This window comes from Paracoccidioides lutzii, assembly GCF_000150705.2.
Source record: "Paracoccidioides lutzii Pb01 unplaced genomic scaffold supercont2.8, whole genome shotgun sequence".
Lineage (NCBI taxonomy): Eukaryota > Fungi > Ascomycota > Eurotiomycetes > Onygenales > Ajellomycetaceae > Paracoccidioides > Paracoccidioides lutzii.
In genome coordinates this window covers 359,546-495,055 of record NW_015440954.1, presented here as the reverse complement: position 1 = coordinate 495,055, position 135,510 = coordinate 359,546, and the positions used below count along the sequence as shown (strand labels likewise).

Below are 135,510 nucleotides of genomic sequence, written 5' to 3'. Positions count from 1 at the left end.
GGATATGAACGTATACAGAGAAGTGTACAGTGAATGTGTATTGGGCTGTATTCAACGTTAACATGCCACGACACGCTAAGCGTCAGCCATCTGTGCGTCCTCCTCTTTCAATTCCAGAGAAGCATTCGTCCGCCACTCCTGCGCCATGGCAATAATCAAAAGCCAGTCAGGACGAACAATTTTGGGTATTTTTTTGGCATTCCATACCATATTCCTGAACTTAGGCCATAACCTCACATGGCTTTTCTCAGTGCCGCTGATGAGATATATCTCATCCATATGTGGCGCCCCGTCATTCTCTCTAATTACGTCACTGCTTCGACGCTGATTTGGTAGCGTGATGCCCGATCGGCCACGGAACATTAAACACTGGCCCCCGTTGCTTTCGATAATGGATTTAAATGCGTCAAATCCCCCAGGGATGGTTTCCACACAGTATATAATCCTGCCGCCTAACAGATGGTTTTTGTTTTCTATCGCATTATTCCTGGCTTTCTCTAACGAGAGGCCGTATTTCTCCTCCGAATTGGGATCATGCAGCAGAAAATCATTCGTGCTCAATAATTGGTTCTGTTCGAGACATGCGTCTATAAAATCGGTTCTGAGGATCATGGGAGCATAGGCGATGGCATTGACGAATTTATGAGTTCGTAAGATGCAAGGGGCCGCCAAATGAGTACATTTTCTGGCGTCTTGGACGACGTGGATGCCTAGATTCCGTAGTTGACGCTATGCGATTTGGAGTGTTAGCTTATTCAAGAGATTCAAAGAGCACAGAATGGAAACCACAAACCCTATCTGCTTCCTCCTTTTTTAAATCTCCAATCCATTTCCGATAACCCGTGAGGAGAAGATGCATGACAATGGGTACTTGTGTCTGCTTCCGTTTTCTAACCTCACTTGCCCCCTCGATGTCTACTTCATCTTCCCGTTCCATCGATCTCTTCCGAGATGAGCTTTTCTCGTTCAGGTCACTCTTCCTTCGACCACCGTAGACAACCCCACCCACGCGTTTCTTTTCCTTTTCGTAAAGGGCAATGTCAGGGGCAATTTCATGTAGCCTAGCAGTAGCTATATCTTTGGATTTTCTGCTTCCCGTTGTGGACGGAGTGGCATTTTCCTTTCCCTCTGCAACGAACTTCGGAGCCTGTGGGGTTTGAAGATGTGAGTCTCTAGGTTTGTTTAATGATTTGTTTGATTTGGGCACTTTGGGCGTTATTTTGGTTGGAGCAGGATGAGTGGGTTTTCTTCCACCTGAATTTGGTGTATTTGTGTTGTTACTAGCCGGCAGATTGTTAGTCTTCGAGCGCATAGCTGCGGAAGGGACTTTCCAATAAGAAACAGCAGTTTCCGCGGGGAAGAAGTGCTCTTCGACGGCGAAGCGGTCGATTTTAGTCTGACCGACGATTTCTCCCAGGTTGGTCCGGTGCGGGAAATGTGTGAAGCGTGGGTCAGTGACGGTTTGGAGCTGCCATTTGGCATAGCTCCCTTCAAGCCAGAGGTGGTTTACAACATGGATATTCCACTCCCTAGCGGCGGTGCATTTCTCACTGGTTCCATGTGCTGTGATGAGGTGGGTATTGTCTTGTTTTAGTGTTTTCGTACATTCAGCACCACTGGCCGCGATTAAATTTTCGAGATATATCCGTGCTTCACCAGCGTAATTTGACAAACTGATTTTGAAGCCTTTAAACCCTGGGATCCCATGTCTGGAAAGAGGGTAGTGGAGTAGCCGCCGTAATGGAGACATCCATGAATTGTGCGTGATGAGATGGAAAAGCCAAGATAGATTTCCAACATCCTTGCCTAGCCTTGAAGCCGTTATGTACTCCTCCCCCTCGCGATATCGACAAATGAATAGGTCAGTATTCTGAACATCGTCTGTAACGGAGCCGCCGCCCTTTTGTATCAGCTCTTCCAAACACTCATGAAGGCGTGACGCAATCTGCAAATCTCGCGATAACATTACAGTCTTGCCCTCGAAAACGTTTAAATCGCTCCGAACTTCCTCATACAGTCTTTCGGGAGACAAGGACTTCGGCTCGGATGATGACGCACCAACAATATTCTTATTTTCAGTGACTCGCACGGGAGCATTATGACGCACGCGAAGGATCTCCGGATCTGGTAACAAGTAGGGGCGCTCGTCGATTCTCTTCCCCAGTTTTAAGCAATCATCAAACCTACAGTTTAAAAGTTAGAGATCGCGGCCAAGCAGTTCGATGTATACTACAGGGCGAAAGAAAAAATCATATACCAATGGGGTAAGACTATTTTGATATTCAAGCCTCTGCTTAAAAGGCCTGTGCATTTGTCAGAGTTCAAGGTTAGGGCCACTAGATGCGTCGTGGTACGTGTGATTTTGGAGCTATATAAACCCCCCATTGCCAGAACTCCACCAATAATGGCATCCTTATCACCCTCTGGAATATCGGCACAGGCGACGACAACATCATTCAAGAAAAGTCTTGGGTCGGGATTATATTGTCTAGGGTTTACGAGCTTATTCTTCGAGATTGATGCATGCACCCATTGAGGTTTAACCACGGGTATCAGCGCGTCGCAAACCGCATCGTGACCGGGGAAGTCGATGGTGGAAGACACAATATGTGTAAACTCGTGGGCTGGAGGTAATGAGGCAGGCAATCGATGAAGGGTAACTGTGCCTCCCAGGCTTTGGATGGCAGCTGCTAGCTAAGCAATGTTAACGGCCTTGCGTTGAGGCGGAAGATGGATGGAGCATCCGGCCGTACCTGGGCATCATTGTCAGCATCCACTGTGCGGGAGCAGACAATACAAATTCTGCATTGAGAGAATAATCGCTGTTCGCCTTGTGCTTGGCCGTCCTCCATATTACACTACTTCACCCAGGTAACAGGTCTGTAGCTGTGGATATATAATGAAGGCATATGTGGAGTAGATGTTGGGGGGTTGCACGCAACTTAACACTTGGACTCTTCGCAGATGGTTGTTTACGCGATTTTCTACTGCCTGGGGATGACGCCGAATCACGTGCTGTGCCACCCCTGAACCGACCTTGGGCGAATCTCCGGATCTTCAAGGATTCCGAGACGCAAGTCTATCAATGTTCAAACCACAAAAGCCTGTGTCTCCATGTGGTTCCTTGTCCATCTGAGCTGGATCCAGAGAGGAGAGAGGAATTACTTCGTATCGGGAGTAGAGGGCATTATTTCTTGACCGGAGCATTAATCATCATAGTTGTTGGGGCAACTATCTAGTTACCATCTAAGAAACGCCCTCCATGGCCGCCTCCATCTGAAACCTCGAAGCTGTTCCAATATTCCCCTAATAATTTCATTCTCAGATATCTCCCAAGCATCAGTGAATTGATATCAAGCTAACCGGGTGGAGCAGAGGGTTAGGCTGAACTTCGTGAGAGTAATCCAAGCTAATTTCATAAACCAGTTAGCTGGAGAATCATCCAGCTTTAAACGCTCGCTCACTGGAGCAACTCCCATTCGTCTGTTATCTGTCAAACATGAGTTAGGTGTATTATTCTGTCGTCTTTAGCTCCACTCTTTATGAAGATTTGAAGATATGAAGTGTGTCGACGGTGTGGCAACACGTTAAATTTCAATCTCAGCGGCCGCGTTCGGCTTCAAGATCGCTTTTAGAACGCATACACACTCAACACCTTTAATCACCTTGCAACTAAATCCAGGTAAGTTAGAATATGGATAAGGGTTAGGATTGGCGGCTTTATCCCCGGGGGAGCATGAAGAATGAAAATTTTAGAGGGATAGAAACGCTGGTTAATTGGTGTGGATGAGCCACTGACTCCCCTGTTGGGTTTGACCGAACAACTGGATGGTCCATATGCGCAGAGAATGCAAGAATCCTGGTAGAAATGTCCTAGAGCAACAGTGCCACTCTCGACAACACTACCTTGTATTTTTAAGGTTGACAACACCCCTACGTCATCACGGCATTAACCGGAGTCTCGGAGTGCGCCCACATATATTGAAGGACAAGGACACAGAAAGCTTCGCGGATCGAAAACAATTATTAATTACACGGCAGCTGAGAGAACTAGTCAGGGAATAAGATCTTAATTCCTGCCCACTTGCCTGTATATCCGGATTTAAACTGGACCATATTTGGAGTTGTTGCATTCCGTCCTACTCTAGCACCTGGTTCACAATAGGGAAAATCCTATATAACTGGCATCTAGACCCAAAGATTCATCCCACAACTTGATTATTTGACTTCCAAACATTTCCCTGTGCATCAAGACCACAACAAGCCTTGACGAACATATTCCAAAATGGCCCCGAAAGTTCTCATCGTTCTCACGTCTCAGGACAAGATCCCAGCGACTGGCAACCCCACTGGCTGGTACTTGGTATGGCTGGCTTTCTGCTGATTGCATCTCTAGCTGAGAATCGCATCAATTCTGACCCTCTTTAACAGCCAGAGTTTGCCCACCCCTACGAAATTCTCAAGGACAAAGTTGAATTAGTGATTGCCTCGCCCAAAGGGGGTGTCGCTCCGCTAGATCCTGGGTCCGTTACGGCATTCGCCAATGATCCAGTCGCTTCCTCATTTGCGAAGGAAAAGGAGGCTGTTTGGAGTAATACCGTCAAGCTCTCCGAAGTCAAGGCCGGAGATTTCGATGCCATCTTTTACGTCGGCGGTCATGGGCGTAAGCTTCCCGTTCCCCTTCCAGTTCCCTCCGAGGTTTGATCCTCGATCCATAGCTAATTTACGCTCTTTTCAATAATCTATCAGCAATGTTCGATCTCCATAATGACAAAGACTCCCTGGCGCTGATCCAGCAATTTGCGGAACTTAAGAAGCCCGTAACCGCCGTGTGCCATGGACCAGCTGTTCTCCTGAAAGCAACTGCTGGTGGAAAACCTCTCATCGCAGATGCCAAGGTGACGGGATTCTCTAACACGGAAGAGGCAGCAGTCAAGATGGCACAGTACATGCCCTTTAAACTAGAGACCGAGCTGAATAAAGTGTCGAATGGCGGATATGTCAAGGCTGATGAGCCCTGGGCAGAGAAGATTGTTGTTTCCAGGGTGGCTGCCACTGGCGCTCCTCTGATTACAGGGCAGAATCCAGCCAGTGCCTCCGGAGTAGGGAAGGAGATTCTCAGGGCATTGGGATTGTAAATATTTTATTTTATTTATTTATTTAATGATGAATGGAAAACGACTCGTACTTTTATCAGGCAATGTTGCACGTGACATTTTGGAGAGGATAAAAACACGAAATACTAGTGCATAATTTCATGCAGAGAAATGAAATGACCACAACACTGAGAAATATCACAAACAGACGAAAAAGAAATAGAGATGGTCTCCCCATCAGCGTCATAAGGTCCCTCTTATCACAGGTTTTCCCGAATATTTGCGCACAGGCTAATAGCCTCTGAAGTCGTTCTGCCTTTTCGAGAGCCTCGGCAGAGGCAATCGGCCCTGTATCGGTTAGTTGGTTGACTAAATAACTGTCAGATCGTCGCAGAGCTCTCAGTGATATGTTATAATGGCCCAGCGTTGCGGGTCAAATCTCCTGTTATTCATAACGTCTCTTGATATCTAGATCTAGACGCTCATCTGTCCACCCAACTTGGAAGATGATATCTGGACCCTTTAATGTAATTGAGCATGTGTCTCCCTGTCAATATATCAGGGAGTATCCGGGGGCCATTGATACGGAGCAAGAAGGAACCCTTTATCTATCCGTCAAGCAGTATGTCCCGATCAACAACCCCAACCCGAAGCCAGGGGATATAACCATTATTGGTGCGCATGCAAATGGCTTCCCGAAGGTTTGTGTGCCCATCCCAGTTATTTGCATAGCCTTCTACGTCCGCGTGTTTGAGAGCATCTCGTCATTCTGCTATGTCTATAAAATCGCTCTTGACTAACTGCTGATCGTGACAGGAACTATACGAGCCGCTCTGGGAAGAGTTGCATTCGCGAGCAAAGAAGCATAGTTTCCGAATCAGAGGCATTTGGATTGCAGATGCGGCCCATCAGGGCAAGAGCGGAGTATTGAATGAGAATCTTCTCGGCAATGACCGTATGTCCCGGAGCCCGGTTTATCTAGCTTCATGAATTGCCTGCCTGGCTCCGGGGAAAGTAACTAATCCATAGAATAACAGCTTCATGGTTTGACCATCCCAGAGACCTGTTACATTTCATCAACTTGAAGCGGGCAGAAATGCCCCGTCCGATCTTTGGTATTGGCCACAGTATGGGTGGGAACAACTTGTTTGTCGCCTCTGCAGCCTACCCTCTCTGCCTCCTCAATTCCACTAACCTTTCACTCAGAATCAACCTTGCCCTAATGCACGCGAGACTCATCACCTCCCTCATCCTTATGGATCCCGTCGTCAGCCGTCTCGCAATAACCCCCCAAGAACATACCCTCCACACGAAATCGAACAACGTCCCAGCCACAACTGCCGCCTCCACTTACCGGCGTGACATCTGGCCCTCCCGCGCTGCCGCCGCAGATGCCGCAAGGAAAAGCAAATTCTACCAAACCTGGGACCCTCGTGTCCTTGACCTCTGGATCCAGTACGGGTTTCGAGAACTACCCACTGCCCTCCACCCCCTCCCACCACCACCATCATCATCAACCTCAACAACAACAACAACAACCCGCAACGCAAAACCGGTAACCCTCACCACCACCTTGCACCAAGAAGTCTTCACCTTCTCCCGGCCCAACTACAACGGCAACCCAACCAGTAGCCATCCGGTAAACCGGATGACGCATCCCGACCTCCACCCAGCCATCACAGCAGGGTACCCATTTTACAGGCCCGAAGTGCCCCTGACCTTCGACCGGCTGCCTAACCTCCGCCCATCCGTCCTATACATCTTCGCAGACAAGTCGGACATGTGTCTGCCGCAGTCCTGCCAGGATAAGCTTAACCAAACGGGCATTGGTGTGGGAGGGAGCGGCGGGGTGGCGGAGGGCCGTGTCCAATCTGTCTTGCTGAATGATGTGGGGCATTTGATACCGATGGAAGCGGTAGGGGAGGCGGCTGATCATGCTGCTGGCTGGATTGGGAAGGAGATGGAGCGGTGGAGGGTGGAAGAGGATGGGTTCAGGAGGAAGTGGGAGAAGATGTCCAGGGTGGAAAAGATTACGATTGATGAGAAGTGGAAAAGCTACATCACGCCGCCGGCCAAGGGGAAGGGGAAGCTGGCTGTAGTGTCCAAGGCCGGGGCGAAGTTATGAGAGTGTTGGATGGCGGTTTGTTTTATTTGAATACATTTCAGGGATTTACATCTGTTGTAACATCTCGAGAATGGTGATTTTTCCTATTTGCTAGTGTTTCACTGTTTTGTGAAGCCTGCCTCTTTTTTAAAGTAGATTTTGCTGATTTCAGGGTTTACTAGACGGTATATTCTGTGGAGATGCTGTATACTTCAATACAATCGCCGCATTGTTTGGATTTTACACCTGTCAAGGATGTGCACTATGTTTTATAGAATCCTGCCGTTATTATGAAGACGGCTTACACTCGATGTCCCTCTTCATCTAGCGCAATTGTTTATCCTCAGCCAAAATGTAGAGGTGCATGACTTAGAAATTGCCTCACCAAAGCTTTGGTAAAACCCCACTATATATGTTCATTACAGAGTATACACTGTAAAAGAAAAAGAAATCAATGATTACATTAGAAGGGGTTAGAAGGAGAAGACACCCATTCCAAAGTGAAGTGCACCGCTAACCCAAAATATGCCAACCGCGCCTCCTGTCTAACATACTAACAGTACAATTAAAGCAAGCATACACATGGCTATAGCGTGTAGGCTTAGCGGTAAGCCAAGGTGAAGTGTTGCCCTTTTTTCTTCCTTCACATATCTATAACTATGGGTAACCAAAAACCTGGGGAATGCGAGAGAGGAAGGAAGAAACCAAAAAGGGAATCAGAAATATCTAATACCAGAAATATTTAATACCAGAGGTATCTAATGTATGTTCTCCGACACCCCATTTTGACGAGATTCACAGGATGTCACCAACTTAGTCGACGAACCATTGGTTTTGTCAGAATTGGAGACGCGAACGATGTCCGGAAAGCTATAGAAATGAGGCCAGACGAGGCGGTATTCATCCTGGCGTCCGTTGAGGCAGTGGCGTAGCCAGATGCCCCAGACAATATAAACGTATGCGCCAATGCCCGTCATGAGATGCCTGTTTTCGCTTGTTAATAGGTGAATATTCCGGGTGATTGGTGATATCACGGCAAGTCTCTAGGAAAGAAAAGAGATTAGGGTAAGGTAAATTACATACCACCAGCCATGCCCCTCCAGCAAAATCCCCCATGGCAGCCCAATCTCCCTCCGCCAGCCGCGCAACCGAGAACAGAACATGGTATCCAAATTCCAGATCGCAAAGCCGCCCAGGAATGAGACTAGGCCGTACGCTACCATGATCCACATGGTATTCAGGATCTTCAAATCCCGCTCATCTTCGTATATCTGGCGTTTTGGGCGGAATTCCTGGCCCTTATTGCGGCTTGACGGGCGTAATGTGGTTTCCATTACCCAAATGCTGCGAAGGAGAACGATCACAGTTAGCAGGGCGTAAGAATTTTGGTGGAAGACCGGGTTTTGGATGTAGTGATAGTAGAAGGTTATGGAGAGGGCTAGGCCAAGAAGGGAAAGGCCTAGGAATATGCGGCTTTTGGTCGATTTGGAGAATGAAAATGTGGCGTAGCAGACTAGGCAGGTCGTGTATATCATGGAGAGCTCGTCGACGAGTTGCATCGGGTCTGATATTTTTGCTATTAGTTGGGTTATCCCATAGATATGGAAAAGCATTATAAATAGGGCGATATAATCCCACTGGACGCACATTTTAAGGTAGAGTGGAACAGGAAACTTCCAACGCCGACAATGAAGTACCCCAAAAAGGAAATGTGGAAGATCGAATCGTGGCCATTCTTTCTACAGCTCAAAAGACCTTTAACCCCTAGACAGAGAAACATAAAGTTCGTGAGGGAGTTTATGAATTCAGCGAAGTAGACGCTCGCATAGTAGTCCTAACAAGGGGCGAAATTGTTTTTTTCTTTCCGCATTAACATTGCCACGCTTGCCAGACTCTTGCGACACTGGAAATGAATTCAACGCACCTCTTCACACCAATTCAGAGTGGAAGTTACAGGGGACCAATATCCAGCCCTGGAAGGCGGATAAGGAATGGAAGAGTACTGCCACATGGAGGGCACCACAACGATGGAGGTAAATGGGCGGAACGGGGGTATTTCTTCTGCTAGTCCAACGAATATATTCCCTGCATATGGGAAATATGTTGAAGAACGAAAAAGCGGAGGTTGAGGGAAGGAGAGAATTGGGGCCAGGATGATCTCGAAACCCGGCAGCGTGACATAATTGTCCGTGCTGTCGAAAAACTAGATCTCGACCTGCGGCGAATAATCAACGATTCCCAAGCAGCGACAGACGGTTTACTCGGAGGCTAAATGCTGGTATATACGCGAACGCACTCCAGCAGCAGTCAGCGCTTGGAACAAAGAGCAGCCGCAAGGAGAACTGGACAAATGGACAAATGGACAAATGGACAAATCGCTTGAGAGATACAAATCTTGGTTGAGCCTCCCTAGAAGTAAACCAGACCCTACTGCTTAGTCATCGACGTTCTCTTTTGTTGCCCAGTCTTGGCGCTTGTTTGCTGGATATGGCAGGCAGAGACAGGCATCCGAAGCAGCCAATCAGCATCCGGACTACTTCCGTTGCATGCCGATCACATGTTGGCCATTACGTCATCGATAAGTGATGCGATCTCCGGATCTGCCAAACCCTAACCCTAATCAGCTGCTGTTTCTCATGGAACAAACATGTTGTTGTGTGTGGACCAGCCAACCGATATCCGAACTATATATAGGGAGCACGTGATCATGATAGCGGCATTATCACCTATCACCTAACAGCCCCACATTCTTGCGGCATTTCACGAAGCTCTGCCGCTGCGCCTTGCTAGCTCAAGCTCCAAAAAGCAAAAAAAATGATTCAGATCTGCAATAAGAGCTGAAGTACAACAAAGAGACAACTGATTCCTGAATAGGAAAGGCGTCCGTACAGAGCATAACCGTATAATTCAAAGCAAAACACACACAAAATTCAGTTTATTCCTGTACTTCCCATGCGTTCGCTCTAGGCCGCAAGATAAGGAATACCTCCACTAATCCAATCTCTTCTTCTCAAACGAAAGCAAGCGCACGCAGACTTTCGTTAGAGGCTTCATGGAAACCGTTTGATTGTGGTTGTGCCAGGCATAATAATCTCAGAAAGAGACCTCGCCTCAGCCATTATTCCCATTGCTTGGCACCTCTCCCCCCACCACCGCCACCACCACCACAAAGTAGGTAGGTCCCTTCTCATCATATAGCGTACGGCTTATCACCCGCAACATAAATGAAAAATCTCATCGCTGGCTTCGCTGTTCTGGTGATTGGTGCAAATGGTGGATGTGTCCATTCGAAGATCACTCAACGGGATTTTCGCCCCTTCAGAAGGTATATCAACCTTCTCTACAGCTGCGGCTACAGCCGTAGCGGGGACTGTAGTTCCGTCTGCCATTTCTGATGTGACTGGCGGTGACCTTTTCAGGCTTAGTCTCGATGATCTCTTTGCGAGGTGTGGCGTAAGCTCCCGAACCGCAGTATAGGACCCTGTCTCTCCACCAGTCTGGCCACTAGAATAAGCCTTCTCCGTTTGTGCGGAATACCTCTCGACGATGTTTTGAACTGGGGTGGAACCAGTCCCATCCTTATCCTTGTCTTTATTCTTACCCTTGAAGCAAGGCGTTTTTCCGGAAATTTCAAGCAACATTCAGAGTGTATGTGGCCAACTTTCTGGCAGTGATAGCATGTTTTGATTGCATTTCTGCCTCTTGTCTCAGGCTGGAAGTGCTTGTCCTTGCGCTCTTATTCTTTTTCAAAGAGTCTTGAGCATTATTCACAGGCGTCTTCATATTCATTTTAGGAGGTTCACCGGCAGCTGGCAGTCGTAGTTAGATATCATAGCATAGACCCAAGAGATTAGAGTCAAGATCTTTGAGCCGTATCATCTTTCTCAATTTGATCCATACAGTACCTTATAAAAGAAGCCCATTCCTTGCTAACTCCTGTAAGAAGTCGGTCAAAGTGCATGAAATCCTGCACTTGATATCCTATACGGGCACACTCAGTTCCGATGGCAATTAAACATTTGATAAATGCCTTAACAGATCCCTTTGACTTCGCTGTCATTCCAACCAACTCCTCAAATAGTCGAGTTCTCCGGACTGCAGGCCTCTCTGAGAAGTTATCCTTGATGACAGACCATAGAGCATAAGCAGACAAATAGATAATCTCGAGGCATTGAGAAATGAGATTTAGCCTGTGAGGTGATTGCAGACCACATATAGCTGTAAAGCTGGATATTTCTTTCTGACGAAAACCGTCGCATATTCATACTGGTGTGCTCATCGGAAGACTTCTGTTTTCTTCCCGTATACCATCGGTTTCAGGTTGCTTCACTGCGAGGAGGATATTTACTTCTTTCCACATTGGGTAGTTTGTAGAGCCAGTCAGTAAAAGGCTTCTTGATCCACCCCACTTGGTCCCTAAATTCGCTAAGGATCTTCACTATCGCAAGCGTCCATCACTTTCAATGGAGGTAGTTCGCCAGATCCGCTCTGACCTCTTCGGTAGAAGGCTCTCCTCTACTATCTCTCATTCGTTCGACTTCGGGCTGAAGGCGCGTGATCTCCAGCTTCATGTGAGTTTCTTCACTCACTGAGTCATCATGGCCAGAGCCTTGGCCGCTTGGGCCGCCCACATTGTCAGACATCTCTATGCCTTCAACCGGGTCTTCAAATTCGTCATTCGACACTGATTTCGTTCTCTTAGCGGTTCGTTGCGGGACATATAAGGATCCGTCATCATAGGTGTTTGCTGAGCCTGCCCTAGGTGGTACATATCCCCTCGATAAATCAGGCATTCTACCTGATCTGAGATTGACCATGGTTTCCAAGCATCCAAAAGAGGGTCTAGGCACGTTTAAACGATTCGTAGAGACGTTGTTAGCACGTTATTCGCAGCTTCTTCCAATCGCCGGGCTCATATCCTCATGGAGGACAACGTTGTTGGTGTTGTGTGAACTAGCTAGCCGAAATCTAAAATAGATATATAGGGAGGCACGAATTAGGGTCGCTGACAGCCGCGGTATCACCTAACAGTTTACTGTGTGTTCTAGAGAAACTGATACTTACAAATTGACCACTTTCGGAGTAATTACTCAACATAAAGACATTGGTTGGAGAGAACTGCTCAACAAATGCGGGCCGTTTTGCTCAATTCTCTAGAGAGTGGGCCTTTTCACAAGTCACGCATGGATCGAATTCCTCGTTAACAAACTTTGCAGCCTTCATCTCGACCGCCGTCTCCAATACCGTCTCAACTACCGTTTACGCCGGGCGCCATTCTCGCCCAGCCCACGGTGGAAATCCACCAATACAACCAAGAACCACAACGACGTAAAGACCCCCATCAAAACAAAGCTCCTTGTCAGCGAGCCCTCTTCTATGCTTGTCCCAATACCCACGACCAGGAACCCGATGCCAGCATTAGCCATGCCCAAAAGTATTGTTCCCCTCCCTATCCATCTATGCATAACGCCACACAAGTTGCTCTTGTTAACCTCTACCCCAAGTTCAGAGCAGCGACTTTGTATAATACCCAGGGTAGGTTGGATTATTAGGATTGCGCCCATTGCAAGGGCCCCCAAGGCGACATGGGCACGTAGCAGATTCCACAAGTGCACCTCCAATGTCAATCGGATCCCCAGTGCTGTTGCTCCTACCATCATAATTACGCCCACGATCTGGATCGGCAGGTGGAAATTAAGGGGTACGCGGAGTTTTAGCGGAAGGTGAAGGGACAACGCGCCCAGAGGGAAGATGATCATGAATACTAATGTCATGATTAATCCGTGTAGCTTCTGCTGCTTTTGGAAGTTGATGCATTGGACGAGAATGTTCGTTATGGTTTCTGTGCTGGCATCTGATTCTAGGGATTCCATATACTTCGGGTCGAAGGTATTTGTGTCTTCAATCCCGAGCCCAGAAGCCGCAGCTGCTACATAATGCTTCCATATTAGCAGGCAGAGGACGCTACTGTGGTTAAAGAGGGACGTTTATATGTTGGCTAACTTACCGTACAACATGAGGCTGCCGATGACTGACAGCGCTTTAGACATTGTCGTTTGATAATAATTGTGAAACAATTTACGCTTCGCACGACTATCTTCACAGGCAAGGTGCTAAAAGATTCGAATTGACAGGGAAAAGTCTTTTAAAAAGGACTTGGTATAAACTACCTCCTTTCATGCGCGGAAACCCACTGCTATTCCCAAGGAGACTGGCCCTCCGACCTGGTCGCGAGGCAAGTTTGTGGTGGTTTGATGACAATAGATCATCTAGTTAGTTACTCTCTGATCCAACAACCCAACGAACCCGAACGAACTCGTCCATTTCTCATACAATTTTGAAAAATTTCAACACTATCATCTCACTCAATTTCTTATATTTTTAAATTCTTGGTTGTAATTTATATTCTTCTATATGTTGTGCATCTATTATATAGAATATTTAAATTTTCATTGACAAATCGAGTCCATAATACAATACGTTATTTAACTTCATAAGAAAAAGAAAAATAACGTCAATAATACACGTCCAAGCTGAAGGCGACATACAAATCACGTGCAATGGAAATTCATCATGTGATCTACGATGATGTTGACGGAAACCATTTTGCGAACAAGCCTCCTCGTAACTTTATCTGTAACTTCCAATCGCCTTTCTCAAGGTCCTGGACTGGGGTCATTCAACATAATATTGGGAAGAAATCGATAACTTGCATTCCTATTATTCCGCCTCATTAAAATCTGATCTATTCCTTGAACACTCATATCTCCCGTTTTTCTCGCCCTCACGACCTCCTCTTTCAAAATGTCCATACCTCCAGAAGCGCTTCAAAAGGTGAGCCGCAACTTACTATCCTCTAATGCTGTCCATTCCTACTGTCAATGGCGGTTATTGTTCTGACACTCCTTGCTTTGTCTTTGGAAATATAGCTCGTTCAAGAAATTGAAACCCGCGCCATTGCTGCCCAACAACAAATCAACGTAGTTAAATCACAGATCTCGGGAAAACAGCGGGAATTACGCTTGCTGGAACTTACGTCGAGCGAGATTAGCCAGTTACCCAAGGGAACCAATGTATATGAAGGCGTTGGCAAAATGTATGGATTCACTTTTAGCTGGACCTCATCTTTCCCGACTTCCATTTTTCAGTTCCTCCGGCCCGCGACGAGGAAAGAATAAGAAAGGGAATTTTTTTGCTTACAAACCCCATTTAGGTTTGTCGCAAGCCCCATTACGACCGTGAATAAACGATTGTCGGCCGAGACAAATGCGTTGAAGACAGACATCGCCGGTCTTGAGAAAAAGCTGCATTATTTGGAAACAACACATAAGAATAGCCGGCAGCACATTGACCAAATATTTCAGCCTGGTGGAAAGGCATGACGATGCGGTTGGACCTAAATTAAAAGCCCTATATATCGTGCTATTCAAAGTATGCCCATAAAACGCCATCTACGAATGAGCTTGGTGCCGGATGGGTTTAGGGCTGGCTTTATATCTTGAACGGCTACCTGTCCATAGAAGCCGATGAGGGGCGACTATCCCTGCTTCCGTATCTTCGCGGTTGTTTAGGGGCAAGCGCAGGGGCACATCGGTCAGATTCAGATAGAGTCCGTCATTTCGTTTGGTCACCTATGGATACATTGAGCTATCCTATCCAGGGACGGGTAACTGCGCTGCGAACCATCGTTGATCTGGAACGGTTAGGCGGCATCTTGAGTCGTGGGAAGGGAAGCATTGCGAACATTTATCTTGTGAGGAGTGGAGAACAGTTGTCAAAGCTTGATTCATTCTAAGCTTGCCGCAGACGTACTGAGCATGGCCGTCGAAACTTTACTGTTCTATCCGATTCATAACTCGATAATCGCTATATCCACAACAACCGTGTTCCTCTTCTTTTAAATTACCCTATCCAACTCCAAGCATAAGCGTTTCATTACACCATATTTCCTACCCCTTAAGCCAACAGTAATGGCCCATTATTTGATGTAGTGCTAAACCTCCCCAAAATTTCTTGTGTTGCAGATAAATAACGATACTGGATGATGCCCTGCTGTGGCTGACATAGGTATTGTTGCAGGAATGGATATCAGACTATGGTGTCAGACAGAGGATGGTGGTGGTAAGCGGGTGAAATGTTCTACACATCTAGGTGTCACTAGATATTGACATTGGGGTGAATATTTGCGCTTTCAGTTATGCAATTCCCATATATCGCGAGTGCGACCAAGCAGAACATAATGCAGGGCACCGTCCTATGCCGAAAATCGAATGCTTTATTCCTAGGCAAAGTCGGGCATCCAACCGCACGGGATCTTGCAGTCACAGCCTGGTTAGGTATATTAATAAGATCGCCTCGGACTTTGAGGAAACCAGCTGGATTGGGCTCTTGAAGGTCCTGTCGGTATGTCACTCAAACGGGATCTGGAGCTTATGCTCAGGGGGGCCAGCTACATCCGCTTTATTAGAATGTGTGTGTATGTTAATCATCTTAGTTTCATACATTCATTTTTTATCTAGGGAGCTCTTGATTTCCGTTTTCTCTTCAGACGGTTGTCGTTAGAAGTGTGGAGGGGAGAGATTTTTTGAGAAACAAGGGAATAGGAATTGGAATTGCTAGGCAATATGGGCTGGCTGGCTGCAAATGGAAACATGAATTGTTGAGGTACATAGCAAGTTTGGTTTGAAAATTCATGGCAGAAGGACATTACATAGACAGCTATAACCAGATATAGAGAAAGTCAACGTTCATGAAAATATAGTATCTGCCTATGTGCCCGATGACGGGGACCAGAAGATGAGTAACTTGAGAAGATCAGTGGTTCTGTTGAGTCAAACGTACCAATCATTGAAATTCACCATTAAAACTGTAAAGCCAAGATTAAAGCCAGGCTTCATCTCATCTGTTGGTTTTGCCTAACATTCCCTTCTTCTTGTCATCCGCAGGACGGACTGTTGGAGTTGGTTGAGGACGCCCAACATCGTGATAAGATGTAGTTAGTTATTGGCGCCGCCAGGCGGCAATCAGGCACGGATAAATTGATGGAGACATTTTAGGCGAAGGGCCGATTTTGCGGTGGAGGGTCCGCAAAGGACAAAACCCAAACCCGTTGACCCAATATTGACTGTTGTGGATCCTGTTAAATAGATGACATCCTGCTAACCTCTTCAAATGCCGAAAAATATCACAGCGTTTTCCAAGGTTATGGCCCGCCATGGATACCCTACGGAGTACGGAGTAGCGGTATCCAACTAAGGCTATGATTAAGTGTGGAGCAAGTCATAGATGGTTTCTGTTCATGAATGATTAGTGACTCACTCTTGAGCACCTGCGGTGTTTCGACCGGATCCTTCGTTCTTCATGCAAAGAAAATTGCCAGCCTTCTTGCTGGTAAATACTTGGGATATTTAGGCTTCACAGATAACTAACTAATCTGATCTATTTACCCGGCCCCAAAGGCAGGAGTCCTGATCTGTCATCAGGCAGCTGTTCAGTGCTCGGAGGCAAGCAAGCAAAGCTATCAGCAGCACTAATTAACGGCTCAGATGGGCATCTCAAGCTGAAGAGTTCCAACCTTGAAAGGTTCAGGCGCACATCCAATCTGTGTCTGCTCGTGATGCAGAGAGGCTTAAGGTTGGCCAATTACATTTTCCTGGCAATGCTGGGTTCCTGTCCCCGAGCCTCTATGATTCGACCTGTCTGGGGCTGAAAACAGGTCAACTGGTCGCTCAGGTGGCGCCGCCCTTTTCCCGCCGGGCCCTTAAATCGATGCATACCTACGCAGTAAGCCTCGATTCACCGACGTTATAGAGGGTGCCCCGCTGTTCGAAACTGGCCAGTGCCCTCCAAGGCTCCAACTTCATCTCCACTGGACCAGAAACACTCTTATCGTGATACCGTTTAAATCCTCCCACGACGTTGGTCTTAGGAAAATATTCAGAAATTCGCTCGCTGCCGTTTAATTATTTACTATTAGTGACTGGTCAAGGTCTCACCGACACTAGTTATCGTTGAGCACTAACATCATCATCCAGCGGAAGTTCATTCCCTTCTTTCTTCTAACATTCCCCAACTCCCCACAATCAAATCTTCTATCATTCCTTGTGCTTGGGAAACCAGAAACATATCTCCCTTCTCTGATCACCAGCGCCTTCTTGATACCCAACTGCTGGTCATTTGGCTGGCAGCAGCCCAAGGATCCCGCGCTTCGGGTCGAAACAATTGATCCTTCAAATCTCCGCGTCAGGTCCAACACTAGCAAGAGACCACATAAATAAGGCATTGCTTCTAACTACCGACAACGTGAAACAAGTAATCACTTTTTCTGTGTGTTTTATTATTCGCCAACTTCTCCCCTTTCACGCATTTTTACCTGAGCGCTGCAGAACGCTTACCCAACCTCCCTACGGATATATTGTTCTCTTTGCCTGTCGTTTTGTGTCACACTGTAAATCGACCGGCCAACTTTGAAATCAATTTTTCCTACAATATTGACGCTCAAACAATTTGGCGATACCTCCATCCTCAGCCACTCTGTGTCTGGTGGAAGAAGAAGCGGTCATTACTAGCGTCGACAAGCCTTATTAATTAATATCAACGCTGTTTCTTTTCAACTATTAAAGCAACGGAGTACCGCATCATGGCTCCCCCTCAAGTTTTCTTCGAAAACTCCTCATATTCCTCATCAGACGATGACTCGCTTCGGTTTCGACAACATACTAGGGTACGTCAACGTTCTCATTCACGTGCGCCCAAAATCGGGACCTTGGGGGTGCCAAAACATAGACGTGGACGTGCTTCGTCCATGGGTCCTCATGGTAGAGAAAGCAACAACATATATATCGTTAACGACAATCGCTCCCCGAGTCGCGAGCGTTCCCATTCCCACGTCCGTGCCAGGCCAAGAGCATTCGTCGATGATGACGTCTTTCTAGGCATAGAAGACCAGATAGAGCAACTCCGCCACCATCGGCGACCACGATCCACATCCCGTTCTCCTCACGTCGATTTCGAGGATCAGCTCCGACTAGATAGGTTAAGGCTTGTGGAGCGGCGCGAGGAAGCCTTGCTAGAAGACCGGGCGAAGAAATTAGATGATCAGATAAAAGAGCTGCAGAAAGACCGAGAGAGGCGAATTCGGGATAGGGAACGGGAAGTGGAGCGCGAAAGAGAACGGATAAAGGACCGAACGGACCACAGGGGCGAACGCAAGGAACGTAGCGCATCTCGCCGAGATTTAGAAACCGAAGTACAGATAGAAAGGTTACTCCAAATGCAACATGACCTAGAAACGCAAAGGTTCATTGACGACCAGATTCTGGTGCGGCGCGCGCAAGCCAAGGATGAAGAAGAAGCTGAAAAGGATCGTGAGAAGCGGATTCGCCAGAAGGTAGAGTCTGAACGAGCCAAACAGGAGGCCGAGGAAAACAAGCGCAAAGAATACGAAACTCAATTAAAGAAGCAGGCGATCGAAGATTACCATAGAGCTGAAGCAGACAGGAAGAAAAGAGAAGAGAAAGAAAAAGAAAAAGCAGACAAAGAATTTGAAACCCGTGCTAGGGCGACGCTTGCGAAGGCCGGTTATACTAATGATCAAATTACGGCCATCCTCAAGGGAGAAGGGAAATCGATAGCGACCCCGATTGCTCGACCAACCCAAAAGCCAACATATATCAAGGTGTGTTAAGCATTAAGTCCGATATTCCCCAAGTATCAAAATGTGTCCATACTTAACGAACCCACTTTAGGTTTCCCACCACCATATTTCACCAGAAACACTAGATGCCTTCCAGATACCGTGGGAATGGGATGATGTGAGTGTCCCCTTTATCCCCTACGTTGGCCCTCATTTTCTGTATCTTCTTCTGGCGTCCATTCATTCATCCCCCGGCGTCAAAAACCCCAAAAAACTTTAACTATCACCAGCCATGAACGGATCAAATAGCTAATCAATGCACTCGCAGCGCGATGGGGGATTCATTCTTATTAAGCGCATGATTAGTGACGATGTGCAAGAGGATCTATTCGAACATACCCGGACTCTACGAGACCGCCAAAAGCTACTGATTGCCCCTCCTTCCCCACAGCCACATGTAGGCGTCCGGGTCAGGGATCGGGATGAGATGTTTTTAGTTCGACCGTCGCGGAAGAAGTCACCACGGTGTGGTGCTTGGCTGTGGTAAATTCGTTGCTGTCATTCCGTATTCCCCTCTGGCAGTTGCCTTTCTTTTTTCTTTTTTCTTTTTTTTTTTTTTCAATCTTCATTTCAAATCTGTTTATAAATCTAGGATTTGAGCATTGTTGCACAATTTTCAATCTATCTACGTACCAGATTCGCACTCTCTGTCTCCTGTTTACTGAAACGATCTTTCTTGTTTATGCTGTCTGTTCAAGCCTCTGACGAATTATTTCTCCCCTTTATCATTGTTGAAGTGGATATGGTGCTCTGCTGCTACAACATCGTCAATGGCAGCATCAGCGTCGAGCTGCACTGGGACAATGTCTGTACCAACAATTACGGACAAAAAGCAGGAAGTGTTCAATCCGTCACAAAACAGTGGTGACCATGAAACGCTACTTGCTGAGTCCGCTTTAGGCGAGACAGGGGAGAAGGGAGCGAGCGGTATTTGATGGGGTTACTTGTATCCAGCAACCGACCCTTCACTTTTATAAGCTACTTTTCTCTAATGCAGCAACTACCTTTGGTCACTCTTTGGTCTAACGTGACCTGGGATCGTATCATTACTTTAATTCTATTTATTCTATTCTATTTTTGATTTTCATCTACCCCATTTTCAATTTAGGACCGGGCCGGAAGGGCGGTCGATCCCTAGTCGGGATCATGCATTCCGCATTCCGATAATCCCACTAGATGGGCCGGCCCTCATGTACGGTTTCGGAAACGCTTTCTCCTTTGCATTTTTTATTTTAGTTTTATTATTTTATTATTATTTTTTTTTTTTTTTCAATTGGTGTGAATTCCCTGATACCAAATAATAATAATTTTCTTTATCGTACTATTTGTACATACTAGCAAAATGCTGGGCTTGAATGCTCACCCAGGCCCGTTTTCCCCCATTCTATGGTACATGGAATTGTTGAGAAGAGTCGACACCCAAGACCCACATTTCCCCAAACCATGCTTCCCAGAAGCAGACGAATAAGGGTACATGTCAAACAAGTTAAACGCACATAATATGCAATATAATCTAGCGAGTTATGTTATCATGTGAGATTGCAAGGATTGCATCAATGAAAGCGAAAAGCAGATCAGGGCGTCAATTCAATATTATCTTGATCTGGCCATCTCTTTTCAGCCTTCAGGATTAGCTCTTCATACACAGTCCAGGCAAGCGCAGAGCTAATTGCTTTTCGGCCCATACGTAAACCCAAGCCTGAAAAGAGGCTCCGCACTCCATCTTCGCGGAGCATGAGTTGTACAGCATGGACCATATTGCGGTATTTGTAGGGCATCAGCTGCAGACGTGTTTTGACGACGTCGAAAGGGTTGGTGATAGCTGTCGCTAAGCCAGCAGCCAATGCACCTGAAACAAAATTCACCGATATTGACGAGGGGGTAGATTGCCGTTCAGCGGTGTCTATGGTGTTCTGCTCCCCGGATGGTGGCCATACCGGCGACGGAGATCCACCAAAGCCAAGTGAGGAAAGATATTTCTTCGATTGCTCGTAAAATACAATGTACAGGCCGGCGTATGGAGCATCACGAATGGCTGTTGCACCAAAACCCGAAAATAGCCCACGAAACCCCTCAGTTCGCACGATGTCCCGACCGGCTCCCCAAAGGCTCCGGTATGCGTAGTAGTCTGATTCATAACGTGCTTTGAGCACAGTGACAGGCATCATGACGAAACCTGCAGCTGTTCGAGCAAGGGCCCCCGTCACGAGATTTGCCGTGTGTGAGAGCTGGGGAAGTGCGGAAGTGCGTTTCGGCAGGGTATCATATTGGCTATAAAGCAACACACAGGTGTCCCTATTTGATACCGCTTGCCTTAAGGCATTCAAAGTAGAAAAGTAGAGAGCGGACCCAAGTCCGGTTCGGAGCGCGGAGGGTAGTGTCCCTCGCCAGAGACCGCGGATTGGCTGGGACGATGCAAGGATTTTGCGAACGGTGGTGAGAAGGGAGGACGTCTGGCGTCCTTGCTGGATTCTTGTCTTTAGGAGGTCGGCAGGCTGGAGAAGGACGGCGGATGTGAGGCCAGAGGCCAGGCCGGCAGCGAAATGGAACGTTGGCTTTGAGGCTGGAATGACCGTTAGCAGTTCTATTGTCTCTTGGGGACCCCGCACTGTAGGAGACGCACACGAAGAGGCCTTCAGCTGGACACGGTTTGTGGAGCCATTAGACATAGCTGCTGCATACCGCGGACTGCAGGAAAGCTGTATAAGGTCAGATGGCGGCTTGTGACCCGGCCGCTTGAAGAACTGCCGGCAAAATACAGGGAAATTAATTCTGCCCTTGGATGTGCATGGTGGTTATATATAGAAGTATGAAATCCAAGCGTGAGTCAGAGGGCCGTATCAGGCTGCAATTGGTCAAGGCACCCTCTCTATCTCCTCAAACATCTGTTAAATATGTAAACGTCAGCCAAGTTCCAAGATTTTCGTATTCGTGATGCTTTAGCTGCGGCGAACTCTTTTTGTATCTCAATTCCCGGGGCCAGACAGCGAGGCACGTGACGAAGCAGGAGCTATCCAGATACAGCTTAGGCCCAAAAGAAAACGGGGTCGGATCATCCTGTGGTTCCGGACAGCCAATTGGAAGATGCTTGAACCAACCGAGAAACACTAATTTCGGCATTGACGTCATTCCAGCAGCCGCAGAAATTCGGTGTCGCGGAACGGCAGTTGGGCATTGACTCCCGATATTGTATCATGTTGGAAACAGGATTCCCGGCTGCTTATTTCACTACGGAGTATGGAGGAATATGAGCTCCCTCCTGTAATCTGAGTTCTCAGCTCTCTTCCTGATCGGCTCAAGGAGTTTTTATATCCGAATCTCATATTCCAATGGCACAGCACCGAGCACAACCATCTCTCAGCGAATAGACGTCGCGTAATTGTTATTCTGTTTCGACTTTGGCTTATTCGCAACTGCTACCCCACCCAATCTATCTACTTTCCTCTGTCCGTCATTGACATTTCACCTTGACGTTACAGTGGCTCCTGTGGATACTGACATGATAGGAGGTTGAGCTGCAAGATGAGCAGTTCGGCACGACCACCTTGTCGCGGTCTAAGCGAGAGACGAAAATAATATATTTTTGGTGATAGAGAGGGGCAAGAGTGTCAATTTTATGTATGTTTCCGAGGTACTTTCTGATGCTCCTCTTTTGCTTTCAATTATTTTCATTAAACGTCTATACAACCATATATTTATGGCATTCACCACCATCTCGATTTCTCTCCCCAAATCATCTTCTTTATCTACACCATAGTGGTAGTGACCCTTACACAAATCCCTCAGCTTCTCTCTCTTCTGACACCAGTCGTTCTAATTCTCTACCCCAATTTTCATCATCTTCAAGTGTTAGGAATTGTCTCGCTTCAAGGGTCCGTTTGGATCCAGCGTATGTCCGAATGCTTTTTGTATGTTTGGGTGCAGGTTGACGTTTACGATGTCAAATCAGGTTGGTGGGGTTTAAAATAGGCTGCGGATATCAGAATCCCTTCTAGAATGACACAAATACTAGATTCAATTGGCTAATCGTGGCTGTGAGGTGGTAACGCTGTTGCATTGTGATCTGCGCGATGCTTGCTTGACCGTTAACCCCGAAGTTTAATTAAGCTTAACCTGACCCAACTTTGGTCCATGTACTTACTAACCTTCACCAAAAACCGCTATACAATCAGCTTGCTGTGCAAAAAAATAAACGACGATTCCCCAGGGTGCAGACTATTTATTTTTTTTTTTTTTTTAAAAAAAAAAAAAAAAAAAAAAAAAAAAAAAAAAAGAAGAAAAAAGACGTTCGTTGTCCCTTAGTTCAATTCCTGTAGTGAAAGGACTAATTTCCTGTTGAGAAGTATAGTTGTATAGGATAGCTTCAGCCATGACAGTGTTTTATCTGATAGCCGTCTGGGAGGGGAAATTCCTCCAGAGTGTCAATCGTTAATAAACCCCCATCCATATATCCATCCGTTCCTCGTTTGCGTATTATTGGCAAACCTTGTCACGTCAAGTGCTCGAAGTCTTGAATGTCATTTCTTATTAATCATAGACTTATGTCTAATTGGGACGGCTTTTTTGCAATGCTCTGGCCGACAGCCCATGTTGTATCTGCATCAGAGCGTTATCTGACTAGAGCTCTTTTGCATGCCGTCTGCTTGTTTTGCATATATATCATCTGGAAGGTATTTGCTTCTGCATCCGCTGTAGCGGCGATGAGTTTGATGGGGTGGTGGGCGGTCTCATTGATATATTTATTCACGGTAAACGGATTCGCAGTGAAATCCAATTTTGACGTCATTTTTCCAGGTCAGGGAGAAAACCAGAGTTTATCTCCAGGCATTATTTCCTACTTGGGAGATATGTATATATTGACGTCTTACTCTCCAATCCAGTCCATCTGGATGAATGGGCTTACTCCCATTATGCCGGAAACTATTAGCAAGCGTTGCATACCTGCAGTTCCCCCAGCGCCGGGAACCCCCCCCCCCCCCCCAATTGTTGAATTCTAAATATGCCTCTTCGCCATTTGACAACCCGTTTACAGTTTAAGATCGCTGATCAAGGTCTCTCATTAGATCATTTTAACCTTTCGCTGGAGTATACAGGAGGTGTTGGGACTCCCTTTCTTCCATTTCCCAAGCAAAGCTCCTCCACTCCGACATCATTTCAACCTATTGGTATAGGATTGTGGGGAAAAAGCACCGCTATATATATATTCAACTTATTCATATACACACATCCACATCCTGTATTTTAATTTATCACAAGAACATCCCAACAGGCACTCCTTTTACCTATTCATCTGCACAAATGTCTGCGTAAGTTTTCCATCTGCTCTCCGCTCCATGGAAACATGTTCCTAACTATGAGCTGTAGTCGCAAAGCCAACAGGCGTCAAGCCCAGAAGAGCAGAAGCCGCGACAAGAAGAAAAGCAACACTCGGCGTTCCACCCCAAGAGGCAACGGGGCAGGGTTAGCTAACCTCCCGCCCGAAATCCTGCTCAAAATCGTGAGCTGCCTGGGCCCGGCAGACTGCGCCTCACTTGCCCTAGCTTCCAAGGGTAAGTCATATACATAAATCGCAGCATGAGCGGCATTTGGGCGGCAGGAGTACGGACTAACGGACGGTTGGCAGGAGCGTATCGGTTCTTCGCCAACGGCGACTTGAGAGCAATGGACTTTCCCCAGACGTCTGATATGTTCTTCTGTCGTCCCTGCCATGAACCGTTCCCAATGGAATACCACCGGTTTGAGTTTCTTCAGGGCTTGCAGCGCGACTCACCCAAAGACATCGCCTGCATTTGGTGTCTCGAAATGCATCCGAGGAAACAAAACTGCTCTGTTGGGTGTGCTCCTAGCTTTACCTGCGAGAGGCGGATCGACACGGACGAAATTACCTGCGAATGGCGAATCATGCGTAACGGCGTGATTACCGGAGTCTACATATCCAACTTCAAGAACATCGACGGAGAGTCCCAGGAATTCGTCGACCGTGAATTCCCTGGTCGAATTTCTGGACTATCGGACGGGCGATACGTCTGCTCGATTGTTCCACGTGAGAAGGAGACAGGATCCTATGATGTGTCCAAAACAGCAGGAGAGAAATGCTTTACCATCCGTGTCGATTATGACAAAGTCTTCGACCGCGAGGCTTTCTTCGGCCCTCAACTCCAAAACTCCTTGGTCAAAGTGTGCGATCACTTGAAATTCCCCGAAAACTCGCAGCTTTGGGACATGGTCTACTGCAAAGTCATGAATCACCCGCAAAGGCTGTCTTGCCACAAGTGCGCCAGAGCTCCCCGTAATTGCGACAAATGCAATGCCATTTTCGATTTCAACGTCCAGCCACTCGAAACGTTTGGAGATATGTCTGACCGCTACGTGATACTCCGGGCGCGAATTCTCCACCGAGTCAACGAGAAGCTGCGGAATCGCGCGAAAATTCGAGCCATCGAGTCGTCCATGCCCGACGAAGACATTGGCCCCTGTGCGATGAATTCCACATGGAGCACGGCGCAGTTCAAATTGGACATAAGATCAGATTTCGGATGGAAGCGAGGAGATTTGTACAGCGACGAAGCGCCAAAGTTATACATTCCTCCTCAGGACGAAAACATAGGAAAGTGTGATTTATGTTTCGACTGATGTGGTTCAGAATAAAAGAGGGGACGATTTTTGGGACATATACGTATGGTGATTTGGGAGAGCACCTTCTGAAAGATATTTTGTGAAAATAAATTGATTGCTTGTTTGGAATATATATTGAGTGGCGTCATTGGGTTGATTCTTTTAGCTCTATACGGGCTATGATGGCATTTTTCAACAGAGATATTGAATTGTGCGAATTGGGCGGTGCTGCATGGACAAAATATTTTGTTCAATGTTCAGTTCATCTTTTTGAAAGCTGTTATCGACTTGTTAACTTTGGAATTTTCGGATCTGGATTCCGGTAGAGTGCCCCTGGATACTTTGTTTTGCCTTTCTCTTGATGCCTTTCCCAATTGTCTGTTTACAGAATAGCATTTTCATACCTTGTCTGCAAGCATGTGTTTGTACATACCTGCTGCTCTTCTAAACATTGTTCCTCTCATCAATTCCAACTTAAGCTTCTTCACATGCCTGCACGGCTGGCACTTCTCCTCCCTCTAGATGGTGAAATTCCCTACAGAATGCTAATTATCGTCCTTTAGTAGTTATGTACATGTGCTCACCTGCACATAGGATGTGAATGAAGCATTCTCTATTGACAAAATGTGACTTTCTAAGCTCTGCTGTTCTATTTGTAGGGTTACGGTTGAAAAGGTTCAATTCAAGATGTTGCTACATATAGACGAGCTGGTAGAGTCTTATTGAAAGTAAATCGAAAAGTCAACGGTGTCATGACCCCTGCTAACCAGTGAATTGGAATCCCCCAGCCTTTCCAATAACATGAAAAACGGTTTTCATAACATCGCCACGTGGGTATTGCATTAGATCCCAACATTACTGGCATGACTAGCAGGAAACAAGGAAACAAAACTGGAACCACCAATCCAGTCCACAACTCAACGGATATTTAAAACTGAGTGGGGTTGTATGTTATACTAGAGTCGCCTATTAACGTAGTTAAAATAGAGTTTATTCAACTTACATCTTCGATCACCTGACTTGCAAATTATAGGCAACAATAGAAATCATTAAATCAAAAAGAACTCCCGTTATCAATACGCTATTCCACTACCGGCTTCGGCTGCTGGGTTTGGGTAGTGCATCATGGACCGAATTCGGTTGTACTCGCCCTGCGAAATGGGGAAGTATCTGGGAGGATTACTCTCGCTGGTGCAGGTGGGAAGGCACTCAATAACAGACGTGGGGTCCGGGGCGACAAAATACGGAATAGAATAACGTTCCCTGACCATGCGGTTGACTCCTTCAAGTCGATCAACGAGAGGGGGGATTGTAACGCGGTGAGAGGTTGAGTGAAGGTGATCTGTCAAAAGTTAAAATGTAATTGCAGGAGATATGTATAATTTCCCAACTTTTATTATAAACATTGAAATCCTCCGGTTTCAATTGCACTCTTATTCGTAATTTGGACTTTCTCGTAAGAGGAAGGCCGGAAGGGAGGGGGGGGGGGTGTTACAGGAGACGAGAAGATAGTCTTACCATTGCTCCATCTTTGGAGCAGGTCCCCAACATTGATAACAATGGCGTTTTTGATCGGGGTGGCAGGAATGAACTCGCCAGGACGCTCGATGCTTTCCACTTCCAAACCGCCACAGTCATCCTGGAAGAGCATGGTTAACGAGCTCCAATCCGTATGGGCGGGCATACGAGCATATTGTTCGTTTTCCAACGCTGCGGCAGGCACAGAAGGATAATGGAGAAGCCGAAGCTGGTTGTTGTGGCCAGAGTGCAATTTGAGAAGGTGATTCTCATCTTCAAGACCAATACCAATGGATATTGCTCTGAGAATGTCGCTAGCAACTCCGAAGCATTCCCAATAGAACTTGGTCATAAAGTCTCGAAAGCCAGGGAGTGTATCTTCGGGAATCCAGACGTTTGGCTGGTGCGAAGCTTCGTCGCTCCCCATATCGTAACTTTCCTATACAGGCAAAAATAAATATAATATGAGCGCAATGCCTGTTTTGCCCTGGCAAAGAATGCAAAAATTACATGATAGCAGCGCGGCACAGTAAACTTAAAACATTATTATAACTCAAAGATACCTTATAATCGGTAACCTCTCGTAGCTTCTTCGCCAACTCTGGCAAAGCTATATCGCTCATCACCTGAGATACCTTCTCAAGGCCCGGCCAGGAATATCCGCGATAGATTAAGGAACCCTCTGGATGTGGCGCCTGGAGCTTCTCTTCCGCGCTGAGCGCAAAAAACTTTTCTGACCAAGCGAACAACTCCGCCAGCCGCTCCGGGGAAATGGCGTGATTAATAATATATGCAAAGCCAACATTCTGGCATGCGGACACGATCTCTTTCGCGACTTTCATCCGTTCTTCCGGTGTGTTTTCTGGGACCCATTTGGAGAAATCGACCACTGGAATGTGGGCGGATACCCCACTGACATCACCGCGGAGTGTCTGCGGTTGAACGATTCCCGAAGTCATCTTTCAGCTTAGCCCACAAAGTAAGGATTGGGATCCTCATGTATCCAAACCAAGCAGTTATGGGTCATTTATTGCCATTCTTGCATATAAGAAAACCACACTGCTCAAGCTCTGGTCAGGACCGAGGACAGAGTTCGTCGGGATCAGGTGGCTGCTGACTAATAGTCACGATCCTCTTAACAAGTTAACGACAACATCCCGGGTTTGGACTTCAGTTTCTTACAACTTGGGCCCGCTGTGAGCTAAGTAGCCTTTGTTGTGCCGACCCATTTAACTCTCCTTATTTGGGGTTCAGAAAGGTACAATTTTAGGATGAGATCCGTGGATGAGATACTTCTTCTACTCACTTTCCCCATTTTTACCCTTGAAATCTTCCATTCTATGCGTCCTATGGTTCGCCCAACTATCAAACAGAATGATGTGTATCGACGTCTTCCCAAGAGATATGAGGGCAGCGTCATCCACTGTATCACAGCTCACAGCAGTGTAGCCAGTCATATATATATCAGACAGCCTTTTATATTGCGATATGATATGGTCGAGCAGGGCGATGGCTTCCCTTCAACAACTGTCGCTGAACCGAGTAAACAAACAAACCAACTTGTGCAAGCACAAACGGCGGATGATATGGCTTCGTCCAACCTCAGAAGTATATGGAGAATAGATCCTGCCTGTTTCTTAATGAAAATACATATGCTTCCCCGTTTTGTCTGTGCCGGTATCAAGCGGATGCTGTTGTTGTGATTGCTACATGCAAAAGGGACAGAGGCTATCGTCAACTTACTTCTACAATCATTACCAACCCCCTTTTGGCATCCCTTCCCCCCTTAGATAGATTTGCTATGTATTTTCCACCTTTAATCCCCTCCGATAATGTATTTCTCAACATCCATAAAGTTTTGTGTTGCATACTGCTTTTTAGCCTCCCTGCTTTCTGCCTATTATGCAGAGGAGTTGCCATCGCGTAAGTTGTCCAAAAAAGGGGAAGCAATCAAAGTGTCAAACCCAACTTACCCTGATTACTAACTACGGGAAAATATTTCTTTTTAAAAAATAAACCTGCCACAGCCTTTGTCGCCGAAAATCAAACAATCCCGTCTGTGATAACAAACTATGCGGCGCTGGGGGACAGTTATGCTGCCGGAATCGCCGCTGGCAAACAAATTCATCGTTCCTGCTGGCGGTTTAGAGAGAGCTATCCAATACAATTGATCCGCACAGGCGTTCTCGGACAAAACCACTCCTTCCAGTTCCTCGCCTGCTCGGGAGCCGTTATGGGCATACCGGGCACTTCCTTCAACAAGCAAAGGGCCATCGCTAGGCAGATAAAGGCTCTAAAACGTACAGATCTAGTCACGTTGTCGATTGGGGGTAACGATGCTGGTTTCTTTGATATCCTCAACGCATGCATTTATCGCTTCTACGGCATCAGGTCGGGAAATTGTATTGAGCAGCTGAGCAAATCGCTGAAACTCATCGATAGTGACGAGTTCGCGCAAACGTATGATAAGGTGTTAGTTGAACTGTTGGCAAAAGGGACTGGCCCGCACTTTCGCATCCTTGCCCTTGGATACAGTCCCTTCTTCGATGACGCCCTTACCGATGAATGCAATAATATGTCCTTCGGATACTGGAAAATGTGGCGGCCAAAGCTTACGGTGCAACTGCGGAGACAACTGAATGATGTATCCCTCCATCTGAACAATAGAATGGTTGAGATCATCAACGAAAGGGGGGATGATAGAATTGTCTGGGTTGACTGGGCTCCTCAGTTCAAGAATCATCTCTTCTGCCAACCGGGTAAATCGAAGCCGACTGATGGGGATAATACATGGTTTTTCGATGTTGATTTCCGCTCCTCCAACCTGACTAATGACGATGCCCTCGACCCGGGTTTCGACCTGGACATGGACGTGGACACGTGTGCGCAACAGTCGTTGGATTCGGGCGACTGGGGCTACCGGGCTGCCTGTGGGATTGCTATGGTACAACATAAGCAAGGTTTGGAATATCCACACGACGGTAATGACAGCGACGACGACGATGACGGAAATGGTCTTTCTATCAATCGCTATCCCAACCAACCAGGTCTGGCACGCGTCTTCCATCCCAAACCGCAAGGGTATAAGGCTATTGCGGAGGTAATACAGAGTTATTGCCCTCATACATCGTCAGAGCCTAGAATAGAGGATGAAAACGATGTAGTCTGACTCTGGATGTGGGATCTCCTTTAGAGAGCATGCATGCATATTGGCTTGAGGATGAATTGTGAGAACTTCAGAACTTGAAAGGGGTTTCATATTTTTTTTTATTCCCTAGCGGCTCCAGGATCAAGAAAAATTCAAAAGGCTATCCCTTACACTCCTTATTTCGCTTGTGGGGGTTTTAATCCTTTTTTTCTTATTAGTTCTGTAAAGACACTGCAAATAACAATGAAGGAGTTAGTATGACATATAATTTTTGCGTCTGTACCTGAAGCCAGTTTTTGCCTTGCTTTTCCGCCCTCTTGCATCCTTGTGTGCACATGGGCGTCGCCAAGACCCCCTGAAATGTCAAGTGATGACATCTTTCGTATCCGTAACTATGCAGTTACTCCATCCGCAAGCAGAAGTGATCACCGCTGACCATCCGAACTCTCCGGGAGAAGTATCACTTTCCTTTTCCATGAGGGAAACATTATGTTTGGAGTTGGGAGGAATTCATTCGCATTGTCAGTGAATCACCAATTCCTTACAAGAGAGCAGTGTTTAGAGAATGAGAACAATGATCAATTCTATACTCTTTCTTTTTTTGTGTTTTGTTCTATATTATATCAGGAATACAGCAGGCAGGAAGGTAATAGTAGAGCAGTGAGCGGAGGGACTCGAAGTTTGAAAAAACAGAAAACTCGACTAGAAGTACACAACTGGGCCACGAGTCAATCCCGCCTAAGTAGCGGCGAGGAGACAGTCAGAACCGGCCGGTTATTAAAAAAAAAAAAAAAACAATAGTTGCCAAATGGCCGAAGGAGAAAGTGGGGATTGTCTCTCAGATGTGGCTGCAATAACAGAATCCAAAGAGAACGAACCATCACGATCCGAGTCGAGTTCGAACCCCGAAAAATGAAAGCAAAATATTTAACAAATCGGTCGACAGATATGGAAGATTGAAGATGAAGTGATACTGCAAAGAATATAAGGATACAGGGCATGAGACGAGAAGGGCTCATGCACCGTCTCTACCCAAATATAAATTGACAGTTCCACTTAAAACATGGCCTTTGTCCCAACCTCCCATCATCACTGATGATTCCAATAACAAAACGAAAAACGAATATTGGCAAGAGGTAGATCAGATTTTCTCGTCAGATCAAGTCACACAAACAAGGCAACACATTGAGAAAAACTTTAGTCAACGTCTAGACAGAAAAGAGTTCACTCCCTAGCTTCAGCAACAGACTTCCAGTAAGCTTCTCGCTTACGAGATTCAGCTAGGGAAGCTTCCAGCTCAGCAATCTTGGCCTCCATTTGCATTTGCAGCTCAACTTTACGAGCACGGGATTTCCGAGCAGCTTCGGTATTGCGGGCACGCTTGGCAGCAGTGGTATCCTTAGGATCATATTCGATTGGTGGTAGAGGCTTCTCACGATGACGAGGCTTCACGCCTGAAATAGATGAATGACGAAGATGAGAACGGCCTGGGCGAGGAGAACCTTCTGATGAAGATTCACCCTTCAGTGCCGGTGAAGAGGAAGACGCCGAAGTGGAAACAGGTTTGGGCAAGGTAGGGATCAAGTTGGACTTCTCAATGGTTGAGCAAGAGTGGTCATTAGGGAATAACGAGTCCCAGTGCTCGTGGCCGGGGGCAAGATCGGAATCTGCGAAGAAAAGAGGCGAAGTATTTTGGCTAAAATAACCGGGAGAATCGAAGGAAGGAGTACTGATATCTGTGAAAGAAGTCGAAGGAGGGAAAGTAACATCCAACATCAGATCCTTGGGTGAGACAGTGGCCGTGTCGGTCAACTTGAGAGAATTGTTGATGGAAGTGAAATCCATAGTGCCAGCAGAAGACATTAAGTCCTCTGCACCAAGATGGGCAGGGAAGTCGAGCAGCTCGGCAAAATCTGGAGTGGCGTTGGCTTTTACATCCTTGCAAGAATTTGCGTGATATGGGGACAGCAAAATACACTTACCCTGCGGGATACTAGGGGTAGACATGATGCGACGACAGGATTGCTGACTGGTCAAGTTCTGATAAGAAATGTTTTCCGCGCTGTTGTTGAACAATGGAACTGGGGGACGATTGGATCGAGGTGAACTGGAGGGGGCCGAAGCAGCGTAGAAACTTGCGGGCCTCACACCAGAAGGATTGGACTGGTTTGAAGACGACGACGAAGAGAACCCTTGAGACTGCGAAATAACTTTGGCTACTCGGGGATCCTGAACGAGGGAGCCGCTGAAAACGACGTTCTTCGGCAGCTGTGGATGATACAAATGCCGTTGAGGATCTTGAGTGCAAGGTAAGGACAGATCCGAAGAAGTCTGGGGATGGGTCCTAGGGGTACTCGAGGAGGAGACGGGCGCACGCTGAGCAAGGTGACGCGCTTGACGAACAGTCTTGGGAGGACTGGGGTACAATACAAAGTCGTCCTGATGAAAGTGCGGAGTGTTTTGAGCCGGAGGCTGCAACGATGGGGGTTGAGAAGAGCATGGTGGCTGTAGTTTGTCCGTGTTGAACGACGTGATGTCGAACGGTGGAATGGTGACGGGGAGCGAGGAATTCGAGCTACACTGAGCTATGAAATCCAGAGGTCCTTGGAAAGGAGACTCTGAAGGGGGAGTTGAGAGGGGTTGAATTGTCAACTGGATGGAAGCTACGATATCGGTCCTTCTCGGAGAGACAGGAAGCGAGGATAGAACGCAAAAGCCAGAGGCTTAGAAAGAAGCCATCGTCGTAGAGTCCTCTTGATCGACTGATTGGATTATTTGAAGACTTATGCGAGCGGTTCCTGCCTAGATGCAACGAGTAACGTTGTGATGGGAGTCGTGATGATATATAGGTTGAGAGTGGGGAACTCAAGCTGGCTGGTTACAACAGAAAAAGAACGAGAAAATTTTAGCAGAAAGAACGAGAAAATTTTAGCAGAAGTGGGAATCAGGCAACTATTAATATTATTATTCAAGGTAGGCCCTCCGCGTGACCCAAAGAGGCTTAGCGCGAGAGGCTGAAAGAGCAGATATCCGCTAGTCCCAACCCGGCACACCGACACAGAGGCTAGTCCTAATCAAGTCAAGCGCGCATTTGAACCGCTCCAAAGTGTGAGTCATAGCCCGTCCTTTGCTCCCATTGGCCAACTCCTGGCCATTCGGGTCCGCCCGCGACGCGCTCCCTGGGCTAGCCCAAGGCCAACCAACCCCCAACCCCAACCCCAACCCGTCCCCCGCGGAGGAAATGCGGAGTGGAGCGAGAGCGCGGCCCCGGTACCTGGCTGTACTTGCTTCCAGTGCCGAGTCTTGCATATAGATCTTGGTAGCCTGAGGTACCCCAGAGAACGCTCCCAGGGAACCAATCAAGTCACGCCAAGTGAGCCGCCGCGCTGTTCTTCTTCCTGAGCCCGCCGCGGGGTCACGGGATACCGCGACTTGCCCCAAGTTGAGCCTGATCAGGCTAGCGTTGGGGAGAGGCGTTGACTCACCCCCGAGTTCAATCGAGCATTTTCTTAATAACTAACGTTGCAGCCAAAATTAATAATAATCTCTCACTCCTCTCGAGTCTCAGGGGAACACGCAAAGGGGGTTAAAAATAATAACTTCTTGGATTCCGGATTCTGTTCCTGTATGACATCTATATTTAATGGAGTTGCGAAGGGTTTTTCTCCAATCTCCGGGGGAACCTAGGATTCGATTCACCAGTCGTTTTTTTTTAATCCATCAATTGTAGTGCGGAGATCTCCGCCCAGTTTCATGCGGGATGTCAAAAACAGGGCGTTTTGGGGAAAAAATAGAAAATCACGGGAAACTTTTTGGGGTGAAACTCTGGTTTTACTTTCTGGCTATTTACTTCACATATTATTTTTAGCCTGCGCCCTTTGTGAGAACACTGGATCCAACCTTGTGACGGTTCGACTGAGAAATCTAGGTCTAATTTTAATCATCCCTTGGGACTGTTTCCACCGAGGTCCTTTGCGCCCGTTGGTGCATCTGTTCTGCTGCACATGCACATCGCTTAGAGCATACATGCTCACACCGTGATGTGTTTTCCGTCGCATCAGCGTCATCACTAAGTCACGCCTTATCCAGAGTAGATTCGCTGGAACAGCAAAATCTATCCTCTCACAGCAATGAGATAGGGCTCTTGGATGAGCTGCGACCGGGCATTGGACAGAACGAAGTCTCCCAAAGTTCCCTTTTTCCGTAGTTTGTTGAAACCGCGAACTCTAAAACAAACGTCATAGTCTTAAAATATTATTCCATGTGCGATTCCACGGTTTCCCGCCAGGGTGATGGCGGAAATCCTTCCAGGAAGCCTTGATTATTCGAATATTCGACGTTCTGGGAAAAATCTTGATATATCTGTCCGTCTGTGGCCATCTGAGGTTGAAACCAATTAATAGTTCAATTGACTTCGTAGGGAATTTTAACCCCTGGTTACTAGGCAGATGTTTTCTTCACAGCACATGCACACATGGCCCTGAAGTCTAATCAACTCTCAAAATCAAAGACGTAGGCAACCAAAGAATGCAACGTAGAGCAAATACCAAGAAGGCTTGCGGGTTGCTTTTTGGGCTTGATATTTCTCTTACTCGGCCGTATAGTTGATAACTAATAACTACCATTCATATTTAACTACTGCCTGCCGCTGGCTCGACTCTCCCCTCACGCATACTTCATCGAACTGCTGGTAGGTTACCCAGCAGAGGACTCCAACAAACTCTTTCGGACCTGTCCATTTCTTCGAGCTCCACGGTCTATTTTGTTTTCGCTCCATTTTATTCCTAAATTCCACGGAAACTTACGTTCAAGGCAGTCTTCATTCGATTCGTAGTTGTCCTCCCGAAGCCAGACCTGTCTTAGTTATCGCATCTGAGAGCACCAAGTTTGCTTCCCACTTGCAGGAAACGTATTTCTTGTGCGGAGTGTCTTCTGGTATATGGATCTATGTGTCCATCAAAATAGATTGATTCCGTCCGTGTCCATTGCACGACATGACGCTGATAAGAACCTATGAATGCGTAGTTATCGAAATGAGACTGGAATTCCTCAATGCCTTTGTCAATTTCCCTTGTCAGTAAAAGTTCAAATTGTCCAATTTTTCCTTTATATATTTATTTACTGGAAGGACGGGGCCTCCTCTACCCTTGTAACACAATACGATGATGCCAGGGCATCAGATGCACAACGAAAGACTCAGGAGAAACAGAAACAACAAGGCTCAATGCAACCTCGACAGCCGGGCTAATGCTCTTGTCAGGTCCCGTCTTAGCTTTCCAAGCTTATTGTTTGGCTTTGTTTGGGAACACAAAAGGGTATAGATGTCTTGATTTTAAGCTCCGTCGGACAAAAAGTTTGTGACGAATGGTCAGAACGTAGCAGGCAATGAGATAGTAAGTAGTATTCGTAATGACTAGCTAATCTATCTGACTATAACAATGAGACTATCAAAAAGAAGAAGAAGAGAGAAAAAAAATAGCGAGAAAAGAATGAAAATATATATATACGTGTGTGCGGGCGCACGCGAGCTTAGTCATAAGCGAGGCATACGGCCGCCGTAGCGGTGACCTGAGGCATACGAGCGATATGATGATCGTGACAAAGTTTCCCTGCTTGAAAACTAGTTTTCAATGATTGATTGCTTGGAGAATGAAGCGGAGTACAAGATGTTCAAATTCCTTTTGTACGCCAGCATAGCACAGACATGTTGCTACAGTCTTGCCTGTGCTGGAGGATACTGGGCTTTTCAATCAGAGGATCTGGATGCATACGCTCTCTGTTCTTAGCCGTCAGTCCATGCCATGCCATAACTACCAAACATTTGATAACTTAAGTTGCTGGGATTAACTAGTTATAAGAGCTTCAACTCCGTTAAGAGTTAATTGGATACTAGATTTCTATCTGGCCTGGATTGCCCGTTGAATCGATATTCGTTACCAAGATTGCACAGTGATCTTTTTAAGCGCTGAACTGTTGATACAAAAAAAGATCGACTATCCGTGAAGGAGTTGGGGGTGAGGCTTTGATTCTCCATATGAAGATGTGATAGTGCCGGTCACGGATCAACAGGTGAGATATATGGAAATCCTATAATTAAACATGGATGCAAAGCTCTCATTTAGACTTCATAAAAAATATTCCATTAATAGCGAAAAACAAAACCAGAAACTGACTCTATTCGGGGATGCATTTCTGCGGACTGGAATCACTGATTGGCCGACAATAACCCCCCATTCTGCATTACATAAATAAGTCAGGTTTGTGATTCTGTGATACTGTATATAACTATCTATATATAACTATATTTGTGTGTAATCAAGCAAGCAGAGCATTCGGCCTCATGTTACTACTTTCCTTTGCTTCCTCTTCTCCAATTCCCTAGCGTCCGAAGCAATCAGCTAACTAGCTAACTGCTTCTTCGGAATTCAATCTGTAGCCCACAAATAGGGAGAAATTGCGGCAAAAGCAAAATAGCAAGAGACTTTAGATTTGGTTGGCCTGTCAGGGGTCAAAAAGTTAAGATTGTCTTACAAATTCAAACAGTAAATAAAATCACCTCCAGCCCTAGTCATTGAATTATTCTTCCTGTGGATTATGATTCGTAAACTGACAGCTAATTAGTATATCCCTCGTAGAATAAATATTATTATCCAAGTCCGCGGCTGTGCCTGAGAGCTCTGCAGCCAACAACATCACATCCCACTCGGCTAAAAAAATCATCCACCAACCACACCGTAGCTGTCTTTTTCACCAACCCCCCTCAATTGATACCAAACATACCACACTACAACACGGACCTCGATACCACCTTGCCTAGGTATCGTGCATGGCCCACCCGATAGTTCTCACTTCCCCTCATTTGTCATTGTTCCCAAACAATTTGCGCTGCTTCTGGTGGAACGGTCCCCCGCATCGCCGTAGCATGCACCCCGAAAGCAACCTCAACGGCGGCCTCTTTTACCCCCGAACTTAGACTCTGAAACTTGAGTAGAGTTAGAACAAGCACCAAACCCATCCGGATACTGGTCACCACCTTTTCCGTGTCTGGCAGATGCCAGCTTTCCATCACTTTAGAACCCCATCGTCCGCCATAGGTCTGAAATGGCGAGCATGAGCTGGCCATTGACAATACGTCCGGCTCTGCGGCCTTGCAGTTCGGACGCCGAAAAACTCACCCAGCGCCTGATTGCTGCGCTTTCTGGTGGGTTTAATTGCCCTTTTAAAAGGGATTCATTGATTTATTTCCAGACCTCACCAAAAGCCATTTTCCGTGACTAATAAGGGAGGTATTTAACTTGTGGGCAGCCATCCAACTCCGGCGTTTCTCCGCCAACCCTCCATGGAGCGAAGAGCAAAGGAAACCCCACACCCCGCCGAATCTGATCACCTGCGTTCCATGGTCCGCCCTCACCGTTGGAATTCCATTCGAAACCTTCCGAAACGAGCGTCGCATTGCCCTAACCCCGCAGAATGCTGCTCTGTTGCTAAAAAAGGGATTCGCCCGAGTCCTGATCGAGCGTGGTGCTGGAGCACAAGCTCAGTTCACAGATGAAGCATACGAGAAGGCGGGTGCAACTCTCGTGGATAGGAAAGCTGTCTGGCAAGATAGTGATATCTTGCTGAAAGTACGCCCTCCCTCGCTCAATGGCTCCAACAATGAGGTGGCTGCCCTCCGTGAGGGAAGCACCCTTATTTCGTTTCTATACCCGGCACAGAATAAGGAAGTGGTAAATGCGTTGGCTGCTCGACATGTAACTTCGTTTGCGATGGATATGATCCCTCGCATATCCCGCGCACAGGTTTTTGATGCTCTTAGGTAATATTGAAGAATTTATCCGCCCTTGATATATATATATATATATATATATATATTGAAACAGTGGACTTTATGCTTATGGGTTTCTTAGCTCTATGGCAAATATTGCTGGATACAAAGCTATCCTAGAGGCTTCGAACCATTTTGGTCGGTTTCTCCCTGGTCAGGTTACAGCAGCTGGGTAAGCAGGGAATCCCCATTCTATTCCTGTGATAGCTCCGTGCGGTTAGAACTTGAATTTGCTAACGACCTATACTTCAACGCTATAGAAAGGTAAAACCGTTCTTGTAATCGTCGGAATGACGCCGGTATATTTAAACTAATCGGAGGTCTAGATTCCTCCTGGCAAAGTTCTCGTTATTGGAGCTGGTGTAGCTGGTCTAAGTGCTATCGGTGCCGTGCGTATTCTTTCCCATTTTGTAACAATAATGTCCCTGCTCTTTTCTGACCGTTTGTGCAGGCCCGTCGTCTGGGAGCAATTGTACGGGGTTTTGATACACGACCCGCCGCACGCGAACAAGTACAGTCTCTTGGTGCTGAATTCATTGAAGTCGATATCCAGGAAGATGGCACTGGTACTGGTGGTTACGCAAAAGAAATGTCAAAGGAATTCTTGGAGGCTGAAATGAAGCTATTCATGGAACAGTGCAAAGAAGTAGACATCGTGATCACCACGGCCTTGATTCCCGGACGCCCTGCACCCAAGTTGATCAAAAAGGAGGTGCGTTATACACTACATAGAACAACTTACTTGAAATTAAAACAGTTGACCAATCCGGGATTCAGATGGTAGAAGCAATGAAACCAGGCTCCGTGATAGTCGATCTAGCAGCTGAAGCTGGCGGAAATTGCGAATTGACTCTTTCCGGACAACTATCTGTTCATAAAGGCGTTACTATTATAGGTTCGTTGTATCCTTGAATCGGCATGGATTGTTACTGAAACCTTGTTAGGCTATACTGATCTTCCCTCACGACTTCCAACACAATCGTCAACCCTGTACTCCAATAATATCACCAAATTCCTTCTCTCTATGGCCCCTGAGGAAAAGAAATTCGGGATAGACCCTACGGACGAGGTTGTTCGTGGCTCAATTGTTACGCAAAATAGCGAAATCCTTCCTCCCGCGCCTCGAACCCGTCCCCCACCAGCTGCCGCTCCAAATACCGCTACGGTTGAGATTTCCAAGGAGAGTGTTACGCTAGCCATGACCCCGTTGCAGAAAACCTCACGGGAAGTCGTTACCGTTACCGGTGGTATGGGACTTGCGGTGCTGCTCGGGAAGATCGCTGGTCCAGTGTTCATGAGTAATGTATTTACCGCTGGACTTGCTTCGCTTATTGGCTATCGTGTGGTGTGGGGAGTTGTACCTGCGCTGCACTCCCCCCTGATGAGTGTAACCAACGCCATTTCAGGTGAGAATCTTTAATACCATTCCGAATAACAGAAGCTGATTTGTTCACACTCTAGGTATGGTTGGTGTTGGTGGTTTGTTTGTCATGGGAGGAGGGTTTGTTCCTGAAACCGTTCCCCAGGTTCTCGGCGCATTGTCGGTCCTGTTGGCATTTGTGAACGTTTCCGGTGGTTTCGTCATCACCAAGCGAATGTTGGATATGTTCAGACGTAAGCTCTCGAACATTTCGTTTCCTCGATTCGTGGTTCGCTTTCTAATGGATTCATAAAATGATAGGCCCAACGGACCCGCCTGAATATCCCTGGCTATATGCAATACCCGGTCTGTTGTTTGGTGGAGGTTTTATCGCAGCTGCGACCACCGGTATGGCTGGCCTTGTGCAAGCTGGGTATCTTGTCAGCAGTATCTTGTGTATTAGTAAGTCTTACTACTAACTACTGATGTTTAATATTACAATTAATTAACGATTTACCATAGGTTCCCTTTCTGGTCTTGCATCTCAAGCGACAGCTCGACGAGGCAACATCTTAGGCATACTAGGTGTAGCTTCTGGGATGCTCTCATCTCTAGCTGCGGTGGGCTTTTCGTCTGAGGTTCTTGCTCAGTTCATCGGAGTTGCTGGGTTTGGAAGTATTGTTGGTGTGTAGATCCTCAACCGGAATCCGATAGTCTTTTTACATGAAGAGGGCACGACTCTAATTCAAATTATTTAGGTGCCCTGATCGGTCGACGCATTACGCCAACCGGATTGCCGCAAACTGTTGCAGCACTACACTCCGTCGTCGGATTGGCTGCTGTTCTTACGAGCATTGGAAGCGTTTTGATAGATGTTGGACACATTTCTACGTTACATCTCATCACCGCATATCTGGGGGTTGTTATTGGTGAATGCCACTCCAAAAAGTTGCCGGTCTTAGGGCCATGGCTAACTGAGCTCAGGTGGTGTTACGTTTACCGGTTCAATCGTTGCTTTTCTCAAACTAGCGGGGCGCATGTCTTCACGTGCTACGATTCTCCCTGGGCGGCATTTAATCAACGCATCCCTCCTTGGAGGAAATGCTGCTTTGATGGGCACATTTGTCACCATGGCTCCGGGCGCTCCTATGACCGCTGCTCTGTGCTTGGGTGCTAGTACGATTCTCAGCTTTTTGAAGGGTTATACAACAACAGCTGCCATCGGTGGCGCTGATATGCGTACGTCCCCACCTCTACACTTCAGCGAAGGGTTGTATGCGTCGTTCCTCCGGAGCCAACTGACTAAAAATATGTTCCTACAGCCGTTGTAATTACCGTTCTGAATGCCTATTCTGGATTTGCATTGGTTGCTGAAGGCTTTATGCTTGACAACCCGTTGTTGACAACTGTCGGATCTCTCATTGGAGTTAGCGGTTCTATTTTGTCGTATATTATGGTAAATTTTCTTCCTTGAACGCCATATTATTTATTCCCTTTACTGATTTCCTCTTTCTCCAGTGTGTTGCCATGAATAGATCTTTAACCAACGTGTTATTTGGTGGGATATCTTCTCCAACTGCATCGGATCACAAAATTGAAGGACAAATTACCACAACGTCGATCGAAGAGACTGCAGACTCCCTTGCTAATGCGGAAAGTGTTATAATTGTATGATTTGAAATACGTCTACATTTACCTACTAAACTTCCAGATCGCTGACCGGTTCCAGGTTGTCGGCTATGGCATGGCTGTCGCAAAAGCCCAGTATGCAATTTCAGAAATTACTCGAATGCTCCGTGCCAAGGGAGTGAAAGTCAGATTCGCAATCCACCCGGTTGCTGGCAGAATGCCAGGACAATGTAATGTCCTTCTGGCAGAAGCCTCTGTGCCATACGATAGTAAGTCCCATTTCCAGCCTTCATATTTCATCAATAAACTAAAAACTCTTCCTTTTCAGTCGTCTTGGAGATGGATGAGATCAACGACGATTTCCCTGATACGGACGTTACACTGGTTATCGGTGCCAACGATACCGTCAATCCAATTGCACTTGAACCAGGCTCTCCCATCGCTGGCATGCCCGTTTTGAACGTGTGGAAGAGCAAGGAAATCATCGTCATGAAACGAGGAATGGCCAGTGGATACGGTAAGCTTGCTTGTTCATACACTCGTTCCCGGAATCTTTTTCCAAAAGATGGAAACCCCCAGAGCTGCTTGGGTAGATGAGGCAGGTGGACTAATTGTGTTCGATTCCGTAGCTGACGTACCGAATCCCATGTTCTACATGCCTAACACGAGGATGTTATTCGGAGACGCGAAAGCTTCCTGCGATGGTAAGCTGCAAATGCACCTTAATTCCCACTTGTGCAATGTTTCCTTTCGCTAACGATCTTCCCAACCACCCAGCAATTCAACATGCTCTCGATGCACGGAAATAAAATCTGAGCGTCGTGAACACTGAGTCTACACAACAGCGCTTGCTATCTGCGACGCCGCAGCCTCTCCCACAGCCTCTGGAATATCAAGGCAAGATTGGCGCATAACAAAACAAGGCACAGCAAAGAGTGGAATGATATCTGGTGAATCAGGAAATAGGCACGTTGTTCAACTAAATGGCCAATTTTTTTTTTTTTTATTTATTTTTTGCCCCTTCACGCAGAATGAAGTTGAGAAATTGCCATACCCAACATTTCCTTTTTCTCTTCCTACTTTTCTTCCTCTTCTCTTCCTTTAAAGTGCAGCGCACCAAGAAGAAAAGCGAAATCCAGACCCGAGTTAAAGAAATTGACTTTTTTTTTTTTTTTTTTTTTTTGTTTCCCCTCTTGAACCCAAGCAAGCAAGCCTGCAAACAGAACCAGACAATAAAGAGATCTTTCTATTTTTGCATTACTCCTGATACGAAGGTTTTGTTTGGCCTGCATTATTCCTTCCCTCTTTTGTAATCACTTTTAAAGTTCGTTTTGTTTTCATATTGTCTTTGCTTTTGCATAGGGTCTTCATTCCTTTTGGACTCGTGTGCTGGTTTCTTCATGTCACTGGCATCAGACATTTTTCGTATGCTCATTCTCTATGCCACTACAGATGTCATTTCTTGCCTCACATGATCCTGTAAAACATCCACTGGCACTTTAGCTCACCATATACATATTTTGTTTCTCTACCTCTCGCCTCACTGCCTCCTTGGCCATTATGCTGCAGGTGTGGTTTGTCTTTGCCCAATTTATAGTCTTCTCCCTCAGTTTGTGGCAGTTTGTGGCGCTTACATTAAGAAACTTTGTTGCATAACTAAGATTATGGAACACAAGAATACAGTTAGGAGTATGAAAATACAATTACTGTAAGCCTCGAAAACATAAGACTTTTTTAAAATCAAATTCAACTTTAAATATACAACAGAAAACACTATCTTGAATTAATTAATATTGTCTCCGCAGAACTTTGGGAGGTTCAATTTGATACTTGGCCTCAAAAAGTCTTTCCCAGTTGTTACACCCAACATATCCTCATGCATAATGCCATCATCATACACATTGCAAATGGCCGTCTGTTTTAAGCATCGAAATTCATGACACACACGCATATCAACACAAGGGGGTATGATAACATTAATTACATGGTGCATTAAATATTGAAAACCAATTTACCAAGAGAATTTTGTTGGTATATGAGTGTAATGGGTTAGACTGAAAGGTGTGAGATGATTGGGGGGTATGACTAGAGCAACAGACCTTTGGATGAATGAGGACAACAGCTACGCACAAATACTTGCCAACTGATCAATGAGAAATTACATATATAAAAAGGAGGGGGTAACACGAGTTGCCAAATGAAGCCACCAATAGCGAGAGTGGAATATAGGAAAGTAGAAAACAATTAAAAGGGAGCAAAAGATACAGAAAGTGCAGACAAAACAATAAATTCAAATTTAAAACAATAAAATTCAAAATTTCACTAGATATCGGGGTATCATTCACGTCCACCTCGTCTTTTTTTTTAATATAGTTTCCCAAAAATAAAACTGAGCGCACCGAAACGGAAGAAAAGGGTGCTAACGCAAAAAATGGACACAACGTAATCGAGCATGAAATCGAAAGACCAGAGATTAGAGTGGAGGGGACGGACACTGTGGGACGACATCATACAGGATTTCTTTGGAAGTAATTGGTATATTAGAGCGGGAGAGGGGAGTGTAGGTATTTTTCTTTTGTCGTGATTTGGGACTACGATCATCTGTTAGGCAGTTAACACGCCAGGACTAGACAAGTACCGCTGGTCCCACCACTTCTCGATCTCAACGAAGCTCGTCCTGGCGCCTGCATTTCATGCGGCAGCTTGGACGGGTTGGGAGGAAGAAGCTGCAGGGACAGCGGCAGCATCATCCTTGATCTCCTCGGGGGCTTCGCTGCCATTTACAGCGGCAGTTGGTTCAGCTGGAGAGTCTTTGCTGACTGGTTCAGGCTTCTCAGCTCCCTCGGGGATTGGCTCGGATTCCGATGGAGTGGCAGCGGGGGCGGTTTCTTTATCCTTCTTGCTAGGCTTACTGACACGGTGGAAGACTCCTCCAAGCTTGGGAAGAGGGGACGATGCGGAGGACTTGGACTTGGCTTCCTCGTCACCAGCCTGCTCACCGTCACTGGTTCCTTCAGGCTTCTTTTCCTTCTTACCGAGGGTGCCAAAGAGGGAGGTGCGACGCTTGTCCTTGGTAGCTGGGGAAGTGGTGGCCTCTACGGCGGATGCCTCGAGAGCTTCCTCAGATTTCTTCTCGACCTTGTCGTTAGCCTTGATCTCCTTCTTGTCCTATCAAGATCACCTGTCAGTATTTTATTTTCGTATATTCTATTCGCTTAGGGAACTGGATGGACATACATCGTGCTTCTTGATGAAGTTCAGGAAACTATTCTTGGCGGAGGTTGGGGAGGCTACGGGTTCTTCGCCTTCCTTAGCGGGCTGGGAAGGCTCAGCAGCGGCGGTTACAGTCTCGGGCTTGGTGGGCTCAGAGGTGGAAGCATCAACAGGGTCCCCGAGTTGAGGAGCGGTGCTGGAGACAGGTGTTTCCGTGCTCTTTACGGCGCTGTCCTTCTCAATCTTGTCTTGGTTGGAGACCTTGTGGAAAATGTTTCCGAAAATCGAGGCCCGCTTGGTTTTTCCAGCAGTGGGTGACTCAGGCTTAGCTTCAGGCTTCTTTTCCTCAGCCTTCGGCTCCTCTGCAGCGGGAGTAGGAACAGGAGCTATTAAATATTAGTTTCTATCTTAAATGTCCTATTAAGATTTATGACTTACTCTCAGCCGCCTCAGCGACAGGTGCTGAAGTCTCCACAGCTGGTGCAACAACTTCTGGTTCCTCCTTGCCCTCAAGCTTTTCTTCCTTCTTTTCCTCTTCCTTCTTGCCAAGGAAACTTCCGAAAATGCTGGCCCGCTTCCGAGACTGAGAACGGCTCTTCTCTTTCTGCTCCGGCTTCTTCTCCTCTTCCTTCCTTTCCTCACCCTCTTCCGCTTTAGCAGGCTCCTTCTTCTCCAGACTCTTCTTGGGAGCTGCAGCAGCGACAACGGGAGGCTTGGCTAAATGTATGGTTAGCGAAATTCCCACATAGAAACGCCATATAAAAAAAACCCATATGCAATTAGGAATACATACTCAACTTCTCCAGCTCAGCCTTGTAACCTTCACTAGAGGTGACAGTTTCTTTCTCTCTCTTGGCCTCAGCGGCCTTGGCCTCGAGGGCAGCAATCCAGGAAGCGCGCTCATCATCACTTCCAGCCTGGAAAACATGCTTGTGACCAGCAACCTTGAACTGGAATTCGTGTCCGGACTCCTTGACTATGTCAGAAATATCGGCCAAGTTGACGATTCCCGTGGGTGTAGCCTTGTCCTCAGCACGCTTAGCGTAAAATAGAAGACCTTTGCCAGTCTGACTAGCCCAGGCAGCGGTAGGATGAGCAATGCTAAGCTTCTCATTCTGGAAATACGTAGTGAGCTGCCTAACCTCAACAGCATCATCACTGAACCAAAAGAAGCGTTTTGAAAAACGGAATCCCCTATAAATCAAAGTACAAATACCCGTTAGCATTATCTACTATATATATGTAAAAACCCCCCAAAAAATTAAATAAATTAATAAGAAAATAAAAATAAACACTGAAGTATTGCGCTTCATTTAACCCCCCCCCCACCAAGTGAGACATACTTGACTAAACCAGGGGACTTGTGTCCCAGAACTCCATCTGTGGCAGGCTTGACCTCTTCCTTGGCTGGCTCCTCAGCAGCAACAGCAGTGTCAGCAGCTGGGGCAGGAGTTTGCGTTGGAGTCTCTGTAGGGGACGCAGCAGTAGCAGCAGTAGCAGCAGCAGCAGCTGTGGCATCTGTGGCGGGTTCAACAGCAGACGCAACAACAGGGATCTCTTCAGCGGGTTTCCTAACTTCCGACATCTTGACTGTGGATAGTTGAAAGGAAGATCGGAGATCCGAAGGGAAGTAGATAGATTGCGGAAAAGATTGTTGGAACGGATATCGATCGACCTAAATCCTGAGCTGCGTGATTGCAAGATGAATGGATTGCAGGCACAACGAGGCTTGATGCAAGCTTGTAAGTTTGAGAGGGGATTTGAGAGGCGATTTGGATATATTAAAATAGGGGTATAAATAGTAACGATATGGGTATCTGGGGTATCTCAAAAAAAAAAAAAAAAAAAGGAATAGAAGGAGAAAAAGATAAAGATGAGCTTAAGCAGATGCAAAGAGAAACGCTGGGTATTACACAATGGAACAGGAGCTGAGCAGCTACACTGGCTTGAAGCAGATGAAGTTGATGTTGATTCAGAAGAGGTGGGAGGAGGGAAGAAGAGAAAGGAGAGAGAGGAAAGAAATGAGTCGAGCAGCCGAAGAAAAAGAAAGCGGAAACGTAAGCGAAAGTTTCCAAGCGACCGGGGGGGGAGGTGAATGGGTACGTTACCGTATCGTAGGTGTGCAATACGGGGGGGCAAAAAGGCTGGTCACTTGTTTGGTCCCTCTATGGCACACTGTTGGTCACTGTTGGTCACTGTTGGTCACTGTTGGTCGTTGTTGGTTCGCTGTTGGTCGCTGTTGGTCGCTGTTGGTCACTGTATGGTCACTGTATGGTCAAAAGTGGAACACCTGACGCCCCCCAGGAAGAGGGCTGGGAGAGGCTGGCAGAGGCTGGCAGATGGCCAATTATAGAAGCCTGTGGCGGGTGGAGTCCATCCTTGTGTGGGATCAACCTTGGTTTGGAAACTGTATCGATGGCAAACTTGTCGTGTGTTTCTGTATTATTACTGCCGTACTGCCGTATTGCCGTACCCCTTGTACTTGGACTCCCAGCCGCCTAATCTTTTTGTGGAACTGATCCAAAGTTACCAACCTCAACAAGCTCTCTGCAACTGTGCAAACTGCACAATGTACCTGCACCTAATCTAAATAATTGCTTGCTATTGCTACCTGCCATCTTCTTCTATTACTTGTTGTTGTTGTTGTTGTTGTTGTTGCTGTTGACAATAGAAATCCCATTTCCTTCATAGCCTGTTCAATCAATATTCAGCCTCGTATTGCTTGTGTGAGAATCTCTCTCCCGGCCTGATAGGTAGGCTGTCGCAAAGCTCTTCAACGGCTCAACCTCTAACCCTTTTTTATGCCAATGCTAAAACTGCTTGTCTCCACCGCACTAATAATCTATTGGTGTCAATTTTCAAGCGGCCCCATTCCTGTGCATACACAATTCGCCTAGGTTGTCGAGCGGCTTCCCACTAAATTAACCCAAGGTTGCGAGGGATCCATGCAGAGAGAGTGCTCAGCCGTCGTACGAGAAACGGATTTCCCTTGTTAGTCCGTAACTTTCCTTGAAGTTGTTTTGACTGGCTGCGAGTGTTGATTTTCCCATGGTTCGGGCAATAATAACTAACTAATATACGGGGATGGTAACTACCCGTATGGTAGTTACATAAATAATAACAACGAACAGCCAGACAAGAAATGTTTCAATCAAGGATATTATTATTTTTATTTGTTACACACTTTACAGTGCATCGTTGAGAACACGGTCGAGGAAGAAAAGTAAACAAATAATTGAGGTGGATCAAGACTCCACTGGAGTCTGAATCTTAAATTCTGGAGATCGGAACGGCAGAAATGGGCATGGTTGCGGGCCTTGAGGGAAATTTGACCCGGAGCAAAATGATGCCTTGGAGTCTGGGACTCTGCGAGTAGTGAAACCCAGTCAGCAGTCCACTGGAAGGAAAAGGAAAGAAGCTACAGATGCTTCCACTCTAATGAACCGATGGACTCGTGCTGCAGCTTGGAGATTTCGGAGCAAAACGAGCATATGGCGGCTGATCAAGAGAGGAGACTCTGATGATCTGATGGAGTGAATGATTGAGGAAGAATGACTGGCGGACTGGGGGAACCTAGCTCTTTAACAAGCAAATAGTATAAGTTAGCGCCGTTGTTAAGTTCCTTTTTTCTCTCCATCAAACATATATTCTGGCCACTCGAAAACCAAAGCTTCAGCTGCATGCAAATAAAACTCGCAGTGCTTCCATACTCCGTACACACATAGCTTAGATACTTTTGTGGCCGAGGCATTAATTTTCTTAGAACAGAAAGTAACTTTCTACCTATTGAGCTTTTCTAATGGGCTACATAGTTGCCAGCAGACCAACTGCAAACATTTCCAATAACGAAAACAATTCCCCCTTCTTCAACTCAAGGAAATTATCAGCTCTGTTTCAAGTTACATTTTCTAAACATAGATAATACCTATCACATCCGTCAGTCTCGCGACAATACAATGCTTTCCCTCAAGGTCCCATCACTTATGCGTCGTTAATTCCATTAATGCAGCTTGATTGCATGCATGCATACATTTCGGTGCCTCGAGCCCCATTTTAATGCCAGGAAGCAACAGTTCATTCAGCTAAAATAACGTTATGGCTTTCCCCACCGAGATGGGAGAAAACATGAATACATGGAACGAAAGTGTGCGATATGGATAATTTTTGACGTTAAAATGGCTGGTGGTGTCAGCAGGGAAAGGGGTTAAAAAAAAAGAAAAGAAAAAAAAAAGGGGGGGGGTGGATTCACATGCATCTAAGGGCTTGGATTGACAAGGGAGCTAATCCTTCTACTGACTTGATTGTTGGAATGAACCATTGAAGGGGCCTGAAAGGTTGAAAAGCCTGAGTACCTTGTTAGTATTCTGTTAATGTAATCTGCAATGAGAATGGAAGCCAGAAGAATCTTGATATCGATCTTCGAGGGCATAAATCTCCACAGACTTGCTAGAAACCTCGCCGACAGAAAATCACGGGGAAGAAATTCGAAGCAAGAGACAAAGACAGAATGAAAAAAAAAAAAAAAAGAGGGTGGAGCTCGCAGCCTCACCAGTTTATCATGTCAAGCATGTGTTAGCAGCCATGAAGATTGTCCTGGGAAGGTGAGAATTAGAGGCACAAAATACACATCTCTTCATCCAAACTGGATTAAAAAAGAATGCACTGTGGCCATTACCCTCCATTGCGGCATGGGAACCAGATGCAGTAGTACAATGGCTTATCCACAGCTATTTCTGGCATGGATGTGTGGAATTTGTTCCAGTTTTCCCGCGTCAGACGCCGCATTTTTGACAAGGGTTTCAAGGGGGAGGATTTATCCATATGGCAAGATCCCCCAGTGTCCTCTCTTTGCATTTCTCGGGGTCAAGTGCACCCAGAAGATAAAATGGCAGTCCATTGCAAGAAAGGTGAAAGCAGTCTATTAATGCAGAACGGATTAGAGATGGGTTCTTTTACAACTCCCGCCAACGGAGTCTCGGGCTGTCTCACGTCCAATGTTGAGCAGAGCATCATATGATCTTACTCACCTCTACAGTCCAGCTCGATTTATCTCAACGGTCGTCCAACCTCGCAGAACGAAAACGGACAAATGTACATAGACTCACACAGAAGGAAATGGGAACAGGTGGCGCAAGAGAGAAAAGGGTGGATGGAATTGAGGACAGTGAGACAACAAAAGAGAATTGAATCATTGGGAAATATTCCGGACGGCAATCCTTCCATTTCTTGACCTTCTGTTTATATCTAATAGGCGAAACTACGAAGAGAAAGGACTCAAAGTCTCTTAATGCTTCGCACGGTTAGCAGTTCCCAGAAGCTTTACTCTGGCATCAGGCGGCGTGATTGGCATCTCTGCTACTGGTCACCGGGTGTGGCTCCAGATCAATAACTCCAGCAACCTTGCCCAACGCTTGCAATGGTCAGCCCGGACGTACATTTGTACTACGAATGTCCGTATATTTGCTATGTCAGAGGCGGAAACATATCTGCTGCCTATGGACTATGGAGTGTAGGTAAAAGCTCTGATATTGAGAGACAACCTGGGTTTTTGCCTTTTTCCAAGGCTCTCTGTTCATCCAATTATGGACCTTGGTGAACCGAAGGTTTCTCAGACAACGATATATGTATATACGTACATACATTGAAAAAGCTCGTTTTAAATGAAAAACAAGATTATAAGAGAACAAATGACCAGATAACTGGACAGCTTTAACTGCACAGCCTAGTGAACACGGTTTGGAGTGAGTAACTCCACGGGGAAAACAATCTGCTTTCATACACACGGAAAACTTAAGAGAGTTTTGCGGGGTAAACACGTATCAAAAAACATTAACAATGAAAGTAAATGGAATATATATATATATATATATATATATATATATTCAAAGTAGAACATGTAGAGAATTTGCAATGCCAATAATTATGATATTGCCACTAGGTCTACAAAATAGTCGACGTGTGTATAACTACAGATTAACTTTGAAATAAGCTTATCAACCCCTGCTAGTTATCAACATTAGATCTTCCTTGAGAGATACGTCCAAGGGGGCAGGGAGAACCTGACGGTAGCATCATCATGGCTGAACGGTGGTCATAATTGAAATCCTATAAGCATATGGATGCAAAGGTTCCTAGAAGCGGGCTCTCATTGTTGAAAACATTATTTTAAATCCCCGAATATGATTCTGTTGAAGAAGAAACCCGCGATTCCTCAAACAGATACTCTCCCTGCGCGGGGAAGGGGATAACACAGAAGCTTTTCTAAATCCAACAACAGAACTTGTTTCAGAGATGGGCGATGCTTGATTTAACTCTAGCCATGTGGCGTTTCCCCTCATCAGCCACCGCCCCCCACATCTCTCGCCTGCCATCCACAACCCAGCCTCTCTACAGACAAGGTGCGCTCGAATGCAGGTGCGGGGGCTGGACAGGGTAAATTCCGTGCGACGATGCTTCTCGCGGTTGCTTAAGCTTAATAAATCTATAATTATCTCTTTCTTTTTCCCTCTGGGGGCTCCGAAAGTAACCATTTTCGATTCTAGCCCCGGCGTCTCTAACCGGATCTCTAGTTTAAAGGCTGGACAACACCCAGGGTTAAGGCAGAATTGGCACATTCATTGCCAACCATTGAGCGAATGCCCAGCCATCTCCTCGTCTCTTGCACAAGGGCACGCGATCAAAGTTTCAATGTGGACGCTGATTCGATCCTTGCAGGTTTGTATAGCCCTTAAACTTGAAAGCTCGCATGGTTGGAAATGTAACGTTGGCAGCGCCGCAGTTGTGTCGCTGCTGTGACGTCATGTCGGTGGGTTGATGTGGGAAAGCAAGCTGTATGGCTGGGCTGGGCTGGGCTTGGCTTGGCTAAACACCTGCATGCAAATTGTATGTTGGGTTTTAACAAAAGTTGGGTCCACTTTTTCAAAACCATGATCAACTCTGGTCACCCCAACCGAAATAAACAATCTACACACATATGCCTGACACATCTCTATTCAACCTCCCTCCTCAACACCAGGGCTAGAAGGTAGGTTAGGAGGTAGGTTAGGGATTAGGATTAGGATTAGTTAAGGGTAAGAGCCCAAGAAATAAGATAAAATCAGAGAGCATTTAAGAGACGTTGTCTAATATATGAGTGGAGGTATGACTTATTAGGTTATGTAGTTTTAAATGAGGGACGTCACGATCTGAATTGTTTACAACCGCGCTCAAGGTTTTTACCGCCGAAATTTAAAGCCACGTTCAGCTTGTTTAAAAAACCACGTTCAACTGTACGCCTGGCTGGGTCATCCGTCCTAGAGATAGACAGCTTAAGAGTCCCCACATGAGTAACAATGCCATTTCGATTGGAGAAATGTCCCAACACATAGACGGAACAAGACCGAAGCGAAGGGATGATGAAAAGACACTTTATATCCAGAATTTCGACGCAGGCACTAGTGACACCCTTTGGGATCGGCAACTGTGTTCTCCATAGGCGGGAAGTCAAAACTATTTGATGACGAAAATATGAAACTGAAGGTCATATGATGGCGCAAAGGAGAAAAGAATTATGACGTGGAATGATTATCTTGTGAAGGGGCAAAATGTTCACTACGTTTGGGAGAGCTGACATGAAAGTCGTTTCAGGGAACAGCCTCATAGGGAGAAATATCCATCCAAATTTGGGCAGAAGCCAAAGAGAAAGAAAGAAGATAAAGCAAAAACTGGTGGATGTATGTATATCACCAAGTGTGGACGGGAGATGGATGAATTTTAAAAGCAGTAAAGAATCTGCATGATCTTGCTTCAGATAAGAAATTGAACGCCTTTTTCCTTCTTCTTTTTTCTTTTCTTTTCTTTTCTTTTCTTTTCTTTTTTTTTTTAAGGCTCAAGAGATGATTCGATTCACTGATTTCACTGTGCTTTGGGGCTTGGTGTTCTGTGTTGAATATCTCCGGCCAGAAGCAAATGACGCCTGAGATGAACCCTCTCGATATTTACTCCAATTTATCTAACCGGATCTGGTTTTCATTGGAGCATTGGACTATCAGCGTCTGTTTAGGATCATGAAACACAGCACACAGCAGGGATGGGTTAGCTACGTCAATACACTGATACACCACCCATACATACAGAATCAAGCAGTGTATAGACTCCGCACAGAATCATTGACTTTACCATACACACGCCACCCCCCCAACAAAATACCATACATTCCCCGTTAAAACCCCGTCCCCCATCCGTTCGTCGAACTTGCTCAGGCAGGCTGTTTCCCGGCCGGCCATTTGGAAAACTCAATAAGCAGAAAACCATGGCACGTGCGCCAGCAACCAACTCGGTCTAGGCCCTTTCTAGACGAACGTTGGTGCCACCGGGTTATTAAGCCGGTCCTGTCGCGTTCCCCCTGAATCATCAGAGAGGAGAGAGGTCTGTGGAATCGAGAATTTGCGAAGTTTTTTTTTTCTTTCTTTCTTTCTTTCTTTTTTTTTTTTTTTTCCTCTTAAATATGGAGAACCTTGGGAAAGAGAGAGTGTGTGGCTTCAGGTGAGCCACCGCCAATATGCCGCAGGAAGAGAAATCGTTAACAAGAAAAAAGAAGATTTTTCACCGGCCCGTGACTGTTTCTTTACCTTGAAGGTTAACTAGCCGTTGCGCAGCAGTATTTCGCGTTATCTCGCATTAACTCCAAACCCTACGGATAAACGGACGGGGGAAAACGGATCATCGATGGGACCTTGGCTCTTTGTGTGTATTTTGCTTTTTAGTAGCTCTTTGATATCTGTTGGCCACACTTGTTGGTTCCTAGGGAGGTGCTGAGGTTGGTCGTCTCAAACTCACACACACAAAATGTCAGCAGGATGCAAGAAACTCCGGAGGAGGCATCGGATAGGCTTGAGGCACACCTGAAGCTTTTAGAGGAATTCTTTTGTTTTTTGCAGCATCGAACTTCTTTAGCATAAAATCATTTGGTGGGGGTAAATATACCTAGGTACCTGCATATGTCACTATCTAGATGTGTCAAAATATCAGCAGTATATATATACATACAGGCAAATATGGACTGCACAATCAAGGGCCAGAAAACAACAGCCATGCTGATGTAAGGGAAAATGATATACACGCCAGATTTTGAAAGTAGGGAGGAGAGCTTTTGCGACAGGGAAGAGACAAGAAAAGAAGCATAAACTCAACTCTTCTCGAAGATGGATTTTATAGACAATGAATGCCCTCACACGGTCGTGAGCACGTAACTGTGGTCAAAAGATTAGCATCACTCTTTACGGGATAGTGAAAAGAAAAGGGCAAGGGAGTAGATACTTACGAAGTAATGCTTTCCATCCTTTCTGCCGTCAACTTGAAACATACCCTCATCAGCTCCTGTGCCAACATCGGCTCTTTCCTTCTTAATTCCTTCCACTCCTCGATTCCAAGACGCCACACGACACTGTGCCGTTCCGCCTTGACAGTGGCCGTACGCTTAGTCTCTCCAAAAAAATGCAGTTCGCCGCACGGTCTCCCAGCGACGATAAGCTCGAAATAGCTACCCTGCGGCGTCTGATTCTCGGCTCGTAGCATCCCGGATTCAAGAAGATAGAAGCTTTGAGCTTCTTCACCATCACGGTAGAGAATCGAGTCAACATCAAACACTTCCATGACAAAGTAGCTGCAGGCGGGGAACCAGAAATCTTCATTTTCTTGTGTTAATCCCTGGAAGGTTTGCAGTAGAAGCGGGAGGGGTTGTTGAAATGTAGACCATTTTTGAGGCATGGCGTTATTGGAAAGTCGGTCGGCTTGCTCTTCGCAAAGGGCTGTCGTTGCTACTTGGTGAAGATAATCACCTCGAGGGGAGTTGAGCAATGTGTCTGTAATTGTTTGAAGCCGATTCTTGGGTACTTCTGTCAAAACTCGTTAGAAATAAGTTGTCCCTGGAATCCGTGGGCTGGAGATTAGAAAGTCTTACCCAAAGAAAGAGCCGGGGTGTGATCACCGTCCCCCGCCATAGCGTCTTTGCGCTGATACAGGACCTTCAGGAGTTCGTTCTCACAGTACTCAAGAGCAGAGTTCAGGTTCTCGAATATTTCCACCCAATTCTCCTTGCTAAAAAGCCCAACGTTTTGCAAGCTTTTCCCAACATCACCATTCACATCAAGACTGCTGATAATCATGTGAACCCTCCGTTTCCAAAGGATCCTGTTTAACCGGGTGAATGCCTCTGCGGCAGAGAAATCTAATCCCTTCACGTGTGCAAAGTCAAGGATGAGGAAACGTATAGGCTGATCTTTGAACCTCTTCTCCTCGATCAATCCCCGTATTTGTTTCTCCACGCTGGCGATTGTACCGAAAAAGAGAAAACCGGCTAGTTTGATGACGTATGTCTGTTTGCCAGCTTCTTTAAGGAACTTGACTTGCAGAGGATGGCGCCTCACTGTAGAAAATGCCACTTGACCAGAGTATGTGGCAGTGACTGCGGACGTCTGGGCAGTTTGAACAACGAAATTTACACAAGCAAGTATTATACCAATAATAATTCCAGTCACAAAGTCCCACGCCCCCATCGTCATGACGATGATCACCACCTATTGGAGGAAAATTAGCATAGCTTCTAGAAGATGTGAGAATGGGGGTAAAAAATTGTGGCGGGGGTTGAGAGTCCTACTGTAATATATTCCAACTCGTGTAGTTTTCCCCATGTGTCCACAAGAGCTTCTTCCAGCAGTTCTATACCAAGCATGTAGATAAGGGCACCAACGACCATTATTGGGAAATAACCAATTATACCAGGGCCCACCAGCATGATGCCAAAAGTGGCACACGTTAGCATTATCCCTGCCAAACGGCTGTTGCCTCCACTGCCAATGAAGAGCAAACTATTTGTGTATACCAGGTAATTCTATATTTAATTATTAAATTAGCGATACCTCACAGTGTATCGAAATTTACCCTTTTAACTTACCTGAACACCACCAAGAAAACCTGACATGGCATTTGAAACACCATGTGCCAGGAGTTCTCTGTCGACGTTCAAGTTGTCTTCGCCAGTTGAGATTCCCAGAGCAGGGACGTTGATAGGCACATGCAGGACACCAAAAAATGTCAGTGCGAACATTGCAGGAATTGTCTCGGCAAGCGCCGGCCAATCGACAACGGAGAAATCTGGAAATCATTAGCAACCTTTGCTATAATTGTGCTTGGGGATAGAAGAAAAGTTCACCATATAATGTGTAAAAGTGATACCAAGGCACTGATGAGGATGGAGCCTCAAAAACCCAGCCCCGATTCCTTAAAGTCTCCAGTGGGATACGCAAAGCGAACTTAAAAATGTAGAATATAACGCCAACGGCAATGAAATAGCCGCCAACAAGGAAATTTGATTTAATGAATCGTTTTATCACAAGCAAGCCAATAGCAATGACCAGAGGTAGGGTCCAGAGGAAAATTGTGTCGAGTTGAACAAGTTTGTGTAGAGTGTCCAGGTTATATTCGAGACTCCCAGATAAACGGGCAGATACCTCAACACCAGTAGCAAGAAGAAACCAGCCAACACCGCCAATGCATCCGATTAATATGTGACGAGGAAAGAACCCTGTCAGCGAACCCAGCTTGAATGCTCCCATAATGAAGAAGACAGAGCCCGTCAGGACGGAGCTGATAGCAAAAGATAGTATGGTGGTAGCGAGTACCGCTTTTTCGTTCTGCTCTCCTACCCTGTTGAGGATCATAAAAGCCATTTTATGGAAGAATGGAACCACTTCGATCATTTCAGACCCAACACCTCCTCTGAAAATTGAGCCTCCACATGAGTACACGAGCTGAGCAACAATCGTACTAACATAAAACATGGAGGTACCGTCGGGGGCCAGGCGTGCGAATACCGGCTCACCCAGAGGGAAAAGAATCATCCCGTAGGAAAGGGCATCTAGTATATTGAGTAGAAGGCCCAGAAAGACGGAAGGAAGAAGGCTAGTGGGATAAACTATTCCCTTTCGCCAGATTGTCCGCCTATTACAGACCTTGCGGTTGCAATGATGGCTGCATAAATTGCGTCCCTTTGTGCATACGGCGCGGAATTTACTGAAAGACCCAGTTCTAGTGGTTTGATTCTCAACATCAACTGAAGACGTGCCATAACTCTGATTCCTTGTCCGAAATGCCCTTTGAATTAGGGGTGTTCGTTCTGTGTCTTGCACTTCTGAGCCACGAGAAATGATGAGATTTGAGTGGGCATAGTCTTCCGGAAAGAGTTCTTCGTTCGATTCACTGCCATCATCACTTGGTGTGGAACTCCGGATCATCTTTGTAAGAGACAAAGTGCCGCATTTTGGAAGGGGATGAGAATATTTTCTTTGGAAATGCGGTTCTGATGGTTCTGGAATCTGTCCTAGGTCCTGGCTCTGGACGTCCCGAGACTGGTCTATATTACGTTGGCCATCAATGAAAATTCCTGACCGATTAGGTACGCTCATTTGCGGATCCGAGAGAGAAGAGCCGTGACGACCTGATTCTCCATCAAATAACGCCAGGGATGCCAATTCTGCAGTGTCTTCGCGGACCCCACGGGACGAGTATTGTGCCGCATCTATCGCGAAAACCATATATCTTAGTATGATGACTTAGATAACAATTATCAGGAGCAAGGAGGGGAAGTGCACCTAGAGGCCCTTGGAAAGTCCGATGATAGAACGATCTAACCGGTGTCCTCTCGGTGTGAGAAGTGGAGTACGGAATAGGCGGAGGGGAGCCGATCTCTTCAGAATGGCTAGATTGAGATCCATGCCAGGAATTGCTGGCAGAAGTAACTGTGGCTTCATTTCCTTCGACAATCTGTGGTTCCCTTAGGCGTTCTTGGACCTCGCGTAGGTGTGATTGGGTTGAGTCGTGGGAAGTTCTCCGCCGCGTGTCCCCTCCACCAGAAACCATGTTGCCGTGTCACTCTGCCGGGAGTTTCTGCAACGTATAAAGACCAACCGGAAGCCGTACTTTTAGTCTATGACAGGCCTCTGATCGCTACCTACGGGCATAAGCTGTCCGGAATACATTCAGATGGACGGAAAACGATTCCAGTTAGTCAGCTGAGAACCACAAGGTCGCAAATTGTATTGTATTAAAGTGATCGTGTGAACTCAAGGGACCATCCATAAACCAATTCCCTGTTGGATAAGAGGATCATTTATCATCATAGCTGACAAAAGATTGAAATGAAGCCTGATCAGATAAGGTGAAATACTAGAAATTCTGCGATGCCACAAAGTTGGGAAAAACCGAAAAATGGGGTAAAAAGCATAAATTATAGAGCTCTAGGTCGAATTTTGTCCTGCCAAATTAAAATTCTATTTTCCTTCCATCTGAATTTCTGGCAGTTAGTTACGTGGTAAGCATAGCGCTAAGTTGGTTAGCACGCTAGAGAATTCGAAAATGTTAAGTCGGCTAGGCACTACCCAACATGCAATAATTCAAGCTGCAAGGACCCCCCGTCATAGGAACAAAAAAAAAAAAAAAAAAGGAACGTAGATCTGAAGGGAGTCCGCCTGGATGGCTAAAACTGGGGTGCTGCTATGCATATGGCATCACTAAATCATACCCTCTTGTCAGGGTTGAGATATGATCTCTGAAATGGGCCTGCACAAACTCAATTGGTATGTAATTCAAAAAATCTTTTGATTTTGAAAATGTCTATGTTGGTGGAGTAGGGTTTGGCCCATTTTATTGGTTTTGATACATCAAGTCATCCAATGATATTTTGACTTAAGCTAGTATGATTTTACGACATACAATTACGCTGGTTATCAACTCAAAAAGCTTTTGTCACCTACTGCTAGTTCCCTCTGTTGTTCTTTTAAATTTACATAAAATCCGGTATGTCAAATCACTTCTATAAATTATAATTAAATTTTTGCATATGAACCATACTGGGAAAACAGATAAGGTAAGGTCTAATTCGAACAGAAATAGGTGTTGATTTCAGTCTCAATTTCACTTTCAACAACCTATCACCTTATCTGCTATTTCAGACGTCTCATTGGCAAATTAATTGAAAGCATTTTCAATTAAGTGCACAGCATTTATTTAGAGGAAAATATTTTCAAGCTTCAGGACTGCAGAGACATTTTCTCCTGAAGGTTGCCAATCATTTAAGCCAATCTCCACACGATATCTAAATAAGGTTGTTAGCTTATATTGTCGAACCAATCAAAGCAATGGCGGAACTAAGCTTAAACCATGCTGCACGTCAGAGCCTCTGAAGTGTTAAATTGTGTAACCTATTTCACGGTGAACTTACATGCAAGGGACCTCACCCATCTCATGATATCAAACTATATTTACAAGTATTGACTGCTTGCTTCATCATACAGACTACCAGTCCTAGACATCAACATAGAGGTGCAAGTCCTGTCTAAATGTTTGTTACACATGTGTGTTCATGAATAGAATTCACTGCACATGAGCAATATCTTCAAAAATTAATAAATAATAAGTAATATAATATAATAATAATAGAAATAATAATAACAATAATAACAACAATAATTAATGAAACAGATGTCTTTTTATTCATACAGACAGCAATATAATCATGTAGAGTTGTATGAGGAACATTACATAGACAAGCAGCCTTAGCATAGTCAATCCCTGATTTGAATAGCAGAAGCTGCTTAAAAAAAAAAAAACCTAATTTGAACTCTTCATATTCAAATATCAAGCTGTATGATGTTATAACTGAGGTTAAAACTGAGAACTTTTAACTGGTGATTGATAAACTAGAACATATCACATGGACGACGTGGGCGAGGTCACCGGGCAAGCGAGTTCACCGTGAAATACATTAACACAAGTTGCTGATATTGTTAAACTATCAATGTCAATTACTGATGGTTGAGAGAGATACGATAATAATTCTCTACTTATTGTTGCTCCTCTTCTTCATTGGCCTCTACTCCGAGGAAGTCGTGCTGGGACATCGCATTCAAGTTTTCTGGTTCCTGAATGCACATGCGAACCTGGTTTCTGCTAAAGGAAAAGGAAGCGAGCTCAGATTTCTAATGCCCATTATATGACGAAAGGGGAGATGCTTTTGTTGCGAAATCGCATCCGTCAGAGCAAGCTCGGTTTTAGCATGATAATCAGGCGACCGGGGTGGTGTAAAGGTCGAATAAGAATCGTACGCAGGAGACAGCTATATTTTCTTCCGAGCTTAAGATCAGATCAGCTTCTTCTTACAATGGTAACTATAAAATAATAGAAACGGTAATCGCTCAGGCCCGACTTGATTTTTTTGGGGATACACCTGAAGGCTAAGAAGGGCTAGAACTGGACTTAGGTCCATGCTAACTTACGCAGTAAGTGCCGAATTCAACAGCTTTGTACTCGATAACATCTTATTCACCTCGTTTTCGAAGCGTATGTTAACCGTGCAATAGGGTCAGAGTCATCCCAAGTACATATAGAATATAATTTATGACTATTGCTATCGTGCAATGATGAATTGAATATGCCACATTTGGACCGTCGTACCATAGATAGCCAGAGTGATTTGATGTAACTGAGAGTTGTCCCATCTCCTGCAGCTTTCATTAGGTCCTTTCTCACTAATCGAACCAAGATAATATGGACCTTCAGTTCGCCAGTTGGCTCGTTGTCAGTTTTAAGAAGCTTTTCGTTATACATCAGTGCGTTTCGCCATCTGGCTGTACATTTCTCGTACCGGTGATGGGAATGAGGTTGGTGGTGTTGTTTATCTGATGCCTCGTGGAATTTTGTCTTTTCCCCATCGACAAAACAAAACCCATGATCCGATTTGGAGAGTTGCCTACAGGGAGCAAAGGAAACAATGCCGCAATGCCGTTGGAACAAGTTATGTTGTCCCTTCGCCCGGGGTTTACTTGCAAATGCCCATGGTGTCAAGGTAACAATGGCCATCAAAGCATTATTTGTCGGGAGATGTTGCTTTGATCGTTCGCTTTGCCTCTTGCTCAGTGATGAAACTGGAGCAGGGTTCTACTTGGATGTGCATTCTTGGGCCAGTATGTTAGCTCAGTCGCTGCAGATAGCCCTGCGCAATGAGCCGCTCAACATCGCCCAAGCGGACATAGAATTGACTGTTCTTCGTCAACGTAATAGCCCTATTCGAGAAGGACGAAGTGTTAGCAGAGCGAAAATAGCCATTAAATAAGGGACATGAATGAATATGGCAGTATAGGATAATAGACAAATATCACTACCAAGGGTTGGCAGCAGGGCAATAGAATAAAATCAAATGGGATTGGGATACGAACCCATATTCCGTCTGAATCTCCCCAGCATCCTTCAGCACGCGCACATCAATAAACAGGTCCTTTGGCGGTTTTAAGCTACCCGTCAAGTCAATGTCGATCCAATGTCCTTTATACGCCGCCAGCATATCACTATACTGGCGAAAGTACTCCATTTCCTCTGGACTGAGGGAATTTGCAGCATGGCCACCACCGCCCTGAGAAACCGGATCACTCCCCTGCATCTGCTGCTCGTCCAGCACGTCACGGCCCTGCCAGCACATTTCCTCCAGTTTCTCGGCACGCGCCCGGTGGTAAGCCAGCAGGCATCTTTTGTTGCGTCGCATGGATAGATGGTCCACAAGCAAGGCGCAGGCGGTCGCGTGGTTCTCCGAAGGGTTGAATGTGCCCTCGAATGGCTCTAGGATACGTGCCACGTCCTTGTCCAACTCGCGAACTTCGCGTGCCACTGAACGCACCATTTCTGTCTGATATGGCGGCAGTTGGGAGAGGGATTGCACGCGTTTTGCATGTTGGACCTGATTGCCATTGAGTTTGGTTGAATTAGCGCACGGAATGCCCCCCATCCCCCTTTTTATCTTCTTCTTCTTTTTTTTTTTCCCCGAAACTTTTGCAGGTTACGGGGATTTGTGCAATTTGTCAAATACAACGGTCCGCTTACCAGCTTGATGCCCAGGTCTCCGTACATGGTGGTAGATTTGATATATGTGGGGTCGCCACAGGACTTCGGAGCGATGATGTCCAGGATAATGGGACTTATGCAGCTGGTGGGTCAGCTTCTGCAAGAATTGCCTATAATCGTTCTGATCCTCTACGGAACCAAATCTGCAATCTGCAGTCTGGATCTTTGGATGGATTAGGGATGAGGTTTGGTTGCCAAGACCAACAACGTGCCTGCCCACAAGCACAGCCGCCACACAAAGGGAAGTTTCTCTTTCTTTGCCTGGCCGAATCAAGTCTCAACTCAAAAGAGTTCTTTATGTCTTCTTTTGTTCTTCTTATAACATTGTCACATTCATCATGAAAACATTTCATTTATCATTGTCTTGCTCTATGTTTCTAATTTAGCTTCACTTCTGCAGCATGTCTTTCAACATATGATGCAAGTTTCACTCTTGACTATTCTTTTCTGGGGGCATGAATCACTAGGTCTGTGACAAACAGCAACTCTTCCCTGGCATTGCATCATGACAAGGGAAGTATTTCTCACTTCAGTCAGGGTGCTATAATTAGAAGTTGCTGTCTTCTCATTTGAATTCACTATTGACTAACGAGAGATGATCTCATTATAGAGGTTACTTGTCATGAAAGCTTTCCCTTTATCTCAATGAACGGTTGATTTTTGAGTCAGCGGAGTTGGGGGTAACAAACTTGAGTCATCAAATATTAGAATGAACTTGTAATATTCAATTACTAACTACTCGCATACAGAACAGTACATGCATGAAAAGCAAGATACTGAGAAAGCCAGCACTCTGACCAAATTGTTGTTCAACAATCTGTCAATGATTAAGAAAAAGGGCCTCGGTAATGGAGTCGAGAGAAATTTGCAGAAGTGATGTAAACACACAACCCACCCAGTAAACAGCGGACTACACAGTTTGGAAAATTATCATGCGCCAGAAACCAAGCTTAAATCCCATTTAGAAAAGGAAGAGGAACGCATGACACACCTTTCCACTCAGGGATAAGAGTAACGGATCAAAACCCATTAAGAAAGCAACAAGTTCAATCTCTTCAACGCTGGTTAAGTTCTCCACAGAATTGGCAGGCAATTTTGAAGATAGCCAAACCGATATTGGTGCCTCGAAGAAAGATAACGACAAACTGCAATAAACAAATACACTTGTAGAATGGAAAGAAGACAAGATTAGGGGTGGGGGAAACATCTTTACTAACATTACCTTAAATACAAAAGAACAGGAGAGAAGTAATTTCACAGATGTTTCTGCTGGCCATTACCGCCGCACTCAAATGAAGCCCCAGAACCAATCCAGTCTTCGAATTGACTCCCAGTCTCAACCTGGATTTCATTCCACATGTCACGACCATCCATGCTTTGTTGCATGCTAGGATGGAAGGCGTATTGCTGCTGATATCGTTCATCTTTTTGACTGGAAAGGCTAGGGCTAACATGCTGTTGCTGTCCATTGGGCATGTGCCACATATCCAACTGGACATGGTAGCTAGCTCCGTCGTTATATGGTAGACCATGTTGGCTTTCAAATTCCATAAGCTGTGGGTCGACTTGCATGTCGTTGAGGGAGGCAGGAGATCCTGTTTGTGGAAGCAGTTGCTGTTGGAGCAGGTCAGAATGTGCATTACCAGGAAGGCCAGCCAAAGCTCCCTGTCCGTCATATGGTATGCCTGGAACACCCATCTTCTTGAAGGTCACGTCTTCAATATTGGGGCCTAGCATGCTTTGGTGGATAGATGGCTGATAATAATGGGTCTGCTCTGGAGGCGATATCATGCCGGGAAGAGGTCTGCCAGGGTTTGACATCTCCCATGATGATCTGTTCACGTCACTGTTGGCATACATATCCCCATTTCGCTCGAATGGTGTTCCCTGACGGCTGTCGTACGAGCTATCTCGGTCCAAAGGGGTGGGAGTGCGGCTTTGGAAGCTACTACCATGAAACGAACCCCCGGACATATGCTTCCCGGTTTTCGGGTATGATCCCATGCCGAAGCCTTGGTCATTGATGTCGCTATTGTCTTCTTCTTTCAACGAAGAAATGTTTCGCTTCTTCCGAGTGTTTGTCCTTTTGTTTGGTGCGAACTTGTAAGTCGGGTGGGCTTTATCGTGGTTCTCTCTATCGATGATGGCTAGCCGCTCATAGTATTCTCTGATTTCCTTTGGTTCCAGAGACCAGCTAGAGCCAGATATTTGCGAGACAACTTGATGGTTGTTCTGGCAGATCCACCCCTTTGTTCTTTCCGCATATGCTGCGCGATACAGGATAAATGAATTCATCGGTCGGGAAACTTTACCCTTTTTATTCTCAACCTCCTTTCGACGTTGTTCTGAGGATCGCATTACATGCGCTTCCATATCTCGCACCGGAATTTTCATATCTCTGGTCAGTTCGCTCAGGGGACGATCAACGACGTGATCGTGATTATTGAGAAGCTTGGAAACTCGCTTCTTTTTTGCCGCCTTCCTCACCGCAGGCTTGTTCACACCACCAGGGATAAGAGGTGAATCGCCTCTGGTACGAGGGCAGAGGGTTATTTCGGGTGTATGTAGAGCAGCCTGTGGTACGACGATCAGCTTTCGAACAACTTTGGTGTTGGCTTTGCTGGCCCAACCTACCTTTTGCGGGGAAACACCCTCAACACCGTTTCCATATGGACTCAAAAGCGAATAGTCACCCTAACGGATTGTTAGACTATGGATTGATTCCTGATCGCAGCCAAAGACATTCAGTTACTTACAGCAATTATGGGTTGCCCATCAGGGTCCATCTCAACATGACTATTCTGCAGAGCCTGGGGCTCTGTTATTTGCATATACATGGTTTCAACTGGTAGTTTGTTGAGGTAGGGTGATCTAGCAGTATGTATTGAGCAATCGTTAAAACTGCTGGTTAGTTCTCCGTCTATAGACAGTGGAGGCGACGGCAGATGGGTATTTAACATATCTCACTCGGAGTCGTTTTGCTGGTTGAAAGAGGTAGTAAGTTGCCGTTTCGGTTTTCACAGACCGCCGACAGTGTTGTAGACCACTCTGTCCTAACAATTGAGTGGTTAAACAAACTAGGGAGACTTCCCCTGAGGCACAGAGCAAAAGAGGAGAAGCAATGTGCGGAGATGGGTAGGGTATAAGGGTTGGGGTCAAGAGAACTTCCTATCTTGGTTCCTTGCAGCTGGTATGAGGAGAGTTTTATGTATTCCGGTTGGGTGAAGCTAGGTGATGCTTTCACATTCCTCAAGAGCTCAAGCTTCCTGAGGTTTCAAGCGAACCGTTACACCACTATAGGGATCGAGAATATGATTCCGTCTTGATTAGGGAACGAGCCGACCCGGTCACTAACTCCTGGTTCCTGGAGTGACGTGACCAGATTATTTTTGGTTCTCAAGGAGGCGCAAGGGGGTTGATTGGCAAGAAGGGAGGCGAGAAACTGTGCGGCTAATTGCGACAGAAATTTGGTCCGGATGCGGAAGAGGCCGGGGTAAGGGGTTGGTAAAGCGGAGTACAATAAGGTAGCTGTTTTCCTGAACGGCAGCCTTGGGTCTTTCGGGTGGTTTCCTTTTGTTGTTGTTTGAGGAAAGGCAGATTATATGGTGGTAAAGGAAAGTTGGCTCTGATCTTATTCTTATGGTGCTCTCTTTTTCTTGCCCACTTTTTATGCTCTTGCTACCGATGCAAAGAGCAAATATTGAAAAGAGAAGAGCTTGGGAAGAAAACGCTGGAGCTTGCAAGCTTCAGGCCGCCTATGGATGAACTGTTGCAATCACCCGCTCTTGGGTGGGACAGCTTATCCCAATATCTTATTAGCGTCTGGGAAGGCAGTGGCCAGAAACATGCAGCTGGTCAGGAAGCTGATCTAAAGAGGTTTAGCCATAAGAACCTTGTCATATGAGGAGGGGAAACAACTAAGGTCCTCCTAGTGTGTGCATGGACTGGTTGGGGGTTCAGGAAGGGGGAGCGTTTCCCAGGGCAATTCTTTGTTTTGAAGGGGGCCAGGAGCGGGGGCTGGGGAGGGAGAGCATCTTTGTACTCACATACGGAAGCAGCAGAGGGGTTTCTGTTGCTGAAGACGAGACGAGTGAGGGATACTGAAATAGCTCCCTTTGTGTCTATTCGGTTGTTTTGGTTATGTTTTGTGATTGTGTTGTTTCTCGCGGTTTCACATTGAAGTTGCACTTCAATTTGGTTAGGAGCGAGTTTTGGTAGCAAGATGGAGTAGTGCTTGGTGCAGGAATGTTGAAAGGTGAATGCATAACAATTTATAGAGGGAATGAGGAGTAGGATAGGATTGGAGTATGAAGAGGGGTCTTCAGTGATATTTGTATTTTGGGATTAGGATTCTAAAAGCAATATCCCAGGGATATAAACCGTGTATGTATGGCTGGCTGCCGGGCTGTGATACTTACTTGGCTACTAGTCCGGAGGGAGAGATGCAGAGGAGCTTCGATAAGAGAAAATAGATCGACAAGAGCTGCTTGGCTTACACATTGATTCGCATTACAGTGCAGAAGAAGGGTGTTGGGCCAACAGGGCCCATATTCCTATTTTATCCTGTGCCCTCGCTCCGCTCTATACCAAATAACAGACTTCGGCCCATGCCAACCGCGGCGGCAGGGCCAGCAGAATGCAGAATAGGCGAGCCATAACTCAGACAATATTTTTATTTTTATTTTAAATTCTGCGGGGTGGTGGGGAGATAGTGGGAAAGGTCCCATATGTGGGTGAGGAGTAAGATGGCAACTGACAGCACGCAGCAGCAGCGGCAGGAGAGAAATGTTGCTACTATTATTGCGGTTAGCTATTAGTTCAGAAAGGCTGTTCGGCGCTGAAGCCACGCCCGTAAGCTTTCCGGCGGGGGCTTATCACCAACAGATGTTGGCGGCAGCGGCAGGGATGCTGGGACTCAAAACTATGGTTCACAAATGATGGCGGTCCAAGATTCCCTCTTCTCCCCCCCCCCCCCCCCGGTCCCTTGCTACCCCGTTTCGCAGTACAGTCGCAAACAGCGAAAAGGACACAGGCAGGGAAAGTCTGAAAATAAAATATACATCAAATAACGTAAAAAGACTTCTGGGCTTTCTTAGGCTACTGTATTGGGCGATCGCCTTGTGGCTGGTCTAGGGTAAACTTCCCCGAGATAGCCTTTTAATCCAGATCATTGATGCCAACGGCAATGGTATATTTTCGAGCTTTTGGTCCCTCTCTTCGTTGCCTTTTCCTCTTCCTGACATGGGTCTTCTCCTCGCGTTTACAGGGATAATATCTATTGACTAATAGCAGCATAACCCTTGATAACCTTGTATCACGATATTATGATTTTTGCAAGACGGATATCGAGGCTTGCGAAGACCGTAAGGCACATCAGTTACCGTACTAACAAAAGGGATGGCTCGAGAGGTGAGTTGTAATCAGATTAACCAGATTCCACTCCTCCGTATCGGCACACGAGCCAGGGCAATGTATCATTGCCGTATGGATTGGTGGTTATCTCTGGTGAGTGATCAAATCGTCACGGCGTTTTTCAATAATCAGGCTTTTTTTTTTTTTTTTTTATTCTTTCCTTTTTCTTTCTTTCTTTCTTTTTTCTTTCTTTCTTTCTTTCTTCTTTCTTTTTTTTTTTTTTTCCCCCGGCACAGTGAAGTGAATTATAAATGGTTTCCAGTCTGTCGGGACCTGCAGAAGCCAGTCGAATTACTGTTCTGGCCCAAACTTTGGATTTTAGGTGGCATGGACAGATTTCTTTCCCATGTCATATATTTTTCTTCTGATGCTGATGGAAAATCAATCACATCCGTTAATTTAGAGGATAGAAGCGGGATGTAATCACCTCAGTTGTTTCCCACTGTAGAAAGTTATTAATAGAGCGGCAAGATAGATGGCGACATACCTGAATGGTCTCGGGAACTGCTTTAGGTGGCACAGACAAGTCGCATGCAGAGATAAGACATAAGGCGGATTCTTGATCACTGATCATTGGTATCAACGGTGAAAATTGCCAACCAGACAAGAGAAATTAGAGAGCAGAAGAATGAACCAATAATAATAAAGCTTCTATGGAAGTCTAACCTTCGAAGGTTAAGTACCGTGTAAGTAGCGTGGATATCAGATATTCTATGGCGACTAAATGTCCAGCCCCAAATTGAACCTAAAGATACTTGCGGGGTTCAATTTACGATTTGTGCGGTTTCCACAATCCCAACGTTTAACAATTGAAGACAAGTTGTATTGTATCATGTTAGCTTTAAAACTGGGACGTTCCTGAGACCTCCCTGGGCGTTTGAATTCCCCAATGGTCTTTCATCACGATGTGACCTGATGTTGTGAACTCGAAGCATATCAGTCTGGTGACCTCTATGGCCCATTATTGGTCAGCCGCAAGACAAGGACGAGGTTCTGCGGCAAGGTTTAGTTATGATGTGCACGAGAGACCCTTGGCGTCGACTCAACCAAGGAAGTCAGCCAACATTGACAGGGAATGGTCGTATATCAGGATTAGGACTAACAGCCAATTTGGAGCTCTCCATATCTCAAAACGACCAAAACTTTTGCCCAAGGAAAAACCCAGTCTCAACATTTCCAAAGATCTTGGGAGCTATTCTTTCTCTTATTCTTCTCTCCTTTTTCTTCTGTTACATAGATATTGGAAATTAAGGCCTGGAAGTGATAATGGTCAACCTGTCACCATACCATGTCGTTTATTTCTTTTCTTATTCCCACCCTTGCAGGGAGTAGACAAGAGAGAACGTGATTCAACGCACACCGAAACAGATCACAGAAAGAAGCGGGAGAGCGGCCGCCGGAGCCATGTAACATTTAACTGTTTGCAGTTAGACCAATATATTGCACTTTCTTGGCCTGTATGTATAGTGGACCGGATAAAGGGTACATATGTTCACGCCAGCGTTAGGGAAGGTTGCGAGGATATGCAGCTACAGGGTTTTGCCGCTTCAAGTCAGCAAGGCTGAATGATGTCAGTCAGCAAAACGACTGGATAGTTGATATCGAAAAGATGCAGCCCCAATGTGGAGCAGCAGAGCGTTGATAACTTTAATAGGTTAGAGGAATAGATAAAACCTGTTTGGAAGGATTCTAGACATACAATACCTAGGCAAGTATCATCGTAGATCATGTGCAACAACTGAAGGTTTCCAGTACATGGATGTTACAAGTGTGTGATACAACCCATTAATACCCGGGTAAATGGGAGACGCAATGTTGAATAGAATAAATGAGGCACATATGACGAACTATTGATCAAGCGGCAAAATGACCCTGAATGGAGTAATAGCCATTGCTTCGTCGATGCGTGTAGAAGGGTTCCTCACCGAGATAACTGTATGTGATTTATGCCTATGCGCCAAGACATGCGGATGTAAGGCACCTTAAGGACTAACATGTGCTCTGTACGTACAGATATATTGAGGACCCCTTATCTCATATCATATAAGCAATAGCAATATACGTACTCAATTGGCACAGCAATGGGATGTACAGTACATACATAAGAGTAATAGAAAACATCGACTGTATGTACTTTTAGTTCCACCGGAATGAATGCACTGGTAGCCAGCCATATACTGAAAAACCTCAAGTAAACCAAAGTGCCATAAGTAGCAGTGCACTCGGCCCCGCCAAGCACGAGTAGCTATTTGCCTCCAATACCCGTTATGGTTCTGAACGGCGATTGCCCATTGTGAAGAAGTCCCCTCCTGCTCTGGCGCCGGTGCTGAAGAACGGCCTCCGCGAATCGGGAGGTGGGTTGGAGAGGTATTCTTGAACCCCACAGCGGATGATTGGCCCAGGTAACGAAGAAGAGGCGCACCCTGCAGAAGCCCACCCAGGTTCACCCCAACCGGTCAGCATCTCATATCCGCCTGTTCTAGCGCGTATTGTGCTTGTATTTTGCGGTGTCAGGGACCCAAGGGGAAGTTGGTTTGGCCCAACTCGCTCGATGTGACGTCTGCGACTCGAGTTTGAGGCTGACCCGAGCTGTCGGGTCAAATCTTGGGTTCTGATTGGGCGAGCGTAAGAGCAGTTGGCTAACTAACTATAACGCTTAGCCTTATCCCATGGGCTTAGTCAGAAAAAAAAAATCAAAGTCAAATCAATCCTCCAACATCAGCCACAAAAACCGGGTTTGGGGTTTGGCAGCAAAGATCTTTACGAGTTTCAATCCTTGCAACCAGAGAAGACCAGACTATGATGATAAGGATCCTGGCATTGTGCATAACAGTTTTAGAAGACTGGGGTCTCTGAATCTGGATCTCAGACTGTTGGTCCTGTTTTTCTTGATCTGTTCCCCTGTCCTCCAAACACCTGGCGCAAGTCAGATCGTCCTTGTCCCGTCATTCCATGCACCCCGGTTTCACAAACGGAGCATCAATTTACAACAATTGTCTATCACTGTGTCGTTCGTTTGTTATGTCGGCGACTGCAGTCCCAAGGCCGGCCAAGTCGCCGAGTCTTTCGAGAACTGTGCCCTACAATACTGCCCCTGCGTCATTCACGTCCTGATCTGACCTTATCGTCGACGTGGATCCAATTCAATTGTTTCATCTGTGTGGTATGATTTCGCTATTATTATCCCAAAATATACCAGTTATTTTCCAGCATTGGGATAACTCGATGAGCGTAGAAGTTTTCGATCTTATATATCTACCGCATTTTAACACCTATTCAGGCTGTTCCACACAGTCTCTGCATTCCTCCCTGGTTGACTTCACCTCATCTTCTTCATCTTTTAATTTTTAAAATTATTGCAGGGTTGCCAGTGAGAGTCGGTCCATGTTTGCCACTGACCGACAAAACCTTATGTGCGCCCCGGCAGAATTTTCTGCAATTGATTTGATGCAGAAGGAAAGCGATTACCAAACCACCCCTAATAAATATTGGGATTCGCCGGGTCTCGGGGATTCGGGGAAATGACCATGAAAATTCCCATCACAAGCAGTTTTATTCTTTGCTTCAAACCTGGCAGCATACCTTGAAGCCACAGTACCACCCGCGCCCCCGGCCTCCATCTCTTGATAATAAGGCTCTTCCAGATTCATAGGGACTTGATAAGAATTCCTATTATTGTTATTATTATCGTTATCATATTATTTTGGTTGACTTTCCTGTTGCAAAGTCCCACCTCGAAACTCAAACGTTCTTCGTGAAATTATCGGGTGTGTTGCTATCCCGGCATTACCAAACTTTAAAAAGGACTCCTGGAGACTGGGCGCGAATTACTAATCCTATCAAGTATCGAAGTCTCAAATGCGCGTTTGTGTTTGTCATAAGTTAACGAATAGTTAACTAGTTAGTAACTGACGTTAGTTAGCAAAGGGAAAGGGTTGGCTACAAAAGCGGTCAACATAAACATCTGCCATTGGCTGCACTGAACTAAAACGAGAGCTTCGATTTACAGAACGCGACACTATGATTCTTATCAAAACGGTTCTCTTCCATGTCACCATGATGTTGGCTCGTGGTTAAGCAACCAAGGGCGATAGTTAACCGATATGTTATTACTACCCCTTCCTTTAGTTAACGGGGTTTCATTCGTTGCTGAATTTAAACTAACCTGGTGAGGTGTTTGTGCTTCGGCCGAATACTTTTACGGACGTTGGTATGAAGTACTTAGGTTTTCAATTACCAATTTGCAGGGTAATGAACTCTGCACTCAAGACTGGAAATATATGATATATGCATTTCATATATTATCTTACCCACCCTCGGTCCAGTGTTATCGCTTTTTTTCCCCCTAATGCCCTGGAATTTTTACCCCACTGGGCGTAACGGAAAAATTCAAATTTACCTTCCACTGAAAGCCATGATTGTTCACCACATGTTCCTATTGGATCATTTGTTTAGTCCGCTCCTGTTACTTTCCAAGGACAATCCATCTCCCCTGCAAAACGAAACATTGAAGAAGAACTGTGTCCTGGTCATACAATATGCAATCCGGAGAGGGCCCTGAAACCTCCCTTTTCTGCCCCATATAACCCTCAGTGTTGGTTTTCGTGAGCTTTTCTCTTTCCGGCTGGTCGCAGAGATTTGGCAAAATTGAAAAAAAAAGAAAGAAAAACATGCGTGCCCTCTCCACACATGCTGCAAGTGATTTCATTTGACCAGCTAATCCCTGCTACGCAAGACACAGCAAGCCTAATCAACAAATAAAGAGAAGTCTCAATCTACGGCGCTCAATAAACGATTATTGCAGTTCTATCTGTCACAACTCCACAAATGTACGAGAAAATATGCATGTAAAGGAAAAGACCCCACTTCATCGATGACAAATGTGTTACTAACGTAGTTTCTACCATTGCTGTCAACTTGAGTTAATACCTAAACACCTAATAATAGTTAGTTCCTAGATATCAGTGACGTCTTCCAGCGTCCCGCGAAGAGAGAACAGATACCAAATAGAGTTGGTGCTCGGGTAATTGCCGATACTGCTACCATGAAATCAACATTCCTTAAATTTAAAAGGAGATCCAAATTGACTTCTGGCCGTTTCCGCTGGGTACATACAAGAATCCCCACATGAGGAAATACCAAAACCAGCATCGGATTGATCATTATTTTGGACTCCAGACCCTAACGTGAACTGATTCTTAAAAGTGCGTAAAAACCAGAGAAGCGAGCAGGAGACACCTACGATCATCCATTTCCGGAGGAGCTAAGGCAGCAGGGGCAGAGGTAAAATATCCCGCATCAACGCTAAACTATCATATGAAGGTGCGTTTAGAAAACTTGTTTTCAGTTTCTCAAACTATCCATATTACTTACAAGTTATCACCAGTTCTTTGGATGGAAAGGGAGGCCCAAGTCATCGGAGAGGCTGACAATGAGTGCAAATTGTCTATATGCACACTTTTTGGTGTCTTCTTTCTTGTTTAGTTGCATTCTCCATTGTATTTGCGAGAAGGACCATCACTTGGTACAATACATTCTATCTGCTAACTAGTTAGTGCTGAGCCCTATGAGGAGAAGCATAAACGGCAAACACGCCCCGTGAAGAGGTACGAGCGTGAATAAATCTGCGGAATATAATATTGCATCAGAATACGTGATATATGCCGCATGTACATGTTCTGAAATACTTTCTCAATATTTATTTTGGGACCATAGACACAAGGATATTGGGGCCAAGGCAGCGGAATAAGAGAAACCACCAGCACTGCGAACATAATCTCTTCAGCGCAGGGCCTTCCCCAGCCTCCCCCAATGCTGGCTCCACTTTGACTGGAGATCAGAGCGTGTGAACTCGCCCCTGTCAAAAAACTAATTAAGCTGTGGAAGTATATACAGCACATACTCGAGGTACTAACCCAGGGGGCTGTCTCATTCCGTCCAGAAGCTGAATTACTCTTCAATTGCAGACACTGAAGCCTGATTTTTGATCCTGAGAGATCTGCACTTCTCTGAGATATATTTTCCACAAACGAGTTACTCAAGGATACATTAGAAAAACGTTTTATGTTCAGAACGTCAGGCTAGCGAGGGCCTAAGAACAAACTCCCATGGTTATTTAGTGGAACTGTACGGGGAACAGGCATTTTGGAGCTCCATCGAGGTTTTATCTCCGTGGTTGAGGTATATGCATGCACGGCAGTTCATTTTATGTTCCATATTGGCGATGCTACATATTTATTCCAGAAATCGCCTATTTCTTTTTCTTAAACTTAGTTTTGTCTGCATACGGGTTTATGACTTGGGATGAATTGGGAGAGTATCTTGAAGAAGACTCTTAATGTGTTGATTGTCATGCGTGACTTCATCAAGTGCGCTATACAGATGGAGTAGTCGAGAAGATTCAGAACCCGCAAAGGGTTATGAGTGGTGGAGAAATTATGTACACGCCAATGTATGAGCCATATACGCCTCTTCTGGTATCCCTGGATAGCCAGTATATATTTATAGTAGTAAATCTAGATACTAATGTATGAGATGATACGTGATGCCTGTTCCTCCCGTTCCTATTATCTCTCTCTGAAATAGAAGAAGATATGTAACTACAGGAGCTGCTGTGGCACTGCTTGACACTGGAAAAATTCGAATGGAGAATACTCAGCGCACGCCCTGTGGAGAGCCGTGATGGCTGATGCATCTTTCGTGTAACTTCTACTGGGGCGAAGTCCAAGTCGGATTCTGTACATGGAATCAAACCCGGTAACCAAAAAAAAAAAAAAAAAAAAAAAAAAAAAAAAAAAAAATAACAGACAGGAGGGAAATGAAGAAAAACGCGGAAGAAAATAAAAACCCTTTCCTTTTTAACTCTTCTCGACTGTTTTCATTCTCCCATTAGTCTTGCATTCACATTACGGAGTGCCATTTTGGTTAAGAGGCGTCAAAAAGGATGCTACACCGAGGAGTAGTTGATTCTCAGAAGCTTAACTAACTAACAGGCTTAGGCCATTTGCCGTTCGTCACCTGGCCTGGTGCATCTCATCATAGTGATAGGCTGAGAATAAAGAAAACGTCCCAAAGATATGAACCCAAGGCAAACGGAAAAAGCACCGGAAAGAAACTTCTAGTTCCCTCAGATTGAAGCCTTTTTCAATTGCTGCTCTTCTGCAAAGAACTATTTCCCTTCCCGGGCCAAGCAACCAGGTAACTAGTTAGTTAGTTAATAACTATAGGTCAGGTTCCTTGGGTTTAAACGGTGCTAAGCCATTGGGCCCCATTTGGAGAATGGAGAGGGCAACTGTCTCTTATTTACGCAGTAGAAATTGAATGGATTAATGCTGGCGACGCATACTGGTCGTTAAACTTATTAACAATATTGACCAGGCTGGTGTTGGTGGTTGGGGAAATGGTCTAACTACGGACTGGCCACACTGAGTAAAAATTCAGGGGGAGGGTCCCATCTCCAACATCCCGCTTTCTTTCGAGAATAAAGCATCGATGGGTGCTGGTAGAGTCTCTAGATTAATCCTTTTTTTTTTTTTTTTTGGGAGACCGTCAGTTCCATGATACGAGAGTGAAGTTTGTTTGGCTCTTTGTTAGGCCCTCGAAGTCTGAGCAGGTTCCCTGTTATACGGGCGATAGTTATCTCCCATTTCAAGATGCATTGTTTGCTAGCACACGGCCCCCTTTTTGCTCTCTACAACTATGTCTTGCGCAGATATGGGGGAGTGCCCGGACATCTCCCGCCCTTATGGTTGACTGCAGCAGGGAATCCCTTGCCGCCTCAGCCTTGTGGGACATGTCCGTGTGCAATCAACGGGTATATGCCTTCTCCCGGAAACACGGCTGTTCTCAAAACGTGTTTTCCAAGATAAAACTAATACTTATCAGCCTACCGAATGCAGCCAGAGAACGGTGAGTACACTCTCATTTCAATTTTCCATCCTCCGAGGGAACTGCCCAGCGAAGAGCTTCGCCATCGGCTATCGCTCGAAGATGTGTGTGTTCCATGGACACACGCAACGTCTTGGAGAGCTTCCTCCCCTCCCTGGATATCCCTGCTCAGACAGGTACGGTGGGGGCCGAGAAAATGGCATTCGTGAAGCTGGCAACACGTGTGATCCGGAGCTGTCCAAGAATTTGGATAGTTACTCCTGAAGAATCTTTCATGGTTTATCAATGGTGAAATCGGGAAACTTATGCTTTCATTATGTTCCATATGCTTCTAAAACAAAAACCCTTCACATTTACGGATTTCTTCGGAGGTTTCAAGTTGAGACACGGCGTTACCGCAATATCAAAGAAACGGAGATATAGCCATGAAGAAGATTTCAGTTTTAATCTGAGAAGAATGCTGGAAAAAAAAAAAAAAAAGTGTGGGCAAGTTCTAATTACTTTTGAATTGCTTTACTTTCTACCTGCGATGAGAGACTGTCAGGTTGGTAAAATCGCGTTCAGAGGGAATAATTTAGCAACATAGAAGAGAACCCTTCCAAACATATTTTCTGGCTTGATCCATTGACCCCTAAATTGGGTTGGATTTCAGTGCATTCCTATTTCATGTGCTTTCGCTTCGGGTTTCATCGGGGACTCCCCATAGAACAGTTCTATTATTCTAACTCACATCCAGCAGGACACGTAAACTATTACAAAGTCTCAAGGGACCCTCGATCCGCGGATCCGGGGGGCTGAGGAAAGTTGGATACTTATTAATTTGGTTCTGATAAGTGGCCTTCTCCCCATTTAGAGATTGTGTGGCTAATAAATGAGAAACGCATGAAGCAGGTGAATATTTGAAATCATCTTTGCACGAGTAGTTACAAGAAGTGTAATTGGTTCCGTCTCGATATTGATAGCCATGTCATCTCCATCTCGATGACTTTTTCTACTCTTTTTTCCTCTCTGAAGGTTAGTTCCTTTGAACATACATATATATGATTGCTGTTAGTGTTTTTAACACCGGCCATTGGTCCATACATAAATGCAAAAACGTGGAGGGTAATAATATATTAAAAACATCCTTGTTTGAAGAGGGGGGATGCAAGTTGACATTGGCCAACAATTTCTGACAATTATGCACAGATCTTCGTTCAACCGCTTGTGCGTCCTTGCTACGCCGCCGGTTGTCGTGTCATATTGTGCCGATTGGATTCCTTTCTCAGCATCTCGCGACACATACGCATTGTCTTTATCAGGTGCGAACAATAACGCCCATCCATCTTCCAGTGTAATTCCGGGCAGAAAGGCCATGCATCTCGGGGACTACTTTCCCAGTCGCCGAAGTAATATACCGCGCCATATCTCAACTCCTGAGTGGATAGCAGCGATGAAGTGTCTAGACATGACCACACCACATAACTGCCTGAATACATTTAATTACTCCGGCGCTGATAATCGACCGGTAGTTGATAATTTTTCTGCTCTTTATAAGCGAAAGGATTGACATGTGTAGAGGTTCTTCTACTTCTTGACTTGCTGAGATATAGGGCTATGTATATGCAATAGTGTAGGAAATGTCATGGAGAGACATGCTTCCCCCATTTTTTACCATACGGACAAACTAACTTAACTATCTAATAGGTAATTAATGACCTACATCAAACAATCACTGCAAGGGTAGGCCAACAAGCCTTTTGATCTACGTAGTTGCATGCGTCCCCGACGCCAGCAAACCACAAGGTTAGCGGCACTCCCAAATCTAAGTTCTGGTTGACAGCAAGAGATCTCCGATTTCTTGAGCTTGTCTCACATCAAGCCATCCCTGATAATGCAGAGATCGACCGGATGTCACCCAGAACGGTCTGAGACACCGAATGACAGCTTGCCGCTCCTCACTACATGGAGTCTGGTCGCCTTCAGTTTTTTTTTTTTTTTTTTTTTTTTTTTTTTTTTTTTCCATGTACGGAATGCCAGTCACATTGGGATCATTGAGCAAGCCTATAATCTGCTTTCTCCGCTAGTCAGATCTACACACCGATCCTGTCTCCCATGAAGCCTGTTCCTAGGCAAGATATTTTTCTCTGGTCTAGGAATCATACATTTATTTCCTGCATAAACACATCTCGGCCCCCAACGGTCAACTTATGCTTTGCGCCGCAAATGTGCCCATTCCCATTGGTCCTACACTGTTTTTGGTTCCATATCCACTCCTCCTTACAGCCCTTCCTGCAAGAGAAGAATGTTACACTGCATCCCCGCACTGCAACAAAATAGTAAACATTGCCAAGCATTCACAAAGCTGATCATCGATCACGGCTGGCTCCACTATCCTGTCCAACTTCGAGGCAGATCTGTGGATCAGTGGGCGGGGCACTGTCCCGCACCTTGCCCTATTAAGCTAGGGTAAACAACTCTAAATTTCATCCCGTTTGTCCCAGGCAATCTGCCAGGAGGACCATCCCTGACTTGTGAGATATATACATCCTGGGGTGGTTATCTAGATTGGTCTGGCATATCACGGTTAGGCGCATCTGCGAATCCATTTGTATGGAGAAGAAAAATCAAGAGGGCAGAAAGCAAACACAATTCACGGTCAGTCTTAATAGAGCGCTAATTATTTATTATGACATCTTAAAAAACGAAGATGGATAATTTTTTATATTTGCTGATCACCTTTCAGCTATTTCAAATGCCGGCAACCCTGTCTGTTGAGGAAACTGGTGTTGGCAGCTTTTTATTTAATAATATTTCGTGGCTGTCAGTTATTAAAATTGCCATGTTCTTCCCGCTTCGAGGACATGTCCTTTTCAGAATTTATCAAGTTACCTTAAGTTTAGCGATTTATCTGGCGGGAATACCCAAGAGGATTTTTGGAAATTTTCATAAATTGATCATTAAGAATTCATGGAAATGTCTCTGTGCTTATGCTAGACAGATATCTTGTCAGGCGAGTGTTTTCCTTCAGGTTCAGCCGGTCCCCTTAACCTCGACAAACGTTTCTGTCTTACTATCATGTGTCACCTATGTTTTGATTTTGAATCCGCCGATTCAAAACATAGCGAATCAGGGATTTTCTCCTTTAGAACGAATGCTTAATGTCTGACCTGCTGCGAGAGAGTATGACAGTATTCAGGTAACGCCCTCGTTTGCATAAATGCTCGAAGATCCATTCTATCCAAGGTGCTACCTGTAGGCACCCCTCTGGGAGAAGTGCAAGAGATATGTGAGAAAGGGTTGGCGGGGATGGCAAAATAATACCCAAAAGAATGCTGAATGGGAGGGGGGGCAGTTTGGTGTTGAGATCGAGATTACTGCCCGGTGTAACTAGGTCTGGCTATATTTCCCCTTCTTTCTGATCCCAGTCATGCTCGAGGTCGGTTGGCTCGAGGCTAAGCTAAAAATGCCTTTTTCTTTTTCTTTTTTATTTTGTTTGCTCTTGCGAAAACACCCTTTTCGCAAGAAGGCAGGATAGAGTTGAGGGGTTTTGTTTCCTGTTCATTTCTCATCGTGCATGTAAATAGCAAATATCTAAAATGCCCGTCTTCCCTCTTACCACTTTTACTGCATAACGTCCGGGGACAACATATGTGTGAAGATGCCATTTCATGCTTTAACTAATAGCAGCCTGGGAGCTATAACGCTCTAAAGAGGAGGCTTTGCAGGCTACCATACCGGCATGTTACAAGCACCCTTCCCACTGCTATCTCGCTCTGTGTGTCTAATCCGACCATCGACACTGTTCTCGATTTTAGAGGAATCCCGAGCTACCGTCACAATAACCCCCGAACTCAACACAACAATATCATGTTACTATTCAGGTAAGAGCTGTTTTTCCGCCTGCTAGGAAGGGAATAATCCCCCATTTCGTGGGTTTATGGCTTTTAGGGGGTGGAATAACCTTTGCAAGGGCTAGTTAGCCGGTTATTTTGTGTAATTTCTTCCCTCATCTTTGCCCCCTGCAGACAATAACCACCCTCGACAATAGCGAACCTTTCCTTGAATTGTGCCAGACAGTCGGGATGGCATTTCCTTGCAGTATAAGTTCGCTAAAAATTATATATTTGCTCCTACCATGACGTTAAGAACTTTCCCGAGATGTCCGGTTGTCGCCTTTGTTTTCTATTCGAGAAGATAGCACTTCCAGGTAAATCGTGTAACTAACATTAAATGCACAGTGCATGCAAAGCATGTCGAGGACAACGTTTGAAATGAAGCGGTCACCCGTGCGGGATCGTGAATTATGAATAATAATGCATGTAAAGTTTCAGGGAGACAATGCGATTCAAATTGCGGGAGACATTTCTTCGACAAGGCAGGTTCTAAGCGACGAGAGACTCTTAGGCCGTGTGCTTGATTGTGCTCTCGATGAGCAGGTTGCACAACAGTTTGTAGGGTAATAAGTAGACCCCGATTGACGTAGGAAGCAGTAACATCGTGAAATTTGAGATGCGGGCAATATCCCCAGCTGCTCTGCTTTTCTCTTTTGGCTACTCTAGGTGCTAAAGGGAGGGAGTGTAAAGAGAAGAACCCTTAGCTATCTCAAAATATCAGCACTTGCAATTTCATGGATTAATGGTGAAATGGAATAAGTGATTCGAGCCCGACTTCGGCCATTTCGTAGGGTAAGTGACAGAGGGGTGTGTTGATGCCGATGGACGCCTGTGGGGCTGATGATATTTAGGTCCATTAATTAGTTAACTAGTTAACTATTGAACCAGGGCTGATCAGAACTATCTATCCAAACCAGATATTGGTGGACAGCTTTCAGAACTGGACACCGCGACAACGGTGAGGTCGTCCTCAGACATCATCCGAGACCTGCCCAGCAGAGTTCCCTCGATCGATATTGCTGGCAATTATCCTAAAATAGCCACAGAGTTCTTGGTTGATGGAGTGTTGGCTCACAAGGTGGCAAATTTTCCTCTTTGCGCTTGAGTTGACCCCCAGACCCATGCCCGAATGACGCTTACACTGTGTCCCTGCCGCCCAGGTCATATCTCCTGTGACATGGTGACGAGACATTCACAAACCTCTGTGGATGTGGATGGATGTGGTACTATTGCCAGCTGCTTTCTCAAGCTTGTGTTAAATTTGAGAACTTGTTGCTGTGGTGTGTCTGGTGTTGGTGCTTCAAAAGCTCACGTATTATCACAGTTGGGTTGTGATTGTTGCGACACAATACCCGATTCTCAGGACTGGGTGTGTGTGTGTGTGAAAAACTGATTGAGCTAAAGCGAACACTACCATATCATTCCATGGAGGTTCGCAAGTGGGATAGCTCTGAAGAGCTATTGGAATTTCCAACCAGTCTCGTATATGCCATCTTCCAATCATGGTACTCGACCATCGCCAGGGGAGATTGCCAATATCTTTATATTTTGCCACTCAATATTTGCTTTCAGAGCCATGCATGGACGGCCTCAGATCGACCTGTTAGTTTCTAGTCCAATATCAAGTTCCTGCTCCTCGTTTTGTTTCCAAGCATTCGCCCCCCATGGGATATCAGGTTTGACCAAGCTGAGAATGTCAACACAAGCAACAGCCCTTGAAGCTATTTTCACCTGCGGCGACAGGGAAACGAAGTGCGGGGAACGAGACGCAGAAACCTAGTGCTGCTGTAACCCACATCTACCATGACTATGCATTAAACCTTTGTCGCGACTGGGGAGATTGGATAGGCGCGTAGTGTTGGCCCCTGATCACCGTCTGCCCGTCTCATCTCTCCATGGATTCTCGTAGGTGGGATTGGAGGGGGGGGGTGGCAAGAAGGCTCTTGACATAGGATTTTTCTATTCCTACTCTTAAAGCCCATGGTCCAATTCACTGGTGGAGTTTTGGCAAAGCACATGCCATATGGACGTCAAATCGCTCCCCAGCGAAAAAGCGAATACTATCACACGTCTCACCCGCGCCATGGCTAGCACTTCAGCGCCATATATTGGGGTGGCACAGGGCGCAGCCAGGCCTGAAACTTTTCATTTCCGAGCTATTTTGTTACATTGTATGAGGCACGCTCTGTGGAAATAGGCTGGTATGCAGCCTCGAAGGCTTGGTTGGCCGCTGCAATGTCGGACATATAAGGCGCCCCTTAAAATGGCTTGCTATACTTGGAAAAATAAATAACTGTTAAAGGCAGCAGAGGTAAGAAAACGGATGGAGTCCTGAACGTAGCACAGGACATAAGCAAAACAAATTTCCGATTCCTATTCTCATTTCTTAATGGGTTGGGATAGATTGGGAGCCTGCAAAGCAGTTTTCAACCTGTTGCCCTGCATTTCAATCCTCGTTCTCCAGTTTCTCCATGCTTCACTTTTATGATTCTTCCCTGGCCTAGGGCATTATTTCAACTTTCCTCCGCTCCGTACTGTCGTGTTTCGTTTGGACTTTAGGCCTGCATGAGCTAGTCGTACAACCGTCTACAGTGCCTACCTAGTCTCACCATCCAGCTCACTATTAGATCTCCGACTCAATTTCATTTGTTATTGAAACTTGTTGGAGGGTGAGATGATTGGCTAACAGCCGGCAAGCGCCGGGTCCCGTGTCTCCATCTCGCGTTTGTGGATTTCTTTTATTTTCAAAAACAAGGATCCTTGCTTTCTAAACCAATAAGTCTTGTCGGACTCATATTGTGTGTGGATATCAAGTCATTGGAATGATAGTGTTAACGTCTTCCTTGTCTATTGGAGATGCCGAGAGGAACCAGCTGGTAACAGTCAGAGGGGATATCCCGAAAAAGGGGAACTCCTCCTACTCATGTTTTCGAGACATTGCTCCTCTTAGCTTGGGGAAGTAGGAAAGATGCGTTTCAAGCCTTCTGTGAGGTATGGGTAGGAATTGAACATCTCTTTTCCTTTGCATCTCAGCATCTCAAATATATCCCTCTATGTAAATGTCTGCTGGCTGGAGAAGGAGGAGAGACACTGGGCCAGGAGAAGATTTGGAGAAGCTTCAACAAAACATGAGCTCCGATAAATGAAGGGGTAAAAAACGCTGCGGGGCGCTTTTTGTAGACGAGTTGGGTTAAAAGTAAAGGGGCTAACGTTTCTCTAGAAAATGTCAAAAATAATTAAATTGGAACATAGCACCAAAACTATAAATTGAAGGGAAAATATAACGGATTATGGTATCTTGATACCTAAGAGTTATACTTCTATGCTAACCTCCTCACTCTATCCATTTCTCACTCTGAAAAACCATATCAAAACTCCTTGAAAGAGAAGCAATGGTCCTAAAACCAGAACATCCAGGGTAGAGAAAAGAATAAATGGAGTTAATGATACATACATGCACCATATACACACATGAAGTACAGGGGATGTGGATGCTTGAATGATGTTACAAAAACAAGGAAGTGCACTATCAGCCCCTTTTTCTACTTCTTTTATCTCAATCAACCAGAAAATGATGGAGAGGGGGAGAGAAAGAGAGCACAAATGGGATATGTATCATATCATACTCATTTAGTGATAGGAGGCACATTGTTACCTATGCCTGAATAACAGGGGGAGCAATAATGAAACAAAATGTAGTGGTCTTCGTGATTGAAAAGCAGCTTGAACAAAACGCAAAAATCCTGGATGATGCATTGTTGAGATCGCCTATTTCCTTCGTTCCCCAAGGCAGAACAAACAAGGAGTTTGCTTTGCTTGAATACTTTTCCAAGGCTTCTTGTTACTTTCTTTTTCAAGATAACATAAGGAACGGCGGGAAAAGTTGAGGAAAAATAACAAAAAAGCGAAATTTTGAAAGGGAGGTAGTTCATCCAAGGCATCCATCCATGATCCTGTCATTTAATCTGCAAAATATATTCTCGAATCGCATTGCCTCTCATTGATTATTATTTGATTTCTGTGTTGGCTGAACTTGAGTAGTCCGGAACGCATGCTGTTGCTGAACCCGCGGTTGTGGGAGGATCACACAATCCAAAACCTGTGGCGTTGTACCAGATATCTGATTCTGATGCTGGCTCTGACTCTGACTCAGGTTTAGACCTTGCGCCGCCGCCAACTCGTTCTCCCTCCTTCTCCGATCCTCCTGATCGGGAGTCATGCTCTTGACAGGTGGCGGTATAGGGGAATCGGGAGAAGCTCTACCCATTAGCTTGGGACTGGGATGGAGTCTCTGTACAGGTGGCAGAATGGGCGTGGTCACCGTGCTCGAAGAGGTAAAGGATGAAAGAGGTGGGTGTGCTGGGGAATGTTTTATGGGGCTTATACCTGAAGTGGGAGGTAGAGATGGAGAGGGAGAGGTGTATGCAAATGAATTCCTGGCTGGTGTGGAGGTGGTGGAGGAGAAAGAAGGGGATGTACGAGAAGGGTTAGATGGCTGGGCTGCTGTGTAAGCTGGGGAGGAGGTAATGGCGTTTTGTGTGGGAACTTGGTGATGGACGCGCGGAGTGGCAGGAAGGGGTCCATTCGGAAGTGATGAAAGTGGGAATCCGGCTAGCGAGCCGACATCTTGGTTTCCCTGCGTAGGGGATATGGAGGGGAGGTTTCGTATTGGGGATATGAAGGAGCCTGCTTTCGTTGATGGGGATGCGGAGATGCGTTGGGGGGTGAAAGAGCTGGAATTTGATCTTGGGTATAGTCCTGGAGGGTGGTAGTGAAGAAAATGAGGGGCTGGTCCTGGCGGCTGAGTGTTGGGACGCGGGAGCGCGTTTGAGGCTTCGTTGGTAAGGGAGAAAGGGGATGGAGCCAATGAGGAGTTAGGCTGCTGTATATTGGAACGGGGGTGGTGACCAGGAGGCAGAGGATAGAGACCATTGTGCATTGGCTGCATTTGGTGCTGGGGCGACGAGGGTAGGGCCGGCTGGCTAGAGAGAGAGGTGGTTTGAGGGTTAAGTAAACGTTGCCCCTGGCTAACCTCAACCACAAAACCATTCGTTGAAATATTGCTTTTTGGCAGTGGGACCGAAGGTTTAGCAGGGGAGGAAGATGGGTGTTTGGCCTTCTTCACTGAAGGGGAGAGGGAATGATCCTGCCTCTTGCGTTTTTCTCCATTGGCCTTTGGCTTGCCAGTCGAGGGAGGGGAGGAAGAGGCGCCAATGCGGAACTTCAGAGGAGGGATTTTCGGTAGATTAGCCTCCTCTATACGACGTTTGCAGTCGCTACAGACAAAATGGAAATCTTCCTTTTCAGCTTCATCTTTTGGAATAACCAGACATTCGATATGTTGCCAAATATTGCATTTCTCGCAAGCAACAATATGAGAACCATCATCCTGTGTCAGAACTTAGTGACCACTCACGAGCCGCACCACAGTAGAACAGCAAAGGTGACTTACAAGATTCTCCCCATGCACACCACAACCGGAACAATCGAAAATCCACTGTTCCTCGTTCTGTAGAGCCTCGAGATCCTTCTTGCGCTTCTCCATCTCAGCCTTCAAATGCCTCTTAGACATCCTCGCTTCGCCGCTTTCAATCTTCTTTGCCTCCTCCGCTATCTTTGCCAGCTCCTCTTCATGCAATCTCCGTTTTTCTTCACGGTCCTTGAGACGCTGCTCCCGGGTCATCATGCGGTACAGCCGTTCCTTCTCAATCTTCTTTTGCTTCGCCTGCTCCTTAATCGCAGCGATGCGCTCTGCTTCACGCTTTCGCGCCGCTTCTGCAGCTTCCATTTCCTGGCGTTCGCGGTCTTGCTTGCTTGCTATTCTGCTTGAGCGTTTTGCATTGGCCATGCGTTGCATATTAATCAATTCTTTCTCTCTTCGTTCTCTTTTCCTTCGCTGAGACTCCTCGACTTTTTCAATGACAGGGATGACATTCTCCACGAGCTGTTCTCGAAGGAACTCTTCGTTGGGATCTTTAGACTTTTTAATTGTTTCGAGGAAGGCGTTATACTGTGCAAGGGTAATAGCAATGCACTCCCATTTGTAGCCACGGTCGGATGAATCATGTTCAGCGCCTCCATTAGCCTCATTCTTGGGCTCTTTATCCTCTTCATCTTTTATTCCAGAAAGCTTTCGCTTTTTCGCAGCGCGGGCAGCTGCTCTCGCCTTTTTGCTGTTCGCCTTTGGTTTAGCAGGCCTAGCAGCCGGGATGGGAGGGTCAGTTCGACGGTACAACCTGTTATCATCGAGCACGTAGTAAAGCCGCTCATCGCGATCATATCCAATTTCGTCCACGCGCTATTTAGTTCATCCCGAATCAGCAATCAGCTCCTCAAGATGTAGCACAAATCTGTCTAAGGGGCCTACTAGTTACATACCCATTGAGTCTGCTCCGTTTCCTTTTGCTCTGGCATCCTTTCGCGCATGCGATCCGGATTCCAGAAAGTCCATAACGCTAATTGCTGCAAAATACGTATTCTTTGAAAAATATCGAGATCGTTGAACTTGATAGGCTCCTCTGCATCCCCGAACGGGTTACGGGCAGGTGCTTTTGCCAAGTATTGCCGCCTGGTATACTCTTCGAAGTTTTCCGACCTATCTCGCCAAAATAATAGAGGAAAATTATTAACTTGAGTTTGTCAATGCCAGGGGGGAAAAGAGGTGTTGGGGGAGGGGCATACGTGAGTCCGCGATGGGATGAGACGAATTTTAGGAGGGTTAGTCCGATATCGAGAAGTTTTGCTGAAGGACCAGGCTTCAGACATTCCGTTTCCAAGTTCTGTTGAGATCAAAAGAGTTGCGTTAGCAAATCTGTGTGTTCCTTTGCCGGGAAAGTAGATGAAAGTGGATAAAGGAAACCCAATAGGACCCTGGACGAAAAGAAAAAGCAAGGAAAACGCACATCAATATCGATATCATCGCTAATCTTCACCACCTTCCCGAAGGAATAGATATACTGCACAAGATTCGAAAACTCCCACATATTGCGCAGCTGGTGGAGCAGGCCATGTTCTTCTTCATGGCCCAGCTGCGGTTCACTCTTTTTCGCGACATGTGTACTTGAATCCTCGGTCTCCTCCCTGGCGCGCTTTCGCAAAACCATTACGGAGGTTATTTTCGCAGGAGTCCGCGGATGAGATCGTTTGACGCGAAATAAAAGGCTTATCTGGTCTCGACTAGAGATAGGATCGGTATCTAGGTAGACTAGGGATCTGACCCAGACGGTCTGCGCGGCGGAGGGTAACTAGGGGGGAATAACGAAAAGGTGCCGGAAGCCCTCTTGTCCTAACAGTCGTCTATAGTCTATTGTCCATAGAAATGCTTGAGGGGAAGCTCAGAAAAGATACTAGATCAATAGGAGAAATAGAAGAAGTAGAGAGGCATAGAATGACAAAACAAGTGACACGGGGGGAGTTGACAAGTGCCCAGAGCCGCATTTATTTTTATTTTCATATATTGGAGAAAGTCAAGGCAAGAAGGCACGTCGATCAAATCGGGAAAGGTCGATAGTTCCACGGCGAAGGAGAAAACGACAAGGGGAAACGCTTTGGGTTAGCGTGAAGCGTCGCGTCTGCCAAGCCATATGCTAACTGGCGGGGGAAGATTGGTAAGCGCAAATCACCGTGTCATCTAAATTATATTAACTAATGGGTTTAAAAGTTGGGGCGTGGTTAGTCACCCAATATTAAATTGCTCAGTTAAACAGTCTACACATTTCACACACTACCACCACACTGCATATATTACTTATACATCTCTATTCAATCTCACCGTTCCCAACACTGGTAAGAGGTATGTTATGGATTAGGATTAGCTAAGAATAAGGGTCTGAGATGTATGATTAAAATCACTTCCGTCAAGAGCATATAGCTGAAGATGTGAGGTTATGTGGAGGTATGATTAGCGTATGTAGTTTTAAAGGGTTAAGTGTCATGGTTTATTATTATCATAAACTTCGCCGAAGGTTTTTCCGCACAAAGATTTAAAACCATGTTCAACCCCCTTCGAAAACCACGTTTTAACTCTAACGCCCACAGAATGATGACATCATTTGTTTGAGAAAGCGAGACATTACCGCAATGCCAAGTAGGATATTAAAATATCCATCAGATAAGAAAAGATAGGACCTAAGCATGAATAAGATCTCAACATCCCCCCCCATCTTATGACCCTTATTGCTTGGTAAAATCCGCCAGGAACCCTAACCATATCACCAACAAGGCCAGCGTGAAAAAATGTAGAATGGAAGGAAATGAAGCATTTGTATACTTAATCCCATCAAACCAAGGGAGTCAGTAAAGTTTAACAAAAGTAAAGTTGAACTGATAGGGCCTCGCTTCAACTGTTGTTCTCTCAGCCTCCTCTCATCTCTTCTCTTTTTCTCCCTTCAGAAAAACTTGAAAAACACCAAGAATAACTGTAAATTAAAAGTTCTGTACGAGAAGATTGGTTTTGCATGAAAACACTACCTGGAAGGGGAAACACAGAGAAATAACACTCAACCCTGGCTAAACAAGACAACTTGCCAAATGCTCATCTCCTGCCAGAAGCAACATCTATTCATTTCACATTCACCTCCCACACTTTCCCAAAGGAATTTTCCCTATCTGTACCATAATCAAGAGGGTAATGAAGTAGAAAGTGAATGTAAAATGAACATCCATGGCATGGCCCCATATAACAATCACAAATCGAAAATTAAAATCAAAAGGTAAGACAATTCCAGTGCTGAAGCATGAAGTTGACAAAGGGAAGTGACAAAGGAGTGCCATCGAGAGAAAGACTGGGGAAGAAGCTGGAAGATGCAAAACAAGAGGGGGATCGCGTTTGTGTCTCCGGGAAAAATGAAACATAAGACATGAATATGACAACTGAGCAATGATGGTAAAATTATGGGCATAATAAAGTAAAATGAGATCATTTATTACATGACAACAAAAGCACAAAGAAAAGAAGAAAAAGTGAAGAAAGGGGAGAAAAGAGCAGGGAAGAAAAGAAAGATAGAAAAAAGATTCTCCCAACTCACTCGCCCAAATTACCCAGCCCCTGAGGTGCAATCAAAGCCAAATTGAAGAAACAAAACGCAAAAAGAAAAAGAAGATCCGCATTCATTTGAAACATTTCCTTTTTCCCTTGTACCCTGCCTGTGATGCCTCTACGCCGAGATTTGCACAAGACCATTTCTTGTCCGCCGCCTATTTGGCAGTTATTTTGTCTGTTCAAAGTTCGTCCTACATCGTAACAAATATGGATGTATGACTTCTTTTTTGTTGAAATTTCTTTCCCCCAGCCCACTATTAGCTTTTTTTCCTTTCTCTCTTCTTATCAGTGTATTCGAGTATTATTTCGCAGACAAAAGGCAAAAAAAAAAAAAAAGCAGACAAAAAGAAAACATGAAATAGAGGAATCGACAACCTACTTTCTTTGGAATTTTTCTTCGTTAGATATTTTACATAGTGGCGCCAGTCGAGGTCCCGTCGACAACGTTATCGGACAGATTAATTAGAAGTTGAGCTAGGCAACGTTTCGTAGCAGCATCATCACGCAGGACTGATGAGAATGTTGCATCCCGAAGGGGCTCCGGAAGGCATTGGCGGAGGGCTTCACGTGCGCGATTGTTATCGCTCAGACTAGATAGAAAGATTAGGAGCATAACTCAGACAAACCGGGTAGCAAAAAAGATTAATAAACAGAGGGGGGGCTTAGGATAAGGAAAATACCGAAGAAAACAACGAACGACATGCTTAAGCAGCCGCACAGTTTGCTGCTCAACAAGCTGAGTGACCATATTACTCAACACGGTTCCAACGGCATAGAACCGCTCATAAGTAGCACAAATATATGCAAGGCCAATATCATCCAGTAAGATCTTTTGTACAATAAAGATGGCAACAGTCTTGCTTAGTTCGGAGCCTGTTTCCATGATGCGAAGGCATAGGGGAATGATTTCCGTCGTGAGCAGGAAGTTTATGACGTCTGACGAGTCATTTTTCACCAACGCGCCGATTACACCAAGAGAGGTGAGACGGAGATATTCAAACGGACGAGATTTCGAGGTGGTGTTAAGAAATGGGTAAAGGAAAAGAGGGATATGTGCTGTATTTTGGCCAGGAGTCAGCACATCGGTTTTCAGATTACAATTTCATTTGAGAGCCAGTGGCGATTTCATATTACCATTCAAGAAAAGAGTGCGCGTCTCGTTGTGCGAAGCCACACATTGTAACAGAGCGAGAGCGTTGCAAACCCTATTTGAGGCCGCAGCAGTCAACTGGGATGGGTTCAATAGAGGATAAACAGAGATAATCTCCTGAAGTAGAGAGGTCATAACACCTGCCCCAAAATAAATGCATCAGTTGTTTGAAAAGGCGACAAGATGGTGAGAGCAAAGGCAAGGAGGAGGCTAGAGGACAACCTCTCATCATCACGTACCGAAGGAATGCCATATTATAAGAGCGAGTTCCGGCACCTGCTCCCTCTTCTTGCTAAGCTCCATTAAAGCAGCCTCTCGCCGAGCAGGATCCATAAGCTCAGCCACCCACACAAGGACTCTCCGATTCTCTTCGCTGATACCCCCATCGATATTGCCAGCACCAGCAGCGGCACTATCTACACCGGACGCAGCCTGGTTACCAGCAGCAGCGACAGCGGAAGCAGCAGAGCTACTATTCAAGGCTATCCGATTGTAATGTTGGTGTTGGGCCACAGCAGCCGCAGCGGCAACCGCTGCCTGCGCTTGAGCATGCTGTTGGGCTGCCAGAGATGACTGGGGATGGTGCTGTTGGGACTGCGCCTGCTGCTGCTGTTGTTGATGTTGCTGTTGCTGCTGCTGGTAATGGGAGGACTGTTGCTGCTGTTGTTGTTGCTGCTGTTGTTGCTGCTGTTGGTGCTGCTGTTGCTGCTGGATCCAGGAAGCGTCTGCAGCTGTCTGGGGATATTGATGCTGATGTGAGAAAAGGTGTTGGGATTGAGTCTGTAACATCGCGAAAACAGGAGTATGAACGCCACAACTCTGGGGAGGTTGTCCCCGAGTGACCAGCTTTGCACAACGCTATGAGTCAGATGAGAGGATAGGTATGGGTTCTGAGGAATAGATAGGGCAGAGAAGAATGAAAAAAGGAGACAGAACTGGGTGGTTGAAGTCTGAAGTGCGAAGTCCGAAGTAATGAGATACAAGAAAGTTTTACTGGGGTCAGTTGATTCGACCGATGATGACTAATCACCCGCAGGGTACTGACACCCAAGGTCCACATCTTCGACGGCAAACTTCCAGGGCTCGTCGATGGATCGATCTATGATTCTGTCAAATGCAAACACTAGGTATGAAAAGGATGTCAGTAGGATGTGAGCTGGGACAGCTAACAATCATTTTGTGCATCCTTTTCTTTGGCTTTGCTTAAACGGAGTACTTTTCAATGATATAACTAACACAAGTTTGCACAAGTTGAATTTATATCATTTTGGTCTAGTCGTTATTTACTTCATCCCTAGCTCTTGTTGGAGCTTTGTCCTGAACATACATTCCCGTACATACATATTCCGCACCCGTCTGTTCGTATCCCTGATATCCCTTAATCTTCATAACAGAAAAATATTACCCGTATTATTCTATACATAGTCGACATTTCAAATCATAGACATATGAAGATTGCCCCGTTCAAACCCCGCTTAACGCCGCATCATTGACAAACAAGATTCAAGACAAATAGAGAAGAAATTGAAAATGAAAGGATGTTCGGGAAACGCTGGAACATCGACACAAATGGATGGAGATCTATTCGAGGACGATGCTTTGGAAATCAACCAGCAGAATTCAGAGAAGTGGAAAGAGGCCAATCAGACAAAGAGAAATCAATGCTTTGTCGATCTCGATCTAGATCTTGACTTCGACTTTGTCTTCGAATACTGTGACCGTTTCGTTCGGGGCGCTGAACTGCCTAAAGGAGAGGGGGAAATTGGTTAGCACATTGAAAGCAAATACCACTAAAACAAACTTCAAACGCCGTGGATGTCTACTTACTGCTACTGCTGCTGCTATAATCATAATAATAATACGAGTCCGAATATGTCGCCGAGCTTGGAGGACCATTCTGCTTCTTTTTGCTCCTCAATCCAAGGCAAATCGCCAATGCACCAAGTATAAGCCCGACACTAGTCCACTTTCCCATCCCAAACAAGCCTGACTTCTTCGACTTCTCGGAATAGGAGGAGTACGAGGCTGAGCCCGCAGGCGGCCGGGAGGGACGATAACCAAACCACGTACGACCCGGTGGACGATTGTCAACGTCAGAGAACGATTGGGTACTTCCGGAGCCGCTACTGCTTCCTCTCTTTTTTCCTAGTCCCAGCAGTGCCAGGATGGTCGTGATGGCGCCCTTGGCACAGGCGGAGAGGCAGATGAGGAATAACAGGACAACTCCGACTAGGACACCGATGACGATGCCTGCGATTGCGCCGCCGCTGAGTCTGCCGCCTGTGGAGGCCTGTGGAGGGAGAGGTTGGCCATCTGATCCGACAGGCGGGATGAAGGGGACGGCTGCTGTTGGGTGGGCGGTGATGGTTGCGCGGCCGGAGCTGGTTGGTCTGGTCGGAGGAGTTGGGGCGGGGCCAACTGTTGGTTCGAAGGGTGAGCTTCCCGATTCAACGCATCGGAGTTCGTCCGTGTTGCAAGCTTGGGCGGCTGTGCAGCATATTGTCCCGCAGAGGGACTCGCCGAGGTTGAGTTGGCATTGTACTTGATTTCCGGACGTTGGCGCCGTGATTAATCTGCTCCCAGTCGACGTGACTGTTACCAGATCTGTGCGGACGTATGCTGTTGTGAAGGTTTCCCATTGGCCGGAATCTTGAGCTTTCGCGGGGGGCGAATTGACGCAAACTGCTTGATTGTTAGCGTTGGTGGAGCAAGTTTGCGATGCGGTGCAGCATTCTTGGCTGTAGAAGCCGCATGGCGTGCAATCGCGGCTGGCAAGATTGAGGTTGAAATGGATGCGGAATGGGAACGATTGTGTCAATGGCGCTTGTGAGAGGATGGTTAAGATGGCTAAGGCGCATGAGGATATCCTGAGGCGCTGCATTTGGTTGTATTGAGGTTGAAAGAAGTCCAGTCTAGATCCTCGACTCAATGGGAGTCTATTGTCGTCTCTCACCAAGCACCGTACAAGTACAGGCCGGTTCGTAGAGCGCACGACAATCCAAATTGGGCCTCTTGAAGGCTCTGCGACAAACTGCCGGAGGAAATTTTAGAGGTGAGAATACGTGAGGTGGATAGATTTTCCACGAGCAACAAAACTTTCCCCGCTTTGACAGGTTTGGTAAGAGCTCAACGGATATGCAGAAAACGATACGACAAGAAGATTACATCAATTTCAAACCAAGGAAAGTAAAACAGAAGAAAGAGAGAAAAGACGAAAACAGGAAAAGAAAAAAAGCCCTCCAAACTTGAGGTGGTGGTGTGCTTGTCTAAGACCCAGCCCTTTCTTTTTTGTCCCGCCCAGCCACTTTTCTTATTACTACATCACTGTTCAGTTAGTTAGTGCCAACTCACCCAACCACCCTAATTTTGCAGCCAACACCGGCCCCCGTTGGGTTTAATAAATTTCGCCCTTAGGCACTTTAGTTCATAATTGCAGTTGCAGGAGAGCGAGCTAGAAATTCCCCAGCTGCGGAAGGGGGAAATTAATATTTGCAGAACAGACTGTTGTTAATAACGTTGGTGTCAGTTGTTCGTGCGCGGTGCTTACAGCTTCTGCGTCATCCGAAGTTTGGGCGGGGAAACTTGGTGGATGCCGACCGGCGACTTGCCGGCGTGGCATAACAGGAGATGGTCAGAAACATGGCCAGCGAATATGTCAGGGCAGACACATGTATTTTCTTTTGCCTCCCCCCGCCATTCGGCATGTACGATCTCTACTCCCGTACTCCACGCAGGCAGTAAATAAAGTGTCTTGATATTGTGGTCTGAGTTTGATGGGTCTGGGTCTTCCCGCAAAGGTACCAGCGCCGAGAAAAGCTAATATGCTGACTAATTCGTTCACTTCGATCTGTTTGCAAGTAAACACCCTTGATAAGGCTTAAGGGTGGGGAAATGGCTCCAACTTGTAGATTGACGCTATTAAGCCACAATATAATGGAGAGAAGACAGCAGAACCAGCAGAAGCCTGCCGGAGAACAGCCCAGTATCTAGAAAGTCATCGGCAGAAAGAAGTAAGGCATCATAATCCCGATTGTTCACATGTACAAGGCCAATATACATATTTGTGGTGTCGTATATATCTTAGCACTTAATATGAAAAAAGAAGAGGAGAGAGATAGAAGGGAAATAAAGCAGACGCTCGAAACCCGACGTTAACCAAATACCAAAGGAGAATTTAAAAAAAAAAAAAAAAAAATCAGAATCATCACAAGATAATCACCACATATAAGAACCAAATCATAGTGTAAAAAAGGGGGAAGAACACCACAATTAAAATCAAACAATCATCCCCACAACCGCAACTACAACCCCAGCCGCAATATCATACAACAATCCATTTCCACTCCTACCCCCATTCCGTCCAATCCCTCCAGACCCCACTCCATCCCTAAACGCCGTACAATACCCCACCTGTAACCCATGGCACGCAGCCGTGCTCAAACTCGAGCAGACAGACTGCGGATTCCCCGCTGTCGGCGCGTAACCGGCTACCGTTATCCCCTGCCCATTCCAACCCCCGACAGTGACGCCGTGCACACCTCCCAGCGCTGCCGTACAGCTGGAGAATTGCGCCTGGCAGCTTGAGTAGGCAGTGGTGCAGGCTTCTTGGTTGGAAAAGGTGGTTGGGATGACAGTAAACGGAAATGGGGCGCTGGGGACAACCGAGGCGGTTCCTGGTGTGGTGGAGGTTGGGGTTAGGGGTGGAGTGGTTGTCGCGGTGCCTGGCTGGGGGAACATGAAGTTGGTGGAGGTGGTTTGGGAGGGGGCTGGTCAGGTTTTTGGATATTTGTTACCAATTTTTAACAAGTTTATAAGATCGGGGTTATAGGGGAAAAGTAGAGATATTTGCCCACCTGTCAGTTTACCAGTACACATCGATCCGCTGGGACAGCAGGCGATGTGATTCGCATCGTCGCGCGAGCAGACGGCATTGGACTGGCAGCATGCACCGGCAGCACCTAGCAAGGCGCAGCTGTTGAAACCTGCCGGACACTGATTCTGGCGCCTTTCTAGTGCTACAGCCTCTTTTGCATTGCGACTGTCGATAAAGTTCGGATTTCCATCATCATCATCATTATTATTATTATTATTATTATTTCTGTCGAAGAGCGGTAGGTGGAATGGGGAGGAAGTGTCGGTGTTGTCGGAGTAATCTTCTCGGACAACGGCTCGGGCTGAGGTAAGGAGCAGCGGGAGGAAAGGGAGCGGGTCTAGTCGCATCCTTCGTCACGAGAAGGGAGAGAGGCCCGCGAGAGCTTGCTGGGTGATATATAAAATGTGTAGATGAATGTGAAGGAGGGATGCGCCGTAGGTGTGTGGTTCATGTGCACTTCAAATTGGAGTGAAATTCTCTATCCTTCATGTCAGCTTTTATAATATGTAGACAATTCCCAAACCCCTAAAAATTGAAAGCAGGGCGAAAAGTGAACAGCGACATTCACATATTTCGGCGGAGATGAATACAATGCGATTCAATTGATTTGCGAGGGCGATGTAAACAAAAGGAAAAAAGCCCATATACCAGATGTTTGACAGCACACGCTTGCCAAGATGTAGGTAGCCTGGCAACTCAATCTATATTATCATCAAAATCATCAATGAAAGATGAGTATGCAGTTGACATAAGTGATAAAAATTAAATTAAAAGTAGAAATCAAGATAAAATAAAAGAAGCATGATCTGGATATGTTCTCCAGAACCGAAAACCTGGCTCCCCCACAAACTGCCCAACCCGACTCTCATGACGATGCCACGGCAACCAGCGCCAAGTTCCAACAAGTCCCAGCAGCCGCTCGATATTCCAACCAACCATTGGTCTGGTCAACTTCTCTCTTGTTGGAACACGGCTTTTTTAATTTTTTTTTTAATTTTTTGATCACGTGGAGCAATTCACTGGGATAAGTTCACTTATCATGGGAGTTCATCACAGGAAAACAACCTCATGCTCAACATACATCATGACATATTTCTGCCTCTTTGGGTTAGGACATTCGCTAAGACTATCATGTCACTGAAGGAATTCACATTCGCCTCAGCCTGCTAAGATTCACTGTAGTCATGGCATAGTTAACCCCTATCCCCTTGTTGGCGATATCAAGCTAACAGGACTGTAATTCACGCAGAATTGAGGACCTTCAAATGAGCTTGGATTTGAAATACTGGAAAAATCTTAGCACCCAAATGAAAGGCTATTCTACCTGCATATGTACGTCACCTTCGTCGTCGGAAGACATATTCCGCACTTGGTTTTGGGGGGGTTATCTGGAATATGTCTAAACCTCGCATAATCTGAAAGTTTGCCATCATCCACTGAATGATACCCGTCCTACCGCGATTGCAGCGGAAGTTGCTGGGTCTCGATTTTTAGAAGTTTCAGAGTTAGCCCCTCACATGCAAACATTGCAAGTTGCCGGGCAATCTCGAGAACGTGGGAAACGGTCGCAATGAACTGGTGTGGTCGGCAGAACAACAAACGAAGGAATATCTCACGGAGAACATAACACATATATACCCATTACGCAAGCTTGCTTGCATGGAGGTACAATATGTTGGCTAGTTAAATGGAAACATCAGTCATGTCTTTTTTTTTTTTTTTTTTTTTTTTTCCTGAGCGGATTGAATGGATTTCGGGTTCATCTTTGCACGCTACCGCTGGGTGTCACAGGTGGGAATTGTAATGTCAGATGCCAAACAGTATTCAGAGCTTGCAAAAACAGACAAAGATGTTAAATGAATCTAATTATGATGTCTCTCCTCGCGAATTTAAAGTAGGTTGCATTCCTGCGAGCTTATCTGAAGATGGGGTTCGACGTACTATTTTCGACTTCTGTTTTACACACTTTTGCCTTTCGTATTATCGTCCAGCACTGCAACATTGATGCCATGGTAGTAATATTCCCTGATCTCGCAAACTATGGACGACAGTACAGACGAGTTGATCCGCCCCGAAGATTTTCCCCTTCCAAATACCTCCCAGGAGTCCCTACGCTCGCAGGAGTTAACAAGTTGGAACGTCACTCCGCCTATCCCTCCAGTTGTTGATGAAATGCACCAACTTGCATCTCTGTTATCGCTCGTCACTAGGCTCATCCGACTTTTCAAAGGGACTGGAGAACCGTATTGCTCCTTTTCCCATTGGCAATAGTAGCTTTTGTTAGCACCCTGGATGCGACCAGTTTGTCCGTTGCTCTGCTGGTGAATATAGTAGCGCTCATTCTAAAACGTTCCGAACATGGTTGAGATGCTGAACCTTGCTTTCCCCTAGTTCATCGCTTGAGAATTTAATTTAGTACCTTCCAGGCATTCGGGCGGGAATATCCTTTCTTCTCACGGCCGTCTTATTTCACCCAATACACAGGGAGCTCTCTGACATTTTCGGGAAAAAAGAGATTCATTATATGTGTCTCCTATATTTTTGCACGGGCGCCATCATTGTCGGCTTTTCAAGAAACATAGACACCTTCAACGTGGGGTCGGGCTCTCCAGGGAATTGGTGGAGGCAGTCTCGAGACCCTTTCCGAGATCATTCTCAGAGACATCACCACACCAGCAGAGCGTCCTGTTGCCCTAAGCATTCTTAGCTTTATCTGGGCAGGCGGTTTCGCATTTGGTCCTCTGATCGGAGCATCGTTCGCACAGCAAGCGACATGGCGTTGGATTGCCTGGATCAACCTGCCTCTCCCTGGCAATTCCCACCTTTCTGGTCCCAACATCCGGCTTGCTTAAAAAGCCAAAAGTGCCACTCCGACCCCGACTTACTCAAATCGACTGGTTTGGAATTGGCATACTTATTCCATCTCTCACTCTTCTCGCTTTCGCCATGACTTAGGGCAGTACGCTATACCAATGGTGCTTAACCGCAAGCGTTGCCTATCTAGCCTTAGGTATTCACTTCCTCGCCACGTTTGTTATTCGAGAAGCCCATGCCCGCAAACCTATATTTCCTTCCTGGCTTTTCGCGGACAGGTCAGAAGGCTCTTCAAGTTTATTTGGAGCTTTTATCCATGGCACAGTTCCTCCTCTCCGTCGTACTTTTCATCCCGATCTACTTTGAAAGTTTCTTGCAGCTGGAGCCTGTTCCTGTATCTATAGACATGCTGCCACTATGTACCATTATCTCATTAAGTGCTCTAGTAACCGCCTTCGGAGACTGGTACTCAAATCGCTACTCTGGCCCATATGGGCTGGTTGGTTCCTTACCAACAGCAGGTACCGGCCTCTTAACACTATTCAACCGCAAAGCCAGTAGGTCCAGGCGGCCGGGTCTCCAAACCAGTGAGGCCATGGGTCTAGGAATAATATTCCCTACTTTGATCATCTCGCTTCAGATGCGATCCGATGGTGAGCAGGCCGAAGACATGTTGGGAATTTTTTTTTTTTTTTCCCCCGCCAGCTAGGGGCGGTCAGTGGCGTTGCGCTTTGTTCGGGGATGTTTTCGAACACATTTTCGGCTGAAGTTGCAGAAAGAGAACCGCTTCCTAGAGGGCTTTCCCTATCTAGTGATGGAAATTCAGCGCTGGCTCTTATCCCATTGCTCAAGAAACTGGATATTTCTGTGCATGATACTTGAGGTTTATGAGCACACAACGAGAGTGGTATGAATTGCTAATGGTCGCTAGTGGATTGGGTTTATTGTCCTGTACCTTGTTCGTGAGTTGAGTGTGGACAGGGGAGAGATCGACAACCAGTCATTTTATTTCAGTAATGTGGGGTAAAAAAGCTGTTTCTTTCCTCACTTTCCGATATTCAGCATATTTAATATCTGAAATATTTAACGTGTGATATTTTCTACACTGCATCTGGTAACCATTATATATATATTTGCAACTATCCTCATGAATATAGTGGCATATGTTGCACTTATTTTGGCGCATGCTAATTCTCATTTAATCGTGTCAGTAATTTTTGGGAGGGGAGCAGAGTAGTAGTTGCACAAGAGGCTTAAGGATAAAATTCAATTGATTTGTTGCCTATTATAAGGACATTGTTGGGGGCCAGTCCTAGCGCTGTGAAAAGCAGACGGGAGACCTGTGGTCAAAATGCCGGTGACTAAATCAAGTGAGCCAGAGTCATAGAGAGACGACCAACTTAACAGATTCATCTAATTTAATCCGGTTGTCTGTGCTTGTGACGGAGAGAGATCAGTCCATATAGCCAGTATCATTCCAATGGGTGAGACCATAGGTGACAAGATCAGTCATAAGTCTGCCTCCCGCAGAGACTTCATGGTAGGAGCTGGAATCCTCCACGCCATCACACCCACCAGCCTCCTCGCTACAGTCTTTCTCTCCCCCACTACAAACACCTACAATGGTGGGCTTCCCATCGATATATTCCCACATAGGGCCTCCAGACCACCCTGGTGATGCAAATACTTTTGTCTCCAACTCTTTCCCAAGCCGTCCATGGTAATCAACATCAATGAGGCTGATATTTGACACAAGCATCTGCTCATTCCCCTGAAAGGCATCACTCGGATATCCGGAACTCCTCCATTGCTGGTTCATATAAAAATGCGCATCCTTCCTCCACTTTGTACCCATCCACCCAGTCCGGTCGCCAAGCGGTTCGCAGAGATGGCAGATAACGTAGTCAATCCCGGTGACGTTAAAGATATTTTCCACTCCTCGGCAACGCGACACGTATGAGCTGCCATATGGCTCATAGCCATTGCCATAACCTGGTGCGAATTTCATCCATCGATCTTTACCGTAGCCCCACGGAAAACAATGGCTCGCTGTGAGCATGAGATTCCTCCCAACCAATGATCCTGTACACCACCCTCCTCTGTCTCCTTTAAAACGCACGAAGGATACTCTCCCGATCGTGTTCCAGGGATAGGTTGTAAGATTCAAGACTTGGTCGCGATAGTATAGGCCTGTATTGTTAGGATTGAGGGTCGAAAGAATATCGGCATTTTCGGCAGCCCACGAAACTAGGATAGGATCGTCCACCCCGGCAGGGGGTTGGATCGGGCTGTATCCTAGCGTAGCTCCAGAATCTGCATCCAGAGCAGTGGTGTCCGCGGTTCTATTGACAATATCCCAAAATGATAAGCTCGTAACACTGTCCAAATCGATCTGTTTCAAATCATCGGAAACGAGGATTGGAATAGTGAAAGGCCCTCCGCACACTGTTTTGGAGTCCTTTAAGAGCGGTATGGCTGGAGCTGGGGTAAAAATAATAAGAAAGGTGAAGAGAGTGATGCGCCAACAGCCATGCATTGTACGCTTAAAAGGTGATATGCGATGGTTAACAAGGAACGAACGGAACAGGCGTCCACATCGCAACTGATAGAAGCTGAGTAGGTTAACAGTGGCATATTTTGAATAATAAATGGGTACACGCAATGTTCGTCCAGCAGCTTAGGTTCATAGCTGCAATCGAGTTTTCAATGCTCACTAGGGGATGAGAACAATATTGCACTTTCTTGGTTCGACGAACAGCAAAGCAGGCTATGCCGTCGCAGTGCTTTGGGGGTAACAGATATCCATAGTTCTTACCCGTTTCCCCCTCTCCAACGTTAAAGCATGTTTTATGTGCTTGTCGTCTTGCTGACGAGTGGGCTGTTTAGCTCAGGACATCTGAAGGTGGCTGTACCAGTGATCTGAAATACCGGACATACACGCCAGATGACGATAGAAGCAGAGGAAATCTAGTAAAAGAGAAGAAAATTGGTAAACAGAGATAAAAGTCCACCTGCATCTTCGAAGACTACCTAAATAGTCAGGTATGGAGGGTTATTGTGTGTAAAATGGATCTGCACCCTTTGCGGATGACACTGTTGTACATGCAGAATAGGGGGGATTAATGGTGGAAAGAGAATATACAAGAAATGGGCATGTTTTGGACTCCCGTTTCATACCTGTAAAAATCAATTAGTTAGCCAAAAGTTTCATGATGTAACTAGGTCGATCAATCCCTTGCGCCCAAACGAAAAGAAAACTGATCAACCTTGCCATGTTTCTCTGCGGACCTGAACTTTGGGACGCCTACAATTCCCAACATCCGGCGCACCCGGCAACTATGTTCTATGGCATGAAATCCACTGCCTTTCACGATGGAGCCCAAAATTACCCGCAACGCTTTAACCTTAAAATCACAGCAGCGGAATGGCCCAACAACCAGAGGGAACGCTTGGTATCTCTCTCTACAAAGCGACTCACCCTGACATCGTATAAACACCTATGATCCAGTGGGCCCTTAACGAAACTCCTGGCCCCATCCATGTTCAGCACGATGGAAACACCGGGGTTGACCACGGCCCCAACTCAAGAAGATCCCCAACCTCAGCCTTAGAGATGCCCTCTACTGCGAAGCAATGTTCCTCTACCTATCACCCTGTCTCCAGCCCTAGACACCGGCGCCTCAGATGGTATAACTGTCACGGCCACGGTCATAGCCGTAGTTCCTGGCAAATGCACACCCTCTCATAAACCCCACAGATCCCATCCCCGCCAGGGAATAAGCATCGGAAACTCGAGCACCAATAAGTTCGTAAATAGGTGTTGTGGTCCGGTGCGTTTCCAGATGGCATTTTGATGTTATTTCCAATGTACATAGGCCATGCAATTTTGAGGATGTTAAACTTGATACAAATTTGCCTCCAACATTTTCTGAAGTTTTCATTACATTCATTAACCGTCTCCTGAGAAACACTTTCATGCTTGCTTTCTGATCGTCTTGTGTTTATATAAACTGATAGTAAGAAAGTGGAGAGGGCGTGGCAAAAATCAGTTTAATATCTTAATAGAGTTTTTAGTGAGGAGCGAGTTTCAATGAAGGTAACAGAAAAGTTGCAATGTGCTGCAGCTATCCCTTGAAGTCAGAAAGATATCAGCGCTGCAATGACAAATCCCCTCAACTTTTGAAGCAGAATTTGATGTTAGCTCTTTGCTGGAATTCTCTTCTTTTTTCTTAACTTAAAAAATGAAACAAAGCATATTTGTTGGGAAGAGCCTCAGTTGATGATGAGTCAACACAACAGTTACCTAGTTAGTTACCTAGGTAGCAACAACCATTCACACAATGTGTTGTTTTCAAATTTTTGTTTTCAAGAATACACCATCCCAACTTCTTAAAAATTCTAGGTGATCAAGGTGAGAGGAAACATATCATCATATGAAAATTCCTTGCACATTCTCAGTTTCCATTGTCTACATGCCCCACAAGCGTACAGCCTTTGATTATGTTTAAAAAGAAACCAACTGTAAGGAGTTCCCTGTTATCAGTGACCCGCTCCACCCTGCATCATTGAGATGGATAACGCGTCAGTTTTTACTAACCAAAATCCTCAGTTCAAACCCCTCGCCCCCCTCCGCACTTCCGACCGACGGAAGATAGCGGACCAAATTATCCAACAATATAACATCGAAATCCCTCTAACATCTGCACCTTCAAACGACGGGCAGTCAGAAACTTCACAAAATGAAGCCGGAACTAGCCTCACCGCTCTTCGCAAATCTCTTCTCCCGGATAATACCATGTCTGGACGTTTTACAACTACAGCAGGACCCGATTTGAAACCCGTCTTGGGCACTATCTACGTAGGTTCGCATCCCGATGCCGATGAACGGATCCTATGGGTGCGGCCTGAACAGGGCGCGGGCTCAGATGGCCGCTTGTATCCCACGGTATATACATTATGGCATCACCCACAGCTCATCCCCCTATTACATACCCCCGGTTTGGTGATGAATAAGCTGTATGGGGGCGCAGACCTTATGACCCCGGGGTTGGCTAATGGGCCGCCGTTCGCCAAGGGGGCGGTAAAAGGAGCGATTGTTGCTGTGGCGAGTTTGGAGAAACCCAGCGTACCAACATTCGTTGGTGTTTGCGAAATCGATGTGGCAGGGTTGGAGCAGGTGCAAGGTGCGAAGGGTCATGCCGTCAGTGGGGTAACGTGGGAGGGAGATGAGCTCTGGAGCTGGGGTAACATGGGTCGACCAGGCCAGCCGTCTCCAGATCAAATAGATGGTTGGCTTCCTGGTGCTAATGAAGTGGGGAAGGATCTTGAAGAATTAACGCTAGAAGATGCAGATAAGAATGGAATCGATGCTGAAGGTGAAGGGGATGGTGGTGGTGTTTGGTTGGGTGGCGCGAAAGGCGAGGGAGAGGGCTCAGATCCAGACGAGCAATTGCCGGAACCCACTACTGAAGGTATCTTTCTTAGCTCCCAATTTCAGTTTCTGGTATCGGATTTGCAAATCTAACTGGAATACAGAGATTGACACGGCATTTCAAAATGCTTTTCTCTATGGCCTTTATCAACACAAGGTTGATAACCCATCCGCCTCTCATTACGGGTTATCATTCCCTATCCAACCATCGTTTTTGATAGCCAACCTCGTAACCCCATTCCTTCCAATCCATTCAGCTCAACAAGCTCAATTCTATAATATCAAGAAGACTTCCTGGAAAAATGTGAAGAAGTTTATCAAGCACCTAGATAAAGAGGGGCTGGCGAAGGCTAAAGATCGCAATGGCGGCGAAACAGTGCTCTTGGACGTCGATTTTGACAATGCCCGAGTCGTCAACTTCGTCCCTTACAAACTCCCAAAAAAGAGTAGCTCTGATAGCACCGTCAAATCCACCGACAAAAGCAAGACTGTTTCATTAGGTGGAAACAGCAAAGATCACGCAGTGGGCCAATCATTCACGGTGAAAACTCTCTATCGGCCAAGCGGAAAACTTATTCCCGTCTTATTTCCGCCTCTGTCGAACAGTGATATTAACAATTATTACACGCCTTCTGCTGTCTCTAAACAACTCAACGATTATCTGACAGCCCAAGACCCTCCCATCATATCCCCAACAAATCCACACATTATATCACTCAACCCATTCATCAGCAACACCATTCTATCCTCTTCGGTCGAGGATCTGGCTATTCTGAAACGAGGCACCATCCAGCGTGATGGAATTCTTCGACGCCTCCTTGAAAACCCTTATCTTTGTGCGCCTTATTACGCCATGCTGAAGCCTGACCAAACGCTCCACGACGTAAAACTGAAGGCCGGACCCGGTCCAAAAGTCACCGTGACCATCGAACATCGTGCGGGTTCGAAGGTAACCACAAAGATAACAGGACTAGAGGAGTTCGGCGCCACGCCGCAGCTGTTGGCGGACGAGCTGCAGAAGAGATGTTCGAGTAGTACAAGCGTTTCGCAAGCTGTGGGAGCGGCTAAGGGAATGATGAGCGTGTTGGTTCAGGGTGATCATCGAACGCTCGTTAAAACTGCTTTAGCAAGTCGGGGGGTCAAGTCTCAGTGGATAGAGGTTGTAGATAAATCTAAGAAGAAGGGCGGGAAAGGGAAGTGAGGGTTTCTAGTATCCCTTTGAAAGGGCAAAATCTCTACACACGAATATATGAAGCTCTTCTGCATATTACACCCATACACTGATGGTTGTTTTGGAGTCCTAGGAATACATTCTAGATTCTAAGATTTGGCAGGGTAAAGCTAACTTTATGATCTCCAAACCTTTCACATTGCCATTGTGCCAGATAGTCCGGGTTAGTTTGGTATCATCATATCACAATGAATAAATGAAATTGGAGAAGCCTCAGTCCTAGAAATGCCCCTTAAGAATCCCCTATTTCCAACAACCGTGGACGCAACTCAGAATCGCGTGATATGAATTAATGATGTCCAGTATAAATTCATGTTTCTGAATATGTACAACGTATGGTTTATGTTCAAAGAACGTAACCAAATCTTGTTCGTTCTCTGTAAATAAATTGATCCTGCTCCTCGAGCTCATTCCCTTGAGTGAAAACCCTCTCATCATTCTTTTCCCTTCCCCTCACCTGTTTGCAGAAATGCCACACGAAGCCAATGCGGCTTCACGCTCATTTCGAGCGCGAGCGAAAGTGTTGACCCTTATTAATTTTTGTATGGGGCTGCTCTAAATCCGCTAATATTTGCTTTTACAAGATGAAATCTGCCGTCTCAGTGCGGATACGGTCCGGATAGTTTTATGAAGTTCTCCAAGGGAATGAAGGGAATGCTTTGCGATCCACCAGTCTTCCGGGCTCATGGGCTCTGAATCCATTCTTCTGGCTACTTGCCGTATCCCATACCCAGTAAACAAGGAGACGCGAAATACAAAGAGCCAGCAGCGCCATGGATTCCAATGATAGTCAGAGGTATGGTTTTTCGCGAAGTGTATTGTGCAGTTAAGAGTAAGTCATTGGCACACTAGCCATATTCCAAAAGATCAGAAGAACCCCCAGTTTCTCAAAGTACATTTCCCTGAAACTAAATGTTAGCCGTCAAAACTACAGAAAAATTGGCATGCTAGCACGGAGAGAATACCAGCTGGTGATAATGAGTTCCTGGCCCTTAGAGCAGGCATTCACGTAAATGAAATGCGCCATGAGCAGGAATCCGAGTTCTCTAATAACATAACCAAACTCCTCCAACTGCCTTTATGAGGCACTCAGGGGGGAAAAGGGAAGAGGAAGTACCGTGGAATGCGGACTTGGAGAAAATCTTGAAATCCAACAATCCAAAAATCTGTGGATTGAGTTCTGCTCCCATGGGAAAAGTAATTAATAAAAGAAGTCACAGAGAGCCGAGAAGTAGTAGTCTAGCTGCTTGCCCCCTCAATATGCGGGTAGTCGCTGTCCCTTTCCATACACGCTGGGGAGAAGGTAGCCAGTCCCTTCCAGACCGATGAGTGTCCATTATATACCCCAGGCTTTGCGGTGTGGGAAAGCATGGGTACATGTAAGGTGGGCGAGGTGCGTTAGAAACTCCCTAAAGCTTTGTCCTTCTGGGGTTGGAAATTGACCCACCGCAGAGCATGGCTCCGATGTACATGTGGTACATGATGGTCAGAGACCCCAGAATTATGGCACTGGCGCCGAATGATACGCCTCCGAATTCAACTCGGAATCATCATTTGCGTTGGACTCGAATGCCTCTTTGGTTTTTGGCATCCCTACCAAACGCATGTCGTTGTTAGTTTCGCGATTCATCACATTTTTACAATGCTGAAGCTTCTCTTGATATCATGTAAAAAATTATTATACGAAGGCACCTATCGTGCCGGGCAGTAGGTAGATGAAAGATTTAAAAGGATTGTTAAAACGCACACTGAGCCTCTTCCGACGCCCTCAATACAACGACACGCGGGGTTGTTTTTCTTTTGCCAATTTTGAACCAGGGAGCACAACACGCCTATCAGCATTTTCAACAAAGTAATAGCCTCTTTATATCGACCTCAGACTATAACTTTATGAAGCCCTAGGTTCATCCTTATCTACTGCTAACCTGTCGCAGGATTCCGTGGCCCGGAAACAAATCTCCAAGCTCCGTCATAACTGTTAAATCAACAGCACCCCGTCATCAAGTTGAGTCCGCCGCGATTCTGTTTGCCGTGGACTCCGTGGGCTTTTCTACGGCGGAGAAAACTTGCAGAAATGGTAATGTTATTTCAACAGCGAACGATAAAAAAGACTTTATCGAAGAAAACATGCAGTTTTCAGGCAAATCGTACATATTTATGGCTCAACGTCGACAAAGGGTGAATATCCAGGAAGCTGATAAGCCTTTGGCAAGGATACAAGCGGAATAGAACTCGTCAACAAATCCAACATTAAACTCTTCAATTCCAGAGGGATGGAGATATCAAAACACGGTCCTTGTTAGTAATTGTTAAGCCATTATCGTGGAAAGCTCGTGTTTGACAAGATCGTCATTACCCGCTTTCAATCCAGACTGTTGGGATGATTCCACAACCGCGAGGGGGAACTTGGGTTTCAACTCTAGGTTACCTGCAGATTTTGAGGTAACTAGCGAACTGTTCAAAAGAATGCATGCAGCCCTCCAAAATTTTATCAAACCACTGAGCGATAAATTAGAGTGATCGGATGGAAATATTGGAGGACTTCTGCTCAGAAGAACGGATTGGTAACAATGAGGCTGTTGTCCGTCGGCTGAAATTTATGACGCAACGCCGGAGGCCACAGACTTAATCACGACTCGATATAACGTCGACAACAGTCATGAGACAACACTCGGTACGTGCGCCAAAGAAGCCTTCAGGGGGAATTCTCTGTCCACTGGCAACTTTCATCCCCACCAAATTTGCTTTTCGTTGGGTGATTGGCAGAACTCTGGAAACCCAAAACAGCCAAGGCGACAACTATTGTTCACGAAAAACAATGTGCTCCCAAACGGCGAGCTGCGTTTAATATCAAACTAGCATCGATCTGTTTGACATTTGATACGTGGGCAAGGGACCGCCACGCTTAATTCATTGGACTTAGGAGCACCGGGTGGACGAGAGGAAACCGCGAAAAACTCTTCGCTCGGGGAAATCTCCGCTTCTAGAAGAAAAAAAGAAAAGAAGAGCATTATTAAATGAGTCAGGGACCCTAGATGGAGTAAGGTCTTTCTAGGATTTTTCGTATGGACAACGATGTGCACTTCAGCCATGACCTGTAATTCGACAACTTGCCGGTGTGAAAAGAGCCGAGCTGGAAAACAACGGGATTGGCATTCATTGAAGTGATAATATATTGCATGGGACCTAGAAAGGGCTTTAAATCATATAGAAAACTTGCGAGCCTCAGAACAGAGTCAATTAATCATGATAAAACATAATCTGAGAAATGCACCGCGGTAAACATTGTTGGAATCATATTGATGTTAAAATCCTTCCTCTAGAAATCAGCCGCAATGGAAGATCGGTCAATATCCAGCCGTAATACCATATAATGTTTTGGCGGCCCATTTTTGAGAGGAAAACGCAGTCTCTCAAGAGGTCCAAGCAACAGATTTGTAAAGCCGGAATTGAATGTCTTCGAACTTCCAAGAAGACGAAACCCCTGAGTGGTCACTTCAGTCTCACACTTGCAAGTTGCTGTCTTGTAACTAAGAGGAAATTTAGGCTGAGATATCTCAATTTTCAGCAGTGATATCAACGCCTCTACCTCGGTCCCGCGTTCTGCTCTCGTCAAATAGATATTCTGCCTACGGAGCGATCGAGGAGAGCTGAGGCGAAACGACAGCCGGCATCTGATGTAACCATATTCCGCACTTCGTCAGACTTGCTGAACTATTCTAGTGTTTTCTTTCGTTAGCGGAGCACTACGCTGCTAAGTGTGTAACTAGTTAACTAGTTATCTAGTTAGAGATTCGATGCTTACCTAGAAATGATATGGCGCCTCGCAGCAATATTCCACTTGCGCCCTCGCGCTAAGTCTCAGCTCGTGGTTAATTTTTTGTGATCAGTCAAAAAAAAAAAAAAAAAAAAAAAAAGAAAAAGAAAAAGAAATAAAACCGGTCAAAATGCCAAACTCCAAAATTGAAATTGGTCGTCATTGTTAACTCTGAGAACTGGAAGGCTATCTCGACCACCACGTGCTTCATGTGAAGGGCACTTATCAACTTATTTTATCTTGTTTCATTTCTTTTGCCTTTGCTGCATGCATTCCTTTGCAAGGCTTCGACGTACAGAAATACTAAAATAAGGGGCAAGGTTAAATTACTGCCAATCGTGTCTGGCCGTAACTATCGAAGATGCTCCTCCTACGAGCCAAAGATTTGATATCGATCATGTTCGCCTTTGGCGGTTTCTGCTTATCCTGCAACTTTGGTGGCAAGTTTCAAATCCATGGATGCTTTCGTTGATGAAGGCATGCGAAACACCATTGTCATTGAGCATGGCACGGACTGCATGGCTGTTTGTTGTGGCAGATAAATGCACAGTGACGAGCGATTCTAAGGATTAATAGATTTCCACCGGTAGAAATCCTCTAGTTCAGCCAATGAGGACGATTTGGTCTTCAGTTTCTCTCGATGTTGATATTGTTGGTTTCTTGAGGCTTATGCGGATATTGGGGCATCCGAAGACCTGGATGCTGATTCGTATCCATGGAGGATTCCTTTCTCCAAATCGGTCCACTCTGGTAATAATAAGCTCAAGTCAAAACCTCTATTCCTACAAAACACTGCAGCTTGGCCTGAAAGTCGACATAACAAAGGCCCAATTGTTAAACAATTGCCATTCCAAAGGGAGATCTACACCTCGCTATGCCGCATGGCACAGAAGAAGGAACCCAAGCTTGAGAGAATTTTCCCGGTTGCCAGTGTTTGCCGTTGGTTGATGTATTTCGGTTTTAACCACACTATCTGTGGACATCTCAGATGGGCCAGCGGCTCAGACCCAGTTCCTTAACCAGCCCCGATAAAGTCCCGCTGCTACGGCCATAATATGGAGGAGCCATGTACCAAATCCGTAAGCACGGCGGCAGTCGCTTTTCCTCGCCTAACGAAAGTATCAAGGATCTGTGCTGTCGATCGGCAATGATACCAAAGGAGAATTGCCTATCAGCCAGCGGCACGCCCTGTTGGCAAACACGATAATTACCCCGGAATAATGGGATTTCAGGAAAGTTCCCTTTGCGCCTGACGAATCAGCCTCAAGTTCTGGAATCGCTGCAAATTTTCTGTCTGTGGCTATTAGCGCCAATAACTCAGAAGAGTTCGCAAGCTTTCTATAACGGCTTTGCAACGATGTCCGATTTCGATAAAAGCTGAGTACCCATGAGAGAAAGGAAAGGTGACGTGGACCGCTTAGTTTTACAACTGTTGCTGACTTTACAAAGCCGCAATCCTGTCTCCGCTGAGAATGAGGCACAATCAGCATGCTTTTCCTGCCATGGGTTTTTATGATTCTTCAGGGTTTTATTGCAAATCCAGATACCATATTGGTTAAACCGAGGCGGTGAGCTCAGAGGGGCTTACTGTGCCTCTTCTCCAGATCAGATAAACCAGGTTGATGTATTCCGACAACCACAGCGTCGGATCAGTTCCTTTTGCAATCCAACAATTCTTTCCCTCGCTTTGAAGACCCGAATCAATCCAGGTTTAAAGTCGCAGGGTTACCCGACGGTGAGGACCAAAAGAGAAAATCAAGAGAATCACTCAACAAACATAACCATAAACATATCCACATACATTCCCGCTCAGGGATGTTTTGAGTGGAGAAATGTGGGTTCGTTCTAAGCTGAAAATCAACCAGCGGCTCAAGGAGGACGTTTGAATATCTCCGGTTAAAATCAAGAATGAACCGGAACATAGATAAAACCTCCAACACTGGGTATGTGAGCAAAGGGGCTACCTCCCACGACGGACCTGATGGATGTAAAAAGCGTCATCAACATCTGGAAAACCGCCAGATACCCTGAGACAATTTGTACGTGATGAACTGACCCTTTTGGCGGAGGGCTATTCAACAAACCAAGTTACCGACAGCAAACTCCAAACCATAGAAAGCGCAATTTTTGTCACCAATGTCAGCTCAAACTTTTGATTCGGCCTAATAAGCAAAGGTGCATGGTTTGTTAAAATTCCAATAAACTTTTTCTTTCTTTTTTTTCTTCCAAATAGATGAAAATAGGAAGGTCGCCTGCGTATCTCTGTCAACGTCAGTGTGCTGATCACGGACCAGTAATGTTCTCACAAGGCAAATCCATGTCTATCAGAGGAAGACCCTGTCAATTTCTAGTAGTGACACATATACACATAGTGCTTTAGGCCAGTTGATCCTCAAGAAAGTCGTCCTCATTCTAATGAAAGGGTTTGGTGTCACACTTCAGGGAGAGCGAGAGCGAGAGCAAGAGAGTGAGAGGCAGAATCCGACTGAAGCTCCCTGCATACTCCAATGTCGAATGGCTTGCCCCGCTGACAGTTACACACCAGGTCATTTTCGCCAGACGACTGACATTGCTTATACATTTGTTGATTTTAATGCAGTGCACTGAAGAATTGATGCATGGATTAAGGCAAATAAATTGACAAAGGTAGAGGGGGCCTGTGAGAGTTATTTTTTTTAGTGGTAGAAAAATTGATTTTTTTGATAGCCCTTGATTTTCTTGCTTTTTATTTTTTATTTTATGTTGAGATATATAAATGACGAAGCAAAATGAAAATGGGCGGAAATATCAAGGTAGAAAAGGGAAGAAGTGACTGGTGGAATTGAATTGGACTGTGTTTAGCAGGTTGAAATTGTCCTCTGGTTACTCTCTCCGTCGTTGACTTTCCGGCGTCCGACAGAGTGAAAGAAAGTTATGCATGCATCCATTTACATCTCCACGGCGAGAGAGCTACATGGCACCAAGTAATCACCTGGTCTCTCAACATGTCCACCTTCGTCACTCACCCACCAGTGAACATCGCATGGAGGCTTCATTGGATGACGAACCAACTGCCGATTCTCCAGGAACAAATACCGTGCCACCAAATGGCCGCTTGCCCCACCACTGCCAGAAGTTGGGATCCATTTTAACAGTCGTGCATCGGATGTATGTACTGTGCAGATGACCATAGGGAGTGAAATGGTATTGACATTGAAGAGGGGTTGTGAAAAGGCAAAAGCGTGGTTCAGATTCGCCTACAAAATGGCTTCTGTCAAGGAGCATGTCATGTGCGTCAGAGGCTTGAAACGCCTTTCGCACTCACGAAGGCGGGTTTTTTTCCCCCCAGTTTGGGCAGATAGATGGATAACATATACGCTTTGAATCGAAGGTAAAATCTTGCTATCTGAGTTTATAAAAGTAGTCTAGAAGCTCGACGGAGGGTTTTGGCGAAATAATGAGATCCATGAGGGGGTGGTGGACATGCGTATCCTTTCGTTGAGGCAGCTGCGGAGTTTGGTAGCGATAAATGGCGATCAGTTGTTTTGAGTTATGATAAGATTTGGAAGATGGTGAAATATTTCAACAGATGGCAAGGAGGAATGGAATGATTTGACAGATTTTGCCCTCCGTCGCAAGAGACTGAAAGAGAAACCATTAACCAATTCCGTCATCATATTTCTCCTATTCAGAAATAATATGCATAATGGCGCTGGTGCTTTATTGAAAATATAAAAGCATCTGTCGATACTCAATATGGAAAGAGAATGGAGTAGGGGTCCACGTTATCGATTCCTCCAGTGAGGGAGGACAAATGGTAATAACTCCGCAGAGCCCTGCTGCAAAGGCAAGGACTCCGGCGGCTACTTTCACCTCAGTCAATCGGACATGTTATCTATCGGGAGAGGACGTGATATGATTGATCTTATCTTGTTTGGAAATCCTTATGAGATGATGGACGGCTCGGCACCCTCCCGCCTATGTACCGTTGATACGTGTATGCAAAATGAAACATCTCTTGGTCGTCTACTGCGGCTAGGGAAAGCGGCATCATGCTCCTGCACATATTTCAATTTTCAACTGTCTGGCAGCTGTAGTGCGACCAGAAAGCGCACAAGAAAACATTGACATTTATTTCAACGGCTTCGTAAAACTGTGCCCAATGAGGGAGGGATGTTTGTGTGGTTTTCTGTGATGTCGCGATCGTGGCCACCCAGATACCTACCTAGGTACACATGATCGAAACCCTTGGGGAAGCAGGTTTCAGAAATTATGCTGTCAAGTACATAAGAACGGCGATCGAAGGCCGAAATGAAGAGATATGGGTGAAAGATGGAAGGGAGGGAGAGGCGCAACTTGATGGAACCGTTTCGGAGAAGGCTGGACCTATGAACGTCGGCTTATTCAGACCCTGAAGAAGCAAAGATCAAAAAGGCACACTAAAACCAAACCCAAAATAGAAAATAAAATTTCACGCAACAAAGAGAAGCTCGAAAAATGCCGCCAAAAAAGTCCAACCAAGAGAGAACTCTGCCGAATAATCGGTGATATTCATGGATTGTCCTTAGTGGCAGTTTGATCGAGCTGGTTGAGATTTATTACATTTTACTAGCGTACGATCTATCGTACTGGCTAGGAAAGCCAGTGCTGACCCATCCCCACCCCAGCAGTGATCACGGCCTGGTGGATTGGAGTGGAACTTTTAGCGGCTGGGCAGGCATGCGTGGATGCAGAGTGGCTGCAGCAGGGAGTTGGATTGCAGGTCGCTGTAAGCCTGTAACTGGCTTGCGGAGTCTAGCGCAGTGGGCCCCCCGGGGGGAGAGGGGGGGGAGGGCGTTACTTTGGTTACTTTCCCTTCCCCCCCCCAAGTTCTCCATTGCTAGTTTGCTCAGGAAGGCTAGTCCTTTTCGTCGGTGGCTGAACGATTATACTTGGTACTAGTAGATACTATTTGCAGGGAGGTTGGTGATACACCCGGTCGGCTTGGCCTGGGAGAAGCGAGAGCCGAGGGATGTGAAAATGGGCCCCGCAACGAATCAGAGTGGAAAGACAGAAGGCGTTGGTTGGACTGCGCGGGTGTGATAATCCGGAACACAGCCTAGCATTCCTGGCTGGATAGAGGCGAGAAAAGGACATCTGAGAGCGTGGCTTGTATTATTGAGGTGGTCCGGGGATTTTCTGCTATGGACTGCGTCAAGCGAGTTTAGCAAGTGGTATTTAATCGTCCCTTGTTCGGTGTTGGTCGTAATATGTGGTGGTTGAGACTTATCATTCATCCTGACCTGACGGGCGGACAAACACCAAATAATAATAATACCATTGGGGTCCAGAAGAAAGAAAAAAAAAATAAAATAAAATAAAATAGATGATGCAGATAGGGCAATATTGACTTTCACACATTCAAAGAGAATAAAAATTTTCCCTTCTTTTCTATTTAATATTAACATTGCCGTTGACCTCGTAGCCACTGTGATAGCGTGGAAAAGTTAAAGCAAGAAGAATTTGAGATAGTCGGCGACCATGCCGACAAGTGGACAGATGTTGGCATTGTGGACGCCGAGGGTTGCAGCAACCACCTGCAGGTGAAGGAGGGGCATTGATTTGCTGTGGCATTGTGATGTTGGACCCGAGGGTTTGGGAATAGGAATTTTGGGCAGACAATTGACCCAGTGGTTGAGTTGCTGGAAGAAAGAAAGATGAGACGGCGGAACGTGGTTGTGGGAAGAAGAAGAAGGGACTCACATCATATCCTGTGTTAATCCATACTTTATTGCTTTATTTTATTCATTTTCAATGTGGATATCAAGCATCATGAGTGATGGGCAATGAGACAAGGTTGGGGAATAATAAATAATATGGAGGAGGTTTTTCAACGAGCACGCAGGCGGCAGAGATTCAGGTAGCGATCGCTGATGAGATACATCATAATCCTCATGTCGACATCGTCTCGCTCTTTTCACAAAGCACTCCATAGTTACTGGGACGTACAGGACGTACAGGACGTACAGAACATACGGTCTAAAATACTAGACGCAAACTTGGGCGTGCTGGTGGAAAGGAGGGGAGAGGGGATGATGGGTTCGTTCCCGCCTTGCTGTGACTGGCCAGCACGCACTGCTGTCCAGCCTGTGCCCGTCCGTGTCTGGAGCTGCGAGGCGTCGCTGGTTGACGAATCGCGGGCTCTCTACACCACGAGTTCCCCGGGCCTGTCCCCCGGTTCAGGCGGTTTCTCCACCCACTTCCCCCCGCAGGGATTTCCCCCCTCCCTTCTCTCCCCCCCCTCCGTTCTCTCCCCCAACCAAAGTTCCCGCTAGCCTAGGACCTCTTAGACGTGGTCCCCGAAAAACTCACCAGTAGAGTTACCGCCGGCGCTTTACCTGGCGCCGCCATGTCGCTCGATCTCCTGTCGTCCTCCTGCTCTCTCCCTCCCCTTGCTCGCCTCTCGTTCCCGCTCTCTTCTTCTCTCTCCGTTCCCCTTCGACTCTTTCATTCTCTTCATTCTCTTCCCTCTTCCTCCTGTGTATGGAATCTATCCTTGTGTTGACAATAGTGACATACCAACTCGGACGGTCCCACCACACCATCCATTCTTGAGCTATCATCCAACTATCGTCAGCCTCATCAGCAGCAGCAGCAGCCATTATCGCTCTGGTTGAAATTGATCATGTTCGAGAATTAACACATCCACCTACCGTCTCTTATATCTATATCCCCCAATATTCCTTCTTGGCCCACTCGCTCGTTTCGATCACGAAGTTCACGCCCAACGTCGCTGCTTATGCAGTATTTGTGTCGCTGCTGATAATCCATTTTTCCCATTGACTGTCATTGGCACACCGACCCTTCTTCTTGCAGTCCATCACGCTTTTGAAACAATCTAGCTGCCTTATTCGTTGTCAGATTTGGTTATTATTTTGTGTGTTTTTCGTTGGTTTCACTGTACGTGAAGTGGTCCATATTCCTACTATATATCCTAGCGGTTTTCCAGTTTGCGAGGACATATTTGCGAGATTTGGAAATCCTAGGCACTTCCAGGATTCGCCTTGGTCTTATTCCCTTTCTCGTCGAATACGTAGGAAAGCAATTGTGTGCGTGTGTGTCTGGGTGGGTGCTGTTGCTTGAAGCATCTGACGACTGACCGGGTTATATATATATATATATATATATATTCTCAGCATATAGTTTGGCAATTCCTGAATATCGCCCGCCATGGCTACGAAATCTTCTATTCTACACCCTCCCAACGAGACCGAAAATAGTGTGTCTCGCGTCACCCGGGAGGGTAAAATGATTACCTACACCTTGACAGTCATTCAGCAGCCAGAACGTGCCAGAGCATGTGGTGCCGGAGCCAAATGTAAGTCGTGGGAGAAAAAATATGCAGATCAGGAAACCCAGTCGATGATATTTTCATTCTACTTGGATGCTGACCATTTATATCAGCTGCTGCGGATCGTCGACCAGTTGACCCACCTCCTGTGGTTCAACTGCGTATTTATGAATCGGATTTAAACGACCAACACAAGACCGATATCACTTTTGGCTATAACGCCAACTTTTTCTTGTTCGCGACCCTCGAATGGGCCCGTCCAATTGCTCATGGCAGAGTCCAGACTCAGACTCCTACTTGTGCAGCGTTGACAGGAGTTCCTGTTGCTGGCATTTCGTATCTAGATCGTCCACACCAGGCGGGATACTTCATTTTCCCGGACCTTTCTGTACGGCATGAGGGTCTCTACCGGTTGAACTTCAACCTCTACGAGGAGATGAAGAACCCCAAGGATGCAAGTAAAGGTGCCCCAATGATACAACCCCAGGGCTATCTGGCAGCACCCAACCCTTCAAAGCTCCGTTCGCCAAATCAATTTCTTGATTTCCGTTTGGTCGTTAAATCGATCCCCTTCACCGTTTACAGCGCGAAGAAATTCCCGGGTCTTGCAGAGAGTACTTCGTTGAGTCGCATCGTAGCCGAACAAGGCTGCCGTGTCAGGATCCGTCGTGATGTCCGCATGAGGCGCCGCGAGTCTAAGACCAGCAAGGCCTATGGTGGTTACGATGACAGACATATGACCCCCGATCCTTACCCAGGAACTCCCGTCGAACGGCCTCATTCGACGAGCCATGCCTCCGTGGATGACCACTACAGATACTCCGCAGGCCCTTCCCGTGTTCAACCGAATCCCGAATATGGCTATCACCCTTCTTACAAACAACACTCTCCAGTTCCAACTGCCCCGCCACATTTATACTTTGCTTTTGGCGCTAATCAAACACTATGCCATGGACCTCCGCCACCGACAGCCGCTCACCAAGCTCCACCCCCACAGGCCCCCTACCCTTCACCTCACCTTGGCTATGCCCACACACGCCAAGTCTCGGCAGGCTCACCAGAATATGACTCCCAGCAGCCAAAATATACCTCATACTCTCCTTCAACTCCTCATTCAGATGTCTACGACCAACGAAAGCCCAATATCCCTCTGACTCCGTCCATTGATACCCCGTCCAACCCACCACCTATGCCTTACGAACCACGCGTCGCAGATCCAAAACTATACATACCATCAACTCAACTCCACGCAGCATCTCCGCCATCTCTTCCATCGCCCTCCCAGACCAGACCAACTCCCGTCACCATGTCTCCAACCACACTCAACCCCATCTCCGTCGAAATGGACACGTCTGCCATCCTCCCCGCACCCGAACCCGAGAAAGTTTCGTACACCTCGATCCGCACTGATGGCCGATTGCTCTTCACCAACAAATCTGGCCCTTCGAAACGAACTCGCGATTCGTCAGACCAGGACGAGCCGCTGCGTAATGGGCAGCGACCTGCATCTAGCGACGACAAGTTGGGTGAGTTTGGCGAGACATCTGGTTCCGATGATGAGCTCATGAAATATCGACGAGCCGATGGGAGGATGATGGCCAAGCAGCGTGTGTTGATGTATTGTAACGGAAAACCGGTCCATGCTCTTCATTCTTTGCAATTGTTGCCTCGTGGGCCGGAATTGTTGTCTCGTGGGCCGGAATTGTGTGCTGTTGCGGAGTAAATAAGTCGACACGTTTCTTGGGGCAGAGGTGCGGGTGAGGATGGCTTCTTGCGGGCAGATATTTGCGGATCGGATCTATGATCTCAATTTCCTGTCTTTCTTCTGTCCCTGTTGGTACAAATGGGGCCGCTGAACCCCTCCTCTCTCCTGGTGACTGCAAAATGATTCCAACAACCAACAAACAAAACTGGTCTGTCCGTCAATCTTTTGATACATTGATAAAATTGACCTTCATCTTACCTGGCATCGTCTATTATCTCACATACCTTTTCTCCTTTTTAACCCCTTATTCCGGCTTGCGTTTTTGCGCTTTTGGATTTCCTTTTAATTATTTACCCCTAATCAGTTTTAGTCCATAGGTTCTCTTTTGCTTCTACCTTGATCATTGCATTCCCTCAAGGAAACTCTGGTGTTAATATTCTATGTTATTCACTTCTGTCGATTTGTCTTGTTTCCTTGGTTTGGATCTTGCGTGTCTGGAATTTCGTCGCCTCTCGCTGGAATTAGTCTACTACGCATGCATATCCACCAGCACGCGCGATACCTTTTTTTTTTTTTCTTTTTTTTCTTCTTTTTTTTTTTCTCTCTCATTATCATTTCAATTTGAAATCTAACAATTGTTTGGAGGTGGGTTGAGGAAGCAGATATATATTCATATTAAATTTCGGTTGATATTGCTGTGCTTTGGAGGAATTTCGATTTGAAAAGCCCCCCCCCCCCCCCCCCAAAAAAAAAAAAAAAAAGAAAAAAAGAAAAAAAGAAAAAGAAAAGAAAAGAAAAGAAAAAAATTGATCACTTGGACAAGAAAATGTGGGAGCAGAGGTGATTTAAAATGACCTTCAGAACTTAGCGACTTTCTTGTGTCTAAAAGTCCAAGCAGAAGATGTGTTGGATAGCGGGACAGCGGCACTAAATCGATTTCCTCAACCTTTTTTTTTTTTTTTTTTATCCCTCTCTGCTCCTGGGGATGTAAATGCTTGCCTTATTTTCATATATTTTCTGCCGTTCGTTTCTAAAGGTATATTCTATCGCTTTATTCGCTACCATATTTGTTTCTTCTTCCTGCTAGCTTAATTTTGGAAATCTTTCCTTGCCATGTTTTTGTCTGCTGTTTCTGTGTCATTTCTCAACTACTCTTGAACATCTTCTCCGTAACTTGCGTCACAATCTTTTCACTTTTTTTTCCTGTTCTTTGATCGTCTGTCATTGTTGATTTATTTAGCTCTATGCTTTTCCTTACTTTTCTGGCTTGATTTGATGAGTCTGTATGTAGGTGGGTTTGTATGCAGGAAGCAAGTTGTATTTGACGAGATTAATTCGAATTTGCTGATATTTTTTGTATATCTACCCCATATATACAGAATGAAATGAATTTTAAAAATAAAAATAAAACATATGACGAGGACTTTTCTATGTCGATACATTATTGAAGTTAAAGAGGCATTTATGAAAAGTCTTCATTGTTTTTGTATATTATAGTAAAACCCCCCCGCCTCGATCGGTTTGTCATTCCAAGGTTGGGAAATGAAGTTTATCCCTGCTTTGTTTGGGTTGAGCTCGAGAGAGACACTTTTATTTGGCAGCATGAGGAACTTTGATGTTCTTATTATTACTTGCTTTCTTTTCCTTTTCTTTCTTTCTCTTCTCTCTCTACCTTTTCCCTTCCTGAAGGAGATGTGCTATGCTACGTGCTACATACTTATAATTGGAATCAATTCATCATATCCAGGCTTAACACGCAGAAGTGGTACGTACAATCCCATAGGTATGTTCTGCTCCACTTGTGGAGTGCCCAGTTCACCTGATTCTTCCCCAAGTTGCCCACGGCAAAATACAGCATATGGATGGAGCGTGTTGAGTTCAGTCCAACCGCCAAATCTCAACTCTGTACTCCGTACCATCACGGTTTGTCAGCGGGCATGTATGGTGTCGAACAGCAAAAACAACAACGACAGTGACAATCACATTCACCATAGCAACCTCGCCTTTACTGACATGCAAATGTTCATACAGCTCAGTTGCTCTCCAAACTCCCAAGTTGATTTCTCCCTTCCAGTCCTCGACTGTAGTTGGAGAATATCACAAATCAAAACAAAAACAAAAACAAAAACAAAACGAACGAATCGAAACGAAACCAAGCTTAGAAAAAGCTCCCGAATAGCCTGACCTTGGTGTTGGCTCTACCCACTGCGGAGCCTTCGAGCCCTCGTCAGTGCGCCCGCCCTCTGGTTGGTTGGGTTGGTTACTCGGGCAGCTCGGAACGGATCCAACCAACCAACCTTGCTTGAAGACCCCCGCAAACAAACACAACTCAAAGCGACAAGCCGGAATAATTATTTATCGATTGCTTATTGCTCGGGGCTCCATCTTGCCAAGGGGGCTAATAATTAATATTTGATCATCTACTCCAGTCTCTTAATTAACTCCTTCAGCTGTGAGGTGAGGGAAAATTGAAAATTCATTTGCGTTCTTTGGTATTTCTGTTACGTGTCCCTGATTTCCTTTAACAATTTTTCTTTGCGACCGAGTCTTTATCTCTGCTTCCTTTTCCAAGTGTCTTGGTAGGTATTACCTGACCTCAAGCTGCGTTTTGAAGTTTCTTTCCAGTCTGCAAGTCAACTTGCTGGGGATGTTAGCTGACGTTGGACCATTTTGCTTTTGCTTTACAGGACTTCCTAGATATTTTATATCTGTTTTTTCTTCTCTTCTCTTTACTTTTTCTTTCTTTTCTTTGTTTTCGTTTTTTTCGTTTTTGCTGACCGCAATTTTGAATTTCTGAAAGAATCAGGAACAAAAACACAAGCCCAAAAGGTGCCAATCATCGCACATTTTCGGGGCAGGGCCACAGCTCACTATCTTGGTCTGGCTGCGAGTTGAGTGAGGGAAGTTGTTGTAGCTGCAGCAAGGAGTTGTTGGAGTTATTTTGTCCTTGAGCGTAGGCTGCATAACAAAGGCATTGATTGATATTCGTGTGCATTTTGCGCCTCTGCTGTTGAACCCAGCCAATCAAGTAGTCACAATAATGGCGAGGGAAAAGAAAAGGGACAGGAAATATCAGAAGAAAACAAAGACAAATCATTTTGCAGAACTGACGTTGGGGCAACAGCTGAAGGAGCAAACCCAGGAACAAACGACGGAGGTTCACCATTCCAAGCATAAGGCTGCTAAGGAATCTGTGAATGAACAGGTAGGTTTATTTTCTCAGTTTGCTTCGACCCCCTTCGTTTTATTCGTTTGCAACGGGGTTTACATTTCTTTCCCATGGTTGGCCCGAACCAAAACCAATCTTGCTCCATTGGAAGAGATCTGGGTAACCCAGATTAGAAATTCGTGGCTTGGGCTGGTTTTGAACTTTACGCTTTTCTTTGTTTGTTTCTCATACTTATTCTGACCCAAGCACTCTTTTGCGGGGCAGACTTTTTTTATGCGAACTTTCTTTAAAATTTTACACCAAGAGTTTGGTTTATGTTTGTATTGGGTATCATATATTCTGAATGTCTTTTATTGTAGTTGATGTGGATAGTGTTACTATTACCCGTTGCTGTTGTCTCCATTCTGCTAACACTTTTCCCTTACAGATCGATCACCAATATTATTCAGCTCCCAGTTGCCACCATGTTGGCCACCAGCGGGAGAGTGACCGCACAGCTGTTAACCCTGACACCGCCAACGGCTTTGCAGGATTAAGCTTGTCTGCAAAGCGCAAATTGGTTAGCGGAACGAATAACCATAGTTCCAGTTATCATCGTGACCCCCTTTACGACCACGGCCAGGTTACCCCAGAGGGCCCACAACTACAGTCTGCTAGAAAGACCACTACCACTGACGGTCTCGAATACATTGAAAATCAGTATGAGGACGGCCCGAAAAAGTCACCAAAACGTATGCGCTCAAATGAATGGCCTTAAGTAACAGAGAATCCAGCTACAGCCCTAACAAGGCCCATGGAGGAAAGGATTCTACAACTTCCCGCCTCCGTTCGAGAAGACGGCAGTCCCAGGGGAAGACACGTTATTGTTCTCGCTCTGTCTCTGCTTCCGCGGCTCCGGCAGGAGAAGGAGAACGCCGATCTAGGTTCCTCGAGGGGAGTATGAATGATCGCGTCAGCGAGAAACCTCCTGGTATATATATAGGGGAGGATGTGGATGAGGCAATTGATCGATATACAAGCGCTAAGCAAGAAACATCTGCTTGGGGAAACGCCGGTTCTCCCGGTAGAGGTTGGAAATATGGCCGTTCGTATGCGTCGACAACTACAACTTCAGTGAGCTCTGTTACATCAGAGACGCCAAGTACGAAGAGCTCCGGGCTGGCCAGGTTTGGACAGGCTATTGCGTCGACGTTTAATACCTTCGGCATCTGGAATAATGTCGCTGAGATTCGGAAAGGGCCCCAGGATGGAACGAGGACGACGACTACAGCTGCGTCAACCACATCAGCCGCTACCATACCCCCCAATGATGTCCTCAAGGAACGCAAGGCTCAGGCTGAGAAAGCATATGCTGAGCTCAAAGCGTCTAGATACGTAGGGACGGTGAAGTCCACCGCAACCCGCGATGGAAGCCCTGGCCTGGAAAAGAAAGGCGTTAAAAAGCAAAAGCAAGCTGCTCCCGACCACACACAACAGAGGATGCACGTTCATTCCACTAATTCGATACCCAACAAAGAACACCACCCCAGTTCGTCGAAGTCTGTGTTTCGCCCTTCATTCCAGGATCTCCGTAAAGCGGCGTCATTTATTAATGTCACATCGCCCACGAAACGGGGGAATTCTATTGATGATGACGTTCAGGGGGATTCTCGCGTTCTTCGAAAACAGCATTCTCACCGGGACTTAGAGAAGCAGCGCAAACTGAAGAAGAAAGTTATTACCTTGGAAACTCAGTTGGAGCGAGCGAAGCAGCAACTTATCATGATTTCGGGAGCCGGAGATGCCGACGAGAATGTGAGTGTGACTGCCAGTGGGTTTGGTGGTGTACGTGTGAGTTTGAATGAACCTGAGGATGAGGAAGTGCAAGATTTGGCGCCAATACCTCCTTCACACATTGGATGCGTCAGGGTGGGACGGAAGAAGAAATTCGTGCCGGGCGCGTTGGCCTCTCTTCCCTCCGAGAGGATTCTCCTTGGCCAGATGGCGGAGAAGCCAATAATTAAGCCGGTGCTTAAGAATAAAGCTATATCAAGCTCCGGGACGCTGGATCGAGAGGATACGAACAATCCTCATTCCATACTCAAGAAAAGCGGGCCAGCGTTGAATAATAAGGATAGTTTGACGTCTTTATCTGGGTCTCGAGATGTAAAAAATTTGGGCTTAGCGCCAATAACCCACCAAGGTCACGATAACGATTCAAGTCCAACACATCCCGACAAATATCTAGGCAGAGTCGGTGATTCTTTACTCCCAAAAAGAATCCAATCAACCCGAAAAGCCAAACTGCAGAAGCCCGAGTTGTTTTTATATCCATCCTCTAAAAATAATGAAAAGACTTCCGCGTCTTTTCCTTCCCAGCATACTGGCAATGGCCAGCTCCATTCGGGTCAAAATCCAAACTCCGATCCTAAGCTCAAAGTCACGGTCCGCCGCTGCCCTTCCAACGCTCCTTCATGCCATAATATTCCTCACGGCCACAGTGACGATTCAGACCCAAACATGGGCTCCAACACTAAGCCCAAGCCAAAACGCAACTGCAGCGGTGGTGCAGTGATACATGGTGATGATATCCCTCCAGTTCCACCTCTGCCTGTCAAATTTGCGGCAAGTGTCAGTGGGCGGGGTGCGAAGGAGAACAATGCGCCCTTACCGCAGGCGTTTGACTGGCCTGAGGACTTTTTGTGAGAAGGTTCGTGGTGGAAGCTAGCAGCAGGTCTTTTCGGATGTATTTGTTGCTGGGGAAGAAGAAAGGTGTGAGGCGAAATACTCAGTGGGCAGGAAGGCGGACGTTGGATTTTGGAATTTCCGTGACCGCAGTTGGTTCAATTGGCCGCTGCTGTGTTTATTTGCACTTTTGTACTTTTATGTCCACGTTGATGATTTTATGATGTCTTTGGATGATTGCTTTACATTTGTATGTGAATATTGCTTTTCTTTGGGACGTCATATTGTATGAGAATCCTATTTGTTTGTTTCTTCAAGGTTTTTCGAGCATTCGCAAGTACATAGACAACCTTTGCGACTGATCCGAAATACGTGTTTGAATGTCGTGTATATTACTTTCCCCCCCCCCCCCCCCCCTCCCCTTTCTTCTGCGTTCCGGTTGATTTTCAGCTGCTAATGTTCGTATATTTTCACTTTCTACTTGCCAGTTTTGTCCTGGCGAATTTGATATTCCTGGGATTTTGTTTATTCAACGATCCAAATTGGGACCACCGTTTCTTTAGGAATTTATGGATGCTGCTTCAAAACTTGGTTAATATTGACTGACGTTGTTAACCGAAGAGTTTTTGGGTAAAAGAGAAATTTGTCAGCTCAACTCCTATTGCTACCTGAAAATGCTTCGAGACATCGCCAGCCGTCCCCAACAAGTTAGTAGGGTTGTCTATCGCAAGAAACACAAAACTATCTTATCGAATGCCCGGCAAAAGGGCAAAAAGCTACGCAATTACAAATACCAACGGTAGTCCCCTCTGAAACTGGGCCATCTCTCAACTTCTTCGTCGATATATCCTTCGCTTTCACCGTCATCTCCAACTTCTGATCTCGTCTCATTCATTGTGTGTTTTACTCCGTACTGTTGTCGGAAACAAAACTGCAGGGCCGGTTTTGTGCTGATGGTTGATTGGGTTGGCTGGGTTGAGGAGTCCGCATTCGCACATTTTAACCCATTGGACGAAACTTGGATTTGCATGGACGCAAATTTGCTCCGGCGCATGAAGGCGAATTGGGATCTCAAAGCACTATCTGGAGGAATTTACATTATGTATGGTCTCCCACAGTAGTGGTCAGTTTGAAGGGCCCGTTTCTTGTTTCCAACATCGAGTCAACCTGGGTTCGCGACTGGAATTAGTTAATGGGTAAGCAGTAATGGATGAATAAGGACAGCTTATGCAAAACTTACCGTTGCTAGTACCTGATGGAGGTGCAGGACCGGGAAGAAGATCTATTTGGATCAATCATTTACGAAGACCGTCCCATGACATACTTTTCATATCGAAATAATCCTGGACCATGAACCATTTGCTCCATTTTTTCTCCATAGATTTTGATGAGCATTAGAGCTATTTAAGATGTTATTCTGGAAACCCCTTCAGCTCTACGGGTATCTATTAATCAGTTCCCAACATCAGTTCTCGCCTAGATAGCCAAAGACAATACCACAGATTTCTTGAAAACACCATCGCTGTCCGGAAACAAACATCTAATCGCTGCTATTACCCTTAAGTCACGTGACCTATTCTCCATTACATGACTATAGAATAAGTCGTTCTCGTAGTTAGCAACCTTGAACATCGACCAAACTTGCCATTCGGTCAGAAGTTGATTAAACCATCCGCTTTTCAGGACTTCACTTGGAAGGGAGCAAGCGAGGGGTTCTATCAACACCATATCCCGGCCGATATGACAGTTATCGTACCCATTAGTTAACTAACTACCTTGCTTAAACTTGAGGACTGACTTGTAACTAAGAATTGTGGAATCCTGGTCTCAGTCCTGACCCTCCGTTAATGCGAAATTCCACGGCTCCCAAAAATCTCCACAAGTGCAGGGTGGTGAAATAATGTCTCATTCGATTATTCCAGTCTTCCTCAACTGACTTCTCGGGACAACTTCACTTATACCCCAAATATCCAGGTCCAAGTTAATTCTACAGGAAAAGAAAGCATTTTATCAATAGACTAACAATGTCTGGTGTGGCCAATTACCCCAATGCCTCGCCCGAGGACATCAAAGCCCAGTATGTTGGGCGCTTGCTGTCCGACGTCGATGGGCCGGCCGCAATTATAGATGTGGCAGCTGCACGCCAGAATTGCCAATTTATGCTCGATGCAGCAGATGTTTTGGGGGTTCATTTCCGCGCTCATATCAAAACTCATAAGGTATGCAGGTCGTGGTGAATTGCTGATCCTTCCCTTTCATCACGTTTCAGCATTTTTATGTCGGGTTTGGGATGCACACCTGAGGTTGGGCCTGCGTCATGTAGAAGTTGGTCTGCTAACATGTGTAATAAGACGACAGAGCTTACACGATTCCAAGTCGGGGAGAAGAGCGATACGGTTCGATTAGTCGTTTCAACTCTGGCCGAAGCTGAGCAGCTCAAGCCTTACCTGGAAGAATGTAAAGGAAAAGGAAGATCCATAGATGTGAGGAAAAGCGTTTCCTTTTTTCGGGAAGATTTTCGAACATCATGTTCTAACATTAAATTTAGATAATCTATGGTTTACCAGTGCAACCATCGTGCTTCAAGCGACTTGCAGTCCTTGGAGCCTCGCTAGGAAAAGGCAGCATATCCGTTTTAGTGGATACTCCAGAAATAATCCCCTTCCTTGCCAAATACCGGGAGCTTACTTCGGATACTCTTGGAGTGTTTATCAAGCTTGACACTGGCTATCAGAGAGCTGGAGTTTGCCCGGATTCTTATGAATTCAGGGATCTCGTTGCAGATATCCATGCTGCGGAGCACGACGAGACCTCAAGTATATCATTACGCGGATTTTACAGTCATTTTGGCAGTAGTTATGACTCAAGCAGCGAGAATGAAGCAGTAGCTTATCTGGAAGCTGAGATCGAACGTGGTGAGATTGCTGTCGAATACGCCTCAACAGTAGGAAAGTATTCCGGACGCCGTTTCATCCTTTCCGTCGGTGCAACCCCAACAACTACATCGGTGCAGAATCTCACTTCTCCCAATGCCCTTGATCCAGCAATGCAACGCGTTAAGGAGTCAATTGCTCATTCCAAGTTCTCATATGACATCGAGCTACATGCTGGCGCGTACGTCATTCTAGATATGCAACAGCTAGTAACACATGCTCGACCAACTTCGTCTCATCTTTCTTTCAACAATATAGCCTTAACGGTCCTGGCAGAAGTTGCCAGTCTATACCCATACAGAAACACACCCGAGGCATTAGTCGCATGCGGAGGACTATGTCTGGGGCGAGAACCCTGCCACAATTATTCTGGTTGGGGGGTTGTGACCCCCTGGTTGGAAAACGGGGAGGGCACAAGAGTGGCCGAATCAGGATGGTATGACCCCGATGGAGATCGAAAGGGGTGGATTGTGGATCGAATTAGTCAAGAACATGGGATTCTTGCGTGGCAGGGTCCGAGGAACAATATTCGGCCGCTTAGAGTAGGGGAAAAAGTTCGGATTTGGCCAAATCACTGTTGCATTTGCCTTGCTGGGTTCAGTTATCTGCTGGTGGTGGATTCGAGTTTAGAAGGCGTTGAGAAGGATAGAGTACAGGACGTATGGCTGAGTTCACGAGGGTGGTAGATGAAACGGCTCTATACATGGCTAAGTATTAGGGTTTTCTGTTGTTCTTTTAGGTACTACTAAAATTCCTTTGGGAGCAAATCATGCCAACCTTGAAAAACAGAGACAAGATATAATTTTTTTTTTTTTTTTTTTGGAAGTTGCTATACACCAGTCACTGACATATTCCTCTCAGACGCAGATAGTCCTAACCAGGTAAGAATGCCGATTCTCCCCCAGAAGTTCAATTTGACAACAAAATGCTTAGGGAGTTTCGGACGGGTATGTATATTGATCAATGCCACAGACCCTATTATTATCATATCTCCTAAGCATCTTCCCTACCGCCGGCAACGAGGAGTCACTCAGCTGCGTCTTTAAATCTCAGAAATTCCACATATCCAACTTTGTTGTGTTTGGTGCAATATGCGTTGTTCCCGCTCATAAAGAGGACTTTCTCTCATATTCTTCTTTCCAATCCAGAGTGGAATGGAGTAAAGCTTTTGGTGTCTTTGGTGCACAACAACCCAAGAACTAATGGTATGATGATGTACCATTTCGTGATGGGATCGGAGATGCGCGGAGAAAATACAGTGATGATGTTAAGACTGTGTCGTTTTCTACACCTTCAGGGCTCCATTTGTCCATGAACTTGAACGCCATTTCCGTGTCCTCTGCCTCCGTAAGGAAAAATTTTGATACGGTCCGCCAAATTCTATATTCTGCATTCCAGGTCGAACGTTGCCATCACATAAAAAGAAGTAATAGTCATGATGAACATTCAACACTGCTGGCTATTTTTAGGGGCGATGGACCCAGACTGCTGTTTGCGTATCGGAATCCCAGAAATTCCCTGCTGCAGCAGATCTTCCCATATTGCCAACCTTTAGGTCGAGAATGCAAATATGTTGTCAAGGTAGTCGCGAACCTTTTCCCGGTCTGTATCAAGATATTTACGTTATTATCTTTCATGAAGTACCAATAAACAGGATTATCTCTATTGGTGGCCGGGGAAGGCCTCCGGGTTGTTTGATGAATGGACTGAGCAACGGAATTATGTTTATATTATTTGGGATTAGTGTGACTACAGGAAAGCAATAATAGGCCAAATGGATGCCACACTGAGATTTACGGAAGTGATGCGGGCAAATAGCACAGGAGTTAAAAGGCAGGAAGATTTAAGATTCATGAGCTTATTAACGCAAGAATTGTAGACTAATTGAAAGAGATATAATAAAAATGTTTAAAAATGAGAATTAAAACGTGATATTTAGATGTTTTGCACAGAGAGATCGGCATCGTTCATTCTCTCTGTGAAGAAATGCAGGTTGAGCTTATCAGGATTGCGTCAGGACCTGGCAATGAGTCATTTAGTCGCTTAGTCAGCCGCGCACATTCTCTTTCTGATGTCTACTACTTATTTCACTCAGTTAGTTAGAAGATAGATGCAGAGAATATACAGCTCAACTTGATACAACATTAGCTATTGAGATATCCGACAATTTGTTGCGGGATGGTTGTTTTAGCGTGGAGCTTAGTATGATTGGCGCTCTCTGTAGGATTAATCGCGCGGCTATTTATTTCATCTCTCCCTAGGGGCAAATTCACGTTTTCAGTATACACCCAGAAAAGGCCCCTGAAAAAAAGAAAAGAAAAGAAAAGAAAAGAAAAGAAAGAAAGAAAAAACCTTTGCTTTCCGTGGTGGGACGAGGATCTATCTATTGTAGAACGCAGAGGATACAGTGTAGCTTCAAGAAGTAATATCCATAGGTAGAATGGATATTTGGATGAAATGATTTCAAGATATCTCATTAATTGGATCATTTTATCACATAGAACGCCAGGCCAAAAACATCCCGAGTATGTAGTTACCACCTTTTGTGTCTCCAAGAGTAGACGTCTAGCATGCCAATCGGACGAAGGGCGGCAATATCGGCAATTGCTCTTGGCACGGCAATCAAATGGCCGAATCAGCCGTTTGCCGAGGAAGACGTTCGGCTGCATCGCGTCTAAACAAATGCGGGGAAGGCTTTGACAGCGGCAAAGGCTATCTATCAATGATACCCCCGGGGACCAATCTTGCTGTAATTTCAGTGTGATGAGAAATGCTTGCCGGATTTCTTATATTTGATTACATTTGAAATGCGTACTTAGCAGCGACCTCGGTTATCCTTCTTTGAGACAAGACAACGATCCTCATATAAGTATCGCTACCAGGCAGAGGTAGTACCTTTTGATGGATAGAATAGAATGATTCAATTTATGAATTAGTGCTCTCTTGTAGAAATCCAAACACTATGCCGCAGTCGCAGGGCAGCATGAATTTTGATCTTCCCTCAGATCTCGTTTCCCATATCTCGTCCTTGGACAAATTCATTCAGAACACAATTCTCCCCTTGCAGCATGCTGGAGATAATAATAGGTTTTTTGACTACCGACGAGAACATGCACGGACTGATTGGGACAATGGAGGATTGCCGCGGAGAGAATGGGAGGATATGCTAGGTTAGATCCTATCGCGATTTACGTCCACTTGTAAACTCATTGCTATCATCGATTGCAAGATCAATTATGCTAAAAGTACACTGTACCAGTCCAGGCACGCAAACTCGCCGATCAAGCAGGCTTCTACCGTTTTCCTCTCCCCAAGATATACGGCGGAGCAGCAAACCCTAACACAAATCTCTGGATGAGCGCCATTCGCTACCACCTTACCTCACACCCGGTCTACGGTGGAGGCGTCTCGCTCGCCAACGATCTGCAAACCGAGCACAGCGTCGTTGGCAACTTCCCAGATATACTAATGTTGCATCACTTTGGTAACAAAGAACAACGCCACACCCTCATCCCCGCCCGCCTTAGGGGAGAATATCGCGCCACCTTTGGATTGACGGAACCCAAACACGGCAGCGATGCCACCTTCATGGAGACAATTGCCCTCCCAGATCGCAGAGAATACCCCGCTAGTTCGGGCCCCGCCAATGCCGTCGACGGCTTCGTGATCAACGGAGCTAAGAAATGGCAAACGGGCGCTCACCACTGTACGCATATGATAGTCTTCGCGCGTACGTCCGGCAAGCCGGGGTCATCGCGAGGAATCACAGCCTTTCTGGTCCCGCGCAAAACTCCCGGTATTAACGTGATCAGCTACGAATGGACCTTCAACATGCCAACGGACCATGCAACAGTGGGGCTGGACGATGTGTTCGTCCCCCGCTCCGCAATTCTTGGCGAACTCGATATGGGGCTTGCAATTGCGCAGACTTTTGTACATGAGAATCGGATCCGGCAGGCGGCATCTTCGTGTGGCGCTGCACGCTTCTGTCTTGACAAATCGATTGAGTATGCGAAGGAGAGGGAGGTGTGGGGCAAGGGTAAGACGCTCGCTGATAATCAGGCAATTCAGTTTCAAGTCGTAGAACTGATGACGCAGGTGGAGATGTTGAGGCTTCTGATATTGCGGACAAGTTGTGAGATGGACAAGATTACAGCGGAGTGTGGAGGACATGGGGACGCCCCTGTAACTGGGTCTAAGAAGCCATGGGTGGAAATTGAGAAAAGGTTAAGCGATCAGGTGGCTATGTGTAACTTTTGGGCCAATAGGTTGTGCTGCCAGGCTGCGGATAGAGCTATTCAAGTAAGATATGTGATTCCTACGAAACTTCTAGGAAAGAGGGTATTGCTGATGCGTTGATTGAATTGTTTCTAGATTCATGGCGGCAACGGGTACTCCCGTCACAAGCCATTCGAACACATCTACCGCCACTTCCGTCGGTATCGCATCACGGAGGGCTCTGAGGAAATTCAAATGCGCAAGATCGCGGCGTACATTTTTGGATTTGCGGGTCCGAGGAAAATCGAAGAAGCTAAGAAGCGGGAGACGAAAGCTAAAGAGGAGGAAGAGGCGAAGAAGGCAAAATTGTAAAAAAAAGAAAAAAGAGATGGGAGGAGGCCCTATGCTATATCAGATAACACGGATCACTGTTCAAGTTTGATTATTCTTGTGTCCCCCTTTTTGGGGATTATAAGTATAATAAAATGGGCATTTGATCTTGCTTTAGATGAAGTCAGAATAGTTCTAGATATCAGAATAATTCTAGATATCAGAATGCCTGATAGTTGCTATTTGTTGAAGATAGGAGGATTAACTAGTTGAGAACTATTTAGTTACCCTTGCAACTTTTCTTAATGAAGAGAATAAATTTCACAACTTAATTGATACAGGGCAACCAGGAAATGAATTCACGTTTCTTTGAGAGGGAAATTAAAGAAAATGAAATGAAAATCTCTCTCATAATACAGCTGAGCCCAGCATCAGTCTTCATAAATAATTGCATGCATCAAGACAGATGTTGACATGAAGTCTCATGAAATGCATGTCATGGATGTATCGTCACGCATCATTTTTAATTTAACTCCACATTTCCCTGCATCAACCATTGTCCTATTGCTTTCATTTCTTTCGTCAATCTGGTTTAGAAGATCGCCGTTGCGTTGGGGTGGGAACTCACGCCAGCTAGCGACTAAGTTAGAACAGTGGGGGGGGAAAGAAAAAGAAAAAGAAAAGAATAAGAAAAAAAAAAGGGAAGGGATTGAGGAATTGGAAAGGCAGAAAGAAGTGGAAAGAAATACGTACCAGGGACATTTGCAGGGGCACTTGTCACAAAGAAGAACCACCTCCCCTTCTCACGACATTTCTCCGCCAGACGCTCCAAATCCCACATCTCGCCTAAAGGCATACCCCACAACGCAAGGATATACTCATGCAAGTAGTATGAGACTGGGGTTGGCCAGCGTTCGAAGGACGGGGCGTCTCCCGCTACCGCAGCAAAGTAACAGTCATGCAACCAGTCAATAATGGCCTCTTCCTGCGCCAACCCGGCATACTGCTCCTTCTCAGACTGCTCCCTGTCACCCTTCTTATACTCCCCAGGGGCATGCCCACGCAGAGCTAGCTTCGTGCGTTCCTCCGGAGTACGTTCATAGTAGCTCTCGACAAACCCTGAGCGGACTAGGAGGATATCGCCGACCTTGATATCTCCACCCTGAGACTCAGGGCGGATGTCGATTCCCTGGGCCTTACCGCACTTCATGAGCTCGTCAAAAGTGATAGCGTGCGAGGTGTAAGGATCGTAGTTGATACCGTTGGCTTTGGCGTAGGTGCGGTAGTCGAGGAGGACGCCACGCCCGGCGATGCCGGTATCGGCCCAGTGGTGGATGCTGCATTTGTGGTTGGAATTGGGGCCCATGATGTCGTCTGCCGTGGTCTGTGAAGGTAAGTTAAATTAACGGCAAAGTTTTTGCAATAACGATAGTACGGATTTTTGCGCACCCCGTTATAAAATGTTTGAGATGCTCTGTGAGCAAACTTCGAACAGGGGACATGTTAGCCATTGAAATTGTAAACAAGTCACAGTTCCGCTATTGACAGCACACATACATGTCTAAAGCCATCCCACTGGGTTCCACTCTGAGTGTTGAGCTCGTATTTATCGTCATAGGCGATTCCTGGAACCAGGGCCTTGATGGTGTGGACAAATTTCTCGCGACCAAATCCAGGCTGTTCTGGGACGTTCAACGGAAGGCTACATATACATGAAGTCTGTCAGCTTTCTTCGAAGGCAGGCTTTCCAGACAGGCTTCTCAGACACATCCCCTTATGCTATGGGCTAACTGCGTACTCGAGTGGCACAATCTCGCCTGTCTTGATCTCTTCTGCGGCGGCCTTGACTCGCTTTGGTGTAAGCAGATTCAGTCTACCAATCTGTTGGACACAACACGTCAGTTCAATGTTCGTTGGTACTGATATCGGAAGCCATTTATGAAGAATTGCATTCCACTCACATAGTCATCTTTTCCCCAAACCCAAGCGGCACCCTCGGGAGCACCGGGGATCTTAGGCAGATCCTTACGAAGAGGGAGCTTTGTGATATCAGGATCCCAGGGCAGCTGATCAGGAGACTTCGCGTCTGTGAGCATGCCAGCAACCTGGGCAACTCTTTTCTTAATGGATGACATGTTGTCTGATATCTATTTGGCGATATCCTAGTTGGTGAACTTAGGTAAGATGTCGGGGATGCTGTGGCTACAGGAAGTTGTGGCCAGTGTTACGGCACCAGAACGATGAGGAACAATATATCTTTTGGGACTTGAGAACCAAGGCAAAAAGTGAGACTGAGGAGAAGAAAAGAAGTGAAGAAATATATAGAGAAGATGAAATTCTTCACTAGAACAGCTGGGTAGGTAGGATTACCTCCTCACCTCAGCTGTTAACACAAGAAGAGACAGACACATTAACTCCACCACAGGACGATGCTAAAGCAACCATCGCCGAGGGGCATTTTTCCCCCGCAATTTTCGGGCCCAGACCTTTCCGGGCATGGAATGTGATTGTGGCAATCTCCAAGAATTAGTGGTCAATGTCCAGGAATATCGCGGATATGTTTTCCTACTGGGGGCCAATTCGGGTATTCGCCAAAAGAAGACTGGCCATCGGCTTGCAACTACGGCTGAATGGTGTCCTGGACAACCGAGTCGGAGTGAGCTAACTATGGTGGATTCCATCATGGCTTTTCTTGAAACGGATAATCGTAAGAATACTCGTGAAACAAGTGTTGCAAAGAGGGGGATCCCTAATTCATCCAGCGAGGGTAGAGTTTGCTAGGTAGCTGACCCCCCAGACATGAACGAATTGCCTGAACGAATTGGGGTTGATGCTCCATGGTGAGAAATGAGCCTCCGTTGATGGTTGGTTGGTTGGTTGGTTGTTTAGTTAAAACTACGTAAGAACTTGCCTAGGGCCAACCCACTTGTAGCCGGAAGAGCTGGTCATTCATTGACATCCATGGGATGGTCCAAGAGTTCGTTCTTTCAGGTTGTGAGGTCGACATTTAATTCTGTAGAGATTTAATACAGGGTGACTATTGTGCTGTCGGGGAGGGGAGTTAGTTACATCTTCCACTCCCAGGACAAAGAAGTCCAAAATTTTCAGCAGCGGTGACCAGTTGAATAGAGACATTCTAATGTCCCTCGGTGTCGCATTGTCTAATCCCTTACATCGAGACCATAGCTGATCCATGTGATGGCTACCCCGTCTGTCAGGGATACATTTCACTACTTCAGTGTAAGTGTCTATAGTGTTTGGACAATTCAATCGAGTCGCAGGTCGCATTACCCTCCCTAGATACCTAGCTAACGATCCGGATGAGAGGCGTTTGCGGTGTCGCACATGGAGATCCACGAAAATGAGGTGCGGAGTTCTCGGTTGATTAAATAATGGGAGATTGCACATGGCAGGGACAGTTCATCTCAGCCTTGAGTCTTATGTCGAGCATTTCATCCTCCTTACCATTTGGAATCACCTTTGATCCCCACTTGGAGACGCAGCCAGCCATTCAATGTGGGTTCCAACTGCTGTGACCGGCGTCGCCAATTCGTTTGAGCTCGGTTCCGTCAGGCTGACGGGGAAGCCAAACAAATAGCGGTTGAGCAGTTTTGGAAAAACACCAATCCGGGAGTTGGTTCTGTTCTTAGACGTAGACAAGTCGAGGACAGACCAATTTCTAGGAATTTGCTATGGGATAGTTATATCCGACCAGGTATATTGACAGAACGCATCGTCGAGGACGTAGAGCCGCCGCTGATGCGATCTTGTTAACATTAAGTATTCTATCAGCAGTCGTATAGAACATTTAAGTTCAGGACATACAAAACTACGATATACAAATCAAAAACGGATCAACATCCAGAATCTAACTCGTGGATTCCGCTCTTTTCTAGAAAAAACGGATGGGGAGCGAGGAGGAGGAGGGAAAAAGGGAGGGTAGGCAGCAGCCATCAACGGCCAAAGAGTATTTGCTATTCTGTCTTCAAATACTCCCTATGTTGCTCGTCGGGACTCGACAGTTCTTCCGATCCCTCCTCAACATGCGGATTAGGTTTTCCCAAATTGACTACATCATCACCCTCCAACATAATAGGAGGGCCTTTGAATTCCTTGCGCACCCGCACAAAGTACCACACAACGCTGGTCACCGCGAACCCTGCAAACACTACGCTAGCATAATTCATCTTTGACGGCGTCGCGGGTAGGGAAAGAGGCATGCAAAACAGCACAGTGGCCAATGCAATCCAAACTACTGCCGCGATATTGATAGTGTAGCCGAATTTGCCGAGCGAGAAGGGTGCATTTCTCACCTTTGTGCGTCCGCGCACGACAGAGATGAGAATTGGCACCCCATATGAGGTTGAGAGACAGATGGTCGCGACACCGGTGAAGGAGAAAAATGCCTCGCGAGAGCCGAAATAAATGAGTCCCAGCAGACAATCGATGAGTGTGGATAAGGTAAGACCCCACAACGGTACGTCAAAGCGTTTGTTAACCCTGCGCCACAACCTGGATCCGGGGATCGCACCGTCCCGTGCAAAGGCGTATGTGCATCGGCTTGCAGCCGTCAGGGCGCCGATTCCGGCAAATATTTGGATCCCTAAAAGTAGGAAGAGGAGTCCGGAGCCACCCGCTGCAGAACCGGTAACAGTCTTGAAGAGGAGACCGATTGGTTGGCCATTAGCGACAGCTCTGAGTAGCTCGACGGGGGGGAGGACGAAGAGAAGCGGGATGAGATAGACGATGCCGGTAATGCCGGCTGCGACAACGGATAAGACGATTGCTTTGGGAACTTCGCGGTGAGGGTTTTGGGTTTCTTCGCACATTGCTGCCACCATGCCGTACCCTGTTAGGGTGTATGCGGCTTGAAGCAAACCTAAAAAAAAGGACCAGCCGTCCGGCCTGGTGGCGGGGGTAGTTAGCAGGAAGTATTTAGCTATGGACAAGATGTTGTGAGTTGTGGGGAATAGGAAACAAATGGAAGCCTTCTTTACCATCCACTTGTGGAGGCGTCGAAATGCCCAAATACAAAGCTGGCGTGGTTCCTATGTTTTGCCATGGATAGTAAAGTAACCATAATAATAACCACACTCGCAGCCGTCCAGTATATGCATATTTTGTTAATGATATATAAGTACTTTGCACCAAAATACATTAACCAAAGCACAAACCAGCATCACTGCCCAGAACATCAAGACTGTCTGCCACCCATTGGGGACAAAATCTTCCTTCCATAGTGTAAAAGCACTGAGAATCAGCTGGCCTCCAGAGAAGTTGATGCTGAGGGTGACGGTCCAGTTGCCCACTAGCGTCAGCCAACCGTCGATAAAAGACATCAATGGTGCCCATTTCTTTGTCGCCAAAATTGCGCTCCAGTAGTATACGCCGCCCGCTGTAGGATACACGGAGCAGATTTCGGCCAGCGATGCGGCGATTGCCATTGAGATGAGAGTGACGAATACCCAGCCCCAAAAGATCGTAACGCAGAGTCCGTTGATCAGGTTGACATACAGGGTTGTACTGAGACCAAAAGGCACGGCCATGATGGCAAAGGACCTGTGAAACAATTTCCATTCCCCCTTGTCAGATTGTATTTACAATTAAATTGAACCCACTGAGTATGTAGTTGTACTGCTTCCAGGCACAGAACCAAACAAAGTAGGACAAGGCAAGTGATTGAAGTGATAAGTAAAAAAGAAAAAACATACAGGCCCAATACACTCAACATTCCCAAATTTCGCGGCAGCTCCCCCTTGTATCCCATTTTTTCCAGTTCAACATCTGCATTGACATTGGCATCCCCCGAGCCGTTGCGCGGCGCGACATCCTCAACTGAACCTCTTACCATCCTGGCGCAAAAGCTCGCAGCCACCGGTATCCACGAATAACTGGAATTCAAAGGGACTGAGGGTGACAGGGAGAGTTAAAGAGGAGAACTTTATGCGTTCTCAAAACCCACAAAGGGGATCGCTGTATTTTTGAATGGTATCCGACCCGGTGAACTGTAGGGATTCGCCCCACACGATTGGGAGCGACAGGCGGAGGATGCCGGTGGGTGGGTAGATAAGAGATACCAAAGCCCCGGAAGCCTTTGCTTGCGCACAGCACTCGGATTTGGGCTCTGCTAATGAGATCTGGCAGGGAGAAGAGGATTTTGAGCGTGGAAATTCAGGAAGACAAAGGGAGCATTAGTTATCAGTGACCTTCTGCAGTCTTCCGGAGTCACACGCCCTGGGTTCGCCAAATATATCTGTGGCGTCGATGCAAGTGATAACTAAGTGTTTTAAGAGATAGCCCTCGAGTAAACCCAAGAGCATCCATGAAAATGGAACCGACCAACTCCGCCCTTGTTGCATGCCAAACGATGATGGGGTCATGTTACGCAATTTTCTTCCCTGGGAAAACTGGGGATCCCGTTCAAGCCTGCGGGGAACTCGCTAACTGGTTGCAAAACTTAACCCAAATACCGGTCGCTTGTGGATAACCTAACATCATAAGGCATTGTTGCACTGAAGCT

The 135,510-nt window shown here is 46.0% G+C and overlaps 43 protein-coding genes across 43 annotated transcripts; 21 read left to right on the top strand and 22 right to left on the bottom strand.

The window, feature by feature from the left end:
- Positions 1 to 75: 75 nt before the first annotated feature.
- On the bottom strand, positions 76 to 2,852 carry PAAG_03107 (BRCT domain-containing protein; the record flags this gene model as incomplete). The annotated part of the gene is made up of 4 exons (XM_015844853.1): positions 76 to 729; positions 794 to 2,183; positions 2,258 to 2,694; positions 2,754 to 2,852. The coding sequence occupies 4 exons, from the start codon at positions 2,850 to 2,852 to the stop codon at positions 76 to 78; spliced, it is 2,580 nt and encodes an 859-aa protein (XP_015702059.1).
- A 1,433-nt stretch (positions 2,853 to 4,285) lies between these two features.
- PAAG_03106 (ThiJ/PfpI family protein) lies at positions 4,286 to 5,138 on the top strand (the record flags this gene model as incomplete). The annotated part of the gene is made up of 3 exons (XM_002794515.2): positions 4,286 to 4,363; positions 4,432 to 4,663; positions 4,750 to 5,138. 3 exons carry the CDS (start codon positions 4,286 to 4,288, stop codon positions 5,136 to 5,138), a joined length of 699 nt encoding a protein of 232 aa, XP_002794561.1.
- A 464-nt stretch (positions 5,139 to 5,602) lies between these two features.
- On the top strand, positions 5,603 to 7,221 carry PAAG_03105 (hypothetical protein; the record flags this gene model as incomplete). Its single annotated transcript, XM_015844852.1, has 3 exons — positions 5,603 to 5,797; positions 5,913 to 6,051; positions 6,134 to 7,221. The coding sequence occupies 3 exons, from the start codon at positions 5,603 to 5,605 to the stop codon at positions 7,219 to 7,221; spliced, it is 1,422 nt and encodes a 473-aa protein (XP_015702058.1).
- Positions 7,222 to 7,958: 737 nt separating this feature from the next.
- Positions 7,959 to 8,849, bottom strand: PAAG_03104 (alkaline phytoceramidase; the record flags this gene model as incomplete). The annotated part of the gene is made up of 2 exons (XM_015844851.1): positions 7,959 to 8,184; positions 8,284 to 8,849. 2 exons carry the CDS (start codon positions 8,847 to 8,849, stop codon positions 7,959 to 7,961), a joined length of 792 nt encoding a protein of 263 aa, XP_015702057.1.
- Positions 8,850 to 10,409: 1,560 nt separating this feature from the next.
- PAAG_03103 (hypothetical protein) lies at positions 10,410 to 12,017 on the bottom strand (the record flags this gene model as incomplete). The annotated part of the gene is made up of 5 exons (XM_015844850.1): positions 10,410 to 10,802; positions 10,840 to 11,009; positions 11,101 to 11,390; positions 11,446 to 11,489; positions 11,694 to 12,017. The coding sequence occupies 5 exons, from the start codon at positions 12,015 to 12,017 to the stop codon at positions 10,410 to 10,412; spliced, it is 1,221 nt and encodes a 406-aa protein (XP_015702056.1).
- Positions 12,018 to 12,452: 435 nt separating this feature from the next.
- On the bottom strand, positions 12,453 to 13,250 carry PAAG_03102 (hypothetical protein; the record flags this gene model as incomplete). Its single annotated transcript, XM_002794511.2, has 2 exons — positions 12,453 to 13,129; positions 13,208 to 13,250. The coding sequence occupies 2 exons, from the start codon at positions 13,248 to 13,250 to the stop codon at positions 12,453 to 12,455; spliced, it is 720 nt and encodes a 239-aa protein (XP_002794557.1).
- A 754-nt stretch (positions 13,251 to 14,004) lies between these two features.
- PAAG_03101 (hypothetical protein) lies at positions 14,005 to 14,582 on the top strand (the record flags this gene model as incomplete). The annotated part of the gene is made up of 3 exons (XM_002794510.2): positions 14,005 to 14,034; positions 14,130 to 14,296; positions 14,414 to 14,582. 3 exons carry the CDS (start codon positions 14,005 to 14,007, stop codon positions 14,580 to 14,582), a joined length of 366 nt encoding a protein of 121 aa, XP_002794556.1.
- A 3,257-nt stretch (positions 14,583 to 17,839) lies between these two features.
- Positions 17,840 to 19,382, top strand: PAAG_03100 (hypothetical protein; the record flags this gene model as incomplete). The annotated part of the gene is made up of 3 exons (XM_015844849.1): positions 17,840 to 18,877; positions 18,948 to 19,013; positions 19,164 to 19,382. 3 exons carry the CDS (start codon positions 17,840 to 17,842, stop codon positions 19,380 to 19,382), a joined length of 1,323 nt encoding a protein of 440 aa, XP_015702055.1.
- Positions 19,383 to 19,698: 316 nt separating this feature from the next.
- Positions 19,699 to 20,062, top strand: PAAG_03099 (hypothetical protein; the record flags this gene model as incomplete). Its single annotated transcript, XM_015844848.1, has 2 exons — positions 19,699 to 19,822; positions 20,004 to 20,062. The coding sequence occupies 2 exons, from the start codon at positions 19,699 to 19,701 to the stop codon at positions 20,060 to 20,062; spliced, it is 183 nt and encodes a 60-aa protein (XP_015702054.1).
- Positions 20,063 to 20,469: 407 nt separating this feature from the next.
- Positions 20,470 to 21,564, bottom strand: PAAG_03098 (solute carrier family 25 member 38; the record flags this gene model as incomplete). The annotated part of the gene is made up of 1 exon (XM_002794507.2): positions 20,470 to 21,564. The coding sequence occupies one exon, from the start codon at positions 21,562 to 21,564 to the stop codon at positions 20,470 to 20,472; it is 1,095 nt and encodes a 364-aa protein (XP_002794553.1).
- A 2,672-nt stretch (positions 21,565 to 24,236) lies between these two features.
- PAAG_03097 (hypothetical protein) lies at positions 24,237 to 25,528 on the top strand (the record flags this gene model as incomplete). The annotated part of the gene is made up of 2 exons (XM_015844847.1): positions 24,237 to 24,444; positions 24,519 to 25,528. 2 exons carry the CDS (start codon positions 24,237 to 24,239, stop codon positions 25,526 to 25,528), a joined length of 1,218 nt encoding a protein of 405 aa, XP_015702053.1.
- Positions 25,529 to 26,583: 1,055 nt separating this feature from the next.
- PAAG_03096 (hypothetical protein) lies at positions 26,584 to 27,987 on the bottom strand (the record flags this gene model as incomplete). The annotated part of the gene is made up of 3 exons (XM_002794505.2): positions 26,584 to 26,852; positions 27,029 to 27,467; positions 27,592 to 27,987. The coding sequence occupies 3 exons, from the start codon at positions 27,985 to 27,987 to the stop codon at positions 26,584 to 26,586; spliced, it is 1,104 nt and encodes a 367-aa protein (XP_002794551.1).
- Positions 27,988 to 28,860: 873 nt separating this feature from the next.
- Positions 28,861 to 30,197, top strand: PAAG_03095 (hypothetical protein; the record flags this gene model as incomplete). The annotated part of the gene is made up of 2 exons (XM_002794504.1): positions 28,861 to 28,951; positions 29,056 to 30,197. 2 exons carry the CDS (start codon positions 28,861 to 28,863, stop codon positions 30,195 to 30,197), a joined length of 1,233 nt encoding a protein of 410 aa, XP_002794550.1.
- Positions 30,198 to 31,400: 1,203 nt separating this feature from the next.
- PAAG_03094 (cross-pathway control protein A) lies at positions 31,401 to 33,485 on the bottom strand (the record flags this gene model as incomplete). The annotated part of the gene is made up of 3 exons (XM_015844846.1): positions 31,401 to 32,794; positions 32,844 to 32,978; positions 33,230 to 33,485. The coding sequence occupies 3 exons, from the start codon at positions 33,483 to 33,485 to the stop codon at positions 31,401 to 31,403; spliced, it is 1,785 nt and encodes a 594-aa protein (XP_015702052.1).
- Positions 33,486 to 34,430: 945 nt separating this feature from the next.
- Positions 34,431 to 34,953, bottom strand: PAAG_11699 (hypothetical protein; the record flags this gene model as incomplete). Its single annotated transcript, XM_015847297.1, has 2 exons — positions 34,431 to 34,556; positions 34,816 to 34,953. The coding sequence occupies 2 exons, from the start codon at positions 34,951 to 34,953 to the stop codon at positions 34,431 to 34,433; spliced, it is 264 nt and encodes an 87-aa protein (XP_015703086.1).
- Positions 34,954 to 37,277: 2,324 nt separating this feature from the next.
- Positions 37,278 to 41,799, top strand: PAAG_03093 (NAD(P) transhydrogenase; the record flags this gene model as incomplete). The annotated part of the gene is made up of 18 exons (XM_015844845.1): positions 37,278 to 37,377; positions 37,482 to 37,992; positions 38,084 to 38,159; positions 38,328 to 38,390; positions 38,453 to 38,713; positions 38,779 to 38,896; positions 38,946 to 39,407; positions 39,463 to 39,615; positions 39,683 to 39,823; positions 39,884 to 40,045; positions 40,120 to 40,290; positions 40,346 to 40,600; positions 40,684 to 40,817; positions 40,880 to 41,029; positions 41,091 to 41,259; positions 41,319 to 41,507; positions 41,620 to 41,694; positions 41,768 to 41,799. The coding sequence occupies 18 exons, from the start codon at positions 37,278 to 37,280 to the stop codon at positions 41,797 to 41,799; spliced, it is 3,222 nt and encodes a 1,073-aa protein (XP_015702051.1).
- A 1,882-nt stretch (positions 41,800 to 43,681) lies between these two features.
- Positions 43,682 to 45,788, bottom strand: PAAG_03092 (hypothetical protein; the record flags this gene model as incomplete). Its single annotated transcript, XM_002794500.2, has 5 exons — positions 43,682 to 44,158; positions 44,228 to 44,589; positions 44,642 to 44,920; positions 44,997 to 45,397; positions 45,547 to 45,788. The coding sequence occupies 5 exons, from the start codon at positions 45,786 to 45,788 to the stop codon at positions 43,682 to 43,684; spliced, it is 1,761 nt and encodes a 586-aa protein (XP_002794546.1).
- Positions 45,789 to 46,119: 331 nt separating this feature from the next.
- PAAG_03091 (hypothetical protein) lies at positions 46,120 to 46,705 on the top strand (the record flags this gene model as incomplete). Its single annotated transcript, XM_015844844.1, has 2 exons — positions 46,120 to 46,400; positions 46,486 to 46,705. The coding sequence occupies 2 exons, from the start codon at positions 46,120 to 46,122 to the stop codon at positions 46,703 to 46,705; spliced, it is 501 nt and encodes a 166-aa protein (XP_015702050.1).
- A 6,795-nt stretch (positions 46,706 to 53,500) lies between these two features.
- Positions 53,501 to 57,100, bottom strand: PAAG_03090 (sulfate transporter family protein; the record flags this gene model as incomplete). The annotated part of the gene is made up of 6 exons (XM_002794499.2): positions 53,501 to 54,078; positions 54,144 to 54,759; positions 54,840 to 55,073; positions 55,137 to 55,336; positions 55,395 to 56,759; positions 56,833 to 57,100. The coding sequence occupies 6 exons, from the start codon at positions 57,098 to 57,100 to the stop codon at positions 53,501 to 53,503; spliced, it is 3,261 nt and encodes a 1,086-aa protein (XP_002794545.2).
- A 2,460-nt stretch (positions 57,101 to 59,560) lies between these two features.
- On the bottom strand, positions 59,561 to 60,097 carry PAAG_11698 (hypothetical protein; the record flags this gene model as incomplete). The annotated part of the gene is made up of 1 exon (XM_015847296.1): positions 59,561 to 60,097. The coding sequence occupies one exon, from the start codon at positions 60,095 to 60,097 to the stop codon at positions 59,561 to 59,563; it is 537 nt and encodes a 178-aa protein (XP_015703085.1).
- A 109-nt stretch (positions 60,098 to 60,206) lies between these two features.
- PAAG_03089 (DNA replication complex GINS protein psf1) lies at positions 60,207 to 61,016 on the bottom strand (the record flags this gene model as incomplete). Its single annotated transcript, XM_002794498.2, has 2 exons — positions 60,207 to 60,300; positions 60,454 to 61,016. The coding sequence occupies 2 exons, from the start codon at positions 61,014 to 61,016 to the stop codon at positions 60,207 to 60,209; spliced, it is 657 nt and encodes a 218-aa protein (XP_002794544.2).
- A 1,370-nt stretch (positions 61,017 to 62,386) lies between these two features.
- Positions 62,387 to 63,969, bottom strand: PAAG_03088 (hypothetical protein; the record flags this gene model as incomplete). Its single annotated transcript, XM_015844843.1, has 3 exons — positions 62,387 to 63,706; positions 63,767 to 63,826; positions 63,889 to 63,969. 3 exons carry the CDS (start codon positions 63,967 to 63,969, stop codon positions 62,387 to 62,389), a joined length of 1,461 nt encoding a protein of 486 aa, XP_015702049.1.
- A 4,840-nt stretch (positions 63,970 to 68,809) lies between these two features.
- Positions 68,810 to 70,194, bottom strand: PAAG_11697 (hypothetical protein; the record flags this gene model as incomplete). Its single annotated transcript, XM_015847295.1, has 2 exons — positions 68,810 to 69,155; positions 70,127 to 70,194. 2 exons carry the CDS (start codon positions 70,192 to 70,194, stop codon positions 68,810 to 68,812), a joined length of 414 nt encoding a protein of 137 aa, XP_015703084.1.
- A 4,094-nt stretch (positions 70,195 to 74,288) lies between these two features.
- PAAG_11696 (hypothetical protein) lies at positions 74,289 to 75,980 on the top strand (the record flags this gene model as incomplete). The annotated part of the gene is made up of 2 exons (XM_015847294.1): positions 74,289 to 74,452; positions 75,620 to 75,980. 2 exons carry the CDS (start codon positions 74,289 to 74,291, stop codon positions 75,978 to 75,980), a joined length of 525 nt encoding a protein of 174 aa, XP_015703083.1.
- Positions 75,981 to 78,726: 2,746 nt separating this feature from the next.
- On the top strand, positions 78,727 to 79,411 carry PAAG_03082 (hypothetical protein; the record flags this gene model as incomplete). Its single annotated transcript, XM_015844842.1, has 2 exons — positions 78,727 to 78,860; positions 79,195 to 79,411. The coding sequence occupies 2 exons, from the start codon at positions 78,727 to 78,729 to the stop codon at positions 79,409 to 79,411; spliced, it is 351 nt and encodes a 116-aa protein (XP_015702048.1).
- Positions 79,412 to 82,303: 2,892 nt separating this feature from the next.
- PAAG_03081 (hypothetical protein) lies at positions 82,304 to 85,409 on the bottom strand (the record flags this gene model as incomplete). Its single annotated transcript, XM_002794490.1, has 5 exons — positions 82,304 to 83,695; positions 83,759 to 84,604; positions 84,685 to 84,901; positions 84,988 to 85,085; positions 85,209 to 85,409. The coding sequence occupies 5 exons, from the start codon at positions 85,407 to 85,409 to the stop codon at positions 82,304 to 82,306; spliced, it is 2,754 nt and encodes a 917-aa protein (XP_002794536.1).
- A 2,346-nt stretch (positions 85,410 to 87,755) lies between these two features.
- PAAG_03080 (cell differentiation protein rcd1) lies at positions 87,756 to 89,285 on the bottom strand (the record flags this gene model as incomplete). Its single annotated transcript, XM_002794489.2, has 4 exons — positions 87,756 to 87,936; positions 88,027 to 88,402; positions 88,481 to 88,636; positions 88,736 to 89,285. 4 exons carry the CDS (start codon positions 89,283 to 89,285, stop codon positions 87,756 to 87,758), a joined length of 1,263 nt encoding a protein of 420 aa, XP_002794535.1.
- A 1,030-nt stretch (positions 89,286 to 90,315) lies between these two features.
- Positions 90,316 to 92,115, bottom strand: PAAG_11695 (hypothetical protein; the record flags this gene model as incomplete). Its single annotated transcript, XM_015847293.1, has 2 exons — positions 90,316 to 91,527; positions 92,044 to 92,115. 2 exons carry the CDS (start codon positions 92,113 to 92,115, stop codon positions 90,316 to 90,318), a joined length of 1,284 nt encoding a protein of 427 aa, XP_015703082.1.
- A 656-nt stretch (positions 92,116 to 92,771) lies between these two features.
- Positions 92,772 to 93,716, bottom strand: PAAG_11694 (hypothetical protein; the record flags this gene model as incomplete). The annotated part of the gene is made up of 2 exons (XM_002794488.2): positions 92,772 to 93,262; positions 93,350 to 93,716. 2 exons carry the CDS (start codon positions 93,714 to 93,716, stop codon positions 92,772 to 92,774), a joined length of 858 nt encoding a protein of 285 aa, XP_002794534.2.
- A 465-nt stretch (positions 93,717 to 94,181) lies between these two features.
- On the top strand, positions 94,182 to 96,221 carry PAAG_11693 (hypothetical protein; the record flags this gene model as incomplete). Its single annotated transcript, XM_015847292.1, has 2 exons — positions 94,182 to 94,310; positions 95,952 to 96,221. 2 exons carry the CDS (start codon positions 94,182 to 94,184, stop codon positions 96,219 to 96,221), a joined length of 399 nt encoding a protein of 132 aa, XP_015703081.1.
- A 197-nt stretch (positions 96,222 to 96,418) lies between these two features.
- Positions 96,419 to 97,065, top strand: PAAG_11692 (hypothetical protein; the record flags this gene model as incomplete). Its single annotated transcript, XM_015847291.1, has 2 exons — positions 96,419 to 96,836; positions 96,893 to 97,065. The coding sequence occupies 2 exons, from the start codon at positions 96,419 to 96,421 to the stop codon at positions 97,063 to 97,065; spliced, it is 591 nt and encodes a 196-aa protein (XP_015703080.1).
- Positions 97,066 to 97,636: 571 nt separating this feature from the next.
- On the bottom strand, positions 97,637 to 98,719 carry PAAG_03077 (hypothetical protein; the record flags this gene model as incomplete). The annotated part of the gene is made up of 1 exon (XM_002794486.1): positions 97,637 to 98,719. One exon carries the CDS (start codon positions 98,717 to 98,719, stop codon positions 97,637 to 97,639), a length of 1,083 nt encoding a protein of 360 aa, XP_002794532.1.
- Positions 98,720 to 99,455: 736 nt separating this feature from the next.
- On the top strand, positions 99,456 to 99,931 carry PAAG_03076 (hypothetical protein; the record flags this gene model as incomplete). The annotated part of the gene is made up of 2 exons (XM_015844841.1): positions 99,456 to 99,635; positions 99,692 to 99,931. 2 exons carry the CDS (start codon positions 99,456 to 99,458, stop codon positions 99,929 to 99,931), a joined length of 420 nt encoding a protein of 139 aa, XP_015702047.1.
- An 822-nt stretch (positions 99,932 to 100,753) lies between these two features.
- On the top strand, positions 100,754 to 102,815 carry PAAG_03075 (hypothetical protein; the record flags this gene model as incomplete). Its single annotated transcript, XM_002794484.2, has 2 exons — positions 100,754 to 101,654; positions 101,719 to 102,815. The coding sequence occupies 2 exons, from the start codon at positions 100,754 to 100,756 to the stop codon at positions 102,813 to 102,815; spliced, it is 1,998 nt and encodes a 665-aa protein (XP_002794530.2).
- Positions 102,816 to 104,300: 1,485 nt separating this feature from the next.
- On the top strand, positions 104,301 to 105,074 carry PAAG_03074 (hypothetical protein; the record flags this gene model as incomplete). Its single annotated transcript, XM_015844840.1, has 2 exons — positions 104,301 to 104,425; positions 104,780 to 105,074. The coding sequence occupies 2 exons, from the start codon at positions 104,301 to 104,303 to the stop codon at positions 105,072 to 105,074; spliced, it is 420 nt and encodes a 139-aa protein (XP_015702046.1).
- A 5,802-nt stretch (positions 105,075 to 110,876) lies between these two features.
- On the top strand, positions 110,877 to 111,056 carry PAAG_03072 (hypothetical protein; the record flags this gene model as incomplete). Its single annotated transcript, XM_002794481.2, has 1 exon — positions 110,877 to 111,056. The coding sequence occupies one exon, from the start codon at positions 110,877 to 110,879 to the stop codon at positions 111,054 to 111,056; it is 180 nt and encodes a 59-aa protein (XP_002794527.2).
- Positions 111,057 to 113,000: 1,944 nt separating this feature from the next.
- Positions 113,001 to 113,282, bottom strand: PAAG_03071 (hypothetical protein; the record flags this gene model as incomplete). The annotated part of the gene is made up of 1 exon (XM_002794480.2): positions 113,001 to 113,282. One exon carries the CDS (start codon positions 113,280 to 113,282, stop codon positions 113,001 to 113,003), a length of 282 nt encoding a protein of 93 aa, XP_002794526.2.
- A 568-nt stretch (positions 113,283 to 113,850) lies between these two features.
- On the top strand, positions 113,851 to 115,694 carry PAAG_03070 (sexual development activator VeA; the record flags this gene model as incomplete). The annotated part of the gene is made up of 2 exons (XM_002794479.1): positions 113,851 to 113,998; positions 114,085 to 115,694. The coding sequence occupies 2 exons, from the start codon at positions 113,851 to 113,853 to the stop codon at positions 115,692 to 115,694; spliced, it is 1,758 nt and encodes a 585-aa protein (XP_002794525.1).
- A 3,022-nt stretch (positions 115,695 to 118,716) lies between these two features.
- On the top strand, positions 118,717 to 121,530 carry PAAG_03069 (hypothetical protein; the record flags this gene model as incomplete). The annotated part of the gene is made up of 3 exons (XM_015844839.1): positions 118,717 to 118,881; positions 119,273 to 119,576; positions 119,612 to 121,530. The coding sequence occupies 3 exons, from the start codon at positions 118,717 to 118,719 to the stop codon at positions 121,528 to 121,530; spliced, it is 2,388 nt and encodes a 795-aa protein (XP_015702045.1).
- A 763-nt stretch (positions 121,531 to 122,293) lies between these two features.
- Positions 122,294 to 122,888, bottom strand: PAAG_11691 (hypothetical protein; the record flags this gene model as incomplete). Its single annotated transcript, XM_015847290.1, has 3 exons — positions 122,294 to 122,592; positions 122,750 to 122,761; positions 122,834 to 122,888. The coding sequence occupies 3 exons, from the start codon at positions 122,886 to 122,888 to the stop codon at positions 122,294 to 122,296; spliced, it is 366 nt and encodes a 121-aa protein (XP_015703079.1).
- A 645-nt stretch (positions 122,889 to 123,533) lies between these two features.
- PAAG_03068 (hypothetical protein) lies at positions 123,534 to 125,128 on the top strand (the record flags this gene model as incomplete). The annotated part of the gene is made up of 3 exons (XM_015844838.1): positions 123,534 to 123,728; positions 123,861 to 123,992; positions 124,058 to 125,128. The coding sequence occupies 3 exons, from the start codon at positions 123,534 to 123,536 to the stop codon at positions 125,126 to 125,128; spliced, it is 1,398 nt and encodes a 465-aa protein (XP_015702044.1).
- A 2,276-nt stretch (positions 125,129 to 127,404) lies between these two features.
- PAAG_03067 (acyl-CoA dehydrogenase) lies at positions 127,405 to 129,032 on the top strand (the record flags this gene model as incomplete). Its single annotated transcript, XM_002794476.1, has 3 exons — positions 127,405 to 127,612; positions 127,702 to 128,744; positions 128,817 to 129,032. The coding sequence occupies 3 exons, from the start codon at positions 127,405 to 127,407 to the stop codon at positions 129,030 to 129,032; spliced, it is 1,467 nt and encodes a 488-aa protein (XP_002794522.1).
- Positions 129,033 to 129,582: 550 nt separating this feature from the next.
- On the bottom strand, positions 129,583 to 134,841 carry PAAG_11690 (hypothetical protein; the record flags this gene model as incomplete). The annotated part of the gene is made up of 13 exons (XM_015847289.1): positions 129,583 to 129,623; positions 129,744 to 130,374; positions 130,440 to 130,475; positions 130,548 to 130,692; positions 130,789 to 130,871; positions 130,952 to 131,137; positions 131,477 to 131,739; positions 131,948 to 132,201; positions 132,490 to 132,680; positions 133,064 to 133,895; positions 133,988 to 134,130; positions 134,165 to 134,549; positions 134,702 to 134,841. The coding sequence occupies 13 exons, from the start codon at positions 134,839 to 134,841 to the stop codon at positions 129,583 to 129,585; spliced, it is 3,330 nt and encodes a 1,109-aa protein (XP_015703078.1).
- Between the last annotated feature and the right edge of the window lie 669 nt (positions 134,842 to 135,510).